Below are 135,949 nucleotides of genomic sequence, written 5' to 3' on the forward strand. Positions count from 1 at the left end.
AAAATTATAGGGAAAATAGATTAAGGAAAAAACTAGTCCTAAGCACAAACAAACCCTAAGGATATATGAAATATTTATAACTCTTTTTTGAGGTGGCAAAGTATGGGAATCAGAGAGGGTGTCATAAATTGGGAAAATAAGTTATGGTATTTAAATGTTATGGAATGCTATTGTGATGTTAGAAATGATGAAGGGAATGGTTCCACAGAAACCTAGGAAGATTTATGTGAGCTGATGCCGAATTAAATGAACAGAACTGGGAGAACAATTTTTCAAATTAATTTATTTTTAACATTCATTTTAAAAAATTTTGAGTTCCAAATTCTCTCCTTTCCAGTTCCTCCCCCACCCACTGAGAAGAAATAAGACGATCCCTATTATACTTATGAAGTCATGCAAAACATATTTTCATATTAGTCATGTTGCAAAAAAAAGTAAGAAAAATAAAGTGGAAAAAGCATGCTTCAATCTGCACTCAAAGTTCATCAATTTTAGAACACTCTATACAAAGACAACAATATGATAAAGTTAAACAACTTTGAAAGAATCATGAACTCTGCTCAGTGTAATCACCAATCATGAATACAGAGGACTAATGATGAAACATACTGCCCACTTCCTGATACAGAGGTGAAGGACTCAAAATGACAAATATTATTTTGACATGATCAGTGCAAAAACTTATTTTACTTGACTATACATATTTTTAATAAGTGGATTTTCTTCCTCATATTCTCAATAAGGGGAGTGGTGTTGGGTGGGGAGGGAGAGAAGGCAAACTTTTGCACATTTTTACACACACATAAATGTATATGCATATGTATACTTACATATTCTTATACACACATAAACACATGCATATATATTTTTTACATATATGTATATATACATACATATTTTTACACACACACAAATATGTATATGCATATATACATACATATTTGTTTTGCCAAGGCAATATTCACAGTACTGGTGGTGGCTATGAATATGCTGGTGTAGTTCTCAATCACAAAATGTAACAGACTCTCCATATAGAAGGCAGAAGAAAAGCATTTATTCAGACACTAGAAAGCCAAATCCCCAAACCAGAAAGCCCAATCCATCATAGTGATCAAGAAGTCAATATAGGTTATCATGGAAGGGGCAAAGCCATTCTCAAGCCTCCTGCCTCCTGCTGGGACCTTCCCACAAACAAACACTCAGGAGCCTAAGCTGTGCCTGCCTGCCTGTGCCCTTCCCAGCTCTGACTAGCCTGATCAACTTCCTCTCAGTTCTGCTCCCCGTTTCCTGCTCCACCAACTCAGCAAGCTCTTCCCACCACATGTGATTTAGGCTTCCATGTGATTTAAGCAGGTCACATGGGTCTATTAATGAATGGGAAAGATTTTCCCATTTAAATTACCATTACATTATTTTTCCACAACATAAATATATATGCACATATGTACATACATATTTTACACACACATAAATATATATACTTTAAAAAACTACAAACAAAAAGAAAGACAGTCCCTCTCCTCAAGGAGCTTACATCCTAGTTGGGCAAGACAATACACAAAAAGGGGCTAAAAAAAGTAGGTGGGGAGTAGTGTGGGAATGGAGGTGCTCAAGTAGGGGTATGGTTTTGAAGTAGGGAAATCAATAACTGAGGTATGAAAGAGAATGAAGGCTGGCTAGCCTTCGCCCCTCTACAAAAGGAGGCCCCAGGGAGAAACTTGCCAAGGAGAAGACTGTCCTTTCCCCAGAAGTGTAAATACTTTGATCCCTATCATTTGAATGATCATAGAATAGTAGAAATGGAAGGAACCTGAAATATCATTGGCCCAACCTTCCCATTTTAAAGATGAGGAAACTGAGGTTCAGAGAGGTTGAATGGCTCCCTCAAAGTCATACAACTATTACGTAGCAGATCTATTGACTCCAAATTCAGGAATCTTTCTGTGATACCAATCAACACTTCCTGGTTGGGGAGGCTAGTTGATGAAGAGGATGGGCTAAAGAAGCCCAAAGGGTGAAAGGAAAATAATTTTATCTTGTATATTGATTTACATAAATTTATATTATATTACATCATATTAATTATATTATATTAGTATACATGTATGTGGATATTTATATAATATATGTATACACACATATATATGTTTGTGTGTGTGTATGTGTATACTACCTCTGACTTAGACCAGGCAGGGACTTGGAAATATCTGTAGAATAGGCATTGACCATGGAGCTCCCTGACGAACTGTCTCTTCACACTCCTCAGAAATGCCTTGTCTCTATAACTTGTCTCCATAGCTGGTCCTTTTTGCCCAGAGGCATATTAGAAACCTCCTTTCCTCCTCCTGGCTTCCCCATGGCATTTACCGCTAGCCTAGCTCCAACCTAGCCTCTGATGGAGGGACTAACTGGACAGCGTCTGTCATAGTAGCAATCAGTGCCCTCTGGCAATGGAAGAGTGTTGTGTTTGGATAGAGGTCCCTCTTGAGTAGAAGGAAACTTTATCCCACCCCTTACCTCCTGCCAGGACAACAGCCAACAGACTAATGACTTGTTGGAGTTATTCCCTGGGCCCCTGGAGCTTTTAATAGTCCTTAGGACTTAGAATAATACTTTTTTTGGTGACAACAAAAAGAGGAAGTGCTTTCAGGAACCAACTCAGAATAATATTAATAACAATAACTCATATTTCTATTGGGGTTTAAGGTTTAAAAAGAGCTTTCCTCATGACAACTTGGTGAGGTAGATACTAGAGTTATTGCTATTTTTACAGATAAGGAAATTGAGTTTTCAAGGGGTAGAGTGAATGGAGGCATCTATTGTATATATACAGTGACAAAGCATCGGATTTGGGGTTAGAGGACTAGAGTTAAATTCTCAGCTGTTCTTTGCTTACAGAAATCTGTATTATTTTTGCCTCATTTTAAAACTTGTAAAGGAAAATGTCATTAATTTTAAAAACTAAGTTTAGTTAAGTTTTCATTTTCCTAATTTGCTTGGTGAAGTAAAAAAAATGTCCTTTATGGTTTAGCACTCAATAAATATTTGCTCTAAAATAGATAAGGAACTAAATAAAAATCCCCTGGGTACAGAGTCTAATGAAATTTGTTGCTCTATGCACTTACTTTAACTCTGTGACCTTAGACAAGTCATTTTTTCCTGGGCTTTAGCTGCCTCATTTGTAAAATTGGAGGAGGTGGGCTACATGGTTTCTAAAGTCTCTTCCATCTCTAAATTATTTGATCATATGCCCAACATCACACAGCTGGTCAATGTTTCTGAAGGCCAGCCAAGTCACAGAGTGGAGCATTGCCTTCAATTCTCCTTTTGGTGAGAGGGTCCTCCACCTTGGGGATGGGCCCAACCTGGCCATGCTACATTTCCCTCTTCTGCTTCTTGGTCTGTCCTTCAACATTGGCCCCCTCCTTTATCTTTTTGCTTCCATTCCCCTCAGATGGCTTTCAGACGTTGTCTTTCCCATTACATTCTAAGCTTCCTTGAGGACAGGGGCTAACTTTTTTTTTGCTTATATTTGTATCCCCAGAACTTAGCACAATACCTGGCATATTAAAAAATATGTTTCATTTGTTACAATGGCTCCATTTTCCCCTCTATCCTGAATACCTTCCTCTGAATGTACTGTAATGTGTCAAGGTCCTTCTTAAAATGTAGACATGGCACTCACATTTACATTCCAGGAGAAAATATAGACAATGTTTCAGGATTTTCAACTGATAAGGGTACTTGGGGTGATATTGCCTCATGGGGCCATCGGCCCCCATCCAACCTGGCTTGATTTAAGTCAGTTCCAGGGGTATATGGGCCTGTTGGAGGGGGGAGGGACCTCACATCCAAGCCCTTAGAGAGTCCCTATGCGCCTGAGGGGAGAGGCCCTTGATTACAAGTCATATGAAATACAGTTGCCCAATCTCCCTGTCACGGGATGTTATTTTGGATGCTTTCTTCGAGGCCCAGACAATCCTGGCCAAATATTCAGGAAACTCTGACATTCTTGACTATTATCCCTTTCCCTTCCCGAATGCCAAGCTTTGCTCCCTTGTCCCAAGGCACAATTGGTAAGATAACAGGATGAAGGAATAAAAATACTCTAGCTTTATTTACATAACCCACACCCCAGGGCCTCTACAGATAAACTATTAAAAATAAAGATGGAAGTACCAGGATTCAGGGAAAAGAGCCTGGGATGGTGCCTGTGATTCTATGGCTTTTTGTTTGATTAATTCTCAGCCAATCCAACCCATATCTTCCCCCATTCTAGATGTTAATATTTCCTCATGTCTTCCCAGTAGGGAAGTCCTTCTCCATGCTTTAGTTTGGTCCCAAGGCCTCCTTCTTGGTCCTCAAAACTCTCACGATTCTTCTTGTCATTGTTTCCTTACAGGTCTGCCCCATTTAACCATCACAAACACAATGGACTTGTTTTCTATACCATCAGGGATCCCATTTCTGATTTTCCAGCTCTTCCCCTTTAGAATATAAGCTCTTTATATATCTTTTTGTCTTTATATTTCCCAGCATGCAGCGCAGTTTCAGGTAAGTGGTAAGTGCTTGACAGATACACAGTAATTGTTTCGGTGTCTCAGGTCATGTGGGGAGAGTTCCTGCCTCCTCCATGAAGCCAACACCTACTTCTCCATCCTGAGAAGAATTTCCCTTTATTTAACTTCCCATGGCAATGACAGGAAGTCCTGTAAATTTACAGTTTCAACATTTATGTTTTTCAGAGTCTAAACTTCTCAGGCACAGGGGACTCCCAGTGCATAGGGTTTTCCATTTCACAGTTGTCAAAGATTCCCCACTCTATCTGTGGGCTTCTTACACTACATATCCCAAAAGGGAAGGTCCCATAATCTTACCACATAATGTGGCCTTGGTTATTTCATATCAGAGATGGAAGATATCTTAGACTAGTGGTGTCAGTCTGAAATAGAACTGGATCCCTGTGGGCTACATATTAACTTAGCTAAATATTAGAAGGAGAAAATGACAAATGTTGAAGGGATGTGGAAAAGTTGTAACAGTAAGACACTATTGATGGAACTATGAATTGATCCAACCATTTCGGAGAGCAATCTGGAATTATGCCCCCAAAGTTATAAAACTGTGTATATCTTTTGATCCAGTAAGTAATAGCACTACTAGGTCTATTTCCCAAGATGATCAAGGGGAAAAGGAAAAAAAAAACCTATATATTCTCAAATATTTATAGCAGTTCTCTTTGTGGTGGCAAAAAACTGGAAATTGAGAGGATGCCCTCAATTGGGGAATGGCTAAACAAACTGAGGTGTATGGTTCTGATGGGACTACCATTGTTCTACAGTTAATGATGAGCAAGTTGGTTTTAGAAAAACATGAGACAACTTGCATGAAATAATGAAGAGTGAAATGGACAGAACCAAGAGAACATTGTATACAGTAATAGCAATACTGTTTGAAGAATAGCTGTGAATAATTAAGCTATTCTGAGTATTATAAATACTCAAATTAACTACAAAGGACCCATGAAGGAACATGTTATCCAACTCCAGAAAAAGAACTGATAAATAGTAATATGTATAGTATGGTTTTACATAAGTTTGTACACATGCTTATATATATATGTGTGTGTGTGTGTGTGTGTGTGTGTGTGTGTGTGTGTGTATAGGTGTGTATATATATATATATGTGTGTATATACATGTAATATGTGTGTGTGTATATGTGAAATGGTGGCCTTCTCTAGTGTGGAGTGGGGAGGGAGGGAAGGAGACCATTCAAAACTTAAAATGTAATTAAAAAAATTAAAAAAGAAAGCCAAATATTATCTCCATTACGTTGTATTTTATCTTGTTAAACATTTCCTAATTACATTTTAATATTGTTTTAGCTGCACTCTTAATCTCACGTGGCCTTCTGACCCTGAGTTTCACGCCTTTGCAAAAGGCAACACTTTAAAGACAAAGTGGTTCTTAGAGATTATCTAGTCCTACTCTCCCATTTTACAGATGTGAAAATTGAGTCTCAACAAAGGTAAATGACTTGCCCAATGTCACAGATTCCTAAGTATTTTGCTGCTTCCAACCTCTCTCCCTTTAATCCATTTTCACAGAATGCCACTTATTTTCCTAATTCACAACTCTGATCATGTCACACACCATCCCTCCCACCCAAGAAACTTCTATGGGCAGAGGGGGAGGAAGAGGCCAGGAAGGAGAGGGGGAAGTGGTGTTTCCATTGTAAGTGCTTAAAAAAAGCTGGCTGAATTCAATTGAATAAAGTCCAGACTCCTCAGCCATATATTTAAGGACCCTCACAACCTGATGTTACCCTATCTTTCCAGCCTCAGTTTCTTCTCCTACTCCTCTGTGTTAGCTGTGTACTTCCTCACTGGACCCACTCATGATGATCTGATGAACATACCTTTCTCCTTCCTCCCTCTGGGCTTTGGCTTGAACTGTTCCCCATGTTTGGAACATCCTAATTCTCTGTCTGTTGAACTCTCTACCCATTCTTCAATATTCGACTCGTGTATTACTCCTTCCCTAAAGCCTTCCTTGAAGGGGCCCAGGATTCTCAGAATTGCTGATTGCCCATACAGTAGATAATCTTGCATCTCTGTGTCTGTCCTTCGATTGTGACCTTGGAGTTAAGTGTGTCCATATCCTAGCTTCTTATCAGATTATGAGCTGCCCTCGTACCTCTGCCTCCTAGAATCCTTAGTGGTTTAACTCAACTGTCACTTCCTACCTAATTCTGATTCTCCTATTAGAGGTTGCTGATCCATCAAATAATTTAATGTTTGAGGATCAAGGATTCTTCCATATTGTCTCGCACGGCTTAGCACAGAGCCTTCAACAAAGCAGGGACTTAATTAATGTTTGTTGATTTGAATTGAATCTACAAATATCAGGGACAGTGTCTCAATTGGTTCTGTTACCTTTTTATAGATGAGGGAACCAAAACCCAAAGTCACTTGTACCAGATCTGGTACTCAAACCCAGGACTCCTCACTCTAGAATAAATTCCCATTCTCTAGAAAACTCCTCAGCACTGCTTCTGAAAAAGGTGGTATCCCTTCTCACCTACTTTGACCTGAAGAATAGTGTGTTCATCCTTCGTTGCAGAAGGAGACCATGCCATCAGAGAAATAATGACATGACTTGTACTTGACTTTGTTTTGATTGAGGGAGGGCTGTGCAGGTCACCAACCTCACTTCTCCTCCAGAGCCATCTGAATCCAGTGACTAGATATTCATCAGGATGACTGGAGATGAGCCAGGATGAGGCAATTGGGGTTAAGTGACTTACCCAAGGTCACACAGCTAGTGAGTGTCAAGTGCCTGAGGTGAGATTTGAACTCAGGTCCTCCTGACTCCTGCACTGGTGTATCCACTGCACCATCTAGCTGCCCTGACCTGAGGAATAGAAACTCAAGGGACTATTATTGAAAGAGTTGGGAGAGAGTTCTGGGGTAAAAGAGTACAAATCTAGAATTATGCAAATGGATGGAAGCCTGTCCCCTGGCACCCAGGGCTCTGGGTAATTAGAATCTACCTGGTAAAAGTCTGTGCCCTAGACAGCCCAGTCCTGCTCCCATTGCCCTATTATAGGGTGGGATTGAGCCAAGGGGTTAGTAGGGTCTGGGAAAGAGAGGTTCTGAACCTCTGGGACAGCTTCTTTGGTATACAAAGTCTCAGATTCTGGGGAAATGCGGACTTTCAAAATTCATTCCCAGGAAATGTCCAAGGAAACCTGGCAGTCTTTCTCTCCTGGGATCAGGTAAACAACCAGACAAAATCACCAGATTCTCTCTTTGAGAGAGTCCCTGGGCCCCTAGCTATCCCTTGCCCCCAGAAGCTCAAAGACATTCCATGGAAAGCAAAGAAAGCCACAGGTTTCCCCCTTTTGCTGGCAGGATTAGATGGGGAAATGCCCACAGAGGCTGAGTGATGTTCTATATGTAATGTAGGAAACCAATGGCAGAACTGGGTAGAGTGTCCAGACCTTTTGCTGGCCAGTTTACCAGGTTACCCTGGCTTTCTCAAACTGAGCCACTTGGCCTGCCTCACCAACTACCAGAAGTTTTCCTGGATATGTCCCAAGACCAGATTTTGAAAGCCCCCATTTTCCCAGAATTTTTGAATAGCATAGAGACTGTACTAGAACTCCAGAGCCAGGCTTCCCCCAGCCATTCACTAAATTCCTGGCCCAATCCTATTATTCAACAAGGAATTGGGAGCAGGCCTGGGCCTGTCTGGAGGTCACATACTCTGACCAGGCAGAAAATTGCTTTATAAACCATAAAGTCAACATGAAAGAAATGCAGTAGGATTCTTTTTTCTGTTTCTATTGAACCCTAAGCCTCTCCAAGGAGAGATAAGGATATGGCCTTGAGGGTAGGGTTAGAACTAAAAACTTGGCAATGTTTTGTCTAACATGGTCCTGATTCAGAAAAGACTCAACAGATTAGGCCAAGTCAAATCTTTATGTAAGAGAGACCTGCAGTCATTCCCCAAGTGATAAATGGTCAAAAGATATGAACAGGCAGTTTTCAGAGGAATAAATGAAAGCTATCTGTAGTCATAAGAAAAAATGCTCTAAATCACTATTGATTAGAGAGATGCAAATCAAAACAACTCTGAGGTACTGATGGGGAGCTTGGGTGCATATGCTTGGGCCCCAATTCTAAAATCACACTTCTCTTTAAAAATCACATTCCTCCCTAGCCTCAAAATTCCCTCTCAGGCAGTTCCTCCCCAGCCCAAGGACACAGCCTGCCCTAGCAACAACTGTTATCTCCCTTCCTGTTATAGTAGCCAGCTGCACCTATAGATCTCATTAGGCTTAGCCAGCTGCATACTGGCTTAATGGGCTGTGTACTGGGTCATAACAACATTTGCTACTCACTGACCAATCATATGTATCCTAGACTTGGACATACCTATACTCCCTTACATTAATCTTGTCTGGCAAGACATTGACGAGAGAAGCCTGGTTTTTCTGAGCCAGCCCAGAACGTTGGTTGACTTAGAGATGTTTCAGGCCTAAAACCACACCTCCAGGTAGGCTCCCTGTCCCCTGCCCCACCCCAACCCCGTTGGGCTGTTTCCCGATGAATTTTGGGTAAAATATCTGTGCAGTAGATATCAAAACTGCATGTTCCTTTAAGAACTGACCACTCCTTAACTGCTCCCTAATCCACCCCAAAACATCTAGTTAGCATATTAGGCCCCAGTGATACTATAGAATAGCCTATATAAACTTTCCCTGTACCCCTTTATGGTTCCAGGTTCCCTAAGAACTCTTTTCCTCTGAAAAGCACACTAAATCTTTACCTTGACTTCAACAATGCTTGAGTTCGTGAATTCTTCTCCAGATGACCTACCGCTAGTACCCTGATTTTTGTAGGGTACTACAAAATGTTGGAGATAAATAAATGTTTTTTATTTATATTTATTGTTGGAGATAAATGTTGGAGAAGATGTGGGACAGTTGGAACACTAATTCATTGTTGGTGGAGCTGTGAGCTGATCCAACCATTCTGGAGAGCAATTTGGAACTATGCTCAAAGGGCTACAAAAATGTGCCTACTCTTTGACCCTGCAATATTGCTACTAGGACTGTATCCCCAAGAGATCATAAAAATGGGAAAGGGTCCCAAGTGTACAAAAATATTTATTGCAGCTCTCTTTGTGGTGGCCAAAAACTGGAAATCAAGGAGATGCCCACCAATTGGGGAAGGGCTGAACAAATTGTGGTATAAGAATGAAATGGAATACTATTTTCTATAAGAAATGATGAATAGGGAGACTTCAGAAAAATCTGGAAAGACTTATGTGAACTGATGCTGAGTGAAATGAGCAAAACCAGGAGAACATTATACACAGTAACACCCACAGTGTGTGAGGACTATTTCTGGTAGACTTAGCCCTTTACAGCCATGTGAGGATGTAAAACATTCCCAAAGAACTCATGATGCATAAACGCCATCAACATCCAGAGAAAAAAACTATGGAATCAGAATGCAGAATGAAGCAGACTATTTTCTCTGGTGTTATGTTTTGTTTTGTTTTGTTTCTCATGGTTTCTCTCATTTGTTTTAATTCTTCTATGCAACATGATTAATGTGAAAATGTGTTTAATAAGAATGTATGTGGCCTCCTCGCAGCCCAGCGGCGGGAGGAGGAGCATGGAGGCCCAGGAACCCTGCTGGAGAAGAAGCTCCCACCGCTGTGGCCCTTTCCCTCTGACCCACTGGTGCTCGCCCATGTGTGGAGAGAGGGAGCTGATCCACCCTCGCAGCCAAGATGCCCAAGAGGAAGGTCAACTCTGCAGAAGGGGAAGTAAGGGAGGAGCCCAAGAGAAGGTCGGCTAGATTGTCAGCTAAACCAGTCCTTGCAAAGGTTGAACCTAAGCCTAAAAAGACAGCTGGAAAGAATAAATCTGAGGACAAAAAAGTTCACACAAAAGGAAAAATAGGAGCAAAAGGAAAACAAGCAGAAGCTACTAACCAAGAAGAGAATAAAGATGACTTGCCTGCAGAAAATGGAGAAACCAAAAATGAAGAGGTTCCAGTCTCTGATTCAGCAGGAGAGAAAGAAAACAAATCTGAATAACATCTTATACCAAGTGTTTTAACAATTGTCCCTGTTACCTCCCTTCTTGTACAATTCAGAGGAATATTTTTATCAATTATTTTGTAAATGCCAGTTTTTTAGTAGCTCTAGAAACACATTCTTTAAGAAGGAGACAATCCCACCTCATCACATTAGTTTTTTAAAACATTTAGATAAATGTAAGCCAATCTAAAGTGGCTTTATTTAGATTCCTGTTTAAAGAGGTGAAATCATGTGTTGGTTGTTGGTTTGTTTTGTTGTTTGTTTGTTTTAATATAACCAGAAATTAGTAGAATGTTGGCTAGTATGGTTTTGTGTGTCTTGTGCATAGACTTAACGTTCCATAGGCAGTTTTGACATATTAAATGAAGCATAGCAATTTGGCGTTGTGACCGTGAATTTTAAAGCTTTTATTTTAATCTATATCCATCTTGTCTTTTGGTACAATTGTTTCCTAAATAAAACTGCTCCCTGGTGGTGGATCTCCAAAATTGTGTGCTATCTATGACATTGTCATCTTTGGTAGTGGTGGTATATTTTTTTTCCAGTAACTTCATTAATGTGCTTTAAAAGACTGGAAAATCTCTGTAATGAGTATAGTTTTATCAAATACAGAATTAGTGGAACTTTGCTTTGGTAAAAACCAAATACCTTATTCATATTCGGGATACTGGTATTTGATAACCTCTTTTTAGGGAGAGTTGCCTCCAAACCTAAAGTAATAAAGTCACTAGAATAACAGTTCAGAAAAGGATTATAACTACATAATTTTTAGACTTTTCTAGCATTTTTTAGATGTACAATTTATTCATAGTGTCTATGTACTGATTACCAAATGAACTAATAAAATCTTGATTATAAAAGAAAAAAAAAAAGAATGTATGTGTAGAACCCAAATAAGATTGCATGCTGTCTCGGGGAGGGAGGGGAAAGGAAGGGGGAGAAAATTTAAGACTTATGGAAGTGATTGTTGAAAACTGAAAACAAATTAAATAGATTTTTAAAAAAAGACAGAGGCCTGCCTACAGGTCAGCTCTACCTACTGGATCCTGCTAGTTCCTGTATGCCCAGACAGATGGCATTGTTGGGAAGTGGGATTGCTCCATCTTGCCTGAAACACAAGCCTGAAATCCATTTGGAGGCACCTTCACTTACCAAACTGATCCCCTAGGATGAGAAATGTTGGGCAAGCCTTCTGTGACTAGCCAGCCCACTGAGTTCAGCTGGAGTGTGTGTGTATAGGGTGTGGGAGGTAAGGAATGGTGATAGTAGCATAGAGATGAGGGTGGGGCTGCTTATCTCTCTCAGTTCCTTTTTTACCCTGACCACAGTGGAGGAATCAGGAGAGTCCCAGGAAAGGAGAGGCCAGGGCAGGCAGAGAAAAACAATGAATTTCAAAGATGATTCTTAAGTTTCTCCCAACCCTTCCTACTTTCATTTTGCAAGCAAGCAAATGGAGGCTGAGAAAGGAAAGAGAATTTGCCCAAGGTCACATAGAGAGTTAGCAGGGGTATAGATCTAGGTAGTCCAAGTAGTCAAACCCCCACATTTCATAGATGAGGAAATTAAAAACCAAATGACTTGTCCAGGGTCACATAAATAGTAATTGTCAGAGGTGGGATTTGAACTCAGGTCCTATGACTCCACTCAGAGTTCTTTCTATTATATCATTCAGCCTCTCAAATTCCCCTCCTCTAATTCAGACTTTAAGGTTCTGATTCCCAGTGAATTCACCAGTCCACCACTATCTTTGGACCATTATTGCCCTGATCTTGACAGTTCAACAATTACTTATATTGTATTCAGTTCTGTTTTCTATCCCTTCTGAATGAGTCTTATCTTCCACCTGAAGAATATGAGATCCCCAAGAGCAAGACCTAAATCTGATTTTCCTCCTTTCTCTCCAAAACGTGACAGAACACAAGGCTAGGTACATACACTGTAGGTTTAACTTTTAAAAAAAGTATTCCTTTTTCATTTTCATATTCATATTCAATAAAAATGGCAGGTAGGACAGTGGTAATGGAGATAGTGATAAGAGACCTCAAGGGACTCCTACTTTAACTGGAGCATCAAATAGGGACATGTCTAATTGTAATAAAAGAAGCATCAGGGTGAAGTGGTGGTGGTGGTGGTGGTGGTGGTGGTGGTGGTGGTGGTGGTGGTGGTGGTGAATGAGACAAAAACCCTTTCAACTAACAGGGATTTATAAAGCAGCTTCCTAGAAGAGGTGATGCCTGAGATGGACCATTAATGATGTTCCATGTGGGATAACTAGCAAAGTCTGTTGAAATGGTCCTCAACCTCTCTTTTTTGTCTTCTCTCCTCCCAACTCTCTAAATCTGCCTTCCTCCTACTGCCCATAGCTCCACTCTGCTCCCTTACTCAGGCTCTCTTGCCTTTAGTTGAAATTACTCTTCACATGGTCAGTTCTCTCCAGTGAGACCCTGCTTGAACTTTGCTGCTGTGGATCCATATAAATGATAACTGAATACCAGAAGAAACATGAATTATAAATAACATAGCTGTTTATCCCTTGGAAAGATGAGGGTCATGCTGAAAAAAATGAGTCCTAGGCTGATAATGCTGAAGTGAAAAGGAACATTTAAAAAATTCCAGGCACTTTGGCAGGTTAGTGGAGCAACTATTTGATCTTTGGAATTAGTAACAATTTCCTCTCTACTGATTTATAGAATCACTGGATTTGAGGGTTCGGAAGGATTTCAGCAGTCATATAGTGTGACCCACAAAGCAAAGGGATTCTCACTATAACATACCAGGGGTCACCAGGCTCTGCTTGAAGACCCCTAATGAGAGGGATCCTACCACCTCTTGAGGCAGCTCATTCTACTTTTGAACAGCTTCAATTGTTAAAATGTCCTTCCTGATATCAAGCCTAAATTAGTCTCTTTGCAATTTATTGTGCGTGGAGTCAAGGAGGATGAGTCTAATCCCTGACAATTCTTCATATACTTGGAGATAGTTATCATGCCTCTTTCCACCCCCCCCCCCACTTCTCTTTTTCAAGTTAAACTAGAAGACCTGAGTTCAAATCCAGCCTCAGACACTTAGCTAACTGTGTGACCCTGGGCAAGTCACTTAACCTCTGTTTGCTTCAATTTCCTCAACTTTAAAATGGATATAACAATAAAACCTATCTTTCAGGGTTGTTGTGAGGACCAAATAAGATAATATTTGAAAAAGGACTTAGCAGAGTGTCTGGCATATAACAGGTGATATATAAATGCATATTCCTTTCTCCCTTCTCTTAAACGTCCCCAGTTCCATTAATCAGTCTTGATATGACATTAACTTAAAGTCCATCATCATCTTGGCTGCCCTCTTCTATAGCTTATCAATATCCTTCTTAAACTGTAAGCCCAGAGCTGAACATAATACTCCAAGTTAAGTCTGAGCAGGGCAGAGTGTAGTGGGACTCGCTTTCCTCTTTCTAGAAGTCATGCCTCTTAATGTAGTACAAGATCACATTAACATTTATTGACCCATGATAACTGCATCTTATTGCTGAGTCAGCTTACAATGCACTAAGATGCCCAGATTGTTCCATACTCTCCTGTTCAATTAAATAAGCCTTTCCTCAGTGCCTACCTTGTGCCAGGCACTATACTCGGTGAAGAATATTCAAAGACAAAAATGAAAACAATCCTTGTCCTTATATTATTCCAGAATGTTACATTCACCACAGTAATAGGATATTTTTTCCTTTCCTTTTTTTTTTTTTTTTGGTCCATAACTGTAATTTCATTAAGTAAAAGGAAGTCCTGGTATGGCAACTGTCTCTACTGATGCATGCAGAGCAAAAACTTTTCTGAAATATGTAATTTTAGAGGATTGCCTGGAGTAATATGAGGTTAAGTGATTGGCCTGGGTCATACAGCTAGTACGTGCCAGAAACAGGCCTTGAAGCAAGGTTTATTTGGCTCCACAAGTAGTATTCAAGACACTTTGCCAGGTCTAAATTTAGTTTATACCAAAATAACAACATTGTACACAGCAAACAAATTTGAAAGACTTGGGGCTTCTGATCAACATAATGACCTATGGTAATTCCAGAGGACCTCCAAATGAAATATGTTACTAACCTCCTACTAGAGAAACAGTGCTACAGGTGTGTGCTGTAGCTGGTTCTAATTTTCAGTGGGAACATTTACACCTTGGGAAGTGATAAATATTACAAGTCAGGACTTAATGCTTTTGTTTGTTGTCTAGATTTTCAAACGTAATAGAACCTCTGGGTCATGTGAGCAACAATATGGAGGACTAGACATTTCATCTGATACCTATGACCTCTCAAACATCCAAAACAGAAAGTGATAAAACAACTTCAGCTGTCTCAATGGTCTAGGACATCCACAAATCTAAAAGTATATTTAAAAAACACCACCTAAACTCCATAAGCTTACACTCACTGACCGTAAGCTCACTTAGCATCCCTCTCCCACATTTCATTCTACCAGCATCAAGGCTGCAATAGCAGTCCCAAGAACCCAACACATGGATTGGGGGTTACAACAAAACCTAACCCTACACCCTGGTCCCTTCTACTTCTTTCCAGTGCTGTGGACAGCCATCGCCTGGCTCCAGCTATGAAAGTTTGGTTGGGCAACCACCCAACCAGCACAGCAGACTGTAATCCTTTAAGTACAAAAGCCTGCTTGGGATCACAAGGAAGATTGCTCTGATATTCTAGAACCAGAAGGTAAAATAAATATTGAAAGAATTCACCGATCACCTCCTGAAAGAGATCCAAAAAGAGAAACTCCTAGGAATATTGTAGCTAAATTCTAGAGTTCCCAGATCAAGGAAAAAATATTGCAAGTAGCTAGAAAGAAATAATTCAAGTATTGTGTAAATACAATCAGTATAACACAAGATCTAGCAGTTTCTACGTTAAGGGATTGAAAGACTTGAAATATGATATTCCAGAAGTCAAAGGAATTAGAATTAAAACCAAGAATCACCTACCTAGCAAAACTGAGTGTAATACTTCAGGGGTAAAAATGGTTATTCAGTGAAATCAAGGACTTTCAAGCATTCTTGATGAAAAGACCAGAACTGAACAGAAAATTTGACTTTCAAACACAAGAGCCAAGAGAAGCATGAAAAGGTAAACAGGAAAGAGAAATCATAAGGGACTTACTAAAGTTGAACTGTTTACATTCCTACATGGAAAGATCATATTTGTAACTCTTGAAACTTTTCAGTATTGGGTAGTTGGAGGGATTACACACACACACACACACACACACACACACACGCACATATATAGACAGAGGGCACAGGGTGAGTTGAGTAAGAAGGGATGATATCTAAAAAAATAAAGTTAAAAGGTGAGAGGACTAAATTGGGAGGAGAAAGGGAGAAATGGAATGGGGCAAACTAACATAAATGAGGCAAGAAAAAGCTTTTTCAGTGGAGGGGAAAAGAAGGGAGGTGAGAAAGAAAAAGTGAAGCTTACTCTCATCACATTTGGCTTAAGGAGGGAATAATGTGTACACTCAATTTGGTTTGAAAATCTGTCTTACACTACAGGAAAGTAGGGGAGAAGGGGATAAGTGGGGTAGGGGGGATGATAGATGAGAGGGCAAATGGGGGGAGGGAGTAATTAGAAGTAAACACTTTTGGGGAGGGTCAAGGTCAAAAGAGAGAATAGAATCAATGTGGGGTAGGATAGGATGGAGGGAAATACAGTTAGTCTTACACAACATGACTATTATGGAAGTCTTTTGCAAAGCTACTTATATATAGCCTATGTTGAATTGCTTGCCTTCTCAGTCAGAATGGGTAGGGAGGGAGGAAGGGAGAAAAGTTGGAACTCAAAGTTTTAGGAACAAATGTTGAGAATTGTTCTTGTATGCAACTGGAAAATAAGAAATACAGGTAATGGTATATAGAAATCTATCTTGTCCTACAAGAAAGGAGAGAAGATGGGGATAAGGGAAGGGGGTGGTGTGGTAGAAGGGAGGGCATAAGGGAGGGGGAAGGGGTAATCAGAATGCATGGTGTTTTGGAGGGGAGGAGGGGTGAGATGGGGAGAAAATTTGGAACTCAAAATTTTGTGGAAATGAATGTTGAAAACTAAAAATAAATAAACATTTTTTAAAAAGATTAGAATGGAGCAGATGGAAGCTAATGACTTTATGAAACATCAAAAAATCAACCAAAGGAATGAAAAAATAGCAGACAATGTGAAATATCTCATTGGAAAAACAACTGACCTGGAAAATAGATCCAGGAGAGACAATTTAAAAATTATGGGACTATTTGAAAACCATGATCAAAAAAAGATCATGGACATCATCTTTCATGAAATTATCAAGGAAAACTGCCCTGATATTCTAGAACCAGAGGTAAAATAAATATTGAAAGAACACACTGATATGTATAAAGCAGGTTGTATACAGGATAAATAGGAATTAATTAACAAGGAGAAGTCATGACAATTAAGAGGTATTGGGAAAGGCTTCCTACAGAAGGTGGGATTTTAGTTGGAACTTAAGGAAGCCAGAAAGATCAGTAATTGGAGAGGAAGAAGGAGAGTATTCCAGGCATGGGGGACAGGCAAAAAAAAAAAAAATACCTGGAGCCATGAGATTGACTGTTTTGTTCATGGAACAGACAGGAGATCAATGTCACTGAACTGGGGAGTATATGTTGGGGAGTAAGATGCAAGACGACAGAAAACATAGGGGGCTGGATTATGAAGGGCTTTGAATGCCAAACAGAACATTTTGCATTTGACCCTAGAAGCAATGGGGAGCTACCGGAGTTTATTGAGTATACCTCTCCCAGCTGTGAATAGGAAATGTATGTTTTTTTTAAAAACATATTTATTAATTAATTAATCTTTAGTTTTCAACATTCACTTCCATAAGATTTTTGAGTTCCAAATTTTCTCCCTCTCCCTCCCCTTCCCCCACTCCAAGACAGTGTGCAATCTGATAAATTCTACATGGATGTTCATAATAAAAGTATTTTCACATTAGTCATGTTGTAAAGAAGAATTAGAACCAATGCAAAGAACCACAGGAAAGAAGAAATGAAAACAAAAACAAAAAAAAGAGAACAAATAGTATACTTCAATCTGCATTCAGACTCCACAGTTCTTTTTGTGGATGTGGATAGCATCCTTGCATTGCTAAGAAGACGTAAGTCTATCAAAGTTAGTCATAGCACAATGTTGCAATTACTGTATGCAGTATTCTCCTGAGTGCTGATCACTTTACTCAGCATCAGTTCATGTAAGTCTTCTCAGGCTTTTCTGAAATCCACCTGCTCATCATTTCTTATGGAGCAATAGTATTCCATTACATTAATATACCACAACTTGTTCAGCCATTCCCCAATTCATGGGCATTCCCTCAGGAAATGTGTGTTTTTAAAAATTAAATTAAAATTTATGTTTTAAAACACAGAGACTTTTAAAATTCTTTTTATTCCATTCCAAATTCTCTCTCTCTCTCTCTCTCTCTCTCTCTCTCTCTCTCTCTCTCTCTCTCTCCTTTCCCCCTCCCTCATTCATTAACAAGGCAATAAAATTGAAATCTGTTAAAAAAAATATGTATAGTCGTGGAAAACAAATTTCTGTATTAGCAAGGTTCAAAGAAAAAAAAGCATGGAACAATCTATATGAGCTGCTGCAGAGTGAAGCATGCAAAGCAGAGAAAAAATATATACACAGTAACTACAGCAATGCAAGCTGGAAAAGGAATCACACATCAAAAAAGTTAAAAGGAAATATGACAAAATAATAAAAATCAAGCAGACTCAACTGAAGAGATATGAAAGGACATGTCCAACCCAACTTTTTGGAGAGGTGAGAGCTGCACAGGTTTTACACATTGCACATGTTTTCAAACTTTTTCAATAATTCACTAGTTGTGCTGATTTTTTGTTCCTTTCTATACAATATAATACTATAGTATGGCTCTCTGGGAGGGGGAGGAGGAAATATACTTGGGATAACTATAATGATGTAAGAAACAGAACAGAAGAAATCGGTAAAAATGCATTAAAAACAGAAAGTTATGTAGAAAATGTTCATAATGAAAATTAAATTTAAGAAAGTGTAGTATGCATTTAAAAAGTTGGTTATTAAACATTTACCAGAAAACTCCTGGATGAAGAATTCAAAGTGCAGTTGTAATATATTGTTTTAGACATGGCTTATAGGGGAATTTGTTTTGTTTTTCTTTCTTTCTTGTTGGGGTTGGGGAAATTTGGAGGTAGGAGGGAGAGAAGGCAGATCTTTATCCGAAAATAAAATATGATTGAATTTTAAAAATAAGTTTGATTTGCACATTTGCAGAAAATTAAAGAGAAATTTCAATTCAAAAAATTTAGGAGTTTTGCTCTTAATTTGCTATAATGGGAAGGAAAAAAGGAAATAAGTTTTAAGTGACTCCTACCATGTGTGGTAAAAACTTTATGCATATTATCTCATTTGACCTCACAGCATCCTAGGCGGTAGGTGTTACTATTATCCCTATTTTACTGCTGAGGAAAGTGAGGCAGATAGAGGTTAAGTGACTTGTCCAAGGTTACATAGCTAGTAAATGTCTGAGTTCAGATTTGAATTCTCCTGACATCATCCACTACGCCATCTTCCTAGTATTTTGCACTCGAGAATGTCACTGCAAAGAACACAGACAGAGCTTGAGTTTTAATGTAGTTTTGTTATATCATAGTAGACTATGCAGATGACAGAGTGCTTTACACATTGTAGCATACCCTCAATAGGATTTCCTCTTAGAAGTCCAGTTTTGAAGATGATTAGGAAGCTAAATCAAAGTTTATTTGCTCCTGATCCTCAACTGCTTGAAAGCTTCACGAAGATCAGAAACAATGGGGAGGAGGCTAGTTTTTTGGTGAGGTGTATGGTGGTGCAGTAGGACCAGAGAGCAGCTAGGTGGTGCAAGAGAAAGAGTGCTAGGATTGGAGTCAGGAGGACTTGAGTTCAAATTCAACTTCTGACACTTACTAGCTGTGTGACCCTGGGCAAGTTAGTTACCCCTATTAGCCTCAGTTTCCTCATCTGTAAAAATGAACTGGAAAAGGAAATGGCAAACCACTCCAATATCTTTTCCAAGAAAATCTCAAATGGGGTCACAGAGTCAGACACAACTGAAAAGTGACTGAAATCTATTGACTCTATGATGAAATATAAACTTCTCTGTTTTGCTTTTGAAATTCTTTACAACTTGTCTCCAGATTTGTCTCTCTGATTTTATTATGTCATTATAATTTACTCCCCTTACCACATTCTATCATTTCTATTCCTTACACATGATGCTTTTAGTTCCATGTCTTTATACTGTCTCTCATCTATGCCTGGAATACTTTCTCTTCGCCTTCAACTCATAGAATCCCTCTCTTCTTTCAAATCCAAGCTTGAGCACCACCTCCAGGAACCCTACCCTGATCTTCATGACCATCAGTACCCTTCATCCCAAACTCATTTGTATTTAATTGTTTTATGTTTATTTTGTATTTATTTTTCATACATCTATTCTGTATATAATAATGTTGGCTATGTGGGGTGTTCAAGAGAGGACTAGTAGCTCTAGTATTAGGGCTTCCAAGCCCTTTCCAGGGCTGCTCATCCTCCTTGGGTCCCCACTTGCCACCCAGCTCTCACCTGTGGCTCCGAGAAGCTGTAGCACGCCCAGTGGCAAAAACCTGGTAATCTATCTCAGCAGATGGGCTAACCTAGGTTAAAAGTAACCAATGAGCCTCAGATCTGTTAGTAAGTTAGCATGTGAAGATTTCCCCTGTGGAATAGGTGAGTGTGAACATTTTGTTGGCCATGAAGGCAGCTGAAGCAGGTGCTGTGGAGAGGATAGAGCTTTGTCAAACACCAAGGATGTCAAGGTCATCCACTCATCCTGACTTTTGCCTTGCCACTGGACTTTGACTTTGGAAGAGAAAGTGAGGCTGTTGACTTCATACAATTCAGTTTACACATGAATCAAAAGACACCACCCATATGATTTTACTATTTTATTATTTAACCAATCAATAATTTCACAATTTTATAATTTTATTAGTTTATTTTTATGATTTTACTGTCTTATTTTATCTACTTCAAGTTCCTGTGGCTATGGGCTAGCATTGAAATAGCAGGTGTGGATATACTAGGAGCTGTAGTCACAACCTTACACGTAGGTGCCTCTGGCCATAGGGTTGTCTTCTCACTGGATTGAAGCAGCAGTGCAATTTGGCAGCTCCCTATGTATCTGAGCAGCTTTCTCAAGGACTGCACTGCTCACCTCCTGTCATGAGGAGGGTGGTAGAAAAAGTGCCCTAAATCTTGTCTGCTTCAGCTAACCCTGGCTTGATTACCATGGCAGGTTGATCCCATCCTGTGATCAAAACAAAATCACACACAAAAACTTTTGTGAGGATGATTCCACTCACCATTGGTACATGGACCATGAAGCTGGTGTAGGTTTTGCAATCAGATCTAATCTAAAGGAGTGAACTATAGGCTCGTGACAATGTGATTGCCACTTACAGAAAGCACCAAGCCATCATCATCAATGCATATGCTCCCACCATAAGGAACCCTTATAAGGTCAAAGAAAAATTTAATGAAGACCTGGAGACCCTCATCATTAATGTGCTGAAAGAGGACAAGCTTGTAATTCTGGGTGACAGACTATTAGATAGAGCAGGGAGTCACTGCAAAGAATGGAGTTCAAAATAGGAGCGCAACAGTCACTTACTACTAAAGATGTATTCTCATGATCTCATCACCAATAATAAAATTTCATGGATGCATCCACGCAGCAAACATTAGCATTTAATAGACTATATCATTGTAAGGAGAAGAGACAGGGTGTGAGTGACAAAATATGGTGCAGAATGCTAGACCAATCATGGACTTATCCTCTCCAAGCTAAACTTGTGGCATTCAACAAAAGTGATGTCCCCAAGGCATGACAACTTTCAGAAGACTCAACATCAACAGATTAAAGTACTTCTTTGTGTGTGAACAATTTGTTGCTAATGTGGAGGGAAAACTGAGCCAATACAGTGTTGGTAACAGCAGAGCAGAAAAGGAGTGGTTTTTCAATACATGGTATACAGCACTGCATTTACCTTTCTGGGTCAGAACACTTGCAAATGTCAGGATTTATTTGATGAAAATGTTGGAGAAATTCAGAAGCAACTAAATTAAAAACAAGAACTCTATGGGATTTACCAGCAGGATAATTTATCTTCTCTAAAAGACAGCATTTAACTCCATCAAAAACAAAGTGCAAGCAAAGCTTATAGAAATGCAAGGTTCTTGACTCAGCAAGACCGCAGATGAAATTCAGTTTTACACTGATGATAATAATAACAATCCCAAGTATGTTCAAAATGTCTGGAAGGTTATTTATGAGTCAAAGAACTATGGTGCATCTCAAATAGTACTGATAGAGCCACACTAATCAGTGATAAGGATCCTGGAGAGATGAGCTGAACACTTTCATAGTATTCTCAATAGACCATCATTAACCAGTACTGAAGCATTGGTTGAAGTTTATCTCAAATTGAAGTCAATCCCCTTCTAACTGAACTTCCACACTGTTGAAGTTCTGAATGTCATTAGGTTCCCTTCATGTGGCAAAGCAACTGGTACTGATTCCATTCCAGCAGAGATCAACAAGGTAGGGAGCCCACTGCTCATATAAAATCTGACAGAAATCTTCCAAGTTATATGGAAAGAGGAAGTTATCCCCTAGGAGATCAAGGGTGCTTCTATTGTCCATTTATATAAAGGAAAAGGAAATAAGTTGTCCTGTAACAATTACAGGGGGTTCTCTCTCTTAGTCATTGCTGTCAAGATTCTTGCCAGAGTCCTCCTTAATAGGCTGATCCTTCACCTGGAAGATGGTTAACTATCTGACAACTCCAGAAGAAATGCCAGAAATAGAACAGAGATCTGTAAATGATATTTGTCAATTTAACCAAGGTCTTTGACATTGTCAGTTGTGAGGACTTGTGGAAGATCATGACAAAATTTGGTTGCCCAGAGAAGTTCAGTATTATACATTAGTTTTATGGTGATATGTTTGCATAGATTTTGGATGATGGACAATGCTCTTGTGCTTTCCCAGTCACCAAAGGAGTAAAGCAGGACTGTGTGCTTGTTACCATACTTTTTTTTCCAAAAAATTTATTAATCTATTTGTTTTCAGTTTTCAACAATCACTTCTATAAGTTCCAAATTTCCTTTCCCTCTTTCCCCCCTCCCTCCCCACAACAGCATGCAATCTTATATGGGTACTACACATACATTCCTATTAAACACATTTTCACATTAGTCATTGCATAGAAGAATTAAAGCGAATGGGAGAAACCATGAGAAAAACAAAACAAGACAAAACAGAGGAGAAAATAGTCTGCTTCATTCAGCATTCCTATTCCATAGTTCTTTCTCTGGATATGGGTGACATTTTGCATCATGAGTCCTTTGGAAATGTATTAGGTCCTTACACTGATATGAAAGGTTAAGTCTATCAAAAACAGTGCTCACGCACAGTGGCTGTTACTGTGTACAATGTTCTCCTGTCTCTGCTCACATCACTCAGTGTGGGTTCATGTAAGTCTTTTCTGGATTTTCTGAAGTCTGCCTGTTCATTTCTTATAGAACAGTAGTTTCCTTTCTATTCATATACACAACTTGTGTAACCATTCCCCAATTGATGGGTATCCCCTCAGTTTCCAGTTCTTGACCAACACAAAAAGAGTTGCTATAAATATTTTTATACATGTGGGGCCTTTTCCCATTTTTATGGTCTCTTGGGGATACAACCCTAGAAGTGGTATTGCTAGGTCAAAGCACACATTTTTATAGCCCTTAGGCACAGTTCCAAATTGCTCTCCAGAACGGATGGATCAGCTCACAGCTCCACCAACAATGAATTAGTGTTCCAGCTCTCCCACATCTTTTCCAACATTTATCACCTTCCTGTTTTGTCATGTTAGCCAATCTGATGGGTGTGATGTGGTATCTCAGAGTTGTTTTGATTTGCATCTCTCTAATCAATAGTGATTTAGAACATTTTTTCATATGACTACAGATAGTTTTAATTTCTTCCTTTGAAAACTGCCTGTTCATATCCTTTGACCATTTGTCAATTGGGAAATGACTTGTATTCTTGTACATTTAACTCAGTTCTCTATATATTCTAGAAATGAGACCTTTATCACAGACTCTAGCTGTAAAAATTCTTTCCCAGTTTTCTGCTTCTCTCCCAATCTTGGTTGTATTGCCTTTATTTGTGCCAAAACTTTTCAATTTAATGTAATCAAAATTCTTCATTTTGCATTTTATAATGTTCTCTATCTCTTGTTTGGTTATAAATTCCTCCATTCTCCATAAATCTGACAAATAAACTATTTTTTGCTCACCTACTTTGTTTATGATATCAGCCTTTATACCTAGATTATGTACACATTTGGACTTTATTCTGGCATATGGTGCTGGGTGCTGGTCTATGCCCAGTTTCCACCACACAATTTTCCAGTTTTCCTAGCAGCTTTTGTCAGTGAGTTCTTATCCCAGAATCTGGAGTCCTTGGGTTTAACAAACAGTAGACTGCTATAGTCATTCACTACTGTGTCTTGTGTACCTAACCTATTCCACTGATCTACCCCTCTATTTCTTAACCAGTACCAAATGATTGCTGTTTTATAATACAATTTAAGATCTGGTATGGCTAGGCCACCTTTCCTAGCATTTATTACATTAATTCCCTTAATATTCTGGATCTTTTATTCTTCCAGATGAATTTTGATATTATTTTTTCTACCTTTATAAAATAATTTTTGGCTGTTTGGTATGGCACCGAATAAGCAAATTAATTTAGGTAGAATTGTCATTTTTATTATATTAGCTCGGCCTACCCATGAGCAGCTAGTGTTTTTCCAATTATTTAAATCAGACTTTATTTGTGTGAAAAGTGTTTTTTAATTGTGTTTATATAGTCCCTGGGTTTGTTTTGGCAGGTAGACTCCCAAATACTTAATAATGTCTACAGTAACTGTAAATTAAAGTAAACTTTAATTCTCTTTCTATCACTTGCTGCTGTGCTTTGTTAGTAGTATATATATATATATATATATATATATATATATATATATATATATATATATATATATATATATATATATATGCAAATTGTTTATGTGGGTTTATTTTGTACCCTGAAACTTTGCTAAAGTTGTTTATTATTTCAAGTAGTTTTTCACTTGATTTTCTTGAGTTCTCTAAGTATATCATCATATTGTCTGGAAAGAGTGATAACTTAGTTTCTTCTTTGCCTATTCTAATTCCTTCAACTTCTTTTTCTTCTCTTATTGCTAAAGCTAACATTTCTAGTACCATATTGAATAACAGTGGCAATAATGTACACTCTTGTTTCACTCCCAATCTTTTGGAAATGCATCTAGTTTATCCCCATTACATAAAATGTTTGCTGATGGTTTTAGGTAGATACTACTTATTATTTTAAGGAAAACTCCATTTATTCCTACGTTTTCCAGTGTTTTCAATAGGAATGGGTGGTGTATTTTGTCAAAAAGCTTTTTCTGTATCTATTGAGATAATCATATGGTTTCTGTCAGCTTTGTTGTTGATATGATCAAGTATGCTGATAGTTCTCCTAATATTGAACCAGCCCTGCATTCCTGATATAAATCCTAACTGATCAAAGTGTATTATTCTAGTGATAAGTCACTGTAATCTTTTTGCTAATATCTTATTTAAAATTTTTGCATCTATATTCATTAGGAAATTAGTCTATAATTTTCTTTTGCCATTTTGGCTCTTCCCGGTTTAGGTTTCAGAATCATATTTATATCATAAAAAGAATTTGGTAGGACTCCTTCAACAACTTTCCCAAAGTCTATATAGTATTAGAATGATCTCTGTTTTAAATGTTTGATAGAATTCACTTGAAAATTCATCTGACCCTGGAGATTTTTTCCTAGGGAGTTCATTGATGGCTATTCAATTTTTTTTTCTGAGATGGGGTTATCTAAATATTTTACTTCCTCTTCTATTAATCTGGGCAATTTGTGTTTTTGTAAATATTCATCTATTTCACTAAGATTGTAAAATTTATGGGCACTCAGTTGGGCAAAATAATTTCTAATTATTGTTTTAATTTCCTCTTCATTGGAAGTAAATTCACCCTTTTCTTTTTTGATAGTGGTAATTTGGTTTTCTTTCTTTTTTTTAAAATCAAATTGACCAAAAGTTTATCAATTTTATTGTGTTTTTTTTCATAAAACTAACTCTTAGTTTTATTTATTAGTTCAATAGTTTTCTTAATTTCAATTTTATTGATTTCTCCTTTGGTTTTCTGTATTTCTAATTTTGTATTTAATTGGGGATTTTCAATTTGTTCTTTTTCTAGATTTTTCAGTTGCATGCCCAATTCATTGATATCCTCTTTCTCTATTTTTTTCATGTAAGAATTCAGAGAAGTAAAACTTTCCCTAAGAACTGTTTTCACTGCATCCCATAAATTTTGGTAGGTTGTCTCATTATTGCCATTCTCTTGAATGAAGTTATTGATTGTTTCTACGATTTGTTGTTTGACCCACTCATTCTTTAGGATTAGATTATTTTAGTTTCCAAATAATTTTTTGTCTATCTTTCCATGGCTCTTTATTGTATGGAATTTTTATTGCAACATAATCTGAAAAGGATGCTTTGACTATTTCTGCTTTTCTGCACTGAATTGTGAGGTTTTATGCTCTAATACATGGTCAATTTTTGTGTATTGCCATGTATTGTTGAGAAAAAGGTACATTCCTTTCTATCCCCATTCAGTTTTCTCCAGAGGTCTATCATATCTACCTTTTCCAGAATTCTATTCACCTCCTCAACTTTCTTATTTATTTTGAGATTAAATTTTTCAAGTTCAGAGAGAGGGAGGTTGAGGTTTCCCACAAGGATAGTTTTGCTGTCTATTTCTTCCTGTAACTCCTGTAACTTCTCCTCTAAGAACTTGGATGCTATACTACTTCGTGCATATATATTTAGTAATGATATTACTTCATTTTCTATGATGCTTTTAGCAAAACATAGTTTTCTTATCTCTTTTGATTAGATCTATTTTTGCTTTTGCTTTGTCTGAGATTAGGATTGCTACCCCTGCTTTTTTTTCACTTCAGCTGAAGCAAAATATATTCTACTTCAGTCTTTTACCTTTACCCTGTGTGTATCCCCCCTATTTCAAATGTGTTTCTTGTAAACAACATATTGTAGAATTATAGTTTTTAATCCATTCTGATGACCACCTCCATTTTATGGGAGAATTCATCCCATTCACATTCATGGTTATGATTACTATCTGTGTCTTTCTCTCCATCCTATTTAAACACCCCCCCACATATACTTTTATTTCTCCCTTATCCCTTCCCCTCCTCAAGAGTTTTACTTTTGACCACCACCTCCCTCAGTCTTACCTCCCTTCTGTCAGCTCCCCTCCCTTTTCTTTCCCCTTTTGCCTTCTACTGTCTGTAGGGCAAGCTAAATTTCTATATTTAACGGAGTATGTTATTCCTTCCTTGCACCAAATCTGATGGCAGTAAAACTCAAACAATGCTCATCTCCCTTTCTTCTTTCTCTATACTATGATGTGTTTTTGTGCCTCTTCATGTGATGTAATTGTCTTTTTCTGTCTCCTCCTTTCCTCTTCTTCCTTCACATCCCTTAATTATGTTTTTGTCATCATATCAATTAATTTATGCCCACGCCTTCTATGTATATCTCTTTTAAATGTCATAATAAATATACGGTTCTCAAGATTAACAAGTATCATCCTCCCATATACAGGTGTAAACCATTTGCCCATATTAAATAACAAAATTTTTTCTTTTTCTTTTTTCCTGTTTACCTTCTTATTCCTCTCTTGAGACTTGTATTTGACAATCAAATTTTCTATTGAGCTCTGGCCTTTTTATCATGAATGTCCATCTCCTTGCCTGAAAGATTATGCTCAATTTTTCTGGGTAATTGATCCTTGGTTGTGGTCCAAGCTCCTTTGCCTTACGGAATATCATATCCCAATCCCTTTGATCTTTTAGTGTAGAATCTGCAAGGCCCTGTGTAATCCTGACTGTAGTTTCTTGATATTTGAATTGTTTCTTTCTGACTGCTTGCAGTATTTTCTGCCTGACCTGATAATTCTGGAATTTGGTAAAAATATTCCTTTGTGTTTTCAATTTGGGATCTTTTCTAGGGAGTGATCGGTGGATTCTTTAGATGACTATTTTGCCCTCTGGATCTGGGTCTCAGGGCAGTTTTCATTGATTATTTCTTGGAAGATGCTGTCCAGACCCTTTTTTTGTCAGTGCTTTTTGGTAGACCAATAATTCTTAGATTTTCTCTCCTGGATCTATTTTCCAGGTAAGTTATTTTTTCCAATGAGATATTTTACATTTTCTTCTGTTTTTCATTCTTTAGATTTTATTTGACTGATTCTTGATGGCTCATAAAGTGATTAGCTTCTAATTGCCCAATTCTAATGTTTAACAAATTGTTTTCTTCAGTTAGTTTTAGTACCTCCTTTTCCATTTGTTTGCTTGTTCCTTTTAAGGAGTTATTTTCTCCAGTTAGGTTTTGGACCTCCTTATCCATTTGGCCAATTCTACTTTTTTTTTTATTTTTAACACAGTTCATATTACATAACACAATTCCAACTTTTTGTCAGGTGATATTTCTTTTAAAGCATTTACAATATAGACCACAAACAGATTTTTTTAACCAACTGAGACACAAATAATAAGTATATATGCTAACTTCATAAGCCCTTGATCTAATTGTCTCCACATTATTACTAAGTATTAAAGGACCCTAACTTGTTGTTGGTCTAAAGTCCTAAGCCTAATACTTTAATTTTAGACTTGACCTCAGATGCTCCCCTACCAACAATCTATAATTTAACAGATCTGCTATTAAGCTTACAAACCTTTTGACCATAAGAAATTGTCACTAAGAGTAGGGACACTGCAGGGAAACAATATCTCCCCAACTTCATGTGAATTCCAGGCAGGAGTAGATTGCCAATTTGCATTCAGTGAGGTTTAAATTCTGCCAGGTGTCAGTGGGGAAACTGAGTCAGAAGAATCCTATCTCAGCCCAGGCTGAACAGCTGCTCTCCCACCCTTCCCATGAGATCACCTTTTTCAGTTCATACCAACATCTCACAGGCTTACTGGCATCATGGATTGGAGGCTCAGAACACCTTTGTTGCTATCCATACCTGGAGTTAGACTCAGAAGAACAGTCACTTAATAGTCCCATAGCATCTTAAAATAGTAAGTTCCAATAACCAGGTTGCAGATATGACTATAATTTCACATTGGCTAAGGAATATCTTTTGAGGCAAGTCTTAAGTGGCTTACATGCCTTTCTATATCTGTTCTAGTTCCTGCTTAAATAACAATCATAAAATCAAATTTACCATGAAAACCTTAACTTTTCCATCAATGCCAAATTTTACCTGAAGTTACCTGCCTCTAGGAGACTTAGAAGATGTCTCTGATTTATTCTCATTAATTCAGTCAATTGTTTTAATACTAACTGCTTTTACATCACTTTGTAACATGTCCAATTTTTCTCCCCATCTCTCCCCTCCTCCACCCCTAATACCTTGCATTCTGACTGCCCCTTCCCTCAATAAGCCCTCCCTTCTACCATACCCCATGCTTCCTTTATCCCCATCTTCTCTCTTTTCTTATAGGGCAAGATAAATTTCTATACCCCATTACCTGTGTTTATTATTTCTCAGTTATATGCAATGATAATTCTTAACATTCGTTTCTAATACTTTGAAGTCCACCTTCTTTCCCTCCCTCCCTCCCTACCCATCCCCACTGAGAAGGCAAGCAATTCAATGCAGGCTAAATATGTGTCATTTTGCAAAAGATTTCCATAATAATGCTGTGTAATACTAACTATATTGCCCTTTATCCTACCCTATCCCCCCTTATTTTTTTATTACCTCATTTGACCTTGTCCCTTCCCAAAAGTGTTTATTTCTAGTTACTCCCTTCTCCCATTTGCCCTCCCTTCTATCATTCTCCTCACCCCACTTGTTGCCTCCTCCCCTACTTTCCTGTAGTATAAGATAGATTTTCATACCAAATTTAGTTAGTATGTTATTCCCTCCTTAAGCCATAAGTGGGGAAAGTAGCTTCACTTTTCCCCTCTCCCCTTCTCCCTTTTCTCCTCCATTGAACAAGACTTTTCTTTATCTCTTTTATGAGTTATACCCTTTCCCATTCCATTTCTCCCTTTCTCCTCTCAGTATTTTCCTCCCTCACCACTTAATTTTTATTTTCTTTTTTTGTGGATATCATCTCTTCTGATTCAACACAGCCTGTACTCTCTGTCTATGTGTGTGTGTGTGTGTGTATGTACAATCCCTCCACCTACCCAAATACTGAGAAAAGTCTTGAGAGTTATAAATATTTTCTTTCCATGTAGGAACGTAAACAGTTCAGCTTTAGAAAGTCTTTTATGATTTCTATTTCCTGTTTACCTTTTCAAGCTTCTCTTGATTCTTGTGTTTGAAAGTCAAATTTTTTATACAGTTCTGGTCTTTTCAACGGGAATACTTGAAAGTCCTCTATATCATTGAATTACCATTTATTCCCTTGAAGTATTATATTCAGTTTTGCTGGGTAGGTGACTCTTGGTTTTAATCCCAGTTCCTTTGACTTCTGGAATATCCTATTCCAAGCCCTTTGATCTCTGAATGTTGAAGCTGCCAGATCCTGTGTTATCCTGATTGTATTTCCACAATACTCAAATTGTTTCTTCTTAGTTGCTTACAGTATTTTCTCCTTGACCTTGGAACTCTGAAATTTGGCCACAATATTCCTAGGAGTTTCTCTTTTTCAGGTCTCTTTCAGGAGGTGATCAGTGGATTCTTTCAATATTTATTTTGCCCTCTGGTTCTAGAATATCAGGGCAGTTTTCCTTGATAATTTCATGGAAGATAATGTCTAGGCTCTTTTTTTGGTCATGACTTTCAGGTAGTCCCATAATTTTAAAATTGTCTCTCCTGGATCTATTTTCCAGGTTAGTTGTTTTTCCAATGAGATGTTTCACATTATCTTCTATTTTTTCAAACTTTTGGTTTTGTTTTCTAACTGCTTGGTTTATCTCATTTCCCTGAACTTAATTCTCTCTTTCAAAGAACTATTTTGTTCAGTGAGCTTTTGAACCTTCTCCTCCATTAGTCTAATTCTGCTTTTTAATGCCTCCTTCTCCTCGTTGGCTTTTTGGACCTCTTTTTCCAATTGAATTAGCCTCTTTTTAAAGGTGTTATTTTCCTCAACATTTTTTGGGGTCTCCTTTAGCAAGCTGCTAACTTGCTTTTCAAGCTCTTCTATTGCCTGAGCCCAATTTAAGTTCACTTTGGAGGCCCTGGAGGCAGGAGTCTTAACTTCCTGTGACAGTAAGCCTTGTTCTTCTTCATCTGAAAGGATGGGAGGAGACATTTGTTCACCAAGAAAGTAACCTTCTATGGTCTTATTTTTTTCCCCTATTTTGGGCATTTTCCCAGCCAGTTACTTGACTTCTGAATCCTTTGTCAAGAGATTAGACTCAGCTGCTTTGTTTCCCTGGGTTTTGGGTGGGGCTGTCACTCAGGGTTGGGGTTTAGATCAGCTGCTCCCTACCGCCAGAGGCTTTAAGCTGAGCTGTCTGAACAATGGATCCAGGTTGCTTCCTGTAGCTGCTTACAGTCTGCTGCTGTGGTCTCTGCTGTTGCCTGGGGCTATTGCTGGAGAAACCTGATTCCCTCTCCCCTAGCTGGGAAAGCCCTCCCCTACTGACATTTGGAGTTTTCTTTGTTGCTTGTGGGTTGAGGTATTTGGGACCTTCCCTGCTAGGAACTCTGCCTGGAGGTCTGTTCAAATCCCGTTCCTCCCAGTGCTGAGTGGCCAGGGCTGTGCTCTGCTCCATTCAGTGTCCTGTGAGATAGACCTTTCCTGTTGGTCTTCTGGGTTACCTTTGACTGGAAACCTCTTTCACTCTGTTGTTCTGTGGCTTCTGCTGCTCTAGATTTTGTTGAGAGTCATTTCTATGGGTATTTTGTGGGCTGTGGGGGAAGCGCTAGAGTATATGTATCTTTCTATTCTGCCATCTTGGCTTCACCCCCCACCAATTCTACTTTTTAAGGAGTTGATTGTATTTTTAAAATCATTGATCTACCTCTCTAATTTGGCTTTTAAAATCCTTCTTGAGCTCTTCCAAGAATGTTCTTTCTTGGAAATGCTCTTTCGTGGGCTTGAGATCAGTTCATATTCCCTTTTGTGGTTTCAGATATGGGTATAGTGTCAATGCTGTCCTCTTCTGAATTTGTATTTTGATCTTCCCTGTTCCCATAATAAGATTCTATGGTCTTTGTTTTTCTAATTTGCTTCTTGCTCATGGTGATTGCTTTTTCCCCTGGCTTTAAAGTAGATCTCTGCTTCTGGGGTACAGGGAGCTCTGTCCCATGTTTCTTGAGCTAGGGGTCTGGTTACTGGCTTTGAATGCTGTGGCCTCTGGCTCTTTCAACTAGAAACTATATAATGCTGGAGCTTAGCTGGTGCTGAGCTGGCTGGTGTGTTCCAAGGCCAAGGCCAGGTGAAATCTGAGTTTCCCATGGGTTATACTGAAGCTCTTGGTGTGAGGTGGAGGGAGGAGTGGTCTGGCCAATGGAGGTGTCCTCTTCCCTTAGGGATATGCTAGAGTATGGGCAGGCTCAGTGACTGGTGAACCCCTATCTGTGCTGGTGTCCACCCAACTTCCCTGCTTGGGGTCCTGATGTTGGTGCATACCAGCTCCTAAAGGAGCCTGTGTGAAGAGGTTTGGGAATAGGCACTGCCTGTGGTGACTTAGACTGTCTGGGCCAATCCTGCTCCACTATGGCCTAGTCTGTGCTGGTACAGCCCATGCTCTCTGTGCTTCACCAGCCTGGTATAACAGATCCTTCCTGGTGACCTTTTGGGCTGTCCTGGGCTGGAAATCTGCCACAATCTCTCTCCTAGTGGATTCTGTCACTCTAAAATTTGTTCATATTCACTTTTTAGAGATATCTGAAAGAATTTACAGAAGAGCTCGGGTGAGTGCCTGCTTTCACTCTGCCATCTTGGTGGATATTTTTAGTGGTTTTGTCAGACACCTTCAATGAAGATGAAAATGGTATCAAGGTCAACTATTTCACTGACAGTAAATTATTTAACTTGAAAAGGATACAAGCCAAGACTAAAGTGGGTGGGGGGACAATTGATGCATGACTTTTTGTTCACAGATGATTATTCCTTCAATGTGGCCTCTGAGGCTGAGATGCAACAGAGTATGGATTGATTCTCTATCATTTGTGCTAATTTTGACCCAACTATTAACATTAAAATGCGTTAAAATACATCAAATTTCAAGGAAAATCCAAATTAGTAAAACTAAAAATATAATTTTTTCCCATTCAAGTTTACAGACACCCTGAAATCTATCCACTCCCCTCAGGTTTAAAGTCCTAATCCTAACTATCCTTTAAAGTTGTTGTGGCTTTTGTGAGTTGTTTCAGTGTCTGACTCTTTGTGACCCCGTTTGGGGTTTTCTTGGCAAAGACACTGGAGTGTTTGCCATTTCCTTCTTCTGTTCACTTTACAGATGAGAAAAAAGAGGCAAAAGCGTTAAGTGACTTGCCTAGGGTCATACAACTAGTAAATATATGAAGTCAGATTTGAACTCATGAAGATGAGTCTTCCTGACTCCAGACCTGGCACTCTTTCCAATATGCCACCTAGCTGTAATGTTATCTCCTCTGAGGAGTCTTTCCTGAGGATCCCACTTGGTACCCATCTTCCCCTTCAGAACTCATAGTCAACTTTGTTTTATACTTTTTTACTTAATCATATATTACTGTATATTATAGTTATCTGCATTTGTGCCTCTTCCCCTAACTAGAATGACAATGTGAGATCCACAATGGCAGGGGGCCATTCTATCTAAAGTTTCCTCCCCACCACCAGTACTGAGTATTTTGCATTATAGCAGTTGCTTAATAAGGATGCGAGAAATTTAATTAAGATAGAGATGATGGGGTTGGGGATTTAATGGTGGTCTGGAGTATGGAGAGAGGAACAGTAAAGAAGAATAGAGATGAGGACAGCAGAGATCACCATGTTGATGAAGATAAAGATGAAAGGGATGGTGCCCGCCCACATCTGTCCTTCAACTAGCTGAGTCTGTTTCTAGGATGTCACTGAACAAAGGTACTGGGCTGGCTGAGAGCTGATCCAACCATTCTGGAGAGCAATTTGGAGCTATGCCCAAAGGGCTACAAAAATGTGCACTCTTTGACCCAGCAATAGCACTTCTAGGACTGTATCCCCAAGAGATCATAAAAATGGGAAAGGGTCCCACATGTACAAAAATATTTATAGCAGCTCTCTTTGCAGTTGCCAAAAACTGGAAATCAAAGGGATGCCCATCAGTTGGGGAATGGCTGAACAAGTTGTGGTACATGAATGTAATGGAATACTATTGTGCTATAAGAAATGATGACAAGAAGACTTCAGAGAGACCTTGAAGGACTTTTATGAGCTGATGCTGAGTGAAAGGAGCAGAACCAGGAGAACTTTGTACACAGCAACAACCACAGCCTGGGAGGAATTTTTCTGGTAGACTTAGCCCTTCACAACAACACAAGGACCTAAAGCATTCCCAAAGGACTCTTGAGGCAAAATGCCTTCCACATCCAGAGAAAGAACTATGGAATTAGAACACAGAATGTAGATTATTTTCTCCTGTGCTATGTTTTGTTTGGGTTTTTCTCATAGGTTCTTCCATTCATTTTAATTCTTATATGCAATATGACTAATGTGAAAATGTGATTAATAAGAATGTATGTATAGAATTCATACAAGATTGCATGCTGTCTCTAGGAGGGAGGGGGGAAGAAGGGGAAGAAAATCTAAGACTTATGGAAGTGATTGTAGGAAACTGAAAACAAACAAATTTTAAAAACAAACAAACAAACAAAAAACAAAGGTACTTGGCTAAGGTTCCCTGCTGCTCCTCAGTATAGTGGACAAAGCATTGGCAAAGGAGTCAGAGGACCTGAATTTGAATCCCACCACTGATGCTTGCTACTTGTATGAGTTAGAGCAAGTCATTTAAGCTATGTAGGCCTCAGTCTATTCTTTTGTAAAATATAAAATGTTGGGCTATATGGTTCCTGGGGTCCCTTTTCCCTTAGATTTATGATCCCTTTCTGTAACTTCTCTATATGGGAGGGCAGCTAGGTGGTGCAGTGGATAGAGCACCAGTGCAGGATTCAGGAAGACCTGAGTTCAAATCTCACCTCGGACACTTGACACTCACTAGCTGTGTGACTTTGGGCAAATCACTTAACCCCAATTGCCTCATCCTGGGTCATCTCCAGTCATCCTGGTGAATATCTGGTCACTGGATTCAGATGGCTCTGGAGGAGAAGGGAGGCTGGTGACCTGCACAGCCCTCCCTCACTCAAAACAAAGTCAAGTGCAAGTCATGTCATCATTTCTCTGATGTCATGGTCTTAGGCAAGGAAGGACATACAGCTCTATATGGCATGAAGACAGTCTCCATTCCAGTGTATTTGCCATTAAAACTGATGCTTTGAAGGAGTGGCTAAAAGCACAGCCTTGTGTATGAGAGGGAACTTGGGAGATATTAGGGACTCTCCAGGCCTAGTCTGCTTCCTAAACCACAGCCCTGAAAATTTCCCAGCCTCTTTGAGTCTTTTATGTTTTTTTCAGACAAGAATCTGACACTATGATCGGCATCAAAGGGTTTGGCCAGGCCTTGGAGTGAGTCACCCTGCTCTCAAAAGGGGGTGGTGGCCTCTAATGGGGGATTTTAAACATCCATTCCAAAAAACCAGTGTTACTCTAGCGACCTTGGCAATGTGTACAATAGCAGCCTGTGAGAGCCCCTTCTCTCAAAAGTTCCTTCCTTCTACCACTTAAAGCTCATAGACCTGTGGCATTTCCCAGACCTCTAAGTATAGCCAGAGGAGACCTAGCAAGAGCAGTGAAACATTTACCCTCCTCGTGGCTTTCTCATCCTCTGGAACCCTTGTCCCAAACTGAGGACGATCTTAGGGGAATAATAACAATAATAAAAGGAGATATTTCTATGGAGATTTAGGGGAGCTGCCTGTCCTAGCTTGCCCAAGTCTGAAGAAGGAATTGGGCCCAAGGTTACAGTGTTTACAGCTGACCTCACCCTCCCTCCCACTAGGCCCCATCCTCTCTACACATGTAAACACCTGGGTAAGAAGGCAAGGGGGTGGGGATGGGAATCCTTGTAGTCTGGGACTGGAATAGACTAGGATAGGATGGGATGGGATGGAATAAAGTAGAACAGGATAGAAAAATGCCAGGACTGGAAAGGACCTTAGAACACAGGGCTAGTAGTGGTGTCAAACTGAAATAGAAGCAGGGTCCACTAAACCATACATGAGGATTCTTGCAGGCCAGATATTGACTGAAGTGTTGACGGTGTATTGCTGTATTGACAAATAATATTATTATCTATGTCATTATATTTTATTTATTTTTATTAAATATTTCTCAATTTCATTTTAATCTGGTCCAGACTATACTTGGTAGTGTTGTGAGTCATAGTCGATATCTCTGGTATAGTGGAAAAAAAATGAAGAACTGCATTAAAAACCTAGCTATGATACTTACTTATTGGAAGATCTTCAGGGCTCAGTTTCCTCATCTTTAAATCTTTAAATCTTCATCTTTAAAATATAGAGATTGGACTAGATTATGCCTAAGATCCCTTCTTAGTTCAACATCTGTGATCCTATGATAGGACCCAGAGCACAAAGAACACAAAATGTCAGAGCTGAAAGGGAGCTTAGAGATCATTAAACTCCCTTGTTTTATCTGAGGCCCAAAGAAAGGAAGTAGGTTAATGCCTGAGCCAGGGCTAGAAACTAGGACTCTTGTCATTCAGTGGTGTGTGACTCTTCATGACCCCATTTGGGGTTTTCTTGGCAAAGATACTGGAATGGTTTGCCATGTCCTTCTCCACCTCATTTCACAGATGAAGAAACTGAGGCAAACAGGGTGAAGAGACTTGCCTGGGGTCACACAGTTAATAAAGGTCAGATTTGAACTCAAGAACATGAGTCTTCCTGACTTCAAGCTTCATACCCTATCCATCCTAGCCATCCAGACCACATCTTTACCGTTACTCAGATGATTAAAAGGTGCCAAGAATGCAAGATTCCACAGTATATTTAGAATTGGTTTATTACGAAAGAATGTTTGATTCAATAGAACGAAACTCTCATTGCCTTAAATGTTCTCTTCCAACTACTTATCTACCATGCATATGGCAAAATCTGACAAGATTCCTTTTGCATTGAGAATATTTTTCTCCCATATTTTCCTGTATCCTATTAGTAAAATATTTTGCTCCGACAAAACATCTTATTACAGACAGTTAAAAGGACTGGAGCACATCAATCACTCAAAGGAATGTCTTGAGCGTTTCCCCTTTGATTTTGCTGGATTTTTCTGTATAGAAGGAGCTCTGAAGGAAAACCAAAATGAGTTTACACTCAGTGATGCTGATTCTTAGGGCTGCTCCCTTGCAAAGTAAAATATCTTTGAACTTTAGTGATTGTCTTGAAGGATTTTTAGGTCCCGTAACATAGGACATGAGTTTGAATCCTGAATTTCTACCTCCAACTATCTGTGTGATCTTGGATAAATCACTTAATCTCTCTGGGCTTCAATTTCCTCATGTATAGAAGGTAGGCCACTTTCTGTTCATAATCTATGATGCTATGATCCTAAATCTATGATCCTTAGGGAGACAGTTAGTACTGTAAAAACTTGGAGAAGGGTGAGGTCATGGGGTACTGCACATCAGGGAAAGCTTTGTGGAGGAGGAACCTGAAACCCATCCTAAGGGTTGGGGAGCACTGGGATTGGTCAAGAGAAGGAGGTGTGTGTGTGTGTGTGTGTGTGTGTGCATGTGTGTGTGCGCATGCAGGACTGTATATATAAGCCTGCTAAGGGTGGAGGTAGAGAAGGTGCGTATGTGGTGGAGGTGGTTAAAGAATAAATCAGGCTAGAGTAAAAAGTACATGGAGGGGATGGAAGTGGATTGAGTCCAAAAAAGGGGGCTGGATTCTAGGAGGTCAGTATTAGGAGGTTGGGCTTGATCTTTTAGGCAATGGGACTCTTTTTTGAGGTCTTGGACAAGGGAGGAAGAGCAATGATTCCCTGGGTTACAGTAAGTAAGAGGGCTAGAGGACTGACACAGAACTTAGAACACAGAGCAGGAAGGGCCCTTAGAACGTGGGACACAAACTGTCAGAACTGAAAAAAAAAACAAACCTTTAAAAGACTGTCTGGTCTAATTCCTGTATTGTACAGATGAGAAAACTAAGGCCTAGAGAGAAATGACTTTTGTCCCAGGCTACACTGCAGAAGACACAGTAGGTGAAGTTGTCAGTGAACGCACACAGACATTAATTTCTTGCCCACACTCAGCTCTTCCTTCCTCTTGCTAAGTCCCCATCTTTGTGTTTCTGTTTTCCAAGCCCTTACCTCTCTCCTCACCCCCCTTTTTTTCCCAGGAGGGCCTCAATGGCTCTTCAGTGCTGATGAACCACTGGGGTGGTAGCTGGGGGTAGGGGGAGTCTAAAGTTGCTCCAGGAGTCTGGCTCCCTTCTCTAATTGATGACCCTTCCCAACCAAGTCTCTAGGTGGATCCTGTCACAGCTGGAAGGAATCCTGAGACTTTGGGTTTGGAGAGACTGGGGGGAGGGGATAGGAGAGGGGAGTAGGTGTTGCAGTGAGAGGGGGCAGGGGACTGAGGGTGCCTGAATTATGCAATATCATCAAAGGAGTAAAACATCACTTCCCCCACCAGCTGGCCCCCAAACATCTGACAGAAGTGACTGAGCTGGACACGGGAGGCTGGGGGTGGTGCAGGTTCCCTGCCCCTTCCTGCCATTCTCCAGTTAGACACAGAGGGCACCGGGGCCCCTGGTCTTAATAGCAGGATGTAGTTCAGCTCTAGTTCCCGAAATCCCCTTCCCCCTTTCCCAGATTTGAGACATCGGTAGCGGGGAAGTCAGCAGTGAGGCAGGGGCCAGCTTCCCCACCTGGGTGAAGGTGTGTGGGTTTCTTTGTATGCCTTCAGGAAGCACCTTCCATTGCCAATGCAAATGAAGCCTGGGTTTCCCTGTAGTCCTCCCCCGAGCTTTGGGGCAGTGGCTGCCGACACTCTCTGCTGGGCTATGCTGTTTCCTCGAAGGCAGGGAAATCTGGAGATTGAAGGGAAAGGGGGTCGGGGAAGTAATAATAGCCGACTTTGATGTAGCTTGATGATTTGCAAAGTATTTTACATATATGATGTTGTTCAGTATGTAAGAGTAAGGACTCAGATGCTCTCTCTACCCTCGCTCAGTCAGCCATCCTTTGCTGAACAACTTCCATTGTGAGCAAGTATTACTCAGGGTCTCCTTTGCTGTGGCTCTTACCTCTTTCTTTTCCAGAATCAGGGGCTGTGTCCCACTCAGGCCCCATGACCTCTTGGGGACAGAGAGAGCACAATAGACCCCGGCACCTTCCCCATTTTCTCTAACTCCAGGCTCAGCTCCACGTTAAACAGCCTGGGGCCCTAGAGCCTCTTCTCAAAATTTCTGTATTCTTTCCCAGTCAGGTTCGCTGCCGAAATCAGAGAAGTAATAGCAAACAGTGCAGTTTGTCTGGGAAGTAGAGTGTATGGGGAGAATAATGTAAAATAAGCTGGGAAAGGGAGACCAAAGCTAGATGGTAGTTAAATGCCAAACAGAGGAGTTTTATCTTATCCTAGGGGTGATAGGGAGTCGCTGAAACTCCTTGAGTTGAGGAATAACAGAGGCCAATCTGTGCTTTAGGAATATCAGCTTAGGGAGAGCTGGGTGGTACAGTGGATAGAACACCAGCCCCAGAATCAGGAGGACCTGAGTTCAAATGTGGCCTCAGACACTTGATAGCTTTGTGACCCTGGGCAAGTCACTTAACCCCAGTTGCCTCCCCGCCCCCAAAAAAGGAATATCAGTTTGGCAATTGGGTGAAAGACACAAGAGGGGAGAGACTGGAATCAGGGGAAACTAGTGGGGTGTGTGGCTACCGAAATGCTGTTCCCCTATACGCTGTACAAATGAATGAAGCATTTATTAAGTGCTTATTATGTACAAAATACTTTTCTAAATGTTGAGGATCCAAATCGAAAAGCAAGGCAGTCCCTGTTTTGGATTGTATGTATTCTAATACATTCAATGCCCTATCACAATGCCTTTGCAAAGGTCTCCTCCCATCCTTGGAATATACTCTGTTCTCACCTCTGCTTGTAGAACGCTTAGTTTCTTTCAAAATTCAACTTCAGTATGAATGCCTTATAGGAAGACCTTCAGGATCCCCCTGGTTGCTAGTGTCCTTCCCCCTGAAACAACATTGTATGTATTTTGTATATGTCATTTTTTAGCCATCTATATGTTCTTCACTTCTCCTCCTGCTCCACCCCATCAAAAGTAAACTCATTGAGGTTTTTGTTTTTTGTATTCCCAGCACCTGGCACATGCATCATGCCCTTATTAAATGTTTATTGAATTGACCAGTCTAGGTGAGAGGGGATAGAAGCTTGGACCAAGATGGTGGCTGTGTGAATAGAGAGGAACAAATTTGAGACTTGTTGTGAAGGTAGAAATATGGAGGTGGCAACTAGCTAGATGGAGAATAAAGTATTGATGATGACTCCAGGGTCATAGATCTGATGACTGGAAGGATGAAGGTGCCCTGGACAGAAAGGAGGAAATTTGGAAGAGATAGATTCAGGGAAAGATAATGAGTTCAGTTTGGTGTGTGCCTTTGGGTCATCCATTTGGAAATGACCAATAGGCAGCTGGAGGTGCAGAATTTGAATACAAGATAGAGCTAAGGATTAGAAATGTAGAAATGTAGGAGTTATTCAGATAAAGATAATAACTGAACCCATAGGTTGATGAGACAGACAGAGATAGAGAAAAACAAAAAGCTCCCTCAGGACTTAGCTACAATTGGGGGACAGAATACGGATGGCCATCTTTTGAAGCATCCTGAGAAGGATCAATCAGACAGGTAGAGGAGAACCAGGAGAGAGTGATGTCCAAAGAACGTGGGGAAGAGAGAGACTCTAGGAGATGGTGGTCAACTGTGCTAAAAGATAAAAAGTCAAGAAGAATTGTAAAGAATGGGTAAGAGATCTTTAGTGACTATGGAGAGAGAAGTTTCATTTGAATATGAGGTTAGAAACCCAATTACAAAGGAAGTGAGAAAGATGAGGCAGAGTGTATATGGCTTTTTCCAGGTGTTTATCTGTGAATAGGGTGGGAGGGGGAGGAGGAGGAGGAAATGTAAAATGATAGTTTGAGGGTAAGACAGACTAAAATAAGGGTGTTTAAAGGACAGATGCAATCTGGGAGTGTGTTAGGCTGTAGAGAAGGAGATTGAAAATTAGAGGAAGAGAAAAGGTGATGGAGCAAACTTCTGGAGGAGACCCAGAAATGAGGATGGAGGGAGGGTCACAAGTAGGAGAGCTGGACTAGGCAAGGAAAAAGTTGACATCTTCCTCAGAGATGAAAACAAAAGATAAGAAAAAGGGGATTTGAAGTGTCGAATTGAGGAGAAACAGGAGCTTGAGATGGATTACCTTTATTTCCTCTATAGAATATGAGAGTCAGGGGACAGATGAAGATAGAGGTGGAGGTGGCTTAAGGAGAGAGTTTGGAACAAGTTCTGTGGGGGTTTCAATAGAGAGTCAATCAAGGAAGAGCAAAAGAATTGCCATGGAGTAGTTAGAGTCCTGTCAAGATCGATCAGCCACTGTTAATTTGTTGTGGATTCAGCAATATCATGTGACTTTTTCCAGGGGGTGCTTATGAACAGGTGCAGAGGAGGCAAGATGGTGGAGATAACCCAGAGTGGGCTTTGGAAAGGCACAGGCAAAAATGGGAGAAGGGGGCAAGGGAGTTAAGCATAGACTTTCCTAGTGTGTAATTGAACTTGTTGACTATTATAAGGTTGAGATCTTGAAGGGAGGAATGTTATGCCAGAAGAGGAGTGATTCCTAGGAAGACTAGGAAAATGGGTGGGGTTGGGGGGTGGGGTGGGGTATGACTAGAGGTCAAGATTACGAAGAAGAATAGGTTTAAGAGAAGTGAGAGTTTGAGACAGAAGGATAAAAGGTACTAGTCTAAGAGAGGAATATTGACATTCTGAACCATGTAGGTTTAACACTCATATATGAAGGGGGAAATTGTGGGCATTGTAACCATCTCTGTATGCCAGAGTAGGGAGGAGGCTTGAGGGAGTGGTGTTAGGGGCAGAACTTAAACCCAGGTCTTTCCCAACTCCAAAAAAGTCTCTCATCACCTTGCTGCCTCTCCAATCTCCAGTTTTTTCAAAGAATTCTTATCTAATGCAATTATATTTTTAAAAATAAATATAGAACATTTGGCATGTGAAAGTGGGCTCCTAATGGAGTTGGTCTCCATGTCATGACTGGGAAGAGTTCTCTGCTTCCTACAGGGGATGGATGATTCAGGTATTCATATTATGTCCCACCCACCCCCAACTCCTGAGCCCCAGGAGCTTTGGGCATGACAGGTTGGACCCATAGACATCCTAGGACTGGAGTCTTCTCTCCAGTCCTCCTGTCAGGGCTCTGCTTATATGAAGGGGAAGGAATCCCCAGGTCTCAATCCCGGCCCGTGATTTCACCCTGGTCAGGACTGAACTTCCCATACTGAACCACACATAATACATAATATTACTTAGGTAATATTGGATATTATCACTTCTTATGGCATTTTACCACCCTGCTAGGCTATGAGCTTCATAAAGTCGTCTTAGCTAAACTTTTATCTCTCCCAGTGCTCAGGATAGTACAAAGCATGGTTTACTAAATGTTGAATTAATTTCCTATATAGTTGTCTGTGTTTATATCTAATTCAGTACTAGACTGTGAGTGCCACAATGGTGGGGACATGATCTTATCTAAACTTTCTGTCTCCCCAGGTCTCTGGACTTCCTCTATGTAGAGGGCACTTGAAAAATGTTTGTTCAATTGTATTTTGTCTTCTTAGAATTCCGCTATTTGGGTTTCTCATGTTTGGATTTCAGCATTGCCCTCCTCTGGCTACTGATTAAAGGAAAGAGCTCCTTTTTTGGAGAAGCATACTCAGTTTTTCCCACTTGAGAGAGAATATATTTATCTCCTAATTTCTTAGAAATAGGTGGAGCCAGGTGCTTAGGAGCAAGAGAGGGGAATCTGGAGACCTTATCCGGAGGAAGCAGAGGGGGGCATGGGAATGGAGAGAAAAGGAAAGTCAGGAAGGGGAGACCAGTATTGCTGAACTAACACCTTCCCCTTATTCTCAAGGGGAGGGATAGCTGTGCTTTCTGGAATCCCTCTGTCCCTTTCTCCGGTCCTTGGGGTCCTCAGCTCCATGAAGAACCCACTTCAAGGGGTCCCTCATCTTTTCACCTTTAAGAATACTGGGTGTGGGACCCCACAGACCCTGCTTTTCCTCTGATCCGTGCTGATTTCTAAATGCACTTGAAGAACATTTCTGCACATGAGGGTACATGAATCTCCTCAAAGAATTCCTGGCCTGGGGGAGTCTTTGGTGCCTTCTTCAGCAGGGTCTGGGCATGATGAAGGAGGAGCTGGTTTTGTCTTCGGCCCAACTTCCGAAGGGCTAAAATGGCAGCCACATGCTCCTGCCTATAGAGAGACATAGTCCTGGTGACCACAGGTGAGTCATGGGATCATGGGATTTTGAGCTGGAAAAAAACCTTTCAGATCTTCCAGTCCCTCCTTTTACTAATCTCCGCTAATGCCTTTCCTCCAAGATTAGGTCCCCCTGTTCCCAGCTTCCTTTTGTCTTCTCCTATTAAGTTATAAATTCCTTGAGGGCAAGGACTTACTTTTTCTTATTTATATCTCCAGTGCTTAGTATAGTGACTTGGTGCATCATAGGAGCTTAATAATCAATGAACTGAATGATCTCTATCCTGTACATAGCTTGTTTGTACATACCTATTTATTTGTAGTCTTCCCCATTAGACTGGAGCTCCTTAAGCGCAGCAACTACCTTTTGCCTTTCTTTGTGTCCCCAGTGCTTGATACGTAGTAGGGGCTTAATGTTTATTTAATGACTGAGATGGGAAGAGAAGCAAATGGGTTTTGGCAGATACAGTCTTTGTTCCCCAGCAATAACAGTGGAAGATTTAACATAAACCAAAACATATGTCACCTGATAATCAAGTTTGCACATGACACAAAGCTAGGAAGAAGGCATTTATTAATGCCTACTATGTGCCTGACTAGATGGTACAATGGACCCAGTATGGAGTGCTGGACCTGAAGTTAGGAAAACTCATCTTCCTGAGTTCACATCTGACCCAAGATACTTACTAGCTGTGTGCCTCTGGGCAAGTCACTTAACTGCTATTTGCCTCAGGTCCTCATCAGTCAAATGAGCTGGAGAAGGAACTGGTAAACCACTTCAGTATCATTCTTTCCCAAGAAAATCCAAATGGGTTCATGACATCAGACATGACTGAAAAACAACTGAAATGTGCCTGATACCATGCTAGGTATTTTACAAATATTATGACATTTGATCCTCATAACCCTGGTACTATTATTATCTCCATTTCCCTGAGGAAATTGAAGCAGAGAGAGGTTAAGTGACGTACTCAGGGTCTCATAGCTAGTAAGTGTCTGAGGCTACATTTGAACTCAGGTCTTCATGCCTCCAGGCTCAGCACTCCATGTACTATGCCACCCAGCTGCTCCCTTAGGAGGGCCAACAAACTCTATTAGATTCAAGTCAAGATGCAAAATACCCTCCCACATAAGAATGGGGGCAAATCTAGTAAGATAATGAGATAATTATTATATAATAATTATAATGATATAATAATAATTATCACTGAGATAATGTAAAGTTTCTACTGGGTTTGGAAGAATCCACTGCACAAATACAGGAGGGGGAAGGTGTGGCCAGACAACAGGTCATGGGAAAAGCCTTTGTGGTTTGAGTAACCTTCTTGGAACCCATCCTGCCTCTAGGATGCTTCTCAGGTTCCTTGACCAGTCAGGCCCCCAGTCAATGTTTGGAGCCTGTAAAAGCTGCAGATCTGCAATGGTACAGGGAGCTTCCTGAGGGGCTCTTCCCTACAGGGGAAGGCATGGAAGGGAGAGAATAATTATTTAAGCATTTGTTAAGTGCTTGACTTCACTTACAAATAGTGTCTTGTTTGACACAGTGATGAAATCATTGGTCTGGACCAATCAGAATAAGGGATATGAGAGTCCCACTGAACTCTGCCCTGGTCAAAACCTTTCTGAAGTCTTGTATGAAGTTTTGTGCAGCACCTTTTAGGAAGCAGATTGTGTTTGCCTCAGTTTCCTCATTTGCAAAATGAGCTAGAGAAGGAAATGGCAAACCATTCCAGTATCTTTGCCAAGAAAACCCTAAATGGGATTATAAAGAGTCAAATACAACTGAAACGAATGAACACCAACAGCATCTGGGTGGCACAGTGAATAAAATTACTTGGAGTCAAGGATACCTGGGTTCAAATCCTGCTTTAGATACTTACTAGCTATGTGATCCTGGGCAAATCCCTTAATATCTCAGTCTCAGTTTCCTTGTCTGTAAAATGGGGATAGTGATAACAACCTATATCACAGGGTTGTTGGGAAGAGCAAATAAAATCATATTTGTAAACTGCTTAACCCGGTGCCTGGTATATAGTAGGTACTTAATAAATGCTTATTTCCTTCCTAATGGTTTGTAAAACATTTTATTCATTGAAACCCTGGGAAGGATAGTGAGTGCAAGCAAACTTCTCTGACTCTTTGAGACCCCATGGACCATACAGTCCATGGGGTTTTCTTGGCAAAGACACTGGAGTGGTTTGTCATTTCCTTCTCCAGTGGATTAGTGCTAACTATTATTAAGTATATGGAGAGTGATTGTGTGGAAACAGGGATACATTTGTTCATCTGGGCCCCAGAGGGTAAAACTAGAAACAAAGAGAGTGGAGGGAGGTGGAATTTATAAGGAAGCAGATTTTGGCTCAATAAGAGGAAAAATTTCCTAATTAATCAGAACTGAAAAATAGTGGAAGCAGCAACCTTGGGAGATAGTGAGCTCCTTAATCCTGAAGATATTTGGAACGGAGGTTTATTGGTTCCCAATCAGGAAGGCTATAAAAGATAGTGAGGCTGGGGTTGGAGGGATTGAACTAGATGTATTTACTCAGAAGTCCCTTCCAGCTCTGGGAATTATTAAGCATTAAGATATCTCCCCCGACACTTCAGCCTGGGATTGTTCTTCTAGAATGGTAGAGGGAGGAGGTTTGAGGAAGATCAAACTGACTTTCCTGACTTCTTCACAGAACAGGGACAGGCCAAATGCCTGGAACCACCCTTAATGCCCTGTGGAAATCTTATATTCACAGCATATCACAATTGAAAGAGAATTTCAAATCCATCAGTGGATGGCCCATTTTTGAGAGGGGGAATCTGAGGCCAAGAGAGAAAGCGTGATTTGCCCAAGGTAGGATCTTCTGTTGAGTTTGTCTCTCTGGATGGAGCAGTGTCCAGTCCATAAAGATGTAGAAGGGAAAGCATGACATAGTGACTAGAGTCCTTGGTACATAATCAGAAGACCCAAATTCCAGGTGCTGCTATCTTAACAATAGTAGTAATAACTGCTGTGTTTATAAGCACTTGTTGAAGTTTGCACAGTGTTTTACAAATATCTCATGTTATCCTTACAACTACCCTGGGAATTAGGTACTATTATTATGCCTATTTTATAATTGAGGAAACTGGGACCGACAGTCATTAAGTGACTTGTTCAGGGTAATATAGCTAGGTGACTCAGGCAAGTCTCCCCTGCCTATGCTTCAGTCTCCCCATCTATAAAATGAGAGGGAAGGCCTAGAGATGGTTGCTAAGGTTTCTTATAATCCTAACATTCTATGTTTGAGTAATCCCCTTCAGATTGGGTACTTCCTGAAGACAGGGCCTTTGTTTCTTTATTTCTCTTCTCCCTCCCAACTCCCAAGATCAGGGGCTGCCTAAAGCTAGGACCTTGTCACTCCTTTCAGACTAGGGGGCTGTAAAGAGACAGAAGACCCATGGCAAGAAGGATTTCCTGAGAGAGATAATGTGCCTGCGTGTTTGGGGACTGTTAAACTGAAATGTGGAGCAGGGCTTTATTTTATTTTATTTTTTTCTAGAGATGAAGAGAGGTTCCACCCTATCTCTAGACCAGAAGTTGCCTCCCTCCTTAGAACAAAAAGGTGCCTATCTGGGAGATGTATGTCTCTCCAGGGAAAGGCCTGGCTATGCTGGGACTTGATCACTCCCTGATAATGAATCATCTAAAGTTCCAGGGGAAGCACAGTAGACTTCAGCCACCATGGCTCTGTTCTTATTTTATTAACGCACTATCCTCCAAGGTCTCCCTGCATTTTAGGCTGCCTAGGGCAAAGGGAAGAGCCTAGGGTAGAATTCAGGAGCTCTGATTTAGAAGATTACAACATTCTGGGACTTTGAGCTGGAAGTGACTTTAGAGATCAATCTTTTTAATTCACAGATGAGCAGGCTAAGGCTCAGAGAGGGAAAGGAGATTATCCAAAGTCTCACAGCTATGAAAGTTACAAATCCAGAATTCAAACCTAGATCTTCTGACTCCAAATCCAGACTTTTAAATCCCTTATTCAATGCTGCTTTTAGACCTGCCACCAACTTCCCTTTCCTGGACATCACTTCCCCTTGATTGGAAGGACTGCCTTGCCCAGGCAGGACTGCTGTGAGGGTCAAGGGAGCACTGGATGGTCAAGAGTGCTGAGAAGGAGGGGGCTCTGCATGCAGGGCTGAAAGAAGTCCGCATCCACAGGCATGCCTTCTTTGGGGTCTCGGTGTTTGCGGATGACCCTGGGGAAGTGTTCAGATGCAGGGCAGCACTAACCTGACGTCTGGGTAACCCCTAACGAGGGCTTCAATATGTTTCTTAATGTCCTCCTTGTTGGTCTCACTCAAGATATCTGAGATGCAGGGGATCACCAAACACAGCCAAGAGGCTTCTGAGCCCTGGGAAGACAAGAAACCAAGTATAAGAAAAAGGGGTGAGCATGAGGAAGATGGGAAAGCTAGGTAGCACAGTGGATAGAGTGCTGGGGTTGGGCTCAGGAAGACTCATTTTCCTGAGTTCAAATCTGGCCTCAGACACTAGCTGCGTGACCCTGGGCAAGTTACTTAACCTCTGATTTCTTGACAAAATGGATCCACCAGAGAATGAAATGGCAAACCACTCCAGTACCTTTGCCAAGCAAACCTCAGATGGGGTCACCAAGGGTCAGACATGACTGAAAATGACAGAACAACAACAAATTCTGACTATGGTACCAACCACACCCCATCAGCAGCCAAAGGAGATAACTCTTGGGTAGTACCAGACTTTGAAAGGTGGAGTCAATGGCATCTGATTCCTGTCTCATCTTGTGGGCACTGTCCACTCGATCAACTCCTCGAAGTCGTTCTCGTGGCCTCAGCACGTGGGCCACGTATTCCCGAATCACATAGCAGTGGATTTCCTGAAGACACTCCTGGGAGAGGAACAGGATAGTAGAGATCAGCCTCAAGGCTCCATAATTCTTTCCTCCCTGCTAAGCCTTTGGCCTCTCAATCTTTTCTTTCTGAGTCCCCTCTCCCCTCCATGTCCCTTCCCAGGACCATCCCCAGGACCCTTGAACCACCTGACTATGGGGTTTAACCAGGTGCTTCAGGTGCTGGGCAAAGGTAACAGTCTTCTCCATGATCGGCTGTAGCTTGTCAGAAGTCATCCAAGCCTTGCTGCCCACCTCCTTGAATAGGACCTGCGGGAGCAAAGAGAGATCCATTCACACCTTGTTCCTCAGCTTACAGGATCATTAGACTTATCTCATCCAATACAATGTGACACCCTTCTTCTCTCCCTCCCCATTCCATCTATGCATTATGGAGCCTAATGTAATACTATGAAAAGGTAGTCTTCCCCAACATCTCCCAATCCAAATCCTCCCTAACCTTCAGAATCTAAGATGTCTCACTTCTTCCAGGAAACCCACTTACATCTGCATCCCTCCCCTGACCTCCAAACCTTCTTTGCTACACAAGGTATACCCCCTAATGTATATAAATGGAACATAAGTAAAGCATGCATTGCTGCCTCTATTCCAGAGAAATGAGGCTCCTAGTTGCTCTTGCCTTGTCTTCTCCTGCCTCGGTGTATTCCCAAAGGCCAAACCTTTCTTTCCTGAACAGACCCCAGCACATCTCTGCTTGGTGAAACCCTCTTCCTTCCTCTGCTATCCTCACCTCCCTGACATCCCCATTTTGACCTCTGTCTGAGAGCGAGCTCCCCCTCCAGAGACTCCTCACACTTCTTTGCACTTATTTCCACCTCTTTTATCACAGTTATTTGTATACTTGTCATTCCCCACATTAGACAACGAGGGCCTTGAAATGTGTTTCCATATTGGGCTCCATGGCTGAGCCTCCAGCCTCTCCCATGCAGGATCTACCTCTTTCTTCCTCACCTTTCCCAGAGGTAGGACCAGAGACAAAATCCAGATTTTTGCAAAGGCTTTTTGACTGGCAGAAGGTTGAACTTTCTGATACTATTGACAATGCCAAGACCATGTTACAAAGTTTGATTTTTGCCAGCAAGCAACTGGAAACTGGACCAATGTTACCTGACTCCATTGATTCAGAAGGAGCCTACACTGCATCTTGTTCTGAGACTGTAGGCAGTGCCAAAGAAGAGAAAACTTTATACCACTTCTCAAGGAATAAGCACCAGAGAAAGAAGCTGAGGATAACAAGGCTTGCTGCTGTTCTGATACATGGGGCTGGAGGCTTTATGTTGGCTATTTATTGTAACAAGTGCTTGAACTACTCCTTTAATAAGCCCGAGGTCAAGTAAATGTATGTGTGTTAATTTAAAAAAAATCAAAGAAGAAAAAGATTATAAGGTCATTGGGGGTTAGACCAATGTGAGATCTGTCTTTGTGTCTCCAGTGCCAAGCACAGGGGCTTAGTCATGGCAGGTGATTAATATATGGCTTTTGAATAGTGAACATCCTGTCCTAGTCTCTGACTATATTCCATGTGGGCAATTTTTGTCTTTCCAACAAAACTAGGACCTCCTTGGGGATGGGGCTGATGGCTTTTACGGGGACTGTGCCTCATGCCTGGATTAGACTCCCTCCTCACTTCTACTTCTCTGTAACTAGGCCTCTTTTCAGCCTCAGTCCATGCGGCACCTCCTATACCTTTTTGAACATCATCTAACTATTGGCACACGGGTAACCAGGTGCTGTGGTAGATAGAGCATCAGTTGTGGAGTTAGGAAGACTCATCTTGTTGAGTTCAAATCTGGTATCAGACACTTACTAGCTGTGTGACCCTGGGCAAGTCACTTAACCCTATTTGCCTCAATTTCCTTCTCTGTAAAATGAACTGGAGAAGGAAATGGCAAGCCACTCTAGTATCTTTGCCAAGAAGACCCCAAATGGGGTCACAGAGTTGGACATGACAGAAATGATTGAATAATAATAACAGAATTATTGGTGCTCTCACTCATCTCAATTTAGACATAGATAGATAGAGATAGATAGAGATGGATATTAGATGTAAACATAGATGTAGATATATATGCAGAATGCATACAGCTTACACAAGAGTTGGGGGAAAGGGGGAAATATGAATTTATAATGAGCATATAGTATCCCCATTATTATGTATATGTATATATACACACAATGCATGTATATTAAATATTTATACATAATCATATGTCATATATAATGTATATACATTTATATTATAAACATTATATTATATTTATATTATAAACATATACACATACATGCTCCCATATACACATACATAATAGAAACCATATATTACATGTTGTACTGTGTTATTTATAGATAATACATATAGAAATATAACATTAAGGACATGCACACCTATTATTTACATGAGTGTTATAAATTATGCCTATCATTATATTATTTACGTGTGTGATATAGACATATTCGTGTATATATTTTATATACATGTATAATTCATATGTGTATAATGCATAACATCATATATGCAATAACATGATGTGTATATTATGTGTCATATATTACATATACTATATAATGCATTATTTATGTATTTTATAATACATTATACATATAAATATACATGTATATTATATGTGCACATCAATAAATATTTATACATATATTGCTAACATAATATATGTTCTTTATAATGAATAATATATAATAAATAATTATGCAAAGAATTGGCAACTAACTGATTAGATATGGGCATGGGAAGTGAAAAATCAAAGATGACCCTGAAGTTTTGAACCTGGCTGACTGGCCAGTAGAATAACTAAATAGCCAGAGAAGTCTATGGCTCCCCTCTCCTAGGCTGTTTCCTGTTCCCCAGTTCTGAAATACTTAAGGTTTAAATTGCATCCAGTTCTAGTTAGAACTGGTTGCTGAAAATCTCTAGTGAGCTTGCTGATGTAAAATAGTTATAATTCCACTTTCCTCATTCTGAATTGATTAAATTTTAGGGACTTCCCAGTCTTTTGCTATTAGGTTACGTTCCTTGGCCCTGATGTGAAAGCTGCCATGACAGACCTTTGGTCTGAAAATGTCATGTAAACCTCGACTTTTTGCAGCTCTGAACCTTTTGCTATAGGACATTTCACACTGTTCATCTGGCCACCAACCAAAGCATGCTACCCTGCAGGTGGGGGAGAGGCAAGCCTCATCTTACTCTGTGCCTGACTGAATTACTATTCATCTGTCCAAACCCTCCAATAGCCTTTGCTTGGTTATGTCAATAAATCAGTCTAACCCATCCTAAAGTAGCTGCATGCCATTCATTAGAATTCAACTTCCCTCTTAATTTACATAATGGTAATAGTGCCTGCAACAGCAGGAGGTTTGGGGAGATGATGATAATCTCAGTTTTGGACAGGTTGTATTTGAGGTACTAAAAGGAACTCTAGGCAGAGATGCCCAACAGACAGTTAGAGATGTGAGACTACAGAGTTCATGGTGAAAATTTAGTACTGAATACATAGATCTGGGACTCATCTGCATAGAGATTATAATTGAACCAATGGAAGCTAATGAGATTGATAAGGAAAGGGAGGGAGGGAGGGAGGGAGGGAAGGGGAGAGAGAGAGAGACAGACAGACAGAGAGACAAAGAGAATCAGGGGAGGGGGGAATGAGGAGGGGAAGGGAAACTAGGACTAAACCCTGGGGAATACCTGTACTTAGAGGATGGGAGATGGATAATGAACCATCAAAGGAGACTTGAGAAGATGCTGTCAGGAGAGCCCAAAGAAGACAGTAGGTTAAGGGGGTTGGGGTGGGGGTGGGGAGAAGTCCTGGATTAGCTGATCGCCAGAAATCTCATCATGCTCTTCAACTCAGCCTTGGATACTCAATACCTTCACAGATTCCTTAGCCCCTTCTCCCTTCTGATTGGAGGGCTGGAGCATAGAGCATTAAATTCCTTTGAAAGCTTCACTTCATAGAGGGCAGAACATAGACTTTCCAACTCACTCTACTTTCCCTCTGCAGCTCTGCTTGGTCTGAACTCCTTGGAACATAACGTGGGGACTCCCTGGCTCCACTCTACCTCCCTTTTGTGTGTTGTCTTCCTCCATTCCATTGTAAGTTTCTTGATGGCAAGGAACTTTTATTTGTATCCCCAGCGCTTAGCACTTAGCCTGGCACATAGTTGGAGCTTAATAAGTGTTTATTAAATTGAATAGTTCAATAGTTTCAAAAACTAGAGAGAAGTCAGTGAGAAAAAAGATTGAGAAAAGGTCATTACATTTAGCCGTTAAGATACCACTGGTCACTTTGGAGAAAACTGTAGGCAGAAACATTTCATGGAGTTAAGAATTGAGGGGATGATGTAGAAATAGATACAGCAAGCAGGGGCAACTCAAGGAACTTGGCAGTCAAAGGGAAGGAGAGATGTGGGACAAAGGCTTGTCAGGGTGGCAGGGTCAAATCAAGGGTTTTTAGGGATGGGTAAGACTTGAGCGTGTTTGTAGGTAGCAGGGAAGGAACCAGTGATAATGAGAGAGAATGATGAATATAGGAAGTTCCCAAAGGAAGGATAAGACAAAAGGAATGTGAAAAATGATCATTTCTCTCTGGTATTAATGACTAATTATTCAATCAGAACCAAGTTTTTTCCCCTTTTCTACTTCCTCATCCAGAAACCAATCAGTTGTAGGAAATCTCTGTTAAAGATTTACCCAGACCAAGATCTAATCAGACATTAAAAGAAGTTCTAAGTTTGGGTTAAAAAGTGTACTGCTGCTCATTGTGTTTGCTCTGACAGGCCTGGGAATATGTGGATTCTCCCTTTTGTCAGACAGGTGATATGGAAACTGACAAGTCTCTCTGACCAAGACTTGGGTAATCTAAGTCATGTACCCCAAGACCCTCATTATAATATAGTCCAGTCTCTCATTGCAATATTCATTTTCTCATTAATTGTTCACCAGTTACCACCCCTCAGGAACACCTACTCTTTGAAGGGCATATGAACATGTGAACCCACCAACAAAGACCCCATGAGGGGTCTTTGTTCTAAAAAAGAGAGCCAAATGAACTTCCTTTTATTAAAAGATATGCTAGCCTTATTAATAAGATGATATGTGTGTGTATGTTCATCCTTTGTTGCCAAAGAACACCATGCCATCAGAGAAATGATGACATGACTTGCACTTGACTTTGTTTTGAGTGAGGGAGGGCTGTGCAGGTCACCAGCCTCACTTCTCCTCCAGAGCCATCTGCATCCAGTGACCAGATAGATATTCATCAGGATGACTGGAGATGACACAAGATGAGGCAATTGGGGTGAAGTGACTTGCCCAAGGTCACACAGCTAGTGAGTGTCAAGTGTCTGAGGTGAGATTTTAACTCAGGTCCTCCTGACTCCTACTCTATCCACTGCACCACCTAACTGCCCAATAAGACGATTGCATTACCCAGAAATGGTGTCTCAGAATTTTTTAGATAGTCACAGGCACAACAAAAGGAGTTAGTTTTGGCAAGGGGAAGAGATATTTGCCTCATTCTCAGAGACTTTTGGGGAAGGAGAAGAGGATGAGTGAAGACATGGGCAGGTTTTGGAGTATGGAGAATGGCAGAGAAGAGGGTTCACAATGGATGATCTCAAACTTGTCTGCCAAACAGACAAAGCTAAATGTCTAGAGGAGAAGGCATGAAGGTATAGTGGGAATCTTGAAGAGAGAGAAGTTTTCAAAGCAGCTTTTCTGAAGACTCAGAGATGATTAAAAGGATTGCCATGCAGTAATGAGGGCCCAGTTTAGTTTAGATAACAAGGATTTATGAACCTACTTCACATAGTGGACACAAGTATACACTGTTTCAGTGCCTCCTCTGACTCACTGCTTCCTCTTATACATTGTCTCCATCCACATATCATCTCTTCTCCCATGCAAACTCCTTTTGGATACCACCTTTTGTCACAGGACCTAGTCAACCTTTCTTTTGTCTCTCTTACAAAAGGGATCTTTGTATATAGACATTTTCCCTAATGAGAGGAAAATAAAAAACTTTCCCATATCATTCTCCATCTTTACCAGAAAACCCCTGCCACTTGCCAAGGTCTTCCACCCTGGCCTTTGTCAAAGATCAGTGTGGGTTCTGGCTGGTGAGCAGCCTCCTGCATCCTTGCTCATTCCATAGCTGGGTATACCTGTGGGTGCTGCAGTCATCCTTATGTACAGATTGGTGGCTTCCACTGGAGCAGATAATGAGTCTAGAAACTTAGAACCAAAGTCCTTACCTGTGTTTCTTGACGCAAATGAATCAGCATTTGCTTTCTGAATCTGCTAATCACCTTGGACAGGGTAGTTCCCACATTCGTAAAGCTGCTTGGGAATTTGATGGGTAGGTTGGTCCTGGAGAGAAAAAGCCAGGAGCAAGTGAGCCTCCTAGCACAGGTCAAGGTGCAGGAGTTGGGGAAGGGGAGAAGGCTTATCCCTTCATGTCCACTCAATCAGATACTCTTCTGTACTTTAAGGTCTGTAATCGCCACCCCTCTATCCTCTTGAAACAATGGTCTAAGAGTACAGTGAGCCTCACAGAATATTAGAACTGGAAAGGGCTTTTGAGACTACTGTGTTCTAGCTTTAAGGCTGAAAGGGATCTCAGAGGGCAGCTAGTTAAATTTTTTCGTTTTGTATGAGTTCTTTCTCATCCTTTCCCCTCTGAGGCCCAGAGATGTTAAAGCACTTGCCCAGGGTCACAAGGACATTGTAAGTAACAGAACTGAGAAGTGAACCCCAGGAGGACCTGAGTTCAAATGTGACTTCAAATCTGACTTCAGACACTTACTAGCTGTGTGATTCTGGGCAAGTCACTTAACCTCAATTGCTTCCAAATAAAAGAAAAAAGAAAAAGAAACAATTCCAACTAGATTCCAAATCTAACAACATTTGTTTCACTGCCCCACAATGCTTCTCTCAATTAGTCAAAGCCCATGGAGGTAGAAGAGCGCAGTGAAAAATGCACATTAATTTTCTAATCACAGATCTCCTATTTATTGACTTCTTTCATCTTGGACAAGTTGAGCCCCCTTCTTTGAGACTCCGTTTTGTCTAAGATGACTTTTGTTGCATCTCTCACAGGGTTTTTGAAAGTGCTTAAAGCCTCTATAAACAAAAAACTATTACTATTTTATGAATAGGGAAATTGAGGCCCAGAGAAGAGAATTGACTTGCTCAAAGTTACAAAGAGAGTCAGTGGCAAAGCTGGAACTAGAATCCAAATTTGCTGCTTTGAAGGCCTGGGCTTTCAGCCTTAACTGGGCTGCCTCCAAGGAGCCTTGTTAATTGTCACTTTTACGATCTTGAGAATTGAGCCCTGCAGGGTTGAGTGGGGAATCCTTTGGTCAGTTTTGATAGGGAGGAAGAAAAGACCTGCATTAAGAGAGGTTATGTGGGTAAGAGTTACAGTGGACACCACCTGGACCCTGAAACAGATTACCACAGACAGGGAACTACCTTGCCCCGCTCCCAAATACAGGGCCCTGGATTTCCAGATAAGAAACCTCCACCAAGGTTCCCTAATCTTCCCCTGCTCTGAGAATGACAATGCTAGTTTCATGCCCATCTGTTGCCTGCCAACAAGGGAGGGCACTGGGCCGGAAAATCCCAGAATTGTAGGCTTGGCTCAGCTATAAATGATTGTTTTGGGGTGTGCCTATGAAGCATGTGAGAGAAAAAATCTCAAAAGGGCAGCTGGTCACTGGAAGAGAAGGAAGAGGAGGAAAGTTTGGCATGGCCTACTCTGTGGCTTTTCTGGACACCACACCATAGAGTAAAGAATATCAGAGCTTAAAGTGAGATTGGAAGCTATCTTGTCCAGCTTCCTCATTTTTACAGAGGAAGGTGAGGTTCATAGCAGAGAGATAACTAGGCCAAGGTCATGCAGAGAATCACTGGCCAAGCTAGACAAGGCAAATAGGAACAGGGGCAGATGGGACAAAATGGAGTGAGAGGCAGAGAAGCTTCACTCCTTTGTTCAATCAATCAGCCAATCAATAAGCACTTATTGAGCTCTATTATGCTCCAGCCACTGGACTAAGTGTCAGCATTGAAAAGACAAAACAAAACAGTTCCTGTGTTCAAGAAACATGACAACATGCAGATATGGGTGTATACATAAGACACAAACAAACTCAAGGTAACCTAGGCACAGAAGGAAGACCAACAGATGCCTTCTGCAGAAGGTGGAGAATGAGCTGAGGCTCAAAAGGAAGCCAGGGGTTTTGAGAAGAGGAGATAAAGATGAAGACTATTCCAGGCATGGGAGACAGCCAGTACAAAGGCATGGAGAGGGGAGATGTAAGGAACAGCCAGCAGGCTAGGGTAGCTACTAGAGTAAGTGGAGAGATGGGATGTGTAAGACTGGACAGATAAGAAAGGACTAAACTGTGAAAAGCTTTAAATGCCAAGCAGAATTTCATATTTTATTCTAGAAGTAATAAGGAGACATTGGAATTTATTGAGTAGCAATTTATTGAGAAAGGTATTGAGTCTGACATAGTCAGACCTGAGCTTTAAGAAAATCATTTTGGGGGGGTGGAGCCAAGATGGCGGAGTAGAAACACACAAATACCCTAGCTCCGAACCCACAGCCCATGAAATATCTGTAGAAAAGAGCTGCCAATAAATTCGGGAGCAGGAGAAGCCACAGAACAGCGAAGCAGATGAGATTTCTGTTCCAGAGAGCCTGAAAACCTCTCGCAAAAGGTCCCTGGCACCCCGGACCCGGAGCAGAGCCCAACCCTGCCTCGGCGGCGCAGCACCGAAAGGAGCAGATCTGAGCAGGCTTCAGGGACAGAATCTCCAGCAGCCACGCGGGTCCCTCCACCCACAGGGGACAAGGGTTGGTGAGAGGGTCTCTTTGGCGGGTCGAGACGGGAGTGGGGTGCCCCCATAGCTCAGGCCCCCTCGGGAAGCAGCAGTGGAGGTGGGAGCAGACTGGGGCTCCCCAAGCAGGCAGGAGCCCGGATCCATTGTTGAAGGTTTCTGCATAAACCCCCTGAGGGAACGGAGCCCGTGAGGCGGCCCTGCTGGAACCTGAGTTCAAATCTCTCTTCAGACACTTACTAGCTGTGTGACTTTGAGCAAGCCACTCAACCCTAATTGCTTCCAAAAAAAATAAAAAGAAACTTGAAGCAGGGAAATCAATTAGGAGGCTAGTACTTTATCGTGCTTGAGAAGTGATAAGCGCCTGTACTAGGATGGTGGCTGTATGATTGGAGAGAAGGATAAGTTGTGGTAATAAAAACAAATTTTGGCAACTGATTGAATATTCTAATGATGGAGAGTGAGGAGTAAAGAATGTTGATGACCTTGACAAGTAATGGTGATGTTTCAGAAGAGCGTGAGTCCTAGATGAAAGAAAGTTCTCTTTTGAATATGTTGAGTTTAAGATGCCTAGGAAACATCCACTTTAAAGTGTCTAATAGGTAGTTCCTGGTGTTCCTGGTAGCTCCTGGAGAGAGAGAGAGAGAGAGAGAGAGAGAGAGAGAGAGAGAGAGAGAGAGAGAGAGAGAGAGAGAGACAGAGACAGAGACAGAGACAGAGACAGAGACAGAGAGAGACAGAGACAGACAGACAGACAGACAGACAGACAGACTGAGGCTGGATATATAGATCTGGGAATCATTTTATAGAGATAATAATTGAACTCATGGAAAATGATGAGAGACTGAAACTGAAAGAATAGAAAGAAGACAATCCAGGAAAAATACTCGGGGGACACCCAAAGTTAGTGAATGCAATATGGGTGTTAGCAAAAGAAACTGAGAAAGACTGGTCAGACAAATGCATCCCCTGGGGACTCCCTGTGTTCATGGGTCATGGGCCCATAAGATCACAGAATTAGTCCTGGAAGGTGACTTTCAAGGACACCTAATCCAAACCCCTCATTTTACAGATAAGGAAACTGAGATCCAAGGTCACAGAAGTAGTGAATAGCAGAGACTGTACCTGAACTCATGTCCCCTGACTCCCAACTCAGCATTCTTTCCACCCTAAACAGAGCTCCAAGGACTCTGTCCTCCACACCAGTGCCGTTCCATATTTGGATGACTACCATCTAGTTTTGCTACTTAGGTAGTCACCATGCTCCATGCCTCCCAGAGGCCAGACAAATTGGCCAATGCCTAGGGTCTGGTCAAGCCCTACAAGGCCTGAAATTCAGTTCAGGAGCTCATTCACCAGTGATTCCCATTCATATAACACATGTACCAGATTTGGTGTCAGAGGATAGATGTTCAAGCCCAACCTTCGCCTCTGATTAATTTTGTGTCTTTGGGCAAATCACTTTCCTTTGGGCCTCAGGTTCCCACCTGAGAGGTCAGACTAGATTTCTTCCCTTCCAGCTCTTAGATCCTTGGTCCTATATGATATAGTATGAGTTACATGACCTTCGTCAAGTCATTTAACTTGCTGAGCCTTAGTTTCCTTATCTGTAAAATGGAATACCTGCCTCATAGGTTTTTAGAGGGGGGAGGGGCTTGAGGAAAATATCTTATAAACCTTATTAAAACTCTTATAAAGGCTTTTCTGTCTTTCTTAATGGGCTATCAAAATTTCAGTATTTTATTAGAGACAACGTAGTATAGTATAAAAAGCAATAGATTTAGATGATAGATAATAGATAGTCAGCTAGAGTATGCAGTGGATTGAACACTTGGCCTGGAGTCAGGAGGATCTCAGACACTTACTAGCTGTGTGACCCTGGGCAAGTCACTTAACCCTGTTTCCCTCAGTTCCTTAACTGTAAAATGAGCTGGAGAGGGAAATGGGAAACCACTCTAGTATCTTTACCAAGAAAACCCCAAATAGGGTCACAAAAGAGTCAGATATGACTAAAGCTACAATACAATAAGTAAAAAACAATAGATTTAGATAAAGCAGTGGACCTGTGTTCAAATTTATGTTACAATTTATGTGACATTGGGTAGATTACTTAGTTTCTCTGGGCCTCAATTTCCTTAACTGTAGAAAAAATATAGGCATAAGAGGAAATAGATGATCCCTAATATAATTTCTGAGGCCACTTGTTTAGCTCAGTGGATAGAGTGCTGTCTGGAGTCCAGAAGCTGTTCAGTCATTCATTCCTGTCTGACTATTCATGACACTATGGACCTTCTATCCTGCAATATCTCTTTTTTTTTCACTTAATAGTATTTTATTTTTTTTTTCTAATTACATATAAAGATAGTTTTCAACATTCACACTTAAAAGATTTTGAGTTCTAAATTTTTCTCCCTCCCTCCCCCTCCTCCCCAAGACAGAAAGTAATCTGATATAGGCTGTATGTGTACAATTATATTAATCCCATTTTCACATTAGTCATGTTTCTACTATCTCTTGAAGTCTGTCCAAGTTCATGCTTGTCATTTCTATGATGCTATCTATCCAGCTCATCCTCTCCTGTTCTCTTTTTCCTTTCACTTTCAATCTTTCCCAACATCAGGGTCTTTTCTAATAAGTCCCATCTTTTCATTATGTGGTCAAAGTATTTAGATATAAGTTCAAATCTGGCCTCAGAAAATCACTAGTTATGTGACTCAAGGCAAGTCACTTAACCTCTGTTTGACTTAACCCACTGGAGAAGGAAATGGCAAACCACTCCAGTATCCTTGCCAAGAAAACCCCAAATGAGGTCAGGAAGAGTCAGACACGACTGAATTGACTGACAATGACAACGACAAAATGTGATTTCCAAATCCTACCCCTATAAATGCCTTGGCCTAAAGTGCTTGGCTCTGCTTTACTTGTCCTCTTGACCTCTACAGAATTTCTGCACTGTATGCGTCTCTACATTGAATCCACTGTAAAGCACTGGTTTGGTTCCCTCCATTTCCCCAATTTATCCCCATCTTTATCCTCCCACTGCCACCTCCCTCATTCAGGCTCTTCAAAGTTTTCTAGGTCGCACGCCTACCCCCACTGCCTCCAGTCTCCCTATCTTCAACCCATTCTTCCAGAGACTGCCAAAATCGAATTCATAATTTGATAGCTCTGAGCAAGATCATGTGTCTGCTTTGTGTGTACTTTGTATAGGTAACCAAGAGTTCAAGCCTGGATCATTTCCATAAGACTTTCCTCACTGGTGGAAAGTTTTATGCAAATGGTCCAGGCCTGAATCCCAGGTTACATCTATTTTATGTGTATATGTTGTATATAGGTATTTTTCATAAGTACATGTTGACTCCGCATTAGAATCCAAGCTTGTGAGAGCAGGGAATGATTCACCTTTGCCTTTGTGACCCATTGACTGACACCCATTAGGTGCTGAATAAATGCTTGTTGTCTGGTGTTGCTCCCTGATTGGCAATCTTCAGGGGTTCCCTATTTCTCCTATTATTCGTGTAATACAAACGTCTTAGCCTGGCATGTAAGCCCTGTGTACGCTGACTTCTACGTGCTCTGTAGGCTTATCTCATAACACATCTCTATGTCTCATCAAGCCCGTCTTCATTATGCCAAATACACCATAGGCTCATTCCCACCTTTCTTTATTTGTGAGCTGTTCCTTTCACGTTGGCATAGCAATGCCCTTGTGACAATCCTGCCTCTCCCTAAAAGCTCAGCTCATGCCCCCTCCTTCAGAAAGCCAGGCCTGACTGGGCTGGTGCACAATGGCTCTTCCCCTCTGAATGTCTCTGTCCCTTATGGTATCCCACACTGGCCTCAGTGGCTGTGCATGCACCTTTTTCCCCTAGCTAGATGACAAGCATTCTGAAGTTAAGGGCTGGGGTTCTTTTTATTGTCTACTCCAAACTGGGATTTTCCTGAAAGAAGGACCCAGAATGGTCCCCTTCTATAATCTTCCACTGTCCAGAACTAGGAACATGGGAATTTAAGGACCTCCCTGAACTGGCTATAAAAGGTTTGCAGATTCTTTAGTGCATTGATTCTTGCTAGTTTGAACTAGTGATTCCCAGGGGCCTTCTGCCACCTCGAGGCCTGAACTAGTACTGCAGATAGGGGAAACTGGTCCCCAGGAGTCTAGAAATAGACACTAAAGGGCTATAAGAAGCTGGTTTGGGGGGAAGGAGGGCAGGAGTGGTGGGACGGGGGCAGGTCTCAGATATGATATGTTTATAAGATCCCAAAGCAGCAACCCTGATGGTATCTGTATGGGAGGTGGGGGTGGTAGATAAGTAAGAGATCTAAAGTGAATAAAGACCTTTAGAGATCATCTTTCCTGTCCACTTCATTTTACAGATCAGGAAACTGAGTCCCAGTAAAAGAGAGTGACTTGCACCACTAAGTAGTCACTTCAGAGCTGGTATTCAAACCTAGGCCTTCTGACTTCAAATCTAGTCCCCTAAGCTTACAGGTTAATAGACAAGTGAGTGGCAGTATAATTCTTAACTTCACCCAGCTGGACAAGTAATAGATGGGGAATGAAGGTGTCTGCCTCCAAGTTCCACCTTTGCCCCGTCTCACTTTATGACCTTGAGCTAGTTACTTCCTCTCTCTGGGGGGAAGTCATTTAACTTACCTTATCTGTAAAAGAGGGATAAAAATTCTTCCAAGTCTTCCTTCATAAGGGTGTTGTGGAGAGAATATTTATGGGAGTATAAAATGCCATTGAAATAGGATCTGTTGGCATGATAATCATCAAAAAATCCCCAGGAATACCAAAGGACATCTTTCTCCCATGAATCCTTTCTTCTCTTACCATGGAGTTGGAAACATGGGACTTGGACAGCTGGTTTTTTCTATGAGTTGCCCTCTCTGGACCTCAGTTTCCTCATCTGTAAGTTGAGATCACTGACCCAGATAATCCTTCTATCTCTAAATCCTGTGATTCTTGTTCCTACCCAATTACTGAAGTGTTAACAACTTCAGAACACTAACAGACCGCTCCTGAGAGATCATCTGAGTCAATGCTCTCTCATTTTACAGATGAGAAACCTGAGGCCCAGAGATAAGGGAGGGAGTTAGCCATCATCACAGAGCTAGTAAATAACAGGACTTGAACCCACATCTCTTGACTTCGAATCAAGTGCTTTTCTAAGACACCATGTCCCCTTTTTTGGGGTGGGTTCCTCCAACCAGATGAAGGTAGAAGATGAGCAAGCTCTCTAGCGGCGCCTGGAGGCTGATCTTTAATGACCTTAGGAGGGTGGATGATTTTGGGTTCCAAGAGCTAACTGCTTTCTAAGGGATTCTGTGGTAATAGTGGGAGGAACTGCTCACCCTCTCATCTGGCAGTCCACTCATGTCATTGGGTGGCTGAGCTGTCAATCCAATATTATCCACACCTGGTGTTGTGGTTAGAGCTAACTGGCTTTTTCTTATCTCTCCTTGTCTGGAGCACCTGCCAAAGAGCTCCCATAGAGTAGGGGCCAAACCAGGGCTCTTCCTCTGCCTCCTGCAGAGCTGCATGAAAATACCTTGGTAATAACTTCCATTTCTTTGTTCATACAGTCTACACGCTACAAATATCATGAACTTTCTATTACAGCTGAGGTTCACCTAGATGAAGATCACTGTCCAAGGCGACCCAATGAACTATTGGCAGGGCTGAGAAAATGGAATCAAAGGTTGTTTTCCTCTGAATCACACTGATGAGGAACAGATGAAGGGGAAGGAAGGAGAGAGGGAGAAAAGAGAGACACTGGACCAGAAAGCTGAATCTTTATCCTCCATTCTCTCTACAATTAAATCTAATCGTCATACTGCTGTCAGAATAACCTCATAGAGCTAGTCACATTTCTGCTAAAATGAATCTTTGTTGGCTCTCTACTGAATGCCAGTATAGGCTCTTCATCCAGATATTGGAGGCCTGCTACCATCTGGCACCAGCCTGCCTTTCCAGCTTTATCTCCTGTTACTTTCCTCTACACATCATACTCCAAACAAATACCTAATTTCTGTTCTCCAGACATGCCCAACCCTCTTCTGCCTCCAAGCTCCTGTTCATACCTCCCCCTATGTTTGGAATGCCCCATCACCTCTTTCTAAGTCTATTGAATTACTAATCAACAATTTCTATTCCTCCTTTAAAACCCCATTCAAACACCACCTCCTCTAGGAAGCCTTCCCCATAAACTTTATCCCTGAGGCCTCCCAGAGACCTGTTCTGCATCTCTCCACTACACCTAGCAGGTACTATTAAGTATTTCAGATGACTATGTCCTTATCCTTCTATCAGACTGTTAACTGCCTTCATAGGCAGGGACCATGGTCTGCCTAAACTTGGCATCTCTCCCATTGTTGAATATAGTGCTCTAAACACGAGAGCTGCTCAATAAACTTTTGTTGAGTGGAAGATGACTTAGGAGGGATTTTGGCCTTGACCAGAAAATGACCTAACGGCCTCCTTGTATCCCTTCTTCCCCAACCCCTAGAGAGTGTCCTCCCCTATCCTCCCCAGACATGGAAGCCTACTTCAGTTCCTGGAAGGCAGTGATGTAGGCACAGAGGTAAGGCAGGAACAGGGTCTGATCTTTCACAGTGTCCAAGTTCAGGAACCTCTCCTCAAACCTGCACAGAGAGAGAGGGAAAGAGGAAAAAAATCCTGTGGCTGCTTGGTCCAAACCAAGGGTCAAAGAATCATAAGATTTAGAGTCAAAAGAAGAGCTGGAAACCATATAACCCAACCACCTCATTTTATAGAGGAGGAAACTGAGGCAGAGAGGAGGGGAAATGACTTGCCCAAGGTAATGCAGATAATGTCAGAGTCAGTGTTCAAACTTGGGTCCTCTGACTCCAAACCCACTGTGTTTTAATGATGTGATATAATATGATATGATATGATATGACATGATATATACCATGACATAATATAATATAATATAAATGCCTAGGAACATTAGTAAAAACAGAAATAGTAAATGTAACAATATTTAATATTAATAATACTGAATATAATAATTTTTTTAAGAATAACCCAAAATACCCCAGAATACATTGGAACAACACTAACAGTGTCAGAATGGGTTAAATGGTGGTAGTGATCAGGTGTAACAGGGTAGTGGAGATCAGTTCCAGGTGGCAGAAAGAGCTCTCATTGACTGTGTGATCCTTAAAGGGACAACATTGCTTCCCCCCTCATTGTGCAGGAAAGAATTCACAAAGAGGTAGGTGGGGTACCAATGGAGGAGGGAGCAAAGGCTGCCACATCCGTAGCTCACCTTCCACTATGGGTAGGGGCATAAACCACGGAGATAGCCACCCAGGACTGAGAGGAGACAGAAAGATGGCCTGTGTGTGCCAAAAACAGCAATGGGGATGGTGATACTTCTCTCCTTCTCCCTGCTTCTTTCCTCTCCCCTTCTCAGGTACACAGAATTACTGGTTCCAACCCTTATCTCTGTTCTTTCAGATTTATTTATATTTCCCTCTAATTAGAACTAAATGGCCCTCTTAGGTAAAGCAGTGAGTGATTCATGTGCTTCATTATTGCAAAGGGGGTCAAAGAGAAGTGTGGGTAATGATGGCAGGGTATGCAGATGAAAGGAGTATGCAAGATTTGAACTTTAATTATAAATGAAAGCATTCTTTTAATGAAGCATAATTATAGTATTTGGGCAGCTAGGACATGCAGTGGATAGAGTGCTGAACCTGGAGTCAAGAAGGCTTATCCCAACTTTCACCCAGCCAACCCCACCATGGGCTTCCCCTAGTCCCTTCCCTGATCCCAGGAAAAAAGGAGGACTCTCTGGGGTGTGGGCATGGGGGTAAGGTGTAATTCTGACTGTGAAGACTAGGATCAAGCATTCGTCTTTGAGCCTCAAGTAAATCCTGGGGTTACAGAGGGCAAAACTGAGACCTTGAGGCCCCAGGCATCAATGGTACTTGGTGATATTTCTTTTTCCCCTGCTACTCCCTCTTACTTCCCTCTCAAGGAAAGGCAGGAGTTCCCACCTCAGGTAGTCTTGGGAGGCCCTCTATGGAATACGGGGCCCAGCCTTTGGGGAGTGACTGACCTGGGGATGAATTCATTCAATGACTTCTCCAAGATCTGTAGCGTGGTAGCCTCCAGCCCCGAGGAGATGGCCCGGGCTGTGTTCACATGCTCCCCAATCAGCTGGGAAGGAGGTCAAGGAAGAATTACAACAGCTGTACCTGATGGAGGCCCCAATTTATGACTACCATATCTCCTCCCCTTCAATACATCTTTTGGGATCTGTCACATTAATTCCCCTTATATATGGATCTGGTGATGTCACTCCCCTGTTCCAAAGTCTTTCCTGGCTCCCTGTTACTTGATAGAGTAAAATTCCAATTTCTTTCCCCAGTGTTCCTGTACAATCTGGAGTCTTTCTACCTTTCCAGCTTTATCCTCCACATACTCTAGATCTAGCTAAACTGACCTTCTCTATCTTTCACAACCCTGTACTCCTATGCCTTGGGGTCTCCCTCTTCTTTTTCACTTGTTGAATCCTTTACATGAAACTCATTCATCATTTAAAATTAAACTCTAATGCTGTCTCTTCCAAGAAGGGCACCCTCCATCTCCTCTACCCACTCCCTTCTTTACTCTCCCACCCATTTCCAACTCTAACTCCATTCCCCTAGGAACAATCTTATGCTCAGATTTCACCTTGAATTTTGTTTTATGCTTTGCTAATTTATACTTATTGGGACAGCTAGATGGTACAATGGTTAGTGAGCTAGGCCTGGAGTCAGGAAGACTCTTCTTCCTGAGTTCAAATCTGTCCTCAGACACTTACTAGTTGTATGACCCTAGGCAAGTAATTTAACCCTGTTTGCCTCAGTTTCCTCATCTGTAAAATGAGCTGGAGAAGAAAATGACAAACCACTCCAGTATCCTTGCCAAGAAAACTCCAAATGGGGTCACGAAGAGTCACACATGACTAAAAAAATGACTCAATAACTCAGCAAAATATGCTTACTACATAATACTGTGTATTATAGTTAAATATATTTAAATCTTATTCACCTTTTAAACTATAATTATGGGAGAGACTGTGTTATTGAAACTTTGAATCTTCCTCAATGGCAAGCATTTTGCTCTGCATACACATCAGGGGCTTAATTCCTGATTTCTTACACAGCCCTCCAATATAGACAAATTGGCTATCAAAGTTGTGTCCTTCTTCTTGAATGACCTGTCTCATCGCTTAGAGATCAGCCAATCCTCATCTCTCCCAGAGATTCTTTTTTTTCATTAATTTATTTATTTTTAGTTTTCAACATTCACTTTCACAGGATTTTGAGTTCCAAATTTTCTCCCCATCTCTCCCCTCCTCACACCCCAAGACAGTGTGTATTCTGATTATCATTTTCCCCAGTCTGCCCTCCCTTCTATCATACTCGTCCTTTCTCTTATCCCCTTCCCATCTATTTTCTTGTAGGGCAAGATAAATTTCTATACCCCATTGCCTGTATGTCTTATTTTCCAGTTTTCATGTAAAAACAATTTTTCACATTTGTTTTTAAAACTTTGAGTTCCGCCACCCCCAGAGACTTGCTCTGGGATTGTGTGACATAATGTGGATAATTAAGACATCCTGCTCCTGGAGATACAAACATGATGCTCCTCATCCTGAAACCACCTGCTCTCTCTGCATTTCGATTTCTCTTAGATTCTCATCGTGCCAGCACAGGCTGCTAATAATAGCTGGCATTTATATAACACTTAATTTAACGTTTGTAAAACACTATATGAGTATTACCTCATTTGTTTCCCCTTGACAATCCTGAAGAATTACTGCTGTTTTTATTCCCCTTTTACAAATGAAAAAACTGAGGATGAAAGAAAATAAGTGACTTGTCCAGGGTCATACAGCCCAATGTTTGAGGCAGGATTTGAACTCCAAGCCCTGTACTCTACTAGACCAACCCGACTGCCTCAAGATGATGGAAAGAGACCTGGCAGCTGGAAGTGATGCAGAAGATCAGAATTTTAAGGAGACGATGTATGTAAAAACTGAATTTGACTTTGGAGATATACAGCCAGGATAATTCTTCATTTCCCTACAATGTTCCATCTGTAATATGGGCATGTGGAATGGCAGACATTTGCAAATATAGAATAATCTCTGTTATAGAAGTGATTGAGTCAATATGCTCTCTTAGCCAACACATACTCTACTAGCCTCAGACATTCAGTTTTGTATATAATTGATAGGCTGCAATTTTTATGGGAAAAATAAGAGTAAAATAAATTATTTTTCCAGTAAAATCTGGTGTTTCTGTGAGCTGATAGCAACCTCATATTATTCCTAAAGAGAAAGAAGGAAAGAAAGAAAGAATGAAAGAAGGAGGGAAAGAAGGAAAGGAAGGAAGGAAGGAAAAAAGAAAGAAAGAAAAGGAAGAAAGAGAAAGAAAAAGAAAGAAAAAAGGAAGGAAGGAAAAAAGAAAGAAAAGGAAGAAAAAAGGAAGAAAAAGAAGAAAGGAAAGAAGGATGGAAAAAGAGAGGGAGGAAGAGAAAGAGGAAGGGAGGGGCAAAAAGAATCAGAAGATCTGTGTTCCAGACCTTCCTGAGTCCCTCACTTTGATCTTGGAGAAGATGTTTCATTTGTCTGATCTCATCCTTCACCACACACACACACACACACACACACGCACACACACACAGACACACACACACACACGCACACACGCACACACACACACGCACACACACAGACACACACACACGCACACACACACACACGCGCGCGCGCGCACACACACACACACACACACAGGAACATTTGCTCCCTTTTCCTCTCAGTCAGTAGAAATGCCAGATCTATTTTCTTTACCTCATCTGTTCTCATGCAACTATAATAATAATAGCTAGCATTTATACAGCATTTCAAGATTTGCAAAGTGCTTTACATATATTATCTTATTTTATCCTCACAACAGTTCAGGAGGCAGGTGCTATTATTATCCCCATTTTATAGATGAGAAAGCTGAGGCTTACAGAGATCAAGTGACTTTTCAATGGACATATATCTAGTAAGACAAGATTTGAACTCAGGTCTTCCTGATTCCAGGTCCAATACTCTAGCCACTGCATCATCTAGCTCAGTGGTGGGGAACCTGTGTGATATCTGTTTATAGTCTTAGAATATAATAAGTAATAGCTCTTATTTTTATAATATTTTTAGTTTTAAAAGAATCTACCTCATATGTGAATATATGAGAACACAGATATCGTTGCCTCATTTTACAGATGAGGAAATGGAGGCACAAAGAATTTAGGGTTACAGAATCTTATAATCTTGGGAGTTGGAGGGAGTCCTCAGAATAGTCCAGTCCAGGAGTGGGGAAACTGCAGCCTTGAGGACACATGTGTCCCTCTAGGGCTGCACTTGAGGACTCTGTCAAAGGCCACATGTGGCCTCGAGGCCGCAGGCTCCCCACCCCTGGTCCAATCCAGCCTCCTTTGGTAATAAAGGAATCTCCTTCTCCAGCCTCTCCGGCAGGTAAGTAGCACCTGTGCTGCAGGTGTCACCTGAGGCAGCCTATTTGCATTGTTGCACAGCTACGACTGTAAGAAAGTTCTCCTTCATTTTGATCAAAAATCTTCCTTCTTGTTGAACCTCCCTTTTGTACCTGGGCCAAATAGAACAGGTCGTAAAGTACAACAAGCACTGTTATGGCTCCAGAGGAGGTGGCTAGAAACAGTGAGGAGAAGCTGTAAAGAGGCAGATTTTGGTTCAATGTAAGAAATTCTTGCCAAGCTAAAGTTGGCCAAGAGGGCTTCCGTAGTTAGAGAATTCCCCATCACTGGTTGGTCTTCAAGCAAAGGTTTGAAGACCTGTTTACTATTTTTTTGGGATATCATAGACATGATTCTTGTTCAGATATGAGATAGATTAAATGGCCTCAGAGGTCCCTTCGTCTGAAACCCCTCTTTAACATGTTTTTGAGAGCCATTTTGTCTCTAAAGAAGCAGTATGGGATAGTGGACAGAGCAATGGACTCAGGGGATGTGGGTTCAAGTTCCAGCTCTGTCAACGTGTGACCCTGAGCAAGACACTTCAGCTTTCGGAGCCTGTTTTCCCATCTATAAAATGGGAGTGATAATACTCACCCTTCTCATTCAGTAGGGATATTAGAGGACACAGTAAACCTTAAATGTCTTGTGAGTAGGAACTATTATTACTGAGAGAGACATTCTCCTATGATCTTAAGTCTTCCCTTCTCCTCCGGGCTAACCATCATTAGGTTTTGTTTTGTTTTTTAAAGTGATCCTCATATGGTTTGTTCTTGACTGCTCGGACCATCTTCTTTGTCCTCGTCCAAACCCACTTCAAGTAGTTAGTTTTACTAAAAATGGTTTCCAGGACTAAACTCCAGATGGAGTCTGACCAGGGAGGAGAACATCAAGGATCCTCACTTTCCTCATTCTCAACACCCCTTGCCCTGGCTCTGCCCCCTTCCCAAATTATTTCTCACTTACTTGGGCGACTTTAGGCAAATCATTTAACCTTTCTGAGCCTCCATTTCTTCATCTGTAAAATGGGCATCATAATATTTGCACTCTGTCTCTGTATTGTTGCGAGGAATGTGCCTTGGAAATCTTAAAGTGCTACAGAAATAGAAACTGTTCTCAGTTTTATTATAATTACCCACCATGTGAATGTCGATGGAGATGGGGGAGTGGTAGAGACCTTGAACCAGGGCGGGGCTGCCCTTTCCTGACCACTGGTCCAGTTCCAGCCTTAGAATGTTGTCAAAGCAGGTGCTGATCTTGGTCTAAAGAAAAGAAAAGGGGAAAGAAATTCTCTCATTCTGTCTTTCTCTGTAGTCTTTGTTTCTCCCTGTCTCTACCTTTATCTCCCTTCCTCCTTTTTCCTCTCTCTGTCTCTCTGTCTCTGTCTGTCTGTCTGTCTGTCTGTCTCTCTTTCTCCCCACCCTCTGTCTCATAGTGCCTTTTATCTCTAAATTCTTTGACCCAGTGTTGCCATCAGTTAGAATACACAGACTTTTCCTTCCCTTGAATTTCTGTTTACCCCAAGAATACAGCCTAATTTTTTGAGTGCAGAGAGGTTTATAAGAGTGTGTTTCCTGGCTGCAGATCCTGGTTAGGACAGTACCAGTTCTCCTGAGAGAGAGAATAGACCCAATGCCAGGATATACCCATATCAGACGCAAGGTTTCACATGTGTCCACATCACTTTGCCCCTTCCCTCTCATGGTCCCAAAGCTAAAGGAGCCCTAGGACTCTCTCTATTCCTTTCTGGTATATAGTCCAAACTCATATTGTATATAAGGAATCCCTTGTACAACATTCTTTAGAGAGTATTATTCAGCCTCTGGGCCACTAGGGGATTGAGTGGATAGAGCCCAGAGCCTAGAGTAAGCAAGACTCCTCTTCCTGAGTTCCAATCTAGCTTCAGGTACTTACTTGTTGGTGACCCTGGGCAAGCCACTTATCCCTATTGACCTGTTTCCTTATCTACAAAATGAGCTGAAGAAGGAAATGGCAAACCACTCCAGCATCTTTTCCAAGAAAACCCCAGATGGGGTCACAAAGAATCAGAAGTGACTGAAACTACTGAACAACAACTCAAACACCCCAACTCTTAAAGACTTAAGAACTTGGGAATACACAATAACTAACAAGGATTCCAAAGCTCCCATGCTGCTTACCTCTGGAGAGAGAGGTGACAGACTCAGGATGCAGAATAAAAAAAATTTTTTAATATGACCAGTACAGGAATTTGTTTTACTTATTTGTGTATATTCAATGTAAGGATTTTGTTTTGTTTTTCAGTTGGTGTTGGAAGTGAGAAGAAGCAAAAATAAGTTTTTATTCACTGAAAAGAGGTTTTGCATGAACAAAAATGAGAAATGGTATTGAATGGAGGAAAATATTTGCATCAAACATATTTGATAAAAGTTTGACAGTCAAAATTATAGGGCGTTGATTAAGAGCCAAGTTAGTCAAAAATTATGAACGAATGGTATTCAAAAGAAAACTATCAACAACTATGTGAAAAACTGTTCAAACTCACTAATAATAACACAAATTGACCAGGATGTAAAAAATGGAAAAATTCAAGGTGGCAAAAGTTAAGGATAGGTAGGCACATAAATTCATTTCTGATACAGCTATAAATTGATCAGATCAATCTGAAATATAATTTGGAATTACACAAGAAAAGGTACTGAATTGTTTATCTCCTCTGATGTATTAGATGCATTACTAGGTTTATAATGCAAAAAAGTTAATGACTAAAGTAAAGGAATATATGAATATATTCTTTCATTTACTATAATAATGTAAATGAAAATAACACTAAATAGCAAAAAAATCCAGGTGAAATACATCAGAAAGTGGTTATTCCAAATTATTGAAGTTAATATGTATGTTCCTCTTTTCTATTAACAGATTAACGTGGCATATCATAAAGCACAATCATTCTATTAGATGGTTTTCATAACTTCTTTTTAAAATAAGAAGATACTGTGGGGAGGAGCATGTTATTTTGGGGGAAATAACTAGCCTCAAACAAAATATATCAATTTCTGAAGAAGAAGAAAAAAAGACAAATGAATGTGGGAAAATTTTGAGGAACCTGAGCAGGGACATATGGTAAAGAGTATTTGGGTAAAGACAGAGGCAGAAACCAAAGCAGTTCAGACCACCTGAACAAAATGAGATCCAAGCCTGGCGTGGTGGCCTGATACAGTAATGGGATAATTAACACCAACTGGACATCTGCTAGAGGATACTCTCTGCCAAGAACAGAGGCTATTGGTTAGCCTTAATGACAATATCATTCTTCAGAAAGTAGAGAACCTAACAAAAGGAACACCTGTTATAGATCTGATTTTTATAAGAAAGAGTCAGCTGCTGAAACAGATATTACAGGAACCCTAGGAACAAGTGAGCACGCCACCTAAGGGCCTTTCCAATTCTCACATTCTGTTACCCTGTCTATGAATTTCTTTTGTCCTAGAAATTAGTGAATACAGAGCCCCGCTAGATACTCTTTTCTCTCTGGATTTTTGCTACACTGCTTTCTTCTAGTTCTTCTCCAACTATATGGTCTCTCCTTCCATCTCTTTTGCTAATTCATCATCCATCCCATAACCCCTAACTAACTTTCCCCAAGATTTTGTGCTAGGCCCTTTCCTCTTCTCTATCTACAATATGTGTCTTGATAAATTCATCAGCTCTAATGAATTTAGCCATTATCTCTAGGCTGATGACTCACTAATCATATATCCAGCACCATTCTCTCCTGAGATTTAGTACTGAATCACCAATTTCCCATTGGACACATCAAATAAGATATCCTATAGACATCTCAAACGCAGCTTGTCCAAAACTGAACTCTCTTTCCCCTTGAACCTTCTCCTCTTCCAAATTTCTCTATTTCTATCAAAGGCATCTCTATTTTTCAGTCTCACAGGTTTTTAACCATGGCATTATTCTTGACTTTTCATTCTCCCTAAAGGATTATCTCCAGTTTTCCTGACCTATACCTTGCCACTGGATCAAATGACTCTGGAGGAGAAAATGAGGCTGGTGACTTTGCACAGCCCTCCCTCACTTAAATAATTCACTTGCATGTCACGGTATCAATTCCATAATGTCATGATCCTCTTCAAGAATGACGGACAAACAAAAAAACTCATTCTCCCTCACTCCACCTATCTAATCAATTGCCATAGCTTGCAGTTTCTACCTTCATATCTCCCACACCCAACCCTTCTCTCTATTCACATAGCAACCATTTTAGTTCAGACTCTCCTCAACTTTCACTTAGATTTTTCACCAGTTTTATCTTTGATCTCCCTGTCTCATCTCACCATTCCAGTTCATCCTATACATGTCAAAGTTATTTTTCTTATGTGCAGATCTGACCATGTCGCTCCCTTACTCAATCAGCTTCAGTGACTTCCTATTGCCTCTGGGGTAGAATACAAATTCTTAGGGTTAACTTTCAAAGCCTTTCGCAGTCTGTCCCCCACCTACTTTTCTAGCTCCCATTGAATGTTACTTCCCCTATGATCTTGCCAAATTGGCTTCCTCACACAAATATCTCATTTTCCATCACTATATCCTTGCTCCTGGCTATCTCCCCATATCTATAATGACAGCTCTGCCTCATAGAATCTCTCTCTTCTTTCGAGCTGCAGCTTAAGCACCAACCTTCTCCACAAAGATGGCCCAGTTGGTAGTGCTCTCCCTACCAGACTACCTTGTATTTAATTACTTTTATTTATTTCTCTTTATTCCCTTTATATTTATTTTGCATGTAATTATATACATACTGGGAAGCTGGGTGACTCAGTGGATAGAGTGGAGAGGACCTGGAGTCAGGAAGACTCATCTTTGTAAGGTCAAATCCAGCCTCAGACATTTATTTACTACCTCTGTGACCCTGGGCAAGTCACTTAACCCTGTTTGCCTCAAATCCCACATCTATAAAATGAGCTGGAGAAGGAAATAGCAAACCACTACAGTATCTTTGTCAAGAAAACCCCAAAGAGACTCACAAAGGGTTGGATATGATTGAAATGACTGAACCTCAAACAGGGTCACAAAGAGTCAGACATGACTGATAACAATTGGACAACAAATATACATACTTGTCTTCCCTATTAGAATGGAAGTTCTTAGGGAGTAGGAATTGTTTGGTTCTTTGCATTTGTGTTCTCTGCATCCAGCAGAGAAGGCTGGCACACAGTAGGCACTGCATAAATGCTTGCTGATTGGTTGAATCACAATAGATGAGTTGATGGCCTGGGAAGCTGATACTGACCAATCAGCTCTAAATTCCAGGGTTGGATGATTGACATGGGAGTCCTCACAGCAGAACCAGAGCTACCAATTTTAGAGACAGGGCAAGTACCACAATACTTTTCCTGAGGTAAACAATAAGGCAAATTCAACCAGAAAAACTTCAGACCTCAGAATACAACACACCATGGATACAGATAGTAGGACATATAAGGCCTCTGGATGGGTGGCTATCAATTGTAGATTGAGGAGCACCAGGACAAACAGAAGAAGGTTTTCTATGGCATATAGATGGTTTCTTGGGATAGGGAGAGTTATGGCATCACTGCATCACAGATTTAGAATTAGAGGAGATACTGCATCCAACCTCTTCATTTTTTAGATGAGGAAACTGAGGCCCAGAGGACATGACTTGCCTAAGGTCACACAGGTAGTAAGCAGAAGGACTGGGATTTGAACTTAGGCCTTCTGATTCAAATCCATCTTGGCCCTTCTGTCATTAGAAAGGTAGAAGGGCTATGGTTGTAGAATGCTGAACGTATTGCATATATAGCCACAGTAGTCCTGTTGGTTAAGTTTTACTCAAATTTTCAATGCATCATGGTACCATACTGGGAAATGTTTATAATTTTAAAAAAACCCAGCTGAAAATTAATTCGATGAAAAAGGAACCTGGTGAAGAAGATTCCTGTTGGTGTAATTAACCTCGGTATTACCCATTCCTGTGATTGTTTACAGTCAAGAGATTCTTCATGTCTCAACTAGATTTCTTTGTAGAGTCATAGCTTTTAAAGCTGGAAGGGAATTTTAAGGTCATCTAGTCCAACCCCACATTTTTCAGACAAGGAAATTGATAGGGGCAGTTAGGTGGTGCAGTGGATAGTATACCAGCCCTAGAGTCAGGAGGACCTGAGTTCAAATCCAGCCTCAGACGCTTACCAGCTGTGTGACCCTGGGCAAGTCACTTAATCCCAATACCTACCCCCCCCAAAAAAAAAGCAAAACAAACTGAAACCCAGAAACTTGCCATGGTGAAGCAAATATTAAGAGAAGTTGGGATTTGAGCTGATATATTCTGACTCCAGGTTCACCGCTCTTCTACTACACCACACAGCTTAAGTTTGGGCAACAGCTTTGAAATGGCAGCGTCCTCAAATCTGATCAAGGAGCTCCATATCAAAATTCACACAGAAACAAATCTTTTTGACTGATCATGATATAAGACTGATGATGATTGGTTGCCATGGGTCACGTGACAACCACCCAAAAAATTCTTTAGTGGGCTACCTGTGGCTGACAGGTTGAATGTTGTGCAAGCCTGCTCTGAAGAGTGATACCATTTGGGAACTTCCTGTTCTCACTAATATTTTCTTACTATCTAACAGTTAAACTCATTTGTTCCACCTAATGGAAGTAAATGCTGTCATTACTCTCTAAATCCAAGCCCCCTGGGCAAAACCCTGATGACTTACCCATCACCCAGTTCACTCCACCTAGTAGAAATTGGCTGTCTACCTCTACCCACCCTTTCCCCGCACCAGCCATACGTGGCCCAGCCCTTGGATCTTACCTCCAGGAACTTGGTGTAGTCACTTTCCAGTTTTTTCCATACCTCAGGTGCTAGCAGATTTGGCATCATAGTCATATCTAGTGCCACGTCCAGGGAGCCCAGGAAGTCCTTGCTAGGAGGACACACAGAGATGGTCATAACCTTGATCTTGCTCTCACCCACAAATGCACCACTTCCAGGTTCATGAGCTCTGAAATTCTCTTACCTGATCACAAGCATTCCACTTCTCCCTTTTCCTTTCAACCCCAAACTCCAAACCCTGTTCTTCATTCTTACCATTTCTTCCAATCCCCTCATCTTTCAATTCTTTTCTAGACCATCACCTTTGTATTGTCTACATTCTGCTCCCTTCTCATTTTGACCCTTTGATGTGCCAGTTGAACTCTACACTTTTCTCTTCTCTTGAATTCCTTGCCCCCTTATCCTATTGAAGGTCTCTCCCTCTCAAGCCTTAGTTTTGGGTTACTCCTACCACTCCTGTCTTTGTTCTTACCTACTACTTAATGAAGCTGGAGAAAATCATGAAACTATGCTGACTAGGTCCCCTATAAATTCATGTTACATAATTTCAACTGGGCCCTCACTGCAGCAAAGCAACGTTTTATTATCTCCCTAATTGACTCACTATCCCACTCAACACAGGGGCTTTGCCAAACCTATTCATCCTTGCTAAGAAGGGATAGATCCAGAAAAGTGGAAAAAGAACCCGTATGTACAAAAATATTTGTAGCAGCTCTTTTTGTGGTGGCAAAGAATTGGAAATTGAGGGGATACTCATCAATTCGAGAATGGCTGAACAAGTTGTGGTATAGGAATGTAATGAAATACTATTGTACTATAAGAAATGAGGAGCAGGCAGACTTCAGAAAAAACCTGGAAAGACTTATATGAACTGATGCTGAGTGAAGTGAGCAGGAGAACATTGTACACAGTAACAGCCATATTGTATAATGACTAATTGATAGACTTAGCTCTTTCTCAGCAATGCAAGGATCTAAGACAACTCCAAAAGGCTCATGATGGAAAATGTCATCCACATCCAGAGAAAGAACCATGGAGTCTGAATGCAGATGGAAACATACTATTTGCTCTCTTCCTTTTTTGTTTTGTTTTGTTTCTTCTTTCTCGAGGCTCATTCCATTGGTTCTAATTCTCATGTGAAAATATGTTTAATATGAATGTATATGTAGATCCTATATCAGACTGCATGCTGTCTTGGGGAGGGAAAAAAATTTAAAACTCAAAAACCTGTGGAACTGAATGTTGTAAACTAAAAATAAATAAATAAGTTTAATTTTAAAAATAAATTTAAAAAGAAGAGATAGGTCCCTCCCCCACTGTATTTTTACTTAAGAACCCTGCCTCATACTTCTCTGTAAGAAATTGAAGACATTTGTAAAGAGAACCCTCTTCTCCCCTCCTCCTCCTCCCACTATCTCCTCCTTCACTATTGTCTCACATGAAGAGGTGGCTCTTCTCTAAATCTTCACATACCCGAGTGATCCCACTTAATCGTATCTTCTCCAGGAGACTGTCCACCCTATCAGCGGTGCTCTCTCATATAGCTCCAGTCTCTCCCTTTCTGCCAGCTATCTTCCTATGGCCTACCAGCCTGCCCATGTCTTCCCTGTCTTCAAAATATTCTCATGTGATCTGCCCATGCCTGATAGCTGTTGTCCCATCTCTCCTCCCTTTGGTGACTATATTCCTTGAGTAGGCCATATGTAATCCCCATGTCCAGTTCCTTTCCTGTCTTTTCTTAATTCTGCAATCTGTCTTCTGACCATTAAACTGAAACTGCTCTTTTCTTCTGTCCTCATCTTTGTTAACTTCTACAGCCTTTACACTGTGAATTATCCTCCTACATGGTACAGTGGATAGAGCATTGAGACTAGAGTCAGGGTGACCTGAGTTCAAATGTAGCCCTGTGTGACCTTGGACAAATCACTTAATCTCTGTTTGCCTCAGCTTCCTTATCTGTAAAGTGGGGATAATAATAGCAGCTACCTCCCAAGACTGTTATGAGGATCAGGTGAGATAATAATTTTAAAGCATTTAGCATAGTACCTGGCCCATAGTAAGTTCTATATAAACATTAGCTATTAGCTATTATTACTTCCTTTGATACTTTCTCCCTAGGTTTCCATGTCACTACTCTGTCTTGACTCTCGCCCTTCCTGTCTGATTATTTCTTCTCAGTCTCCTTTGCTGGATCTTCATCCTGGTCACAACTGGTAATGGTGGGTGTCCCCTAGGACTCTGACCTGGGCCTTCTTCCGTTCTCCCTATAGACTATTTTGCTTCTTGTGTTCTTGTAATCTCTCAATTCGATTATCATCTCTATGCTGATGATTCTCAGATCTACTTATCTAGCCTTAAATTTTCCCCTAACCTCCAGACTAGCATCTCCAGCTGTCTATTGGACATCTCAGACTGGATGCCTTATAGACATCTTAAATTCAACAACATGTCTTAAATTCCACTCATCTTTACCCTGAAAACTTCACCCCCTTATAAACTTCTCTATTATTATTATCCTCCCAGCCTCACAATCTCAGGGTCATCCTCAACTCCTCACTCCCTCTTACCCCCTACTTATACTACTTTCAATCTTTTGCTAAGTTCCCTCAATTTTACCTTCATAAGATTTCTTACGTATGCCCCCTTTCCTCCTCTGACGTTGGCACCACCCAGGAGTCCTCATCACAAAGCTGGATTATTGCAATAGCCTGCTGGTTGTTCTTCTTGCCTTAATGCTCTCCCTACTCCAGTCTATCCGTAGTCAGCTGTCAAATTAAGCTTTCTAAAGCTTGGATCTGATCATGTCACCCCCTAGTCAATAAACCCCAGTGGCTCCCTATCACCTTCAGTACCAAATATAAAATTGTTTGGCATTCAAAGCCCTTGACCACCTGGATCCCTCCCACCATTCCAGGGTTCATTCACCTTACTCACCCCTATATACTTTGGAATCCAGTGACACAAGCTTCCTTGCTTTTTTTCTAAAACAAGATACTCCCTCTCTAGATTCCGTGAATTTTCAATGACCCAGAATTTTCTCCTCCCTCATTTCTCTCCCTGACTTTCCTGGCTTCAAATCTCAACTAAAATCCTACATTTTGTACAAAGCCTTTCCTGCTCTCTCCTAATGCTAGAAATTTCCCTCTGAAAATATCTCTAATTTATCTTGTATCTGTCTAGTTTGTCCATAGTAGTGGTGTATAGTATGGTCTCAGACACTTACCAGCTGTGTGACCCTGGGCAAGTCACTTTACCTTGTTTGCCTCAGTTTCATCATCTATAAAATGAGCTGGAGAAGAAAGTGGCAAATCATTCTAGTACCTTTGCCAAGAGAATCCCAAATGAGGTCACAAAGAGTCAGACATGATTGAAAAACAACTGAACAACAACATATAACGATCTCCCCCATTTGACTGTGAGCTTCCTGAGAGCAGGGAATGTCTTTTGCCTTTCTTTGTACCTTAGTACTTAGCACAGTGCCTGGTATATAATGAGTGTTTAATAAATGTTTATTGTCTGACTGACCAAAGAGGAAAAGGCAAGGCCCAGGACAAGTAAAGGAAAGGTGGGATTCCTTGATAATAGAAGAGCTTCTTTCTTGGCTGCCTGGCTGTGTTTACCCTTCCCTTCTCACATTCTCTTTCTCTCAGATGCCATCTTGGTCAATAAGTAAACTCACTGCCCAGGAAATTCTTTCCTTTTAATCATGGCATTCTCTTCTCACCAAAATTTTGAGCTAGAGAGGACCTCAGATATCATCTGGTGCCACCTCCTCATTTTAAATAGGAAAAAACAGAGGCTGACACCAAGAAAGGACTTGTCCTAGGTTACACTGGAAGCTAGTAGCAGAGTTCAGAGTAGAATCCAGACTTTCTGACTCCTAGTCCAGGGCACTTCCTAACACAACTCACTTGTCACATCCTTGGCAGGATGGGCCTGTCCAGTCAGAACAAATGAATGACCATTCACTTCACATCTAGGAAGGGCTGATACAGTTTGCAGAGCTGTGAGAGGACAGATGAAGAACTGCCTAAATGAACTGTCCTGAGCTCCTAAATATTCTTTCTGACCTCTAAGGACACTTGGGCTGATTTTGGAGACCACACCTCCAAGGTGCAACCTGGCTGCATTCTCATATGGGAAGGATAGATGGGTTGGTATTCCTAATCACATTTTATTTCTTATGGCTTAGGTTCTTATGGTTCCTAAGGCAATTCTTTTTTATTGTTGTTGGGGGAAGGGAGGGGAAGGGGAAGGAGGGCAGGGACAGTATGGTTAAGTGATTTGCCCAGAGTCACAGAGCCAGTGTCTGAAGCTGGATTTGAACTCAAGTCCTCTTCACTCCAGGGCCATGTTATGGTGATTTTAAAGGGAGCTCAGATAAACGGTAAATTTTCACTTAAATGTCTTTCCTTTGCCAAGATTTTAATAGGGAGTCCACAGATGCTTTGGGGCTTGAGCCAGCTCAAGGCAAGGAGCAATGAATGACAGGTGACTCAAACAAGAAATGGGAAGTATGCCTAGAGCAAAGAGATTAAGCAGAAACCATGACAGCAAGTGAAGCGAGGATCTAATGGGGAGAAACACAAGAAGGGGGAAATACTCTAAGACCTGGAATAAATTCTTCAGTGAGCTGACCACGACAAAGAAAGTTGAGGGGATTGGTACTCTTTTAAGAAATCCTATGTATTCTTTCTCTCTGATCACTTAGGAAATAGCTGACCATTCTGTAGATAGAGCCCTGGTGCTTAAATCAGGATGTCTTGAGTTTAAATCTGGCTTCCAATACTTACCATTAGATTCTAAGCTCCTTGAGGACAGGGACTTTGACTTTTGACTCCTTTTTTGCATACCCAGTGCTTAGCACAGTGCCTGATACATAATAGGCACTTATTAAAGGTTTACTGATTGATTAGAAGCTGTGTGATCCTGGGCAAATCACTTAACCTCTGTTTGCCTCAGTTTCCTCAACTGTAAAATGGGGATAATAATAACTCCTACCTCCCAGGGTTGTTGTGAGTCTCAGATGAGATAGCATTTGTTTAAAAAACACAACAACTGCTTAAGGTAGCTGGCACAGAGTAGATGCTATATAAATGCTTAAAATGCTCCCTTCTTTCCGAATTCCTATCATGCCCTAGGGGAAAAATCTCCTCCTCTGCATTTGCACTCCATTAAATGAGTGCTCCAGAAAAACACTGGAAATTAAGAATCAGAAATTGGACTTGCCCAATGAATCCTCACACAGTGGGTACTCTGCCTATAGGAAGCCAAACTGCCTCAGACCAGCAGAAACATTTAAGTTCTGGAATTACTGTCACAGACTGAGCACTAACCCAGTTTTCATCAAGAGTGGAAAAATGCCAGGAAGAACATCTCACTAGTTCCCCCAGAGAGTGACTGGGAGGGGGAACTGAGACTCTGGGATTTTTCAACCTGTCTCACAATAAGGTGGCAAGGTTTTGTTATTGTGCATTCGGTTTAGTCACGTCCACCTTTTGTGATGTCATTTGGTACTTTCTTGGCAAAGATACTAGAGTGGTTTGCCATTTCCTTTTCCAGCTCATTTTACAGATGAGGAATTGGGGCAGACAGAGTTAAGTGAGCTGCCCAGGCTCACCCAGCTAGTAAGCATCTGAGGTTGGATTTGACCTCACAAAGATGAGTCTTCCTTACTCCAGGTACAGCACCCTATCTACTGCACCATCTAGCTGCCCAAGGTGGCAAAGAGGAGGCTTATTGGCTGCTCTATAGAGGATCATGTGGACTAGTGCGATGCTGAGTTAAAGAATGCTCTTTTCTTTACTTATTTCTAACATTCTGACTAAAATTCTACATGACATATTCTCAGGTGAATCAAATAACATCTACAGCCAGTCTCTGATGGGACAAAAGGGATCAATTTTCCTGTTAGGATGGGGGCTGAGCCAAGATCTGATTGGGTAATCTATACATATAAACCTTATATCATTGTAATAAATAATTACAATACCTCTAACTGAATACCTCTAATTTGTCCTGTCTATGGCTTGTATGTATGTGGTTGTTTAAATGTTGTCTCCCCCATTATACTGTGAGCTTCTTGAGATCAGAGACTGTGCTTTTGTCTTTCTTTGTACCCATTTAATGTATTGCCTGGCACATAGCAGGTTCTTAATAAATTCTTGTTGATTGACTTGCCTTGTGTTGGCTCCCCGAGAACATAGGAGGTAACATATTACAGTGGAAAGAACTGAGGCTCTGGCATCAGAAGCCCTGACTTCAAATACCCCTCTTGGATGCCTACTATCTATATGACCTTGGGCAAATCCCTCGGCTTCCCTGGGCCTCAATTTCCTTACCTATAAAATAAGGAGGTTGGCCTACATGGCCTCTGAGGTAGATTTCTGATCCTATATCCCTTCTAGACATATGCTCCATGATTCTTCCCTCCACCTCATCTCACAGGTGCTGTGACTCACCTGCTGTAGACATTGGCTACCCAGTCCATTATCACATAAAGTTGCTCAAAGCCCTGAGCCGCCTGCAAGAGCTCCTGGAGCCGGGAAGACACAGCTCTATGGAAAGCATCCATGTAGGTTTTCCACACAGGGAAGCCCTCTGGGTAGCAGGGTTGCACCTCCCGCCAGATCTTCACAAGGTCCTGCTTGACCACCCTGCCAAGGTCTGAGAGGAGGCTGGCCAGGCTAGGATCACTCATGCTCTGGCCCACTTTTCCCACCTCATCCAAGGCACTCTTCTTTACTGCTTCCTCCCACAGTTTCCTCCACTTCCGTGGGGCTCTCAGGAAGTCACTGTCAGGCGGGTCCCCTGGATGGAACTGTTCCTCCTTCTCAATCAGCTGAGCCATGCACAGCAGAGCATCTGAGTCTACCCTGGGCTGGCTCAGAGTCTCTTGCACAATGGTCCTCATCTCGTCCGCCATCACATCATAATGAACACAAATGTCCATGGCCTGGCAAGCATAGGCAGTCACGTCATCCTTGAACCTCCCTGAGTGCTGGTCCTCCAAGAGTCTGGCCTCCCACTGGCAGAGCTGGGAAAATGCTTTCAGCAGCTGCCTTTCAGCAATGAGATCAGACACTGGCTTTTCTGCCAAAAGAGAATAACAGTAAGTACCTGGGGGCAGGGAACACAGCCCTGGCCTGGAAGCCTGGGAGACAAACTCTACAGCTGACTTACTTCCTGGCAAAGTAACTTTCCCTTTGAGGGCCTCCACTGTAAAATAGAGATAATAATTCCTGCCCTATTTCATGAATTTGTTGTGAGGATCAAAGCAATTTGGAAAAAAAGCATTTGCCAAGGACCTGTTTTGTAGGGAAAAAAAACCCTCTATTCTATTGTGTCTGACTCTTAAGACCCCTTCTTCAACTCATTTTACAGATGAAGAAACAGAGGCAAATAGGATTAAGTGACTTGCCCAGGGTCCCATAGCTAGTAAGTGTCTGAGGCTGAATTTGAACTAGCAAAGATGAATCTCCCTGATTTCAGACCTGGCACTCCATGCCAGGAGGGAGGAACCTGTGGCCTCGAGGCCATGTGTGGCCAACTAGGTCCCCAAGTACAGTCTTTTGACTGAATTCAAACTTCACAGAATAAATCCTTTTATTAAAAGGAATGTGTTCTTTGAAGTGTAGAGTCAGTCAAAAAACCACACTTGAGGACCTAGAGAGCCACAGATTTCCCCAGCCCTGCTCTTTGCACTATGAGGCCACCTAGTACCCCAAACAAAACCAAGATAGGTAATAGATCAGAAGCATATTATAAACTGTAGGGTCTTTTGTAAATTGTAGAGTTCTTTGTCAATAGTACGTTTTAAGCTATAAAGTTCAATTCAATTAAGAGCTTTGTAAGCTTCAAGGTGTTATATAAAAGTTAATTCATTAGAATATAAGTTCCTTGAGGGCAGGAACTGTCTTTTTCTTATCTGTATTCCCAGTACTTAGCATAGTACCTGGCACATGGTAACTATTAATACACATTAAATAAATTAAAGCTATTATTATTTAGTAAATATTCACCATGTTCAGGCATGATATTAGCGCAGAAGCTGCAAAGATACGTAACAAAGTTGCTACCCTCAAGAAAAGTTACTGGGAAGGTTACAACATTTATACAGATGAATATAACACAAGGTAGACAGCAGCAGGAACCAAGGAGAGCAAGAGTTCTAGGAAAATCTGGGAAGAGGGGGAGGAAGCACTTTCAGCTAGAGGGAATCAGGAAGCCCTGCACAGAAACTGTGGTACCTGAGATACATGTAGAGATGATGGCTGACCAGCCTGAAGTCAAAGAAGCAAAAAAAAAACAAATGACATTAAGTTTTGGGGAAAGCTAATAGTTTGGCTAAAGCTGAGAGTATGTGAAGGAAGGAGGACAGAAATAAGGCACAAGGCTGGAGCCCAGTTGTGGTGAGCCTTGAATGCCAGGCTAAGGAAGTTAGCTGATCCTATAAGCAATAGGGATCCTCTAAAGGTTTTTTGAGAAGAGACATGGCCTGCCTCATGAAACCTGCACGTTGGGAAGATGGATTACAGAGGTGAGAAACTGGAGGCAGGGAGGTCATTAGGGGTCTTTGAGAACAGTCCAAGAAAAAGGCAATGCAGGTGATGGGGAAATGAAAACACTTGGTAAACTGAGGACTACACAGGAAGGATTGCTCTGCTCACTGGTTGCTGTTCTCCTTACCTTCCTCCTCCTCCATTTTGATCTCTGCAGGTTCTTCAGAGGACTCCTGAGATCCCCTTAATAGCCTTGGAAGTCGGTTGGTCGTGTCTTCCTCAGTTTTTATGAAAGACCTAAAGAAGCGTGAGCTCCTTTGACGAAAGCTACTCTCCTCTGCTACTTGGCCCTCAGTGCTGCTTTCCCTCTTGCTCAGCCTTAGAAAAGTCCTCTTGAAGTTGGTCAGTCCCTGACCGCTGTCATCCTCCTTTCCAGGGCAAGAGTTTGTGGAGTTGACACTAAGCTTCCTATGCCCTTGGCCCTGGGTTGGAGAACAAGGCTTGCTGGGAGCTCTTTCTCTCTCTTGCTGAGGGTCCTTTGTTCTTTCTGGCAGGGTCTTGCTGAAGGGATCTGAGGAGAAAGGGAAGAGAGCCCTACTGCAACTCAACAACCAGAGAGCAGGATTCTGGATCCCCAACTGGATCATAGGCTTTGGAGCTTGAAACAACTTGAAAGATTATTTTCTTTCAGCTATAATCAATAAAAAAAAATACCACTGGTGACTCTGGGGACATTAGCCTGTCATGGAGTTCACAGGATCAGAGAGAACCAGAAGGGACTTTAGGGACTATTGAGTCCAACTCTCTTATTTTGCAGAGGAGAGAACAGAAATTAAATCATAAAATACCTTGCAAACTGGATGTAGAGTGTTTTGTAAATGGTAAAGTACTTTATAAAGCATGCTTTAGAAGTACTTTTATAAACTATAAAATGCTGTGCAAATACATAATGTATCACTATTATAACTTGTCAGTTCTAAAAGCCTTGGTCAAAGATTTCAGAAAAACCTGGAAAGACTTATATGAACTGATGCTGAATGAAGTGAGCAGAACCAGGAAAACATTGTACACAGCAGTAGCAACATTGTGCGATGATCAGCTTTAATAGACTTACCTCTTCTCAGCAATGCAAGGATCTAAGACAGTTCCAAAAGACACATAATGGAAAATGCTACTCACATCCAGAGAAAGCAATATGGAGTCTGAATACAGATCAAAGCACACTATTTTCTCTCACTCTTTTTTCTTTCTCATCATTTTTCCCTTTTGTTCTAATTCTTCTTTCATAACATGACTGTGGAAATATGTTTAATATGATTGTACATATATAACCTATATTAGGTTGCTTGCTGTCTTGGGGAAGGGGGAAGGGAGAGAGAAAAAATTTGGAACTCAAAATCTTATAAAAGTGAATGTCGAAAACTATCTTTACATGTAATTGGAAAAAATAAAATACTATTAAGGAGGGAGGGGGAGCCTTGGTCAGGTCAAACCCAATTGCTTGCCTCACCTGCTTCAGAATCCTCTTCCTCCAGTGTCTCTGGTTCATGGGATAACTGCTGTCTCATCTCAGGTTCACTAGGTGGCTTCTGAAACCTGTCTTTCTCTTTCTCCTCCACCTTTTGGAAGGAGCTGAGGAGGGACAGTGAACTCCTTGGGATCAGCCTCTTCTCTCCCACGTGGTCCCCAGATTCTACATCCCTCTTGCTCTTCAGAGAGAGCCTCTTCTTGAAACTTCCCAGCAGTAGATGACCATCCTTTCCTTTCCTGCGACTCAAGTTGGAAGACTTATCAGTCTCCTGCCCATAGCTCTGGATCAGGGAGTCCATGCCAGGGGAATGCTTCTGCTCCTCCTGCTGGTCCCCCATGCTGAACAGAGGTGTTCTAGGAGCCTGAAAAGAGTCTGGGTGAAAAAGAAGAGGCCAGTGAATCCTGGTCTTTAGGGAGCCCAGGAGACACCCATTCATTCCTTCCCAATTAACCCAGTCATGGTTAGTAACTCAGCCTCTTCTCAATTATTTGGGTGTCATAGGATACTAGCATTTAGGGAGCCAATCCACAGACACTCTCACCCTGAGGATTTCTTTCCTAAAGAGTACTGCCTCCAGAGAAGCAGATTGTAAGCTCCTTAAAGGAAGGCCCATTTTGGTTTTCTTCTTTAGATCTCCATCACTTAATAAGTTTGCTTAATAAGTTTATTTCCTTATTAAGCATTTGTTATCAAATTTCTCAGACATCACATTTTAAAAAAGTTATTGACAGAGAGTATACAGAGAAGGGGCGACAAAGACAGTTTAAAACCACTGGGAACCATCTCCTGTAAGAATAGTTGAAGCAGCTCAGGCCCAGAGAGGAGCAGGGATCAGTAAAGTTATACAGCAAGTTATTGGAAGGAAGAGTCAGGACTGGCAGGCAGGCCTCCTGGCTCCCAGGGCAGCATTCTTTTGTTGTCACCCTCACACAGGAACCCAGAGGAAGGAGAAGAAAGACTACCTCTCCCCCCATCTGGTTTCTCCATTCCTGAAGTCATCTCCTTCTATCTATGCCCCCAATAAACAGCTGCCCCCCAGGGAGGCAGGACACACAAGTGGGTCTTCTGCCCCTCAGACGCTAGGATACCTCCTCTGCTCATCCCATAACAGGCCAAGGTTTCAGATGGACATGAGACAAGGACAAAATTTCAGGGAGAAAAGGATTGGGGAAGACATAGGCAATTTTTGGTCTTCTTAGGAAGAAATCATGGTATGTCCTCTCCCTGCTTCCTCTTGCCACGAGTTTTGGGGTCGATGGGCAGAATCCTTCTCTCAGAGACGCTGGGTTTTAAGGTTCTGCAGAGGGCTTCAGCCTGGGATGAAGGGTGACTTCAAGTTCCAGGCTGGGTGACTGGTGGGTGCTATGGGTGATGGGCTGGACTGGGAAAGGGACAGGGACTTCAAGGGGCTTTAGGGACTCCCATGCTTACCGAGAGGAGCAAAGAAGGGTTGTCCCAGGCTGAGGAGGGAGAGCAGCCATCAGTCGATAAGTAGACTACCAGGAAGGTTTCTTGTATAGGGCAGCCCAACATAAAGGGGTGGCTTATCTGAATTGGGCATGAGGGAAGGAAAAAGGGAAGGAGGGGAGAGCAGAGATGTTATGTCTATATTTAACATCAACGGGGACCAGCCCCTGCTTAGACATTTGGGGACAGAGAAGCCAGAGGCAAGGGAAAATACATTCTTTCTCTTAGTTCTCAGCACCTGGGCAGCCCAAAAAATGAGGAGTTACAACCCTGGTCCAGGGACTAGGACTCCAACTTAGCAGGTGAGAGATGGGTCCATCTACATTCCATCCCTGGGGACTCAAAGTGTTGGGAATCCAAACCCTACCTGCAGCCAATTTGAGTCTCTATTTTCCTATTCATATGACATTGGACAAATCACTTCACCTCTTTTGGTCTCAGTTTCTCCATGTGTAAAATGAGGAAATTGAATTAGATCTGGGGTTCTTAAGCTATTTTGTGCCACGGACCTCTTTGGCAGTCTGGCGGAGCCTTTGGACGCCTTCTCAAAATATCATTTTTAAAATGCACAAAATAAAATACATAGGATTACAAAGAAAACCAATTATATTGAAATACATTTTTCCAAAATATTATAAGCAAGCAAGCAACAAGTTCGCAACCACAGATAAAGAATCTCTGGATTAGATGAGAAAGTCTTTTTCAAGTCTGAAAATCATTTTCCTTCCTTCCTTCCTTCCTTCCTTCCTTCCTTCCTTCCTTCCTTCCTTCCTTCCTTCCTTCCTTCCTTCCTTCCTTTCTTCCTTCCTTCCTTCCTTCCTCCCTCCCTCTTCTTTTCTTTTCTTACTCTCTTCCTTCCTGCCTGCCTTTTCCAATCCCATTTGACTAGCTCTGTTTCTGACCTGGGCCCTACCTCCCATGTGCTTAGTGCAGTCCCCTGACTTAACCCACTACCACTTAGAACTCCTGAGCCCAGGAGATCTGCCAGACTCAGTTTCCCACCTAGCAGGGATTAGTTATGTACCACCATGTCTGCCTGAAAGAGTATGTTTTAAGTTCCCTTTTAGTACTGGCATTATATATTCTATAACATGGGAGAAACAGGAAGGACACACTCAGTGACTTCTATAGCCTTTGGGACTTTCTGGGCAGTGAGATAAGAGGAAACCATCTAGGCTCAGCCCTCCTGAACCCCACAGTCTAGAGGGGAGAGAAAAGGAGCAAATTCAGACTCAAGGGTACTCTGGGGAACAGGTCTGGGCTTTCCAAAAAGGAACTCACAGCCTGACCAAGAAAAGGACTATTTAAGGTTAGAATCTAGAAGCCTAGGGTCTCCTAGTTCTTGACCTTAGCCTGGGGGAGGGGAGACTGGGAAGTCTTTTTCTAGGAGCCATAGTACCACTGAAGTCTCCTTTCTGACTAGATAGGAGGGGAAGAAGGGAAAGATGCGGGCAGGAACTCCAGTGTATCATTCTTGTTCTCCCAGTGGTTTCCTGCCCTTCTTGTAACTGATATCGTCTCCATGGTTTAACAATACCATGCATAGTCATGGCTTGGGTCAACAAAGCTTCGGGAAATTGGCCAAGTTACCCAGACTCCTCCTGCCTCTTCCTGCCTTAAGCCAACAAGTAGTCCTCAAACCTAAGGCAATGGACTGGAGTTAGAGGAGCTAAGTTCAAATTCCTTCTGTGCTACTTATTACCTTGGCAAATAACTCTGTCTCTCTGGGCTTTCATTTTCTTATCTATAAAATGAGGGGTTTGGACCTATGTAGCTATATTGAGCTATAACAATAGCTAACTTTATACTCTGTGGCAGGCACCATGCTGAGTGCTTTCCAAAGATTATCCCGTTTGTATCACCTACTTCACAACAATTCTGGGAGGTAGGTGCTGTTATAATCTCCACTTTACAGATGATGAAACTGAGGTAAACAGCTTAACTACCTTACCCTTCCAACTAGTTTCAGAAGTCATATTTGAACTCAGGTCTTCCTGACTCGAGGTTTGAAGTTTTATCTACTACACCACAATATGTAACACTCTTTCCAGTACTAAATGCTATGAACCTAAGAATTAGAAGGGGCTTATAGATTGTCTAGTGCAGGGATACTTAGCAGTTTTTGTGTCGTGCAACCCTTTGGTAGTCCACTTAAGCTAACGGACCCTTTCTCAGAGGACCCCTCTAGTCCTTTTAAATAAATGAAGGTAATATTAAATTTCAAGTACAGGTTAGTAAAAATGAAAATGCAATTTTTTTCCCCTATCTAAGCTCACAGACCCCCTGAAACCTATCCATAGACCACACAGGTATTCATGGACCCCAGATTAAGATATAGGTATAGGGAAACCCTTTCATTTTGCATTTGAGAAACCTGCTACCCAGACAGACAAGTGATTTGCCCAAGTCCAGCTTGACAACCTCTCCCGTTTAGATCTGGCTGGATCTTCTCTTACTTGGAACAAGTTCCCAGCCACTGTCCTTCCTAGCACCCCTCCCTACCTCCGCAAGGAAGACTTAGAATGGGGAGGAATCTGGCTCCGCTCATACATATCCTTCTTCTTCCTCTTTCCTTCTCTGGTCCTCTGTTAACATTTCAAAGATAAGAAACCCACAGGTTCGTAGTAGCAAGCAAATATCGGTGTCCAAAGAGGAGAGAGTCCCAGCTAAAAAGCTTCTCCAGGAGTACAAGTTTCCCTGACCACATGTGGTCCCTATATGTGTGTTACCTCCTACATATGTCCTACATTACCCATATACATTTTCTCTCCCAACCCAGAGGTATGGAAATCTGGGGCAGAATGTACTCCTGTGGGTATGGGGGAAATTTTCCTTTTCATTTCTTTTGCTATACTATTTAATTTTTGTGTGTCCTCTGGTTGGTCTGGCAAGGAATCATGGGAAGGGGGAGCTCATAAGCCATAGTTTCAAGTGGATGCTGAACCCCCCAAAGCCTGGCTTGAGCTTGGGCTAGCTCTCAAGAGACCTATAGCTTAATGAGGCCTGAGTAATGACAGTAAGCCATGTTTACATAATATTTTAAAAAGTGCTTTCTTCACTCTGACCCTGTAACGTACGTAGTACAAACATTCCTATCATTTTACAAATAAGGAATCTGAGGATCAGAGAGGAGGACACATTTGCCCAAGGTAACTGAGTATCAGAGGCCAAGCCCAGAACCAGATTCTCTGCCTCCTAACCTGGGGTTTTTCCCTTTATTTATATTACTTATATTAACTGCTTATCTGAAGCTTGTCACATGAAATCCAGAATTTCAAAGCCAGAAGGGACCTTAATGGGCATCTAGTCTAACCCATCCCACACAAGGAATCCCTCTATAACAGCCTCCACAAATCATCGTCCAGCTGCTGCTTGAAGACCTCTGGTTTTGGGAAACTCATGACCTTCCAAGTGAGTCCATTATACTTTTGGACATCTGTAATTATTTCCTTACATTAAGCTAAAATTTACAACCCTTTTGATTCTCCCCACTCCACTCCCCTGCTTCTTCCCCTACTATTACTTCTTAAAAGCCAACCTGAATAAATTGCATCCTTCTTCCACATAGCATACCTTCATAAGAACCAAAGATCATAGCTTTTCAGTAGGAAAGGATATTAGAAGTCTTGAATCGCCTCTTTATTTTACAGATGAGAAAACCGAGGCCCAGAGATGTTCAATGACTCTCTCAAGGTCATATAGCTAGTAAGCATCTACTATGCCCCTACATCTTCTCCTCTCCAGACTTAACATTCTTTGATCCTGTCATCATACAACCTGATATCCAGTGCCCATCCTATTCTGGTCACCCTTCTCTAGACATACTCTAACTTATCGAAGTCTTTCCTAAATGATGGTTCTCAGAACTCAACACAATGTTCCAGATGTGACCTGACCAAGGCAGAGGACAAGGGAATATCAACGTCCTCCATTTGGACACTATGCTTCTTAATGCAGTCCGGGTATTAGGTTAGCTTTCTTGGTTACCTTGCCTGGGTTACTACTATTGCTCAGTCACTCAGTTACGTCTGACTCATTGTGATTTGGTGCCCCATACTGTCCGTGGGGTTTTCTTGGCAAAGATACTGGAGTGGTTTGCCATTTCCTTCTCTAGTGGATTAAGGCAAAAAGAGGTTAAGTGACTTGCCCAGGGTCACAAAGCTAATAAGTATCCAAAGGCAGATTTTGAACTCAGGTCTTCCTGACTCTAGGCCTGGCACTATATCGACTGCATCATCTAGTTGCCCCTGGGTTACTATTAACCCATGGATTGTGAATGCAACAGAAGAGCTAAAACAACAATAACACATGTCTATCCTTTGGTGATCGTCAGCCCTTCATGGGATCTTACAGACTGTGTAGAACCTGGAAAAGTCATAGGATAATAAGATTTAGAATTAGAAAGAGTCTTAGAGATTGTCTAGCCCAAATACTTCATTTTACAAAGGAGTGAAGTGAGACCCAGAGAGGGGAAAGAAGTCTGTTATCTAAGGTTATAAGGGCAGCTAGGTGACACAATGGACAGCGTGCTAGGCCTGGAATTAGGAAGACCTGATTTTAAATCTGGCCTCAGATACTTATTAGCTGTGTGACCCTAGGAAAGTCACTTAACCTCTGTTTGCCTTAGTTTCTTCATCTGTAAAATGACCTGGAAATTGTAAAATGGCCAGTATCTTTGCCAAGAAAACCCTAAAGAGGGTCACAAAAAATCAGATGCAACTAACAGATCAAAAATTCCAAGATTATACAGGGAATAAATCACAGATCCAGGATTCAAATATGAGTCTTCTGACCCTAAATCCATTGATCTTCCCCCATACCTCATAGTCTCTCTGATCCACACATCCTCTTGCCTCTGCAAAAACAGGAGAATTTGTCCAAATTTAAGGACACCCCCACTCCTACCTGATAACACTCAAGGCCAGTTCAAATGACCAACTCCAGGCCGATGACCTGGATTCCTCCCCAACTGGAAGCAATCTTTCTGACTTCTATACTCCTCTTACCATGTTCTGCTTTTTATTTTGTGATAAGGCAAATATTTGTTAAGCTTCTAGTCTGTACATAGTCCTGTTTGGTGCTAGTTTAGATAAGCCATCATCTCTTCACTCATGGAGCTCAGAGTCTAGTGGAGTGGGGAGGGGACAGGAAATTAGCCAGGCACCTGCACAGCTAGCTGTACTACACTGTGGCAAAGTAGACTGAGGACTGTTTTTGGAGTCAGTAAGACCTGGGTTCAGATCCTGCCTGTAACAAAAGCTATACAACAGCAAGCAAGTCACTGAATGTCCCTGACCCTCAGTTTTGTCATCTAATAATAATAGTAATAATACCTATAGTATCTACCTTGTAAGGGCTATGGAACTTGAATAATAATAATACTAATAGCCAACATTTATAGGGCATCACCTCACTCTAAGTGAGTACCTGAATAAGCCTTAGGAGAAAAAGGCCAAGGTCTCCCATTGCATCCTGGGCTATCTCCAGTCATCCTGATGAATATCTGGTCACTGGATCCAGATGGCTCTGGAGGAGAGGTGAGGCTGGTGACCTTGCACAGACTTCCCTCACTCAAAACAAAGTCAAGTGCAAGTCAAGTCATCATTTCTCTGATGTCATGGTCTTCTTAGAAAACAAACAATGAACACACACAACAACAGTGCCTACTATGTGCCAGGGCATGTGCTAAACACTTCTCATTTGATCTTCACAACAACCCTGTGAGGTAGGATCTATTATTATCTTCATTTAACAGATGAAGAAACTGAGGCAAACAAGAGGAGAACTGGCTAGCCCAGAGTCACGTAGCTAATAAGTGTCTGAGTCTGGATTTGAACTCAGATCTTCCTGATTGCAGACTCCCCTTCACCACTTCACTGTCCCACACAAGAAGGGACTTCACACTTAATAAACAATGCTTAAGCAAACTTTTTAAGTACTTCATAAATGTCAGTTATTGAACAATCATTTGATAAATGCAGTTTCAAAATAAAGTGTTTTGTGAGGTCCATGTATATATCTTATTTACTCTGTTAAATTGAGTTCCTTAAAGACAGAAGCTAGGTATCATTTACCCAAACCCTCATTTGATAGAGGAGGAAACTGAGGCCCAGAGAATGGAAGGATCTTGGCTGAGGTCACAAAGCAAGACAGTAGCAGAGACAGGACTGGAATCCAGGGCTTCTGGATTCTTTTACTCCACAAATCCATTACTCCACAAATCAAGGAAGAAAAAAGAAATTCCTTCCAGCTTCTTATTCCTTTGGGCCTAGAGGAAGATAAGAGGGAGGAAAGGAGAGAGTGAAGAGGGGGAAAAAAAACATGGCAGGAGCGGGGAGGGAAGACAAAAGATAGAAAGAGGAGGAAAGAGAAGAAGTCTTTCTGATATCTTCGGGAAGTCTAACCTTCTCTGACCTTCCTGAATTCCTGGATTTCCATTTGGCCCCAATTCCTGGAAGAAGGCAGGGAAACCCAGGATTCCTGTCCAGGTCTCATTTCCCATCATCTTCCTTTCCCCAGGCCTCTGGCCTCAACTTCCTCCCACCCTCCAACCAAAGAGCCTGCTTCCTTCCTTCTCACACTTTTCTCCTCTCCTCTCACCTTACCCCTACCCCCCTGTTTTTCCCTTTCTGTTCACCTTCTTTTCTCAAGTTCAGGGTATGATTCAGATTTCATTCAATTCTCTCCTTGTTGTTGTTGTATTTGTCCTTCGCTCTCATCAAGATGATGACACGACTTGCAGTTGACTTTGATTTGAGTGAGGTAGGGCTGTGCAAAATCACCAGCCTCACTTTCTTTTCCTGAGCCATCTGGGTCCAATGGCCTGGTATTCATCAGAATGATTGGCCCAGGATGCAAGGGGAGACCTTAGCTGTTTTAGGCTAAGGTCTTATCACATTCTCACTTTGAGTGAGATACGCCCACTCAATGAATAGGCTTCTTTAAGTTACTCGAGGGATGACCCCTTTAAAAAAAAAATCAAACTGGGGGGAGGTGTGAAGTAAACACTCAAGAAATATGATAAATTGAATAAATTAAGGTGTATAAGATTCAGAAACAACTGAACACAATAGCAATTCTCTCCTAGCTTTTGGTAGGAAGAGAAGGGGGGAGAGAGGGACCAGGGGACACCCCTGGGGCTGTTGAGTGACTAGTCCCTAAAGACCTTCTTAGTTGATCCAGCCCTGTCTTTTCAACATATCAAAGCTGTTATTCCTTAACTCTATAGGATCATTGCCTTTGTTTTACAGAAGGAGAACCTGAGGCCCAGAGAATGGAAAGGGTCACCTAAGGTGACAGACTCAGTGCCAGAGACAGGATTAGAACACATGCAGACTGGAGGCTTTGTGCCTCTCCCTCTGGGCTTCCTCTTTTCATTGGATCACCTTGCTCTTTGCTGGGGTCTTGTCTGTCTTCCATCTCCTTTTTGACTTCTTCTCCCTTCTTTCTCCTACTTTCTCCTTGTATGATGATGTAGAGGAAAGAGCTTACAGGGCAGCTAGGTGGTTCAGTGGATAGAGCACTGACCCTGGAGTCAGGAAGACCCAAGTTCAAATCTGACCTCAGGTGCTTATTGGCTGTGTAACTATGGGCAAGCCACTTAACCTCAATGCCTCCAAAAAAAGGGGGAGTGGGGAAGAGCCTGGAGTCTGGGACCTGAGTCTTTGTCCTAACCCAGTAACTCCCTTCCTCACTGTGTGATCTTGAACAAGTCCTTTTTCATAATGGGTAACATTTATTTTGCACTTTTTTCTTTTTAAAACAAAAAGCAAGAAGTATGAAATGGAGACTCAGGGCTTCATGTAGAATTCTTTTTTGTGTTTTTCTCTGTGCATGGAAATGATCTCTTTTTAGGTATTTAAGTTAGAAAAATTAAAATAAGTTTAAAAAATTAAGGATAATAAGCCAGTCAAAAGCTTATTAGGAAAAAATAAAAGAATAAAAATAATAATAAAATATAATAATATATTGATGTAATATACAAGTATATTATATATTATATGTAATGTATAATAATACAATAAAATATAATAATAATATAATAAAAATAATAATAAATAAAAAAATAAAATAAGGCAGTCCTTCTTTCTGGGCCCCATGTTCCTCCTCTGTAAAATAAGGAAGTTGGAACAGATCAGGGGGACTTAATCTTTTTTGTGACATGGACCACTTTGCAGTTTGATGAAGCATATGGTCCTCTTTTCAAGATAATACTTATAAATGTATACAGTAAAATATATAGAAAACCAATTATATTTAAATAAAAATATCAAAATATTTTATTTTATTTTTTTAAAAAGCAAGATTATAGACCACAGTTAAGAATCCTTAATCATCCTGATCACTAGATGGTCTCTAAGATCCTTCCAGCTAGCAATTCTCTGTTCTCTCCCTTTCCACCCTAATAAGCACTGATACAGCTTTGATATTTTATGTCCAGTATTGTCTCCTAAAATCTCTTCCAGCTCTAGTGTCTTTTGAGTCCCTTTACCATTCCCGAAACCCCCACTCTCCCCTGCATACGGGCTGGTCAGGGCTGCTCAGATCCTCTCAGATCCACCCTACCTTGAGTAAGGAAAAAGTTGTTCCTGGCAAAGGCTCCTTCCTGTCTCAGGACATGGCTGAGACTGAACTTACTGCACTGTGACCAGGAGAGGAGAGATCAGATCAGGAGGTGTTATCACCTTTAGACTCACCAGGAGCCAAAGACCAACAAGCACTTCTTGAGATAAGAAGGGAGAATCCTAGATCTGAGCTGGAAGGATCATATGATCATGGCAATTAGAGCTGGAAATGGTCTTAGCTCATAGACTGGAAGAGCTACTCAGCACTTGAGAGACCATTTAGTTTAGGGGCTCCCAATCCAGATTTCAGGTGAGGGTAGGTGTCAGAGACAACAAGAAACTTGACAGGGGGATACAGGAAATATAAACAAACATAAGACCATATATGTATATGTATATATAAAATATATGCACCAAATTTGAAATTTTATTCCATTTTCCAAAAGTAACAGTTAAGTGAAAAAATTTGGAATGGACAGAAAACAATGAGGGGGAAATGAAGAGTCACCATGGAAAAGGGAGGTAGTATTACAGGGCATCTGAAAGATATGAAAGAGATGGTTGAAGGAAAATTCTTACTGACCAAGACCCAAATGAATGAAGTTTGGATATAAAATCCTGTAATAACTTGATCCCTGTAATAACTTGAAACTCTAAATCGATTCCCCATCACTGAAATTACAAAACTCTTGGTATATCCAGAGAGAATCATGCCCCATGTCCTACAAAATGTCCTCAAGGCTTTAATTCCATTGAAAACAACTTAGCTCTATGAATCAGAATCCTCAGTCCTGTTCTCATTCAAAAAGAAAGCAAGAAACAAAATGGAGCCTGGACACGATTTACTAGATCTTTTTCAATAGCCACAGAGAGAGTAAGTGACAGCTAACATTTATATAGCACTGAAAGTTTTGGTTGATGAGTTTTCTATGCATGAGGGAAACTGAGGCTGCAGGAATTTAAATGATTTGCCCAAGGTCATATAACAAGAAAGTGTCTGAGGCAAGATTTGAACTCAGGTCTTCCTAATTTCAAGTCAAGCACTCTATCCACTGCATCATCTAGATAGTTGAGAATACGTGAGAACCTTGAGTCTCATTTAACTATTCTGATAAATATTTAACAACATTATGATTATATTGTTATATTATATTATTATATAATGTGATTATATTACTATGATACTCCCCAAAATGTTATGGGCCAAAGTTTTCTTCATGAAAAATTAATCTATTTTATTTCTTATATGCTTATGTATAGCAATTTCTAGCATTTCTTTGTTTTCATTATTGAATAGGAAGTATGTGAAGTTTTCTTGAAAGCCAGCGGGTATGGGACCAAAAAAGGTTAGGAACTCCTAATTTAGGATTATTTTTCCAGAGGAAGGTAACTGAGATACAGAGAAAGAACACAGCTGATTACTTCAACAACTGCCTTAGCCCCACCATGTGTTCAACTGTGGGCTAGCTCAAATGTAGGGAGATAGGAAGATGGAAGCCTGAACTCTTGTCCTCAGTCCATGCTTGGTCTGAGACACAAGACATACACAGGAAACAGTGTAGTGGAAATGGCGAAATGTTTAAAAAATACTTGCAGGAGTAGAGAAGGAAGTTCAGAAGGAGATACACACAAGCATGAGTTTTATGACGTGATAAATTTAAAATGTGCTTTAGAAAACCTCATGTAACAGAAGTTCAAAGTTTCATAGATAATCCTCTTTTGTTCTTTGTATGTTGAAATATTCATGCTTCAGAAGTTCATATTTTAAAAAATATATATATTTTTTAAAGAAATACCACTGGATTTAGAGTCCGAGGACATGGGTTTGAATTGTGGACATACCACTTGCTGTCACCTGTGTAACCTCAAGTAAGTCACTTAATATTTTGAGTCAGTTTCCTCACCTATAAAATAAAGAGATTGGACTATGTGATAGGAATAATATATCTAAATACTCTTCCCTACTCCACCCACCCCAATCCCACTCCCTTATTTCCTCTGCAAGTTGGACTAATTTCTCTTTAAAAGATATTGAAACCATCTTCAAAAATTAATTAGCTCAGAATGTCTAAAGGCTTGGGCCATTGGCATCACTGTACTGAGTACAATGCGTCCACAAAGAGCTCCAGCCTCTCTCTCTGATGCTTGGCTGGCAGACCCTCATGGATAACAGAACAAAGGAGAGCATCAATCAGTTGAATCCACTCCTGGTATCCTTGTTAAATATCTTTCCCTTGCTGTAGCTAAATAACTCTCTTTTCATTAACTGTTGAATAATTTACAAGTGTCTCATTTAGTTTCATCGTCAAACCTAAATTAACAGGAAATTGAACTGAGTTAGATCTAGCTCAAAACCTACTAGATAACCTCAGGTCCCCTCCAGGTCTAAATCTATGATCCTATGATTAGACAGCCTTTGAAGTCTATATTTCTAATAAGAGAAAAGAACAGCACTGTGGACCATCGAGTTTTCAGCCGTGGGGTTCAAATAGTCAGAGCTACCAAAATTCTGGGGCAAGAGAGAGAGCCCTGAGAGACTGGAATAATCAGAGGTGTGTTCATGGGGAAAAATGCAAATCAATAGGGATCTAAAAGGGAATTAAGAATTGAAGGGAGAGTGAGGAAAGATCTTCCCAGTTCAGATAATAGTATAAAAGCTCAGATTTGAAAGAAATCACAAAGGTGGCCCAATACTTAATATAATATACTTGAGCAAAAATCCTTCCATAAAGTCTAGGTGGGTCATTCTGCTTTGAGATTTCTCTTTTTCCTTACGAGGAGAATAAATCTATATCACTTCAATTTACTCCTAGTTTTCTCCTCTATGGCCAAGCAGAACAAGTCTAACTCTTCTACTAGTAGGGTAGCTAGGTGATACGATGGATGGAACACAGGATTTGTGGTCTGGAGGACTTTACTTCAAACCCTACATCAGTCACTTACATGTTGTTCCGACTCCAGGCAAGTCATTTAATCTTTATCTTAATTTCATCATCTGTAAAATAGTCATAATAATAGAACTGTGGCAGGGGCAGCTAGGTGGTACAGTTGATGAAGCACTGGGCTAGGAATCAGGAAGACTTATCTTCATGAGTTCAAATCTGGCCTCAGACACTTAATAGCTGTGTGATCCTGGGCAAGTCACTTAGCCCTGTTTGCCTCGATTTCCTCGTCTGTAAAATGAAGTGGAGAAGGGAATGGCAAACCATTTCAGTATCTTTGCCAAGCAAATCCCAAAAAGGGATCACAAAGAGTTGGACGTAACTGAAACGACTGAACAACTTTATGTGGTTATTGTATCAAATGAGGTGCGATATGTAAAGTGCTTTGCAAACATAATGATATTGTTATTACTACATGATAGCTGTTCAAACACTTGAAGAAAACCATCATACTCCTCTAAATCTTTCACTTACCCAAGATAAATATCCCTTGTTCCTTCAACGGATTTTTTCATTCTTTTTAAAAAAAATTCCATTTTCTTTTATTTTCAGGTCTACATTCTTTGCCTCCCACTTCCTCCTTCTCCTTGCATTGAGAAAGTAAGAAAAATAAAACCCCTTGTTACAAACGTGTGTAATCAAGCAAAACAAATTCCCACGCTGGCCTTAGTCCAAAGAAAATAGTCAATTGGTTGCCCATGGCATGGTCTTCAATCTCTTTGCCTTTCTGTCCCTCTTTTGGACATATTCTAATGTCTTTCCTAAAGTGTGAAGTCCACGACTAAATACAAAACTCCAAAGAAAGAGAAGGCAAAAGAGCTCTCAGCTCCCTTTTCTGTACATCATGTTCCTCTTAATGCCACCAGCCTAAGAATCGGCTGGATTTTTTGCTGCCCTTTCAAATCATTAATTCATGTTGAGTTAACTAAGAGCCCTAGATTTTTTTTCTCAAAATAAATTTTATTGGCATCTATTTTTTTATCACCGTCATTTCTGGATATATTACCCCCACCTGTCACTCTCCCTCCATCTAGAATAATACACCACTGTTCCCTTCTAATAAGGAAAAATAATTAAGTAGAAAGAAGTAGGGACCCAATCTGACAGGGTATGCCCAATTCTACCCCTATATCTCTGCCCTCTCTGCTTCAAAGAGGCCAGTTTCTGTTTCATTTATTAGCTATACTCCATGATAATTATTTTTCAGTTAACTCAAAGTTCCTTTTGGTGCTACTTTTACTTACATTGTTGTGGTTGTGTATATGTGGATTATACCATATTTTTCTTCTGAATCTGCTTATTTCACTCTAAATCAATTCTCCTTTTTTCAAACAGTTTCCTCATCATATCACCTCTACCTCATGATCCAGCAGCTGATTTTGGGAGGACTCATTTGTAAATATTTGAATTTGTTCTTATCAGATTGAATTTCATTAGGTTAAATACTTGTTCTTACCTGATGAGATTCTTTTTGGATCCTGAATCTAAGTGGCATAGTGGATAGAGCACTGGATCTGGAGTCAGGAAGATCTGAGTTCATAATTCAGCCTTGGACACTTATTAGCTATGTAACCCTGGGCAAGTCACTTAACTGCTGATGGCCTCAGTTTCCTCAACTGTAAAATGGAAATGTTATCTCCCAGAAAATCAAAGGAGACACTTAGCATAGTGTCTGGAACATAGTAGGTGCTCAATAAAGGCTTATTTCTTTTCTTTTCTCCCTCTCAACTTCATATCTTCTGTTAATCTCTTAAGTATGGTATATGATCTTTATGCCTACAACCAAATTATTAGTAAAAGTGATAAGCAACTTGAGAGTCATAGAATCCTCTAATGGAAGCCCCCTGTTGATATTGACATAACAACACTCTAAGGGTCCAATCCTTTGATCATCCCTAAATCCAGCAAAAATAAAGGGTAGAATGCTGGAATGAGCCTTTAGTATATAAGGGACAGGGAGACTATTCTGGATGGAACAGAGTATTAAAGGGGGAGGAAGGATGGGATTGGGGATGGATCAGACTGGACAGAAAGATTAGAGCCATGATATGGAGAGCCATAAATGCTGGGGATTTGATCCTATGAAATGGAGAGTCTGTATACTTATTTTGTTCCTGACAGTTCTCAGTTACCCAGTCTGTGAATTATCTGTTATTGAAGGGATCTTAGAGATCACTTAGTCCCCATCATTTTGCAGAGGAGAAAGCAGAGGTCAAACATGGGGAGAGAACCTGCCTCAGGTCACACATTGAGTTAGTGGCATAGCTGGAATTGGAACTCAAGTCTCTTAATTCTCAGGTCCAGATTCTTTCTACCCTATTGTAGAAACTGATAGTGGATTTGGGGGCCAACAAGTCTGGAGAAGCAGCATGTTTTGGTAGAAAGAATACTGGTCTTGGAGGCAAAAAGTTCTGGTCACCAGTTGTGAGACCCCCAGTAAAATACTTGTCTACTTGATCCCCAGCTTCCTTAGGTCAAGTTAAGTCAAGTCAAAAAGTATTTCTTAAGCATCTACTATGTACCAGGCACTGTGTTAGAAAGAAAAGCAAAAGTCAATTGCATTGAAGGTGCTCACAATCTATCAGGGGAGATAACGGTGAACAGGATAAAATGAAATTAATTTAGAGGGACATCATTAGCATTAAAATGGCAAAGGGGACCAGAAAAGGCTTCTTGCAGATGGTGGAATCACAGGGTATGTGGAGGGGGGAAAGGTGTAAGAAGACTAGAAAGGCCAAGTTATGAAAAGCTTTGAAAACCAAGATTTTACATTTGATTCTGGAGGTAATAGGGAACCACTGGAGTTTATGGAATAGAGGGGTGATATGGTTAGACTTGAACTGTAGGAGAATCATTTTGATAGCTGAGTGGAGGATGGGCTGGAAGGAGAAGAGACTTGAGTCAGGGAAACCAATCAACAGGTCACTGCAATAGGCTAGGCATGAAGTAGTCATCTGTAAAATGGGAATAATATTTCCACAGTGTTATTACAGTTGGTATGAGAAAATAAGTTTATAAACATTAGAATAGCATAAAAATATGAGGTGGTATTTTTTCTTAGCAGCACCTGTATTTTCTTTTTTTTAAGTTTATTTTTTTTTATAATATTTCCCCCTAATTACATGTAAAAATTTTTTAAATTCATTGTTTTTTTTTAAGTTTTGAGTTCTATATTCTATCCCTCCTTACCTCTCCTCCTCTCACTTTGAAATGGTAAGCAATCTAATATGTTATACATATACAATCATATAAAGCATTTCTATCTTGTTCATTTATGGAAGAAAATTTGGAAGGAAGGAAGGAAGAAGCAAAGAAAGAAAGAGGGAAAACTAAAGAAAGTGAAAACAGTATGTTTTGGTCTGTATTCAGACTTTATCAATTCTTTCTCTGGAGGTGGATAGCATATTTCATCAGATTCCTTTGGGATTATTTTGGATTATTGTATTGCTTTGAATAACTAAGGCATTCACAGCTGATCATTGTATAATATTGCTGTTAGTGTGTACAACCTTCTCTTGTTTCTGCTTACTTTACTCTGTATCAGTTCATGTAAGTTTTTCTAGCTTTTTCTGAAACCATCCTGCTCATCATTTCTTATAGAACAATAGTATTCCATTACATTCATATACCACAACTTAATCAGCCATTCCCCACTCGATGGGCATCCCCTCAATTTCCAGTTCTTTGCTGTCACAAAAAGAGTTGCTACAAATTTTTGTTCATATAAGTCCTTTTCCTTTTTCTTTGATCTCTTTGGGATATAGACCTAGTAGTGGTATTGCTGGATCAAAGGATATGCAGAGTTTCATAGCCCTTTGGACATAGTTCCAAATTGTTCTCCAGAATGTTTGTATTAGCTCACAAACCCACCAACCATGCGTTAGTTTCCCAGTTTTACCCCATCTCCTCCAACATTTATCATTTTCCTTTTCTGCCATATTAGCCAATCTGATAAATTCCTATATTTTCAAAGAAACCTTTCCACTCTAAATCCTATGATCCCATTAATCCCACATTCTGTGTTCTTTTGTGACCTTCCTTTCTCTCAGAGGCCATAGTCCTGCACTAATACTTTTATTTTTGGCAGAAGAGTGAAGACTAGACTATGTCCCATGTCCTTTGTCTCAGAACAGTGAGGGAACTTGTAACTGGACTCATTGTTCAAAAGCCTTTGAAGGGTGAGAAATTACTGATCCTGCCCTTCCCCTATACCTGGGTAGCTAGGTAACTAGAAGGCCAAAATAGCCAGGCCCAGGTCCAGCCCTGGCAGCTGATCTGATTAATAATGATAAATGCTTTCTATTGATGTACTAAATATATTTCTAAGGGATAGGGCTGCTAATAGAAGGGTAGAGAAGGCCATCAGTCTAACCTTGGGATTATCAGTGTCCTGGACCTTGTTCCAAATCCACAAAGTTGTTAACTCAGGAACAATGGAAAGTCCCTAGCACTTCAGTGAAAGCCTTAGCCCTTTTTGATATGCTATAAATATTTTTATACATGTGGGTCCTTTTGCCTTTTTTATGATCTCTTTGGGATACAGATCTAGAAGTGGTATTGCTGGGTCAAAGGATATGCACAATTTTATCTATGGTAACTTTTAGCAGGATGTAGTCTCCTTCCTTATCTTTTTTTAAGTAGATATATTTTTGGTTTTGCTTTGTTTGAGATCAGGATTGTTACCCTTGCTTTTTTTTTTTATTTCAGCTGAAGCATAATATATTCTTCTCTAGCCTTCTACCTTTACACTTCATGTGTCCCTCTGCTTCAAATGTGTTTCTTGTAAACAACATATTGTAGGATTATGGTTCTTAATCTACTCTGCTATCTGCTTCCATTTTATGGGAGAGTTCATCCCATTCACATTCACAGTTATGATTACTATCTGTGTCTTCCTCTCTATCTTATTTTCCCTTTTTATGCTTTTCTCTCTCCTTTCTCCCTTTCACTCCTCACTAGAGTTTTGCTTTCGACCACTGTCTCCCTCAGTCTACCCTCCCTTCTATCAGCCTCCTCCCTTTTCTTCCCCTTTACTCTTACTAATTCTTCCCTCCCTTCTCTCCACTCCCTCCCTTTTCTTTCTCCTTTCTCCTCCTATTTCCTATAGGGCAAGTTAGATTTCTATACCTAACTGATTATGTTATTCCCTTTTTGAGCCAGATCTGATGAGAGTAAGTTTCAGATAATGCTTATCTTTCTCCCTTCTTTCTCTCTATTGTAATATGTTTTTGGGCCTTTTCATGTGATGTAATTTACCCTTGTCTGCCTCTTCCTTTCCTCTTCTCTCAGTACAATCCTTTTTTACCACTTAGACTTTTTTAACATCACATCAAAGTCAACTTATACTCTTTTTAAATGGCATAATAACAATACAGTTCTCAAGAGTTACAAGTGTTATCTTCCTTTGTAGGGATGTAAACAGTTTACCCTTATTAATAACATGGTTTTTTTTCTTTCCTGTTTACCTTTTCATGCTTCTCTTGAGTCTTGTATTTGAAGATCAAATTTTCTGTTGAGCTCTGGTCTTTTCATCAGGAAGGTTTGGAAGTCCCCTATTTCATTGATTATCCATCTCGTACCCTAAAAGATCATGCTCATTTTTGCTGGGAATTCACGAGTATAATCAAGAGTATTATAGTAGATTAACTGATGTCTCTCTCTAGTCAATCCTCACATTAATTAATTTAACCCAATACCTTCTAACAAACTTTAAGTGCCTGCTATGTGTGAGGTATTATACTAAGCTCTGGGGATATGCAGACAAGAAAATTAGTCCCTGTTGTCAAGGAACTTATATTCTATTGGGGGATCTAACACATAAAAAATACATAAATATTAATTATTTGAGGAGGGAGATAACACAAGAAGAGAGATCAGACAACATTCTGGAGAACAATTTGGAACTATGCCCAAGGGGCTACAAAACTGGGCCTACCTTTTCTTCTAGTAATACCAATACTAGGTCTGTATCCCAAAGAGATCATAAAAAAGAGAAAGGGACTTACTTGAACAAAAATACGTATAGCAGCACTTTTTGTGGTGGCAAAGAATTGGAAATTGAGGGGATGCCCATCAATTGGGGAATGAGTAATTAAGTTGTAGTATATGAATATAAGGGAATACTATTGCTCCATGAGAAATGATAAGCAAATGGACTTCAGAAAAAACTAGAAAAACTTACATGAACTGATGCTGAGTGAAGTGAGCAGAACCAGGAGAACGTTGTACACAGCAACAGCAACATTGTGTGATGACCAGCTTTGATAGACTTAGCTCTTCTCAGCAATGCAATGATCTAAGACAATGGGACTCATGGTCGAAAATGCTATCCACATCCAGAGAAAAAAACTATAGAGTCTGAATGCAGATCAAAGACTATTTTCTCTTTTTATTCTTTCTCATGATATTTCCCTTTTGTTCTGATTCTTCTTTCATAACAAGACTAATGTTTGATATGACTGTACATGTTTAGCCTGTATCAGATTGCATGCCGTCTTAGGGAGGAGGGAAATTTTAGAACTCAAAATCTTATAAAAGTGAATGTTGAAAACTAAAAATAATAAATAAATTTTTTTTAAAAATGAGGGATCAGAGAGGCTTCCCATAGTAGATAGTAGAGGAGTTGAACCTTGAATGAGGCTAGATATTCTTAGAGGTGGAAACAAGAGGTGGCTGATGGAAAGCTGAGTTCAAGGAAAAGTAACTGGGCCATTTTGACTCAGGACATAGAGTCTGTTTGAGAGTAATGTGAAATAGGCATACCAAGGCAAGATGGAGTTTCAACGTAAAGGGTTTGAGAAGAGGATTAATGAATGACAATGTTCAGTCACATCTGACTCTTTGTGACCCCATTTGGGGTTTATACACAAGTCAAGCATAAACAATAACAGCAGTGAGTTACAAGGTCAGACCCATGCTTTAGTTAAGATTGTTTTGGCTACTATATGAAAGAGAAGATGAATTAGGGGAGACCCCAGAAGCTGAGAGCCCAGTTTGGTGTTTGTGGCAATACTCAAATTGAAAAGTAAGGAGTACCTAAGTTGAAGTGGTGACTTATATGAGTATTAAGGAGGTGGATGTTAGAGATGTTTTGGAGGAAGACCTGAAAAGGATTGGCACTTGATTGGATATGAGCGTTTGGTGGGACAGGGACAGGGAAGCAGCTGGTATTGAACTCAACAGAAACAGAGAAATACTACACAGTGAAGAAGAGGGTGTGGGAGATAATGAATTTCTTTTGGATGTATTAAATTTGATGTGCTTCTAAGACAAACAGTTGGAGATGTCCAGTAGGTAGTTGGTGATGTAGGGCTGGAGCTCAAGAGAGAAACCATACAGACCTGGAAGTTATTTGCACAGAGATATTGACTGACTACATGTGTGAAGTCACCAAGCGTAGGGATATGGAGAAAGAATGGAAAGGGGTCCAGGATAGCTCATTTGGGCCCAGAGATTAGGAGACCAGGCATGAAGTAGATCTGGCAAAGGAAAGTAGAAGGACCACTCAGTCAGCTGCCAAAATCATCTTTATGATGCCTAACATGTCTGACCATGTTATGCCTCCACTCTGAGATCTTCACTGGCTTCCTGTTACTTATAGGCTCGGATCCAAAGGTAGCTTCACTTTGTTTTCGGTGCCTCCATAGTCAAACACTACCTCCCCTTTCTAGTCACCCAACTCATGCTGCCTCCTCAGATATATTCATTTCTCTAGCCAGACTGACCAAAGTTCTGATCCCTAAGCAGACTGGCCTAATTAGCAATCAGCACATCTAGATTTGAGTGCTGATTGGCAAGTGACATTTAACTAGCTGTGGGACCATGGACAAAAATCGTTTTCTTGATTTGAGGTTCAATTTCCTTGTCTGTAAAATGAGGATAATAATTATACTTCTTACCTAAAAGGGCTAACCTTTGTACCTAAGAGGAAAATACTTTGTTAACCTTAAATTAATATGGAAATGGAGTTTATTGATATTATTTGTCCTAATTAGGCCCTCCTAGAAGCCATGGTTTACCCTCTTAGCCACAAGATGGATCTTCTTTCTAAGATCATGCTTGATCATCTCAGACAGAAATGATCATTTGTCAGCAACTCAGACTTTGGAGCCCCCATACCTCTCACTAGGCAAAGAGCCTACTGGGGCTCCTATCTCACTCTGCCCCACACTGGGTCCCTGAATCACTTCTTGGTTCTGTCTGACCACTCCTGTTCAGTCTTCTTTGCTAGATTCATATCTTACCTCCTTCCTGTAGACAGAACCCAGTACTCTGTCCTTGCCCCTCTTCTGTTGCCTCCAAACTCTACCTCTTGTCCTCATCAGTTTCCATGGGTCCAACTGTAATCTCTCCAAAGATGTCCCCTATATCTATATATCTAGTCCTATTCTCCCTCCAGAGCTTTAGGCCCTTGTGATTTAGAACTAGATGTCCCATTGGCACCTCAAACTCAACATATCCAAAAATCTAACTTATATTTTATTCCCCAAATCCACCCTTCTTTCTAATTTCTCTATTTCTGTTGAAGGCACCTTTAGCTTTTTATTCACCCAGGTTCACAACTCTGAGTTATCCTCATCTCCTCACTCTTGTCACACCATTATGTTTAATCAGTCTCCATATCATGTCATTTCTACCTCCAGAACATCTCTTATTTCTATCTCCTTCCCTCCACTCCCATGACCACCTCCATAGCCCAGTTCTTCATCATCTCTCATCTGGATTATTGCAATTGCAATAACATACTCCTTAGGCTCCCTGCCTCACATCTCTCTTCTCTCCAATTCAGTCTCCAAATCGCTGCCAAACCAATATGTGAAGTACTTCACAAACCTTAAAGAGTTAGAAAATGTTAGCTATTATTATTTTTATCCTTACAAGATGGGCCTGACCATGTCACTGTCCTGCTCAAGAAGCACTAGTGCCTCTTAATTGCCTCTCAGGTCCAATTCAGATCCCTTTGCTTGACATTTACTGACCTTCTCAACCTGCTTTTCCAGTCTGGTTATATATTTACTCTCCTTCACAGACTCTTCATTCCTGCTAAACTAACCTTGAATTTTCTCACACTTGATATTACCTCTTCCATCTCTATGCTTTCACATCTCTCTCTCTCTCTCTCTCTCTCTCTCTCTCTCTCTCTCTCTCTCTCTCTCTCTCTCTCTCTCTCTCACACACACACACACACACACACACACACACACACAACACACACCACTCATATGTGTACACCTTATTTACCCCAAAAAAGTGTAACCTCCTCAAGAGGAGATACTGTTTTTCTCTTTGTAGCCCTGTTGTATAGCACAGATCATGGAATGTGGGAGGCACTTAGCTGTTGATTGGTTGACATCCCCAGAGGATTGGGATATGGTTTAGTCTCCTCTGTCTCCCTCATAGTATAGCCTAATATATGATCCTATACGCAGTAGGTGCTCAAGGAATATTTATATTTTCCTGACAGATATCATGATGTATTGACAAACTGATGAACTGACTAACGGAGTGATGATAGGCTAATGGATCAAAAGTCAATGGACTGATGGATTGAGGGTCTGACAGACTGATGGGCTAATTGTACCAATGGCAGGAAGCTCATGGCAGTTCTTAGACCAGGGATAGGCAGGTGACCTTGGACCAAGTCTCGTCATTAGTGAGGCAGATGGATCTCTCTCTTCTCTCTTCTTTACCCCAGGCCTCTCTTGTCTTCTTTTTTCTACTCTGCTCCTTCCCCCTTTTTCCAATCTGTGTCTTGGGCCTGTCAGTGACCCTTTCTATTCTTTCCAGAGTCTCTAGGAGGTTGGATTGAGTCTAAAGGAAGGTGTCTGGGCCCAGGGCTTCTGAGGAAATTTGTGGGGGTGAAGAGTCTGTGTGAGAAATCTAGGAGAGAAGGCATGACCCTGAGGTGAGAAGGATTGGTATGTGCTAAGATCTGTGACAAAGCTTTCTAGGGGAGGGGTACCCTTGGAATGTGTGTGTGTGTGTGTGTATGTGTATGTGTGTGTGTGTATACATGCAAGCTTGAGTGCATGTGCACTAGGGGGTGGAGTTGGACACTGAGAAGGAGTCTGGGTGGAAATTCCCAATGCTGTGTGAGCTGCTGTGGGCCAGTGGCCAGGCTATGGCTCAGGGAGATAAGGTCATAAACCAATGCATGGCAAGACCTGGCCCTGATAAAGCATTCAGGCCTCCTGAGTCTCCTCCCCCTGCTTTGTCCCTGCCTTGCCGGGTAAGGGTGAGGTTAGGGAGATGACCTAAAAGACCTTGTGGCCTTAAAGGATCCCAGTCTTACTTTTCCTTCCTCCCCTCCCCCATCTCATTCTTCTCTGACTTCTCTTTGAGTGGAAAATGGTACTAGAGGAAAAGTTCTGCCCCAGAAATCAGGAGACTGAGATCTTCTCACTCTGCTACTTCTTAGCTTAGTGATCCTGAATCAATTGCTTTTATCTCTCCTGGCCTCAGTTTCCTGTAATATAAAATGAGGTTGATAATACCATCATAATTTGCCTCACACATTCAAAACTATGTAATTAGGAGCTACTGTTTTCTCAGAGCACTCCATCTGGGTCTACTTTTGGGGGCAGCCAGATAGTAGAGTGAATAGAGCACCTGGTCTCAGGAAGAACCGAGCTCAAATCCCACCTCAGACACTTACTAGCTGTGTGTCCCTGGGCAAGTTGCTTTCCTTTAGTTTTCTCATCTACAAAATGGGAATAATAATAGTTTCAACCTCCCAGAGTAGCCGTGAGGATCAAGTGAGATAGTAATTATAAAGTGATTAGCACAGTGCCTTCCTGGAACGTTGTGAGCTAACTTACTAAATGTCAACTTATTATTTTATTATTGTTATGGGGTTTGAGGTTTTGGGGGTTTGTTTGTTTTTTTTTGCCTTTGTATCTCCAGCATTGTTTGCATTGTCTGGCAAATAATAAGCACTTGATAAATGCTTGTTAATTGAAATTAAAAAAGACAAAAAGACTTGAGCTGGCAATAAGATTGCCCTCACTAACTTTCTGGATATGAGATAAGTATGGTAGCCCTTATAAACCTAAGAGAGAACTATAGTGCAGCAAAAAGGAATAGGGGAATAGGGTGGGTTGGTTATATTCACTCTTACAGATTACAGATTTTAAGGAAAGGATTTTCTGACAAGAGTTCATCCCGTTCCCCAACACCGTATCCGATCACCTCAGAGGTGCTGTGCTGGAGCCAGCTCACACCTGTTATCAAATTTTCACTGTGAACACTCACACCTCAGAAATCAGTAAATGCTGCAAATCAGGACTTGATTTATTGTTTTGTTGATTTCTAGACTTAAGAAAGTTATGAATAAAATGTTAATGCAGATTAGAGATTAAAGGTGTATTGAGTATACTTTTTTTGGGAGAGTCAACTGTTAAACACTTACCAGTACACTCATGTTACTAAGGACCAAGTAAAGGAAAACTTGTTCAGACAAAGACTTGATAATGGAAAACTTCTTCAGACAAAGGCACATTCCTTGTAATTTCATTAAATTAATCAGGGGCTCCCCGTTAATTCCTTTATAATAATTAAAATAGAGATTTTTTCTGCCAAGATGGCTATTTGAATGAGAGGCTGACCACCTGGCTCCCATATACCTGCTCCAGCAAAATCTTGAAATTTACACAGACTGAATAAATGATCACGAAATTCAATAAGAAATTTCAATGAGTGACTTCTTTCATCACAGAGTTGCACAAGGTCAACACATGCAACAGGGGACTAGGAAACAGAGGAAACATCTCCTGTTACCCAACACACACACACACATACACACACACACTTGCCACTGCCAGTAAAGGAGAGCCTGTGATTAGAGACAGGGACACACATAGCCTATAAGGCTATATGTCTGAAGGCAGAAAGAGTCCCTGAGAAAGTAAAAAAGCCAGAGAGTTGGGTCATTGGAAGCCTTGGAGAATGATAGCAGACAGCACAGAATAGCCAGTAACTAGCAAGGGACAAGAGCCCTCAGACCCAGGCAGCCCTGGTCCAAAGTCTTCAAGGCTTCCCAATACCAGTTGGGAACTTTAAAGATCCAAATGGGCTAATTCCAAGGAGTAGAAGTAAGAGCAAAAACCCAGGTGATCCAGAGACAGACCACACCTCACCCAATAGTGCAGAAGGGGATAAAGAACCTGGCCCTTAGATGAACTATTATTCATGAACTAATTCATGAACTAAAGCAGGAGAAATGAGTAAATCAAAGAAGACACTGAAAAGTATCAGAAATAATGGCAACTCCAAATGCATAACTATAAGCTACTCAAATAAAAAAAAATGGATTTCTCACAAGAATTACATAAATACCATCAAGAAATAAAGAGATGAAAAATGAAATGAAAGCTCTGAAGGAAAGAACTGAAAGGAAACTAAATAGTTTAGAAGAGAAAATAGTAAAGCTTAGAAGAGAAAGTGGTAAGAATTCCCCAAAACTAGAATAAGCCAATCAGAAATCAATGGTCCCATGAAATAGTAAGAAATACTCAAACAAAAATCAAAAGATTGAAAAATTAAAAGGTAGCAAGATATCTGATATGAAAAAAAAAACATCTGAACTGGAAAACAGGTCAAGGGGAGATCATTTAAAACTCAATGGACTTGCACAAGCAAAACTAATTCAGCCAAAATTAGAAGGAAAACAGGAAACAGGAAAAATTTTACAGCAAGTTTCTCTACTAAAGCCTCATTTTTTAAATATATAAGGAATTGAGCTGAATTTACAAAAATACATGTCATTCATCAATTGATAGGTGATCAAAGGATATGAACAGGCACTGTTCAGAAGAAAAATCAAAGCTATCAATAGTCACATGAAAAAATATTTTAACTCACAATTGATTAGATCAGATTAACTAAAAAGACAGACAAGAAAAATGATAAATGCTGGAGAAGATATGGGAAAATTGGGACATTGATGCACTGTTGGTGAAGTTGCAAACTAGTTCAACTATTCTGGGAAGCAATTTGAAACCATGCCCAAAGGTCTATAAAATTGTGCATACTTTTTAACCCAGGAAGATCACTATTTGGTCTGCATCTCAAAGACATCAAAGAAAAAGGAAAAAAACCTATGTGTATGAAATATTTAGAGCAGGTCTTTCTGTGGTGGCAAAGAATTGGAAATGGAGGGGATGCCCACCAATTGGGGAATGGCTGAACAAGTTGTGATATGTGATTGTGATGGAATATTATTGTGCTATAAGAAATGATGAGCAGGTCGATTTCAGAAAAACCTAGAAAGATTTATATGAACTGATGCTGAGTGAAGTGAGCAGAAGCAGGAAAACACTGTATACAGTAACAGCAATATTGTAACACTTATCAATTGTGAAAGACTTAGCTACTCTGATCAAGACAATAATCCAAAACAATTTCAAGTGACTGATGATGAAAAATGCTATCTCCAGAGAGAGAACTGATGAATTAAAGTCCAGGGTGAAGTATACTTTTTTTCAGCTTTATTTTTCTTGTGTGTATGTGTGTGTGTGTGTTCTTCTGCAACCTGGCTAATATGTAAATAAGTTTTGTACGACTTCACATGTAATCACATAATAATTTAAACATGATTGATGTCATATTCATACATAATCAGTGCCATATTGCTTGCCTTCTCAATGGATGGGAGAGGGGGGAGGGAGAGAACTTGGAACTCAAAAAAATTATTAAATGAACATTAAATTTCTTTTACATATAATGGAGAAATATTTAAGAAAATAAAAATGTAATTTTAAAAAATCATTGGACTCAGTGAAAACTATGCTCCCCCTCAAAATCTTAGACACTATATTTCAAGAACTCATGCATGAATGCTGCCCAGACCTATTAAAACTAGAGGATAAAGTGAAGATAGAATCTACCTATCACCTCCTGAAAGGACCTCCAAAGAAAAAGTCTCAATAATGACATTGGTTAAAATCTAGAATTCCCACATCAAAGAAAAAGTACTGCAAACATCTAGAAAGAAGAAATTCAAAGTACCAAGAACCTACAATCAGTATCAGCTTCTACTATAAAAGAGGAAAGCTCTTAGAATACAATATTCTGAAAGGCAAAAAGATACAACCTTAAAATAAAGAAAAACTTACCTTACAAAGCTGAGTATAACCTAATGAGGAAAAGGAGGGGAATGGACCTTTAATGTAATAGGAGAGTTTCAAGCATTTCTGATGGTTAGCGCTAAATAGGAACATTGAAATAAAATCACAAGAGGTCAGAAAAACCCAGAAAGATAAAGTTGTTTGAAGAATTAAAGGGAGTTGTATGACATATATATACATATATATATATAATATTCTAATACCAAAAGAAGAAACATGTTTCTCTTCAGAATATTAATGTTTTCAAAGGGTATTAAAGGGAGTTAAATAAGAAAAAAAAGAGGACCTGTGAATGGATTCAGTGTTGTTCTGAGGGTTTGAAGAGGGAAAATAGAAATGAATATAAAAGGAGGATATACAATGGAGAAAGGAAAAAAAGGGATTGTCACTTGGGACTTCTTATAATTGGGGTGAGTGAGAAGAAAAATATACAACCATGGCAGAAGGGGTAGGGGAAGTTGGCATCAGATGAATTTTACCTTTATCTGAACAGGCAAAGAAGGGCTCAACATAAATATATACACACATACATACTAAGAATTTGGGGTAGAAATATATCAAATTCACTAGGGAAGAAAGAAGACGTAAGGTTAAGAGAAAAGAGCATACGAGAGAGGAATAGTCATAAGCAAAATACATTGGCTAACATTTAAAGGGAGGGATTAAAAGGTGAGAAGAGAAAAGAATTAGAATCTAAAGGGGTACCTTAGATTTCCTCTTAGCCAACAGGGGGATGAGCAAATTATGGTGAATGAATTGCATGTGAGTGAATATTATTACACCGTAAGAAATTCTGAAAGATAATTTCAGAGAATACTAGGAAGTTATTTGTCCTTCGTTCTCAAAGCGGGACATTACATCAGGAAGATGATACCATGACTTGCAAGTGAATTGGATTTAAGTGAGGGAGGGCTGGGTAAAGTCACCAGCCTCACTTTCTCTTCCAGAGCCATCTGAGTCCAGTAGCAAGATAAAGATCAGACTGATTAAAGATGGCCCTGGAAGCAGTGGGAGACCTTGGCCTAAGGTCTTTCCCAGGTCTCAGTTTGACTGAGGCAGTGCCCCTTCAGTGATTAAGGATAGGTAAGAGATGAGGCAAAGAGTGGCCTCTTTAATCTAGTCAGTATATGTAAACACACAGACACACACACACACACGCACACACACATACAGACACAGACACAGACACAGACACACACACACACACACACACACACACACACACACACACGATTTCTATCTCAATCTGGGAGGGGAAGACTTTCAGAGATTTTGGCCAAAACAGAAACAACTGTTACATACCTTCACTTTGAGCAATTAGCAGCAATGATGAATGGGCTTGGGCTAGGATCTAATGTTGGTCAGTTAATGACAGCCTGAGTGAATTGGGTTTATGGCATGTTCTTTAAGAAAGATACGTTGTGAGATTTCAGCTATCAAAATTTGCATTCTTTTGGGCAAAGTGCCTGCAGGTAAGGGTATGATACCATATGCAGAGAGGGAGAGGAAGGGGGCGAGGCAAGTCAAGGGATGAATAAGAAAGGAACTGAGTTGCCCAATGCCAGTTGGGTCCCCAGTGGGCAGTATGGATTTACACGAAGAAGTGAGCAAAATCAGGAAAACAATTTATATAAAGACAGTAATGCCATTTTTAAAAAGCAATTTTGAAAGACTTCAGAACTTTTATCAAAACAATGACCAACAATGTCTTAAGAGAACCTATGATGAAGTATATTACCAATGTCCTAACAGAGTGGTGATGGACATAAGGTTCAGAGACATGCATTTTTGAACATAGATACTATGTGAATTCAGTTTTGCATGATTAAGCTTATTTGTTAAAAGGTTTTTTTTTTTTCCTTTCATTTAATGGGGAGAGGGTGGAGAGATTAAGGTTAAGGATGAAGGATTAGTAATAGTGATATCCCCCTACCTCCCAAAAAAAGAAGTCCATTAAAATCTTGAAAATTCACAGGCAATTCAGAAGAAAGCACAGATAAACAAGACAGTTTTGAAAGTAGCTTGTAGAATTTATTATATACTTTTTTTAAAAAAAGCAAGCTGTGTGAAATAGACATTCACTGTTACACTGAGAGTCCTTTTCTATTATGCTATGTGTGTGAAATGTTCTTTTTTGATGTTTAAGTTCAGAATAATTTTTATTAATAATAATAGTTAAGTAAAGGCTGCATGGTTTACTTGCTGGAGCAGTGGACTTAAGAGTCAGGAAAACTTAGATTCAAATCCTCCAACAGACAGTTGTTAAATGTATGTTCCTGGTCAAGTAGTGACCTGTGCATGCCTTCATTTCCTCATCTTTAAAATGAAACTGGTTCTCAGTGGCCTCTAAGGTCTTTTTCAGCTTATAAAGTACTTTCCTCACAATAACCCTGTAAGGTTATTTGAGAGAAATTGAGTCAGGGGAAAGGTCAGGGGGAAGGGGGAAAGATGTTCATCACACAGAAAATCAGTGAGGGTTTCTAACTCCCAGATCAGACCTTTGTCCTTCCAAAATATTGCCCTAACTCTCTTGTGAATGTTAAGCTGCCATCTCCTCCAGGAAGATTTTCTTGTCCAACCCAACCTTCATTGATCACTGATGTCTCCTAAACTCCTACAGGGCTGATTTACGCATTTCATAAGGTCATCAGTTTACAACTGGAAGGGAACAGCTTAGACACCATCAAATATAAATCCTTTATTTTACAGATGAAGAAATGGAGGCACAGAGAGGGCAAGTTACTTGCTCAGGGTCTAAAGTGTCTAAGTGGTCTTCTTGATTCTTGACTAAGCCACCAGGTGCCACAGTGGATAGAGTATTGAGCCTGAAGTCAAGAAGACCCCTCTTTCTAAGTTCAAATCTGGCCTCAGACACTTACTCGTTGTGAGACCCTGGGTAAGTCATTTAACCCTGTTTGCCTCAGTTTCCTCATCTGTAAAATGAGCTGGAGAAGGAAATGGCAAACCACTTCAATATCTTTGCCAAGAAAACCCCAAATGGGGGTCACAAAGACCTGGATACGACTGAACTGAAATTGATTCCAAGTCCCTTGCTCTAGCCACTACTCCACACTGAGTGCCTCAGTGAACTCAAACTAATATAGTTCATGAACAAGCCTCTCCATGAAAATCAACAAGCCCCTGTTTTGTTCAGGTCCGTGGACTCACTGCTGGGGATATAAAGACAGACACATACCCCCTACCACCGACCTTGCCCTCAGGAAGAAGACAATCTAAGTGGGCAAACATCACATTTACAGTTAAATACAGTACATGGTGTAATGTGATTGGGGCAAAGGAAAGGTCCAGACAGAATTGTCTAGAAAGAAAAGAGGGAAAGGTGGAGGGAGGGCTCAGGAAAAGTTTTCTGTAGGAGGGGGCACCTAACTTGAATATTTTACCTGCTTCCTTCAGAAACAGGTTAAGGATCTGTCATTCAAGGTTCCCACTAACCCTTCAGGGAGGAAGGTACAGAAGCACAGGTTGCAAAACCTAAGAGAAACCTTAGAAATAATCTAGTCCAAATCTTTCCAGACAAGTCAGATAAATCAGCCAACATTTATCAAGCACCTTAACCACCCTTGCCCCACCTCCTACACTCATTTATTTGCATTTATGTGACTGCTAGTTCCTAGAAGCAGCCCCTCAGGCTCGGCAGTTCACTCTGTGATGGACACCAGTAACTAGTTGCCAACTCCCTAGATGTCAAAAGGTGTCCCCTCCACTCTCATTATCTCCCCCCCTCCCACCTATGCAGAAGATCTGCACAGTACCTACCAGTTCTTCAAAGAGGTCAGATCTCTGATGAGAGTCAGGCTAGGACAGCTGGTCAGCTCCTTAGCCCCATGTGGGTTTGGCAGCAAGCCCTGGGATGGGAGGTGTGGGAAGACCAGTAACTGTGGATTTGTTCTCCTTCTTTCCTGCCCTTCCTTTCTCTGTGTCTGCTCCTTCTTCCTTCTCTCTCTCTCTCTCTCTCTCTCTCTCTCTCTGTTTGTTTTTACCTTTTTCAGTCTTTTTATATCTCTCTAGCTGCTTTCACTTTCCAAAGTGAAAGTAAACGCAGGGAAATGCTGCAATTTCTATGACCTTTGCCTTAATGGATTCCAAAGATAGGAATATTTAATTCCTACAAATTAAATAAATCAAGTTATCCATGGAAAAAATAACCTGGGATCACAAGGTTACAGATATAGAGCTACACAGTGCCGAAAAGGCCAAATATACCAGCCCCTTGATTTTACAGATGAAGAAACCAAGACTCCAGGACTCACTTTAGTGATTTGCTCAAGGTTATATGTCAGAACACAAATGAAAAAGCATTTGTTTGTTTCGTTGTGTCTGAGTTTTTGTGACCCCATTTAGGGTTTTCTTGGCCCAGATGCTGGAGTGGTTTGCCATTTCCTTCTCTAGTTCATTTTAAGATGAGGAAATTGAGGCAAACAAGGTTAAGTGACTTGCCCAGGATCACATAGTGTCCAACTTTGGGTTTGGACTCAGGAAGGTGAGACTTCCTGACTCTAAGCCCAGCACTCTATCCATGATGCCATCTAGCTGCCCAGAAAAGAGCTTAGGGACCATCCATAATAAGGCTTCAGCACATAGTAAGTATTCAGAGAGTAAAGAGCTTGGAGGATGCTAGATATATTCTCACTTCTCTTGCCCACTGCTAGAAGCTCCTGAAAGGATGTCATCTCTGAATTATTTCCTTTTTTAAAAAAATTATTTTTTCTAATTACATGTAAAAACAATTTTTGGCATTCATTTTTAAAAAATTTTAAAGTTCCAAATTCTCTGCCTCTCTTCTCTCCTCTCCATCCTCCTGGAAATGGTAAGCAAACTGATATACATATTTAATTATGTAAAATATTTCCATATTAGTCTTTTTGTTCAAGAAGACTTGAATAAAAAAAAGAATGAATGAAAGGAAGGAAGAAAGAAAGAGAAAAATTATATGCTTCAGTCTGTATTCAGAAAATATCAGTTCTTCTTTTGGAGGCAGATACCATGTTTCATCATGAGTCCTTCAGGATTATCTTTGATCATTGTATTGCTGAGAATTGCTGTCATTCATGGTCTTTTTTCATACAGTATGGCTGTTACTGTGGATAATGTTCTCCTGGTTGTACTCATTTCATTTTGCATCAGTTCATATAAACCTTTCCAGGTTTTTCTGAAATAATCCTTCTTTTATCACTTATTTCTTATATCATAATTCTATACCATACCTTGTTCAGTCATTCCTCAATTGATGGGCATCCCCTTAATTTCCAATTCTTAGCCACCACAAAAAGAGATGCTTTAAATGTTTTTGTACATGTGGATCCTTTCCCCTCCCCCCTTTTACAAAAATCTCTTTAGGGTATAGAACTAGCAGTGATATTGCTGGAGCAAAAGGTATGCACAGTTTTATAGTCCTTTGTGCATAGTTCCAAACTGTTCTCCAAAATGGCTGGATCAATTTGCAACTCCACCAACAGTGCATTAGTGTTCCAATTTTCCCATATCCCCTCTAACATTTATCACTTTTTTCATTTATCATATTGGCCAATTTGATAGGTGGGAGGTGGTACCTCAAAGTTGTCATAATTTGCATTTCTCTAATTAAAGTGATTTCGAGCATTTCTTCATACGACTATAAACAGCTTTGATTTCTTGATCTGAAAACTCCTTGTCCATATCCTTTGACCATTCATCAGTTGGGGAATGACTTGTATTCTTGTAAATTTGACTCAATTTTCTGTCTATCTGAGAAATGAAGCCTTTATCAGAGAATACTTGTTAGAAAAAATTTCCCTAGTTTTCTTCTTTTCTTCTCATTTTAGTTGCATTGGTTTTATTTGTGCAAAAACTTTTTAATTTTATGTAGTCAAAATTATCTATTTTACATTTCATAATCCTCTCTCTATCTTGTTTGGTCCTAAATTCTTCCCTTTTCCATAAATCTGACAACTATTCCATGTTCTCCTAATTTGCTTATGATATCACCCTTTATGTGTAAATCGTGTACCCATTTTGACCTAATCTTGGTATGCAGTGTGAGATATTGATCTATAGCTAATTTTTGCCGTACTGTTTTCCAGTTTTCCCAACTGTTTTTGTCAAATAATGAGTTTTTGTACCAAAAGCTTGGATCTTTGGATTTATCAAATACTAGGTTACTATAGTCATTTACTACTGTGTATTATGTACCTAGTCTATTCCACTGATCCATCACTCTATTTCTTAGCCACTACCAGATTGTTTAGATAATTGCTGCTTTGCAAAATAGTTTGAGTTCTAATATGGCTAAACCACCTTCTGTCACTTTTTTCATTGATTGCCTTGATATTCTTGACCTGTTATTCTTCCAGATGAATTCTGTTATTATTTTTTCTAGCTCTACAAAATAATTTCTTAGTAGTTTGATTGGTACAGCAGTGAATAAGTAGATTAAGTAGAATAGTCATTTTCATTACATTGGCTTGGCCTACCCATGAGCAACTGATACTTTTCTAGTTGTTTAAATATGACTTTTTGTTGTTGTTTTTGTGGTATGAAAAGTGTTTTTTAATTGTGTTCATATAGTTCCTGGATTTGTCTTGACAGGTAGACTCCCAAGTATTTTATATTGTCTACAAGTCATTTTAAATGGAATTTCTCTATCTCTTGCCACGAGGCTCTATTGGTCATATATAGAAATGTTGATGATTTATGTGGGTTTATTTTTTATCCTGAAACTTTGCTGGTTATTTCAATTAGTTTTTAGTTGATTCTCTAGGATTCTCTAAATATACCATAATATTATCTTCAAAGAGGGATAGTTTTTTTATTACCTGTTCTAATACCTTCAATTCTTTTATTGCTGTAGTTAGCATTTCTAGTACAATATTAAATAATAGTGGTGATAATGGGCATCTCTGCTTCACCCCTGATTTTATTGAAAAGACTCCTAGCTTATGCCCATTCAGATAATGCTTGCTGATCGTTTTAGATAGATATTACCTATCATTTTTTGGAAAGTTCCACTTATTCCTATGCTTTCTAGTGTTTTTAATATGAAGTGCTGTTTTGTCAAAAGTTTTTTTCTGTATCTATTGTAATAATCTTATGGTTTTTGTTGATTTTGTTATTGATATAATCAATTGTAGTTTTCCTAATATTGAGCCAGCCCTGCATTCCTGGTATAAATCCCACCTGGTCATAGCATCTGATCTTTGTGTGCTGTAATCTCCTTGGTAGTGCTTTATTTAAAATTTTTACATCAATATTCATTAAGGTAATTGGTATATAATTTTCTTTATCTGTTTTTGTTCTTCCTGGTTTATGTAAGAGAATGTATTTGTGTCATAAAAGTAATTGGTAGGACTCCTTCTTTGCCCATTTTCACAAAGAGTTTACATAGTATTAGAATTATTAGTTTTTAAATGTTTGGTAGAATTCACTTGTGAATCCATTTGGTCCTGGTGATTTTTTCTTAGGAGCTCACTGATGGTTTGTTCAATTTGTTTTTCTCAGATAAGGTTATTTAAATATTCTATTTTTTCTTATGCTAATCTGGGCAATTTACATTTTGAAAATATTCCTCTATTTCTTTTAAGTTGTCAGATTTATTGGCATATAATTGGGCAAAGTAGCTCCTAATAATTGCTTTAAATTTGTCTTAGTTGGTGGATGAATTTACCCTTTTCATTTTTGATACTGGCAACTTGGTTTTCTTTCTTTTTTTAAATAAAATTAATCAGTGATTTGTCTATTTTATTGGTTTGTTTTGTTTTGTTTTTTTACAAAACCAACTTTTGCTTTTCTGTATTAGTTGAATGGCTTTCTTACTTTCAATTTTATTAATCTCTCCTTTGATTTTCAGGATTTCCAACTTGGTGTTTAATTGGGGATTTTTAATTTGTCCTTTTTCTAGTTTTTTTAGTTGCATGCCCAATTCATATCTGCTTTTTCTTTATTTTATTGATGTAAGCTAAAAGGTTAGAGTTATATATTTACCCCTAAGTAATACTTTGGCTGCATCCCATAAATTTTTGTATGTTGTCTCATCATCATTCTCTTTAATGAAATTATTGCTTGTTCCTATGATTTGTTCTTTGGACCACTCATTCTTTTTGTTGTTTTTGTTGATTCATTTCAGTCATGTCTGACTCTCTATCACCCCATTTGGGTTTTTCTGGCAAAAATACAGGAGTGGTTTGCCATTTCCTTCTCCAGCTCATTTTACAGATGAGGAAACTGAGGCAAACAAGGTGAAATGACTTGCCTAGGATCACATGGCTAATAAGTGTGTAAGACCAGATTTTAACTCAGATCCTCCTGACTCCAAGGAAGGTCTCCTGACTCCGGGGTAACTAAGTATCACAGTAGATGGAGCACTGGTCCTAGAGTCAGGAGGAACTGAGTTCAAATTCAGTTTCAGATACTGCCTATATGACCACTCTAGTATTTTTGCCAAGAAAACCCCAAATGGGGTCATGGAGATTTGAACATGACTAAAATGACTCAGCAACAACTAATAACAACTACTTGACCCCAGGCCAAGAGCTCAGTCCACTGTACCACTGATCAATTTTTAATCTATATTTCCATGACTTTTTATCAAATATAATTTTTATTGCACTGTGATATGAAAAAGATGCATTTAGTATTTTTGCTTTCCTGCATTTGGTTGTGAGGATGTTTTTGCCCTACTACATGATCAATTTTTGTGTAGGTTCCATGTATCACTGAGAAAAAAGTATACTCCTTTTAATTCCCATTAAATTTAGTACAGAGGCTGATCATATCTAACTTTTCTAAAATTTAATTTATCTCCCTAACTTCTTTCTTATTTCTTTTTTGGTTAAATTTATCATATTTTAAATTTATCTAAGGGAGGAATATTGAGGTTGCCCACTGGCATAGTTTCTTCCTGTAACTCTTTTAACTTTTCCTTTAAGAATTTGGATGCTATAACATTTGGTGCATAAATGCTTGACATTGAAATTATTACTTCATTGTCTGTGGTACTTTTTAGCAAAATGTAGTTTCCCTGATTACACCTTTTAATTAGATCTATTTTTGCTTTAGCTTCATTTGAGGTCATGATTGATACCCCTGATTTAAAAAAAACTTCAGCTAAAGTATAATAGATTCTGCTCCAGCCACTCACCTTTACTCTGTGTGTCTCTCTGCTTCAAGCATGTTGCTTGTAAACAACATATTGTAGGATTATGGTTTTTAATCCACTCCGCTGTTCATTTCTGTTTTATGAGTGAGTTCATCCTATTCACAGTCACAGTTATGATTACTAACCGTGTATTTTCTTCTATCCTACTTTTCTTCCTGTTTATCCTTTTCTCTCTCTCTCCTTTCACCCTGTCTCTCCTCAAAAGTGTTTTGCTTCTGACTAACCTCATCCATCCATCCTCCCTTCTATCAGTCTCTACCTTTATCCCCCTGTAATAGCAAGGACCCTGGCAGCTTTTGGGGGCAACCAAATTCTCTTCTCAGGACTGGAGGACATGGCCCTTGTTACCCTGTGTCTCATTAGAAATTAACAAAAGGTGTCTGAGGACACCCATTAATCTTACATTAACCTTGCAATCTCTACCTTCCTATTTCCCTGTGTGATGACAGATTTTTATCTCAAGCTAAGCGTGTTTGTTATTCCCTTTGAACCAATTCTGATGAATGTAAGGTTCAAACATTTTGCCCCCACCAATCTTTCCCTCCACTATGGAAGCTCTTTTGTGCCTCTTTCTGTGAGACAATTTACCCCATTCTACTTCTCCATTTCACCTTTTAAATCCTCTTTGAGCTCTTCTAGAACTTCTTTTTGGGCCTGGACCAATTCATGTTTTTCTTTGAGGCACTGAATGTAACTATTTTGACTTTGCCATCTTCTTCTGAATTTGTGTTTTGATCTTCCTTGGCACCACATTAAATTTCTATGGTAAGGTTCTTTTTCTGCTGTTTGCTCATATTTCTAGTTTGTTTCTTGATTTTTAATTTTATGTTAATATTGGGCTGTGCTTCCAGGGCTGAGGGGGCAATATCCCAAGCTTCAAATTTTTTGTGCTGCTGTTTTCAGAGCTACCTCTAGGGATCTGTAAATTTTTGGTTCTTTCAAGGTTGTATGATCTAAGGAAAGCTGTGGTCACTGCTCTCCTGGCCTGTACCCTGGTTTGTGAGTAACCACAAGCACTCTTTTCCAACCTGCAATTGTTATCAGAGTCTCTGCTCCTGCTAGTCTTCCTCTTACCCCTGGGTCAAGTATGAGTAATGCAATAGAATGCTTCTCCCAGTACCAATAAAGGGTCCCTTGTAATCTCCTTCTGATCAATTATCCAACTCTCATACTGTCTGTGAGATGAGAGCTCTGGAAGCTGCAGCCACTGCCAATTCAGTTGCCCCCAAAAGCTGCTGCTGGCTTGCCAGCTCATGTGGTCTATACTGGGACTGTCTGTGTTGGACTGAGTTCCACTCTGACCCCAGTGAGACAAACCTTTCTGCTGATGTTCTAAATTGTCTTAGGTTGAAAAATTCTTTCACCTCAACATTTTGTTGGTGCTGCTATTCCAGAATTCATCTTGAAGAGTTATTTTAAAGCTGTTTGGCAGGGAATTTGGGAGAACTCAGGTGAGTCCCTGCCTTTATTTCACCAATTTGATTCTTTTCTCTGAATTATTTTTAACAACTTTATTAGAATCCTAGTTCATAGAATTCTTAAGTCTCAAGGGTCAAGACCAAACTTACACAAGTAGGAATGTCTTCTACAAATATCCTGAACAATTAATGGGAAGTTCACTACCTCTCAAAACACTTCATTTCTCTTTAGAATAGTCTTGTCATAGAGTTAACTTCCTCACTCTCCACCCTTCCAAATATCAAATTGAAATCTGCCTCCCTGTAACTTCCAACCACTGCTCTTAATTTTTCTGTCTGTGACCAAGTGCTGAAAAGAACAAGTTTATTCCTCTTTTCCAAGAGCACATGATAAGAGATGTCTCTATTTCCTTAAATATTGGGTGTGACTGGGTCAAAGTATTCCATATCTGCTTTCTATCTCCTTAAGTGCATACATCCACTAGAACAACCTCTTCACATTTACTCAAAAAACTTTTCCAGAAAAGCAGGCATTCCAATAATGTTATCAGACAAAGCAGAAACAAAAATTCACAATATAAAAAGAGATAGACAAGGAAACACACACTATCCTGAAAGGAACCATGGAAAATGAACCAACATCAATATTAAACTTATACCCTACAAATGCCTTAATATCTAAAGTCATAAAGGAAAAATTAACTGAATTTCAAAAGGATATCAACAAAAATAGTAGGAGATTTTGATATCCCACTCTCAGTTTTGGTCAAATCTAAAAGAAAGGTAAACAAAAAAGAAAATAAAGAATTAAAGAAATTTCTCATGAAGCTACAGCAAAAAGACTTATGATATCTTTGAAATGGGACTGCTAAAGCATATGCATATTTGTTAGCATCACATGGAACTTTTGTTTAAAAAATGATAATATATTAGGACACAATGATTTTGCAAATAAATGTAAAAAGGCAGAAATATTAAGCGTATCCTCTATAGACTACAAGGCAACAAAAATAGTAATCAGTTCAGGGAACACAAACGAAAGACACAGACCTAAATGCAGACTTAATATTGAATTCATAAATAATGAATAGATCAAAGAAAAATCATAGAAACATTAAATAATTATATAAATGAAAAATCTAAGGATGAAATATACCAAAATTTCTGGGATGTGGCTAAAAGAGTCCTTAGGGAAAATCACATCCTTAAAAATATACATTAATAAAGTAGAAAGGGAAAGGACTAGTGAACTGAATATGCATCTAAAAAATTAGAAAGATAACAAATAAACAAACCCAAAATAGCCAAAATAGGAATTGAGATTAAAAATTAGAGCAGAAATAAATTGGAAACAAAAAAAAGACTACAGAATGGATAAGCAAAACTAAAAGTCACCTCTTTGAAGAGACTAGTAACACTGAAGAACCTTTAGCTAACCCAAAAAAGTGCAAGAAATCCAATAAAAAAAAGCAAATAAACAAGATGAAATCACATCAATATCAAGAATTATCAGAGCTTTCTATGTAGTTATATGCTAACAGAACTGAAAACTCAAAAGAGAATAATTCCTTTAAAAATATAAACCAACAGAAGACCAAATAGAGTTCTTTAAAAATTTAGCCCCTGAAAAGGAAATATAATTAGCTATAAAGAAACTACCAAATGGAGGAAAAACTTTCCTGGCCCTTATGAATTCACAGGAGAAAGCTATCAAACTTTTAGAGAATAATGGATGCCAATATTGCATAAATTTTTCTCAAAAATTGAGAAAGAAAGCACTTCTCAGATAACTTCTGAGAAAAAATATAGTTTAAATACTCACACCAGGGAAGGATTAATAAAAACAAAAAAAAAGAGCCATAGTAGACCAATGTCATCAATCAATGTCAATTTAAAATTTTTGAGTAAAATGTAATCAAACAAAAGAAAACTGTTCATCTAAGAAACACTCATCATAATCAAAACGAATTATACCAGGGATGCAAAAATAGTGCACATTAGGAAAACCATATTATTAATCATATTAAAAATAAAAACATCTGAAAATTACATAACTATTTTAAAGCATGTGGAAAATACCTTTGACAATGTACAACACACATTTAAGCTAAAACCCTAGTCATGAAAGCATCTTTTTGATATTATAAAAAATATTTATCTAAAGCTAAAAGTAAGCATCATATGAAATGGGGATACAATAGAAACTTTTCCAATAAGTATAAGAGTAAGGCAAGGATACCCTCTCACCCCATTACATTTATTATATTTTACATATACATATTATATATACATACATATCACAGTTATTCAGTCATTGATAATAATAAAATCCCCATAAACCTCAAAATATTTATACTAGCACGTTTTGTAGAGACAAAGAATTGAAAATCCAAGTGGATGCCCATCAAATGGGGACTAATTAAACTAATTGTGATACATGCCTGTAATGGAATTTTACCATGCTGTAAGAAATGAATAACAAGATGAATACAGCAAACATGGAAAGATTTAATGATCTGATGTGGAGGGAAGAGAGTGAAGTAAGCAGAGCTAAGAAAATAATGTAGATAAGAAGATGATTATAACAATGTAAATGGAAAGAATAACCATCACAAAATGAAAAATAAATCTTGTGAAATTACAAAGAAGCATGTCTCCAAAGAAGAAGTTTGAAAATACACTATCACCTTACTTTTTTGCATAGGTGTTGTACATTGTATGCATTTCCAGTCCTTCTCAGTATATTGATTTATTTTCCTGGTGTTTTTTTCCCCAATCTTCCTCTTTTTCTTCCCATAAATTTCTTTCCTCTCTCTTTCTCAAATCTTCTATTCTCATAGACTTAAATAAATAAATATCAATTCACCACCTATATAATTTAAAAGACATTTCAAATTTTTAACAAAGTATTGTAATAAGATCAAGCAGATTCACCTCTAACCATCAGCTATAACTGTTGACTTTTCAGCTCCAGAAACAATCCCTGTCATTCAGCCCCTATGGCACCAAAAAGTGGCGATGGAAAGGACAGTGAATTCTAGGTATGGGAAGCAGCTAACAAAAATGTCATCTGAGAAGGAAAGCAGAGCTTATCATACATGGGAAATAGAGACAATTTTTGAGTGTCAGAATATATAGCTCCAAGTGTTCAGAGAAGGCAGATATTCTTCTGTATAGATTGATATAGTTAGAGATGACTTAACGGATGGGGTGCACTGAAAGTTGGAATGAGAGCTGAATCTTGAAGGATAGACAATATTAAGAAAGAGAAGAGGAGGGAAGAGTGCAGATTAGGTAAGGGGAATGACTTAGATTAACCTCTGAGTTTGCAATGAACCTCACCCATAAATGGTATAGAAGGGAATATTTGACTTTTTGTTATGCAGACTTCTCATAAATGGCAGACCCCTCCTGAATCCCAGGATCCCTGCCAGGGTGAATGAAGCAGGAAAATCTGGGGAAAACCAAAGAGATTTTTTTTAAAGTACTAATTGTGAATTCCTCCCTATTTTCCCCATTGATTCATCAAGTGTTGTACTCTTCTGTCTCCTCCATCCCTTCATTTCTACTGACCCCTGAACCTTTTCTACTTCTTATCTATTAAAATGCATTAAGACCCAAGTCAACTAGCTCTTACTTCTTCCAGATGTCTTCTACAGTTAACTTTGTCCTCCATGTGTCAGATAGTCATGGGTCATGTATCCTGAGGGAAGAATAGGAACCTCATAAGGCTAAGGGGGTGACCTCACTCCTTTGTTTGCATTCATTGTATTGTGATGTATTATCATTTCCATGTGCCCAGTTATGGGTATTTGCTGAGTTTATTATCTGGTTTAAACTAATCCCAGGAGGTAGAGGCAAGATGGAGGAGTAGCAGAAAGTAGTACAGCTCCCTCTCTCCTCCTCCTCAACAACTCCTCCAAACAAATCTAGAATGAGGGTGTCAGACTCACAGAGAAATGGGGGCCATTAAATAGTCCCTGCAGGCTGCATATTGACTTGGTTTAAAAATGTGATATTATGTCTTACTGTATTTTTTATTTATTTTGTTAAATATTTATCAGTTGCATTTCAATCTGATTGTAGACCACACCTGGCCTCAGCCGACGTTTGTCACTTCTGATCTAGAAAACACACCAGACTGCGTCGTTGTTGAGAAATTCAAGGGAAAGAAATTACAATGTGTCATTTTTCCAGCCCAAGTGAGTATAGGGAGTCAAACAGAGAGGCTGCAAACACTGGATACGGGTTCTGACCAGGAGTTTGCCACCGGGAGCATTTCAACACAAGGAGAAGCTGTGCACAGAGCAAGACAGGGATAGACATCCAGCACTGAGAGGACTACATTTGTGCAGGGTCCAGGACTAGGGGCCAACTAGAAGCTTTGTTGCTCCTTACTCCAGTTCCAAGAACAGATCCAAGGTAGACTGACAAGGGGTCCTATGCCTAAGGATGGTGTTCTGTTTACCAAGAAAGGAGCAAGTTCAGAAGCAAGCTATAGCAGTTTGTATGAAGAGGAGTCTGCATGTTCAGGATTCAATCTGTCAGAAAAGAGGAGAGGAGATGGAATCAAGAGCACATGTGTAGAGGTTGGCCCCCTTATAATAAGAACCACCTTATCATCAGAGTGGGAAAAAGGAAACGGTGAGGGATGATGCCAAGGGGTTCTGAGATGAAGAGAAGGAGGAACTTGTGGAAATGCCCTAAATTTTCTCAGGAAAATAAAAAATGAAGTTCTCAGCTGAGAGGGTGGGGGAAGGAGAGATGCAAGGGAGAAGAGGTTTGAAGTAACTTCTAAGGGGATTGAGACTGGCAATCAATGACAAAGGAGTTAAAGGGGTAAGCTTGATGCAGGGAAGGCCCAATTGAAGTTGGATACCATGAATTTATAACTTAATCAGACACAATTGATATGTGACTTCTTTCAGATACATCTGAAAGAAACTTTGAGTAGGAGTGGAGAAGGCAGATGGTAATCCAAGTTTGAAGTTTGACAAGAAATGAGAATTGATAGGACAATGGGGTGAGAGATTTGAGAGTAGAGGACAGTATAAAGCTGAATTTGCTAGCTGCAGTGTCAAGACTGGAAAGGGAAGAAAGTGAAATTAGAGCAAGGGTAACTGCCTAAGAAAATACTGAGAAGTAAAAGAGGTGACTGCAGGTCAGGATGAGGGTGAAGAATTGACTTAGGTATAATGAGAGATGGAATAATAGGACGTTATACTCAAATAGAGTCATATCATCAGATTTCTTTATTAAGAAGAACATTAGTGGATAATGGTGAAATGCAGGGTACGATCATTCCTATGTGTAGCTAAGGAGGGAAGGAGGAATGGGTCATGGGACTTTAAAAGATTGTGGAACTGTTGGGTTAGGAACTTTGAAGGAGCTGGACCTATGGATGTTGAAGCCCCTAGTATAAGGAAATAAAGAAAGAAAGAGAGGAAGACTTGCTCCTGAGAAAAGATAGAGAATGACCTGTGGTTCAGTACACAACAATCAGGATGATCTGGATTGAGTGAAAAATTTTAATTAAATGAACTTCAAAGGAGATAAGGCTGTTGAGTGATAGAAATAAAGAGTTTCAAGGTGGCAGTGAGTAGCAAGAAATATTCCAACCTTCCCTCTAGGATCAAGGTATTGGGAATGTGAATGAAGATACAGCCAACGCTTTTGAGAATTGCCAGGGTGCCAATGTTATTGGCAGTGTAAGGAAAGAAGAAGATGAAGCTGGTCTCAGTAAGAAGGATTATGAGAGAAATGTTCAGAATGAAAAGTTTGTTGTTAAACTAAAGGGTACAGTGGAAGATGTCGGCAGGGTTAAAGTGGGGATGTGGGTGCTCCAAAATATATAACTCCCCTAGCCCCTTGAGACCATCACCTCTCTGTCAAGAAATGAGTAACATGCTTTATCACAGGTTTTCTGGAAGAGTTACTATCCATTTCATTGATAAGAGTTTGCAAATTATGTGCTACAGCAGACTACAACTTTACCATCATGCAACGGTCTGAAAAGTACAAAGAAAACCAAGTTCACATGGACTATTTGTACTCAACCTGTGGTAGAGCATTCTGAGCTCATATTGGTCTGATCAGCCACTAAAAACATACTATAACTTGACTCTAACATAGTGATATTATTTTGGTCCTCTTCAAGAACCAAAGATAACATACAACTAACCAATCAACAAAGAATAACTGCTCTTGGTGTTTGTTTATTGATTATCTAATGGGTTTTAGTGGAGCGAAATGTAGCCTTAAAAGCTTTTCTCTAACAATTTTGTCTTAGTCCTCTCTAACAAGGTTTCTCCCACGCATATCTTAACCTAATAAAAGATACCTTGAAAGAGGTAACAGCAGAGATGATTTTGTTGGACAGTCCTCTGGCTATTAATATCAAACAGGTTATGAAACATGGAAGTATATTCTCTCCAAAAGTTTTTGCCACTGTCATGGAGGTCTGGGGAAGAGTCCAACTAAAAGGAGGATTTCCTATAAACGCTAATGTCGTACAGACACTATTTGTAGATGACATGGTGCTAATAGCATAAAGCTCCAGATCACTGCAGGGCCTCCTAAATGAGATCATCATCACTCAACAGAGTTCAGCCTAACTAGCCACAAAGGAAAAACCAAGTGGATGAAGACTGTGTATTGGATACATAGTCCCTAGATGTGGTCTATCAGTACAAATATTTTCAGCAGATGTGGCCTAGGCATAGTGATATATGGTCCTTGAATTAAATAGGAGGGAGAAGAGTGAATTATACTTAGGAAACTATGCAATACTTTCAATGACCTCAAGTTTCTTCCTGAAACAAAAATCAAGTTCCCTATTATCAATTTTCTTCTGATTGTAGTATATGTCTATGGAATGTCAAAATCTTTGAGGAAACAAAACTGAAAAGGCAATGAAAAGAGTCTTGGTGTGCAAAAAAATAGGTTTTAGTATGTTACCAGTAATGAGTTATGCACAACAGAAAAAAGAAGTCTTTAAAGCAATGTATGATTAGAAAAGGAAGTAGGTCAGTCAATGAGAGTGAGAGGTCACAGTAGGTAAAGTCAGCAAGGAGCGAGGGGCATGCACAATGCACTCAATGTGTTGTTGTTTATGTAATGTCAAAAGAAGACTCCCAGAAAGTTGCATGGGCCCTGGGGAAGATTCCCTGGGGATATGGGCAAGATTTTTTAGGATGAAAAGATGTGAATGGGTTTCAAGCAACCCATTGGAAGGAACACCCACATCACAGAGATCACAGATTGTTGAGGGTATTAAATAAATCCTCTCTTCATCTACTTGTTGAATTAAATAAGTTTAATTTTTAAAATTACTAATTAGGTACCTATGTTATATGATTTTGTTAGAATAAAGGATAAATGGAGGAGGAGGAGTGTGAGGTAGTTATAAAAAAGTCATGTGACAACAGACATGGAAGTCAAAGGAGTTCAAAGGTTACTTAGCTGGACAGCCACTAAAGATTTTTTAGAAAGAAATGAGTCTTTCATCACTTGTCTCCCACTCCCAAAGAGTCTACCATATACCTTCATTTCATCTCTCTCTACCTTTTCTCTCTTGGTAAGTTCATTCACTTTGTTGTTGCTCAGTCATCTCAATCATATCCAACTCTTCATGACCCCATTTGGGGTTTTCTTGGCAAAGATCCTGGCATGGTTTGTCATTTCCTTCTCTGCCTCATTTTACAGATGAGGACCTGAACCAAATAGGGTTAAGTGACTTGCCCAGGATCACACAGATAGTAAATGTCTGAGGCCACATTTGAACCCAGGATGAGACTTCCTGACTCCAGGCCAATGCTCTATCCACTGCACCACTTCTAGGCAAATGTCTATATTCAGGCACAGTCTCTCCTGATGTATGATCCCATGTCTCCAACTCTGTTACACATTTTCATCCACATATCCTATTGCCACTTCAAACCTGACATGTCCATAACTCTTCATTTTCCTCTTTAAACCTTTCCTCTCTCTTCTAAATGTCTTTTTTTCTGTTAAGGACACCACACCCTCTCAGTCACTTGGGTGTGAAATCTCAGTTATTTTTGACTCTTCCTGTTCCCTCACATAATCGGTCATTTGCCAGATGTTATCAATGTCATTCAGCAACTCTTTTCCTCTACAATATATAGAGCTAGATAAGTTTATAGAGGACTCTCAGGGTTATGTAAAAATCAGTGGCTCCATGGTCCATTCCTGCTAGCTCTTAAATGACAACCCCATTCAACACAGGTATCTTCAAGCCCCAGTATCTTACCTGGTGGACAGAGGAGGTGCTGTGGTCCCCACTGATCAAAGATGCATGGCAACAAGCAGGGCCTTGTCCTAATGCTGAACTACCTGGCCCTTTTCTGATGCTAAGAAAATTTTATGCCCCAAAAGGAGAGATAAATGAAAAAGTAGTAATAATAAAAGTACTAATTATTCCTTAGAAGCATAATGATCCAAGGGAAAGAATCATAGATCAGGAATCAAAAGACTAGGCTTTAAAGCATTGTAGTCAAACCCTGAATCTCCCTGGGACTTTGGACAAATAATATTCTGTCTCTGGGCCTCAGTTTCTTTATCCATAAAATGAAGGGGTTGGACTAGAAGATGATTTCTAAATCTTCTTTTGCTCTGTGACACTATGGCTACTAAGGGCCTTGTTGTCATCTGACCTTCCGCTATCCTAACTACATGGCCTTGAACAAAGCAGAAGGCTGGTCTTAGAGGAATCTAATTCCTGGGAAATAAGGCACCTAAAGAAAGATAAGATTACCTTATCTTGGTGGAGAAGAGAGGGATTGGGGGAGAGGGGGGACTGCGGGATAAATTATATGGGCTTGCCATACAAACAAAACTGATTTCTAGGCTAATAATTTAACTATTATCCCACATATAGAGATCAACATCTACCCCTTTCTCTACTCCCACTGCCACCTTGCTAGTGTAAGCCTTCAAATCCTAATTACCTGTAACATTCTTCTTGTTCAATCATGTCTGACTCACTGAGACCCCACTTGGGGTTTCTTTGGCAAAGATATTGGAATGGTTTGTCATTTCCTTCTTCAGCTCATTTTATAGATGAGGAAACTGTGGCAAACAAGGTTAAGTGACTTGTCCAGGGATCACATAACCAGGAATCTGAGGAATCTGAATTTGAGCTCAGGAAGATGAGCCTTCTTGACTCCAGATCTGGTGTTCTATCCACTGAGCCACCTAGCTGCCCTTGTATTCTAATGGCTTCCAAATTCATCTCACTGTTTCCAGTCATTTCCTTTTCTCCAATTCATCTTTCACACAGTTGCTAAAGTAGTCTTACTAAGACACATTCCCTTGCTCAAGAACTTTCAGTGATTCCCTCTTTCTTATAGGATAAAATGTAAACTCTTCGTGTCAGGATGTAAAGCCCTCCACAGTCTGACTCCAGTCAACTGTTCCAGTCTTATTCCATATTATTCCTTTTCTCAATCTCCATGATCCACCAAAACTATATTGCTGTAGGTATTCTCTGTGTGAAATATTTCATTTTCCTACCTCCATGTATTTGCACAGCAAACATCTAATATCTGACTTTCCCTTCTAATCTTACCTTTCATATTCATTATCTTCTTTCCAGGTTCAACTTGACACTTTCTCTAAGACTTCCCTGATCTTCCCAATTAAATGTGTTCCGTCCCTCCTCAAATATTGCTTTGTTCACTCCTTTGTACCTAGCACTGCCTACTTCACATTATAATCATCTTTATAGATGTCATATCAACACACCCTTAGTGGAATGGAAGTTACTTGTGGACAGGGACCATTTTTGTTTTTGTTTTATCACCTTAGAGAGATGGCAGCATGGTGGAAGGGACAGGAAGCCAACCTCAAAGCCGGGAAGACATAAGTTCAATTCCCACTTCTGAGCATAGTAGTCGTAGGACCCCAGATGAGTCACTTAACTTCTCAGTGCTCTAGGCATACCTCTACATTACAAAGTGCTGGCCTTCATTGGTAGAGAAAGTTTCCCAAGTCAGAAGCTACCTATGCCAAAGAAATCACAGATCTGGTTCCTATGCTGGCTCCTCAGAGCCCAGGACAGTGCCTTATACATAATAGGCACAGAATAAATGCTGATTGAATTGAGTTGAAAGATGAACTAGATGGTAAAAAGTAATGGCAGGATGGCCTATACAAAGATTATAGCTACTAGTGGAGAGGGACCACTTCTCAGGTAAACCCACATAGCTGGGGGTGGTGGGATGCTTGGGTGCTTATGCTCGGACCCCAGTTTTAAAAATCACTTTTCTCCCTATCCTTTAAATGTTATCCCTGCCCGTTTTCTCCTCAGCCAAAGGACACTATGCCTAGCAATAGCTGATGAGTGGGCCCTGGTAAGACAAACTACCTTTCTCCACAATTACTCATAAGTGAGTCCCCAGTAAAATAAACTATCTTTCCCCAACACAAGAACAAGCTTACTTCTGAAAAAATTTTCTTGCAAAAACAAGATTATCTTGTAACCACAGAATTATCATGTATTGATTTCCCCTCTGATCTGACCGCCCCTCACTCACTTCCTCCTGGTTCCACACCACCCTTCCTGTTTTGCCTCTTCAGCAAGCTCCTTCTATTAAATGTGACCCAGGCTTCCAGGTGATTTAAGAAGATCATATGGGCTTATTAATTAATGAGAAAGATCTTTCTGTTTTAAATTACCATTACAGTGGCACAAAGTCATCAACCTTGCTCTTGCTCTTTCTTCTAGTCATCAAAGTCCAGTGGCAAAACAAAAGCCAGGATGACTGGCAATGGTCCTTGATGCAATGGATGACTTTGTCATCTTTGATGTCTGATCAAGCCCCATAATCCTTGCTTCAGCCTCCTTCATGGCTATTGGAACAAATTGTTTTCATCAGCCTGTTCTGCCAGAGGAAAGTCTTCACATGATTGGCATAGATATCCTCTAACTTGGTTACCCTCAACGTGCTTTAGCTGTGTGCTGAAACAGTTTTACCAGGGTGTGGCCCATGTACATGCTACAGCTTCTTGGAGGCACAGGTGAAAGTTGCTTGACAGATTGACACCAAAGGTGGATGAAAAGGGCTCAGCAAGCCCTCCCACCAGAGATATTAGTCCTCCTTGAACACTCCATACACCTCAAATGAAAGGCAATCTCAGAGGCTTCAAGGCACTAGGATTAAGGGAAGACCAGAAAAAGCTTCTTGCAGAAGGTAAAATTTAATTTCAGACCTGAAGAAATCCAGGGAAGCTGAGGCAGAGATGAAGAAGGAGAGTATTTGAAGAAGGAAGGACAGCCAGTAACAATGCCCACAATCCCAGAGACGGAGTACTTGTTCAAGGAATAGCAAAGAGGCCAGTGTCATTGGATTGAGGAGTACATAGAAGGGGATAAAGTATAAGACCGGATTTTATATTTGATCCCAGGAGTCATAGAAATCCACTGCCATTTATTGAATAGGAGTGGGAGTGGGAGTGCCATGATGAGACCTAGATTTTAGGAAGATCACTTTGGCAGGCAGCTCTGTTGGAGGGTGGACTGGATTAGAAAGACACTTGAGGGAAGCAGACCAACCAGAAGGCATGACAATGAGGATCTGCACCAAGATGTTGGTGGTGGCAGAGGACTGTAAGTGAAAGGTTCAAGGCATGTTGTGGTTAAAACTGAGACTTGACTGAGTGAAAGGAGCAGAAACAGGAAAACTTTGTGCACAGCAACGACCACAGTGTGCGAGAGTTTTTTCTGGTAGACTTGGAATTTCGTAATAACGCAAGAACTTCTTAAAAAAAAAAAATCCCAATGGTGGTTTTCAAGGCAAAATGCCTTCCACACTCAGAGAAAGAAATATGGAAGTCATTTGCAAAATGTAGCAGATCATGTTTGTGTATGTGTAAGTTTTTGTGTATCATGTTTTGATTTGTTATATGATTTCTTTCATTTATTTTAGTCTGACTACATAGCATGACTATAGCGAAAATACACTCAGTAGGAAAGTATATGTAGAACCTATACAGAATTGTATGCAGTCGTGGGGAGGGAGGGGGGTAGTGGGGGGTAGGTTTGGGGGGGATAAAATCTCAATTGTATGGCAGTGATTGTTAAACATTAAAAAATAAAAAAATAAAAAAAAAACAAAAAACTGAGACTTGACAACTGATTGGTTATCGAAGTGAGTGAGAGTGAAGGGTCAAGGAAAAGACTTTGGTTGTGAACCCACATGATTGGGAGGATAGTGGTGACTGTAATAGGATTAGGAAAGTTCTACCATGAAAAATCTGCAGATACCTCTTTGATGCAATCCAATCAGCACTACTAGGTCCAACCATGGCTCAAACACTGTACTGCTTACTAGAGATGCAAAGACAAAAGTCAAAACAGTCCCTACTTCTGAGAGCTTACAAATTCTACTAGAAGGAAACACTACCTGTGAAGGAGGTCCATACTCTTATAGCACAACTCTGATTATCTCCACTGTGTAATTTGTTCCTTTTGCTGGACCAAAATCTATGTCCCTATGCTTTCTCTTATTTATTTATTTATGATTTATGGAATAAAACAAACATTTCCATAATATATTAATAATAAAAAAG

The 135,949-nt window shown here is 40.3% G+C and overlaps 1 protein-coding gene and 1 pseudogene across 16 annotated transcripts; one reads left to right on the forward strand and one right to left on the reverse strand.

Moving 5' to 3' along the window:
• Positions 1–9,011: 9,011 nt before the first annotated feature.
• Positions 9,012–10,711, forward strand: LOC140525771 (non-histone chromosomal protein HMG-14 pseudogene; annotated as a pseudogene).
• A 23,508-nt stretch (positions 10,712–34,219) lies between these two features.
• On the reverse strand, positions 34,220–116,775 carry EXOC3L4 (exocyst complex component 3 like 4). Of its 16 annotated transcripts, none has more exons than XM_072630147.1 (16): positions 116,567–116,775; positions 99,141–99,252; positions 87,125–87,241; positions 85,673–86,065; positions 84,350–84,733; positions 82,123–82,753; positions 75,641–75,752; positions 69,948–70,070; positions 65,339–65,439; positions 63,798–63,893; positions 54,656–54,770; positions 48,518–48,637; positions 48,215–48,367; positions 47,731–47,852; positions 38,815–38,976; positions 36,929–37,229 (listed from the first exon to the last, which is right to left on the reverse strand). In XM_072630147.1, the coding sequence occupies exons 4-16, from the start codon at positions 86,028–86,030 to the stop codon at positions 37,163–37,165; spliced, it is 2,544 nt and encodes an 847-aa protein (XP_072486248.1). In that variant the 5' UTR covers positions 86,031–86,065; positions 87,125–87,241; positions 99,141–99,252; positions 116,567–116,775; the 3' UTR covers positions 36,929–37,162. The 16 variants fall into 16 exon arrangements, 12 of the variants coding, with proteins under 12 accessions (XP_072486251.1, XP_072486248.1, XP_072486247.1 ...); XM_072630146.1 differs by lacking the exon at positions 116,567–116,775 and adding an exon at positions 100,123–101,887; XM_072630148.1 differs by lacking the exon at positions 99,141–99,252.
• Between the last annotated feature and the right edge of the window lie 19,174 nt (positions 116,776–135,949).

Source organism: Notamacropus eugenii, chromosome 1 (assembly GCF_028372415.1).
Source record: "Notamacropus eugenii isolate mMacEug1 chromosome 1, mMacEug1.pri_v2, whole genome shotgun sequence".
Lineage (NCBI taxonomy): Eukaryota > Metazoa > Chordata > Mammalia > Diprotodontia > Macropodidae > Notamacropus > Notamacropus eugenii.

Excerpts from the sequence above, each read along its gene's own strand:
- EXOC3L4 (XM_072630145.1), bottom strand. The coding sequence starts at position 86,030 with ATGGGGGACCAGCAGGAGGAGCAGAAGCATTCCCCTGGCATGGACTCC. Across the intron at positions 48,638-54,655 it reads ATTTGCGTCAAGAAACACAG|GTCCTATTCAAGGAGGTGGG; the intron begins GTAAGGACTTTG and ends TTGCTCCCGCAG. Across the intron at positions 37,230-38,814 it reads ACCCACACACCTTCACCCAG|AGCTCCTTCTATACAGAAAA; the intron begins GTGGGGAAGCTG and ends GTTTTCCTTCAG.